Genomic DNA, 110,045 nt, shown 5'->3' with positions numbered 1-110,045 from the left:
CCAAATTATATGCAAATTTCCCCCCACCTATTCTCTCCATTCTTTGCCCCACACCCTCCTATTTCTTTCCCCTTCCCTAATTTACTTCATTTAAAAGCATCAAAATGTAACAAAAATATTCCCAGGCTCTCTGTTATATTAGACTCTATGAACCCTGATGATGATGATGGGTTCTGAGGGACTCCATCTTCTCTCATTTATGTTTACCTTTTAATGTTTCTTTTGACACCTGTGTTTGTATTTCAAAGTTTCTACTTCTGGTTTTTCCATCAGTAACTGAAAATCTTCTATTTCATTTAAAATCTGTTTTTCTCACTGTAAGATTATACTTAGTTTTGCTGGATAAATTATTCTTGGCTGTAAGCCTATATCCTTTGCCTTCTGTAATATTGTGTTCCATGATCTGCACTCTTTTATGGGGGGCTGCTAAATTGAGTTTGATCCTGACTATGGCTCCTTGGTACTTGAATTTTTTCTTTTTGAATATTTGCTATAATTTTTCTTTGAATTGGAAGTTCTGGATTTTGACTATAATATTTCTAGATGTTTTTCATTTTAGGATTTCTTTCAGGATCTGACCAGTGGATTCTTTCTATTTCTACTTCACTCTCAAGTACTAAAAGATCTGGGCTTTTCTAGCTTTGTGGAGAAAGAGGCTCTGCCCTATCTGGCCAGACTATATCAGATAAGACCTAGAATTTTGTCAGAAATTTAAGTCAAACTCACTGGTCTAGAGTTTGTTGAATCTACTTTTGTATGTGAGCAGTTTTCTTTTGTGACTGGTCTTGTCTTTCTGGTAGTCCAATAATTTTTAAATGATCAATTCTTGATCTATTTCCCAGGCCAGATTTTAATATGAGATACCTTAAACTTCTATTTTTTCCACTTTTTAGACTTAAGCATTTCTTGTTGTCTTGTGGCATCATTACCTTCTGTTTGGTACATTCTAATTTTCAGGGGAGTTTGTTGCGTGGGTAAGATTTTGTACCACTTGTGCTAAGCTGTTAATTCTTTTTCCAATTCTTTCTTCCACAGCTCTCATTTTTTTTTCTCCAATTGAGCACCCTCATTTCATTTGAAAAAACAAAACCAACACATTATTAAACTTCAAAATTTTTTTTAACTCAGGGTTTTATCTTTCACAGGCATTCTAGCTGAACTTGTTTCCAAGCTTTGTTCTTCTTAGACTTCATTTTTATATTTTTCTTTAGGCTTTGCTTTTAGATGTTTTAGAATCATTCTCTTCTTGGTTTGTGTCTTAAGTAACCTTGTTGCCATAATAACTCTTTACGGTGGGATTCTTTTTTGTTGTTATTTTCTCATTCTTCCAGTCTTATTTACTGGCTTTGTGATAATGGCCAGGTTCTTTGCACTTCTGGAAGGAATATCTGGGCCATGCTTGGCCCTGTTTTCTATCCTTTTGGTTCCTGCTGCTGCTTTCTTGGGGTATTAAGTGTTGTGTTGTACTACAATTTCAGGGACAGCTCAGGCTGAGCACTTGCAAGCTTTCCACATGCCCAAAACAGTTTGATTCAAGGAGGAGTCTGAGTATTATCCCCTGAATCTGAACAATGAAAGTTCCTGACCTGGGTTTGGGTCTGAGCAACACAAATGTGGGCTTACCCCTGGTTGGAGCTCCAGTGGACTGCTGGACTTAGATCTTACTACCAGTAAGCTGGAAAACTCTGCAAGTTCATAATAAAAGAACTTCTAGACACCCCCTTTGGTCAGGGCTTCCTGCCCTGGTTATTCTGTTAGAGACTTCAGACTGGGCTGGGAGCCATATCTGAGATCCAGTCCTACTCCCAGGGCCACAACCCAGGAGCAAGTTGCTGCTTGTTTCTATACTGACACCTTGCTCAGTACACAACCTAGCACCTGCGACCATTCCTTGCACTACCTACCCCAAACTCCCAGATTTGGGTCCACTCCTGTGTCTACCCTGGGTTGGTGATCCAGCATTGGGTAATAAGTGACAGTGCTGCCAAGTGATACCTATTCCTGCCCCATGAACAAGGGGACTCTTTGTGTCAGATCTGGAACTTCTTGACCTGGTGCACAGTCCTGGGCAGACCTTTGTTCAGTGCCGGAGTGGCTACATTGGAAAAATGACCCAACTGGGATTTTTTTTTTTACTTGGATTTCCCAATCAGTTCTCAGTATTGTGTGTTCTAGATCTTTGTGGAGTTGTTGTAGGGGAGAGCTTGGCTATACTACTTCCTTCTACTTTTCTGTCTTGGCTGATCTCCCTCCTTCTACTTCCCTTCAGTGAAAAGTAGAAATGGGTGCATTTTCCAGGTCTATGATCATGTAACCTGGTTCAGTCAGAATGACTGAAGTGTCATTTGTTCTTTCTTCTTGTTTATCTCCTTGGTCTCCTTGTCTACTTTAAGAGCTTCACAGGCTTCCTTATAGAGTGAGCTCATGCAATTTGGAACTATGCCCAAAGGGCTATAAAATCATGCATATAACCGTTTGACTTAATACCTCTACTAGGTCTGTACCCCAAAACAGATAAAAAACAAAAGGAAAAGAACCTATACGTACAAACATATTTATAGCAGCTCATTTCTGGGGGCAAAGAATTAGAAATTCAGGGATGCCCATCAATTGGGGAATGCCTAAACAAGTTGTGGTATGTGATTATGATGGAATATTATTGTACTATAAGAAATGATGAGCAGGATACTCTCAGAAAAAACCTGGAAAGACTTGTATAAGCTGATGCAAAGTGAAATATACTGTGTACAAAGTAACAGCAATATTGTAAGATGATCAGTTGTGAATGACTTAGCTATTTCAGCAATACAGCAATCCAAGACAACTCTGAAGGACTTCTATGAAAAAATGCTGTCCATCCCCCAAGAAAGAACTGATAGTATCTGAATACGTATTGAAGCAAGGTTTTTTTGTCAATGTTTTCTTTCACAGCATGACTATTTTGGATATGTTTTGCTCGACTACACATGTATAATCTATATCGAAATGCTTGCCTTCTCAATGGGGCAAGGTGAGGAGGGAGCAAGGGAGAGAATTTGAAACTCAGAGTTTTAAAAACTGTTAAAAATTGTTTTTACATGTAACTGGGGAAAAATAAAAATAAAATATTAAACAAAAAGAGAGTGAGCTCATGAAGGTCAAGTTTATGTATTCTTGCTAAACTCTACCACAGTAGAACCAGCAAGAACCAGGAGCTGGCTCCTGTCCCATTTGTACTGTAACAACATAAATATTGTTTAATGTTCTGGTTGGCTTGTTTTTATATGTCTATTATGTATTGATGGTAGGCATTGGAAAATAGTAATCAAACTCTTAATGTCTTTCAAAGATCTCTCCAGAACTTAGTAATAAATTGTGGGCCTATCTTAGAAACAATTGATAGAAGTTCCTGCCACAACCAACTTCCTTTAGAGAAAAATAAAGTTGCACTGAGAGATAAGATGATAGCTGTGGACAAGTAACTAGATAGTATGTTCTGGAGAAATGATCTACAGCTGTGAGGGTCATTCTATAACACTTGGAACAAGGTAAAGACAAGTCAAGCACTACTTGACATCATAGTCAAAGAAGCATTATTCATGTCCCCCATCACTTTTGTCCGACTCTTTGACTGCTACTATTTAACATCATGCCAAATGCTTATTGCTTAATTAGGCCATTAGAAGTATTTTTGGGTATAATTTAGTTTTACCTCTTCCAGATAACCATAACGTGGTTGGCTTATTAAAGTTTTCCTCTTTGAGACCAGGTTTAAAAAAAAAGTTGTGTTTTTATTTTCTACCTTCTATTCCATTCACAAATAAAACAGAGTATTTCATATATGCAAGGTGTAATCCTAATAAAATAATTGAAAAAAATCTTTTTTATTACAAACTTCACAAACATAAACTTTTAAAAATACAGATAAAATAACACAATTGTTGCTGGGCAAGAGAAGGGGTGAAGTGTTCATTCTTTCCATTACTTCTAAGGGCCCCCTCCGAGCTCTGGACCTGCCCCAAGAATGGAATTAAGTCCATGGAGAGCCTGATCTCTATAGCAATATGTCAGGTTCTTTATCTCACACTCTGGCTCTTTATGTCTCTACTCTGGAGCTTCAGAAGACTCACTTAAATCTTAAGTTTGGCTTATATCTAAGGTTTCCCCAAAATGGAGAGAGTAAAAAGTTGTTCAATGTACAGTGGAGATCAGGTATAGGAGACTGTTCTTTCCTCAGCATAAGAAAAGCCAAATGCAAAGGCTGTCAAGCGCATCTTGACAAAGACTTAAGTAGCAGCAATAATTTCTAGCTACTTTTATGCAGTCTTTGGATAGAGAGACTTAAAATAGCAAAACATGAAACAATTTCTTGGATTGTTGAATCAGCATTTCACCTTTGATTCAGCTTTGACTGTTGTCAAACCAGACCTGGGTTTGGGCTCATCCTCTTGTAGGTGGCTTTCTCCAAGAAGCATTATAGAGGTTGTAGAGACACTTTTCTCAGTGTAGTCAGCACCAAGTGAGGGATCTAGGATCTCTTAATATTTCAGATCGGCCTCCATTTTTTGGATCTTCATTTGTGCAGCTATGCCCAGGAGAGAAACACAAAGCAGAAGAGGCAATTGGGGCTTTGGAATCCAGGCTTAACTCTTGAGGCCTGTTTCTATATATGCTTCATGGAGTATACTTCAATCTAATCCCTGCTACATAAAGAAGAGAGAATTTTTTATGATATTGAATCTGTTCTATAACTATATGTATATATGAATATATTTATCTTGGTTTTTTTAAGTATAAAATTCAACATGGTAATTGCAACATTAATTATCTTGCTTGTCTGTACAATCCCTTTCTTAATTTTCTTTTGCTCTCTTCAACGTATTCTTTCCTAAATGACTCCTGGCCTGGACTTCCTTGATTCACTTGAACTGCTAACTGCCTATCTCTAAGCCTATTTAAAACCTCCATAGATGAGTCTAATTTTTTTGCTTTGTCCAATAACCAGGCTGATTTTATTAGAGAAATGTATTCATACTTCATAGTGGGATCACCAGGCATTGAAGTAATGAATATCATTTGATATTATATCCTGGGACCTAGGAACCAAGTCTTTTCTAATACTTTTCTTTTTCTTTTTTTCTTTTTGTATAATTGTTACCCCCTTACTGCTTCCCATACAGCTAAAAGAAATGAAAATCCTTCCTTGTAATAAATAGAATAGTATAAAAACACATTGGCATATTGTCCATCTTTGAAAATGTGGGTCCCATTCTTCATTTCTCCTTGGCAAGCACTTAACAGTTAAGTCTTTCACAGTTGTCTTTTACATTGTTGAATTCATTTATAAGTTGTCTTCTTGGTTCTTGCTTCACCATGCATCAGTTCACACAAGTCCCCACAGGTTTCTCTGAATCTCTCCCTTTGGCCATTTCTTATGAAAAATAATATTTCATTATGTTCACATAGCATAATTTGTTCATTCATCTCCTAGTTGATAAGGATCCCTTTTGTTTCTAGCTATAAATACATATATTTTTGTGAATATGGGAGCTTTCCCACTTTGATCTCTTTTGGGCATGTACCTAGCTCTTTTGGGTATATACCTAGCAGTGGTATTCTTGAGTCTCAAATGGTATGCACAACTGAGTGACTCTTTGAGTGGAGTTTTGTATTTCTTTTCAGAATAACTGGACCTTTTTTTACCTTGACCAACAACATACTAGTGTGCTTCCCCTTTGATAGTCTCTCTGTTATTTCCTTTTTTGGGTCATTTTTGCCAGTCTAATGGATGTGAGGTAGAACTTCAGTTTTAATTTGCATTTTTCAGTTATTTGGAGCATTTTTTCAGGTGGTTATTGACAGCTTAAATTTCTGCTTTTGAGCTCTTTCTATTCATATCCTTTGACCACTTTAGTTATTGAGGAATGGCTCTTGTTAATGTATTTGGATCAATTCTCTATATATCTTGAATGTCAGACCTTCAGAGAAATTAACTGCAAAGATTTTGCCCAGGTTTCTCTAATTCTAACAGCACTGATTTAGCTTCTTTGATTACCTAAAAGTATAGCCTTGGTGACCAAAGCCTCTGTGAAAAGGCTGTTTAAGCTGAGTTATACTTGTAAAGTATTTAAATTTTATGTAATTTCAATTGTCCATTTTCTCTTCCATGTTCACCTGTATGCCTTCTTTACTTTACAATTCTTCCCCAACTGTAGTTGTAAAAGATACCTCCTTCCTTTCTTATCTAAATTTTTAAAAAATTACATGACCTGTTATAATTAGGTCACATATCCATTTGGAGCTTATTGTAGTATATGGTGTAGAAAATAGTGATCAAAACCTAATTCTGTCAGACTTTTTTTTTAAAATTTTTGTCAGATAGCGAGTAATCACTCCCAGTATTTGGCGTACTTTGGATTTATTGAACATTAAGCTACTATGTTTGATTATTTCCAGGTCCAATGATATATTTCATACTTAATACCTCAAGAGAAGTTTCATGTTTTGAACACATTTTGCTACCCTATGAAGGAGAAATAAAATATTTAAAACTATACAATGACATAGTAAAGCAGATAGTCTTATTCATGGTTATAAAAACTATTAGTTGTCCTTAAATAGCAGATACTTGTAGCTTTTTCTAAATAACTAGCTCAACTGTGATGTCTTATAAATGGACTTTAACAATTATAAAAATATCAGCTTACTTTCTCTTCTTTCCTTTTTGATAACAAATACAAATCTTCCCTTTTCTGTCTTGAGTGATTTCTCCTCCTGTGAAACATTTTTGCCTATTGACCTAAACTGCTGCATAATGCTGCTGATTGCCTGTGTACTCTAAAAGGGCCTGAAAAGTTATAAACACCCAATATGTACCCTAAGAAGTTGAAGGTACTATGGGCAAGCAGTTTTCCTTAGCATTTTAATGAATCTTTTTCTTTTTGGTTCAGTTACTCAAGTTATTTGACCCCCAGTCAGCTGATCCCATTGGCCAGTCAGATTCTCTCTAGTTTCTCCAGGAATCCATGCTGAGAAATTACCCAACAATTTGGTAATAAAGTGGGATGAATGGAACTCCCTCGAAATATGGCTGATAGCTATAAAGTACACAAGGTAGATTTAACCTAATTAGCATCCTGTGGTGACTGGTTTTCTTTCCCACTCCTAAGAGTCATTTTCCCATTAATATGTCTAATTGAATGTAGGGTAGATGTTTGGTCATTTGAAAAGTGGTGATGGGTATTTCTTTATGGTTTTGGCTCATTTTTTTCCCTCATAACATTCTCTGCATCAGAACACCTTTTAGATAATCTATTGACCACTAGCTTCCCAAAAGCTGTCCTTACTTTCCAAGATTTGTGTTAGGGACAACAGAAAGTAAAGGCTGAGTGTGTAAACCTGGTGTCTCATCTGATACCCTGGATTGAGTCAAAGGGAATGCCCTGAATGTCATGTCCCTTAGCTTCTTCTCCCCTGACAAAATAAGCACAGGTTCTCTTTCTCTAATTAGGTTGGGGGCCCAGGTTGCTTGTGAGGCTGTATGTGTTCAGCCAATATCAGACTTAAATGAAAGAATAGATTCCTGTACCCCAGAGGATAGCCTGAGGATAGTCTCTTCCTTAAATGTTCAAATATTTCTAAACCTGATATGAGACCTGTACAAAGCTCTCCTCACAGCTAGACTTTTTTTTTTAAGCCTACTTTAGGGCAGTCCCTGTGGATAGCAGTTCCAATTCAGTCTGTGGTTAGCCTCAGTCTTAGGAAGACCAGAGCCATCCACTCTTGGTTTAAATCCTTATGAAAATTCTAAGATTTTCTGCCAGCCTGTTTTAAGGCAGTCAGTGGTTCCCAGTCTATCCTGGGGACAGACAAGGTCTTGGGTATATTCACAATTATATGACACTACTTCCAGAGGCCTCAAAAATGGACAATAAACAGTGGATTCAAAATTCATGGTATACCATTAGCAAAAATGTCTAAAATTTTTTAAGCTGGCCGGACTTCCTCCAGGATTTTTCTTTTAAGTACTTCATTTTTCTTTGAAGATCTTGGAGTTGAGGCAATTTCTTTGTTTGCTGTTGTCTGAATGACTGTTCTGCTCCCTAATAGGAGAGTTTAGAACCATGGAAAAATTTTTTTTTTGCCTTGACAGTCTAAGGAAAGAGAAAAGCAGTGTTTGTTTTATGTATAGTATAGCATATACTATCAGCACTGTTTGTAGTTTCAGTCTTGGAATCTTTATCCTATGGTATGATCAGCCAAGGGTAAAAAAGGTAAAAAAGAGTGAAAGCTTTTTAGCTAAAAGTTTCAAAAACTTTCAAAGGATATCATCTTCTCTGTGTTCTTATTTCTAGCCAAGTTAAAAGAAGACAAGAGAGACAGATAAGAAGGAAGGAGTTTCCCCATTTGCAGAAATTTATAGCATTGGGAACTTTAAAGAGACTATATTTGTGACTGAAGTTTAATGTTTAATGTAGACTTTTAAATTTATAATAGGAGTATGGTTTGAATGTTTTTTTTATATATGCTGAAATAGCCTAATCTGTTTTGGGGGCACAGCTCCTAGAATGGCTTAAAATAGAAACGATTATTGTCAAGTGTATCACTGTCCTCACAGACTGGCAACCTAGATGTCATATTCTACTCTTCTCTCTCACTCCCCATAACTAATTAGTTGTCAAGTCCTGTGTTTCTACTTTTGTAACATACATCCTCTTCTTTCCTCTGCCACTTCCATTATCCTGATGCAGGTCCTCTTGATACCTGGACTGAAATAGCCTTCTGTTTGGTCTTCCTACTTCCTACTTCCTACTTCAAGACTCTCCCCATGCTGGCCTATCCTCCATTCTGCTTTCAAATTGATCTTCTTAAAGTACAAGTTGGACCTTGTCACACTTAAGCTCCTGTGGCTCCCTGTTATCTCCAGGATCAAATATAAAACCCTCTATTAGAGTTTTAAAACTCTCCATAACCTGGCCCTTTCCTTCCTTATTTTCTTTTTACACCTTGGTCTCCTACACATACAGTATTTCTCATTTTATTGCACTTTGCTTTATTGTACTTTGCAGGTATTGTGGGTTTTGTTTTTGGTTTTTGTATTTTACAAATTGAAAGTCTGTAGTAACTCTGTGTTGAGCAAGTCTATTGGCACCGTTTTTGTAACAGCATTTGCTCACATCATGTTTCTGTGTCATATTTTGATAATCCTTGCAAAATTCCAAACTTTATGATTATATCTGTTACGGTGATCTGTGATCAGTGATTTTTGATGTTACTATTGTAATTGTTTTGGGATGCCATGAACCTCACTCATATAGGATTGTGAACTTAATTGATTAATGTTGTGTGTGTTCTGACTGCTATATTGACTGGCCACTCTCCCATCTCTCTCCTCCTTGGGCCTCCCCATTCCAATACTGAGACACAACAGCATTGCAATTATTCTACTTATAACCTTATAGTGGCCTCAGGACAAAACTTCATTGCTATCTTATTTTTTAAAATTGCCACAGCCACCTCAGCCTTCAGCAACTACCACCCTGATCAGTCATCAGCCATCAACCTTGAGGCAAGACACTCCATCAGCAAAAAGATTATGATTTGCTAAAGGTTTAGATGATGGTTAGCATTTTTTAGAAATAAAGTATTTTTTAAATTAAGGTATGTAGATTTTTAGACATAATATAGTTGCACACTTAGTAGACTACAGTTTAGTATAAACATAACTTTTATATACACTGGGAAACCAAAAAAAATTGTGTGAATTGCTTTGTTGTGATATTCGCTTTATTGTGGTTGTCTGGAACTAAATCCACAATATCTCCAAGATGTATAAAAATTCAATGGAGAAAACACCTCCTTAAAAAGTAGAATTGGCTAGATGAAAAAGGAACTACAAAAGCTCACTGAATGAAATAATTCCTTAAAAACTGGAATTTTGCAATTGGAAGGTAATGACTTCATGAGATATCAAGAAGCAATTAATACAAATTCAAAAGAAGGAAAAAAATAGAAGAAAATGTAAAATATCTCATTGGAAAAGCAACAGACCTGAAAAACAGATCAAGGAGAGATCATTTAAGAATGATTGGATTAACTGAAAGCCATGATAAAAAAAAAAGAGCCTAGACATCATATTTCAAGAAATTATTAAGGAAAATTGCCCTGATAGCCTAGAACCAAAAGGCAAAATAGAAATTGAAAGAATCCACCAATCACCTCCTGAAAGAGATCTGAAAATGAAAATTCCCAGGAATATTATAATCAAATTCCAGAGCTCCCAGGTCAATGAGAAAATACTGCAAGCAGCCTGAAAGAAACGATTCAAATATCATGGAGCCACAATCAGGATAACACAGGATTTAGCAGCTACTTCATTGAAGGATTGGTGGACTTGGAATATGATATTCCAGAGGGCAAAGAAGCTAGGACAACCATCAAGAATCTCCTACCCAGCAAAACTGAATATAATCCCTTCAGGGGAAAAATGGGTATTTAATGAAATAGAGAACTTTCAGGTATTTCTGATGAAAAGACCAGAGATGGATAGAAATTTTGATATTCAAATACAAGACTCAAGAAGCATAAAAAGGCAAACAGGAAAGAGAAATCATGAAGGATTCAATAAGGTTAAACTGTTTACATTCCTACATGAGAAGATACTTGTAATTCCTAACAACTTTATTATTACTAGGACAGTTAGAAGGAGTATGCATAGGCAGAAGAAATGGGTGTGAATATGACGGGATGATGTCCAAAAAAACAAAATGGATGAGAAAAAAGGGATGCACTGGGAAAAGGAGGAAGGGAGAGGTAGAATGGGGTCACTTATCTCACATAAAAGAAGTGCCAAAGAGCCTTTACAATGGAGGGGAAGATTGGGCAGGGGGAGAAGGCAAAGCTTGAACCTCATTCTCAATGGATTGGCTGAAAGAGGAAATAACACACTCAGTTGGACATAGGTATCTATCTTACTCTCCAGGGAAGTAGAAGGGGAGGGGGATGAGAAAAGGAGGGAGGGAAGCTGATGGAAAGGGAAGGTGGATTGGGGGAGGCAGTGGTCAGAAGCAAAACTCTTGTGAGGACGGAGAGGGTGAAAGGAGAAAGAGAGAAGGATAAACAAGGAAAGACTAGGATGGAGGGAAATACACAGTTAGCAATTATAACTATGAATGTGAATGGGGTGAATTCACATAAAATGGAAGCAGATAGCAGAGTGGATTAAAAAACAGAATCCTACAATATGTTGTTTACAAGAAACACTTGAAGCACAGAGACATACACAGAGTGAAAAAGGTAAGGGGATGGAACAGAATATTATATTTCAGCTGAAGTAAAAAAAAATAGAGGTAGCAATCATGATCTCACAAAAAGCAAAAAAAAAAGATCTAATTAAAAGAGATAAGCAAGAAACTACATCTTACTAAAATGTACCATAGACAATGAAGTAAAATCAATACTAAACATATATGCACCAAATGGTATAGCATCCAAATTCTGAAAGGAAAAGTTAAATGAATTACAGGAAGAAATAGACAGTAAAATTGCACTAGTGGGGGATCTCAACTTTCTTCTCCCAGAAATAGACAAATCTAACTAAAACATAAATAAGAAAGAAGATAAAGAGATAACTAGAATTCTAGAAAAGTTAGATATGATTGCCTTCTGGAAAAAATTGAATTGGAATAGAAAGAAATATACCTTTTTTTTGGGGGGAGGCAACTGGAGTTAAGTGACTTACCTAGGGTCACACTGCTAGTAAGTGTCAAGTGTTTGGTCTGAGGCCGGATTTGAACTCAGGTCATCCTGACTTCAGGACTGGTGCTCTATCCACTGTGCCATCTAGCTTCCCCAGAAATATACCTTTTTCTCAGCAATACATGGTACTTACACAGAAACTGACCATGTCTTAGGGCATAAAAACCTCACAACCAAATTTAGAAAAGCAGAAATATTAAATGCATGCTTTTCAGATCATTACTCAATAAAAATTACATTCAATAAAGGGCTGTGGAAAGATAGGTTAAAAATTAATTGAAAACTAAATAATCTAATCCCAAAGAATGAATGAGTTAAAGAACAAATCATGGAAACAATCAATTTCATTAAAGAGAATGATGACAATGAAACAACATACCAAAATTTATAGGATGCAGCCAAAGTGGTAGTGAGGGGAAAATTTATATCTCTGAATACTTACATCAATAAAATGAAGAGTAAATCAGTGAATTGGGCATGCAACTAAAAAAATCTAGAAAAAGAACAAGTTAAAAATCCTCAGTTAAACACCAAATAGGAAATCCTGAACATCAAAGGAAAGATTAATAAAACTGAAAGGAAACTTTTTATTAATAAATAAAATTAGGAGCTGGTTTTATGAGGGAAAAACAATAAAAATAGACAAACTATTGGCTAATTTGTGTAAAAAAAAGAAAACCAAATTATGAGTATCAAAAATGAAAAGAGTGCATTCACCACCAATGAGGGATAAATTAAAGCAATCATTAGGAGCTATTTTGCCCAATTATATGCCATTAAATCTGACAAGCTAATTGAAATGGATGAATATGTGCAAAAATAGAAATTGCTTGGGAAAAGAACCCACATGTACAACAATATAGTAGCTCTTTCTGTGGTGGCAAAGAATTGGAAATTAAGGGAATGCCCATCAATTGGGGAATGGCTGAACAAGTTGTGGTATATGAATGCAATGGAATACTATTGTGCTATAAGAAATGATGAGCAGACAGACTTCAGAAAAACCTGGAAAGACTTGTATAGATTGATGCTGAGTGAAGTGAGCAGAACCATGAAAATGTTGTACACAGTAACAGCCATGTTGTGTGATGACTAATGTTGATAGACTTAGCCCTTCTCAGCAATGCACGGATCTAAGACATCTCCAAAGGTCTCATGATGGAAAATGCTATCCACATCCAAAGAAAGAACTATGGAATTTGAATGCAGATTAAAGCATACCATTTGCTATTTTTTTCTCCTGTTTTGTTTTGTTTTCTCTTTCTTATGGTTCCTCCTATTGGTTCTAATTCTTCCTTACAACTTGACTAATGTGAAAATATGTTTAATAGGAATGTATATGTATAGCCTATATCAGACTGTACGTCATCTTGGGGAGGGAGGTGGAGAAAAATTTAAAACTCAAAAGCTTATGGAAGTGATTTCTGATAAATTAAAATAAATTAATAAAAAAGTCAAAAAATATAAGTTGCTTAGATTAACAGAAGAGGAGATAGAATATAACCCCATCTTAGGAAAAGAAATTGAGCAAACCATCAGTGAGTTCCCTAAGAAAAAATTCCCAGGACCAGAGAGATTCACAAATAAATTCTATCAAACATTTAAAAAACAATTAATTCCAATAATATATAAACTATTTGGAAAATAGGCAAAGAAGGGGTCCTACCAAATTCCTTTTATGATACAAATATGGTGTTGATACCAAAACCAGGAAGAACAAAAACAGAGAAGAAAACTATAGACCAATTTCCATAATGAAAACTGATGCAAAAAGTTTAAATAAAATGCTAACAAGGAGATTACAGCAACATATCACAAAGATCATACACCGTGACCAGGTGGGATTTGTAGGAATGTAGGGCTGGTTTGATATTAGGAAAACTATAAGAATAATTAACCATATCAATAACAAAACCAACAAAAATAATATAATTGTTTCAATAGATGCAGAAAAAGCTTTTTGACAAAATACAACATTCATTCCTATTAAAAACACTAGAAAGTATAGGAATAAATGGAGCTTTCCTTAAAATGATAAGTAGCCTTTATCTAAAACCATCAGTAAGCATTATCTGTAATGGGGATAAGCTAAAAGCCTTCCCAATAAGATCATAGGTTAAGCAAGGATGTCCATTGTTGCCACTATTGTTTAATATTGTACTAGAAATACAGTTATAGCAATAAGAGAAGAAAAAGAAATTGAAGGCATTAGATTAGGCAATGAGGAAGCAAACTGCAGATGATATGATGGTATACTTGGAGAATCCTAGAGAATAAATTAAAAAACTAATTGAAACAATAACTTTAGCAAAGTTGCAGGCTATAAAATAAACCCACATAAATCATCAGCATTTCTATATATTACCAACAAAGTCTGGCAGCAAGAGATAGAAGAAAAATCCAATTTAGAATAACTGTACACAATATAAAATACTTGGGAGTCTATCTTTCAAGACAGACCCAGGAACTATATGAACACAATTACAAAACACTTTTTACATGAATAAAGTCAGATCTGAACACCTGGAAAAATGTTAATTGTTCATGGGTAGGCCAAGCCAATATAATAAAAATGATAATTCTACTTAAATCAATTTGCTTATTTAGTGTCATACCAATCAAATTACCAAAAAATTATAGAGCTAGAAAAAGACAACAAAATTCATTTAGAAGAATGAAAGATCAAGAATATCAAGGGAATTAACGAAAAAGAAAAGTTTGAAGAGATGTGGCCTACCCATGCCACATCTCAAGAGTATTATAAAGTAATTGTTAAAATAATCTGGTACTGGCTAAAAACAGAGTGATGGATATGTGAAATATATTATGTACACAATACACAGTAGATAATGACCATAGTATTCTAGTGTTTGATAAATGCAAAGATGCCAGCTTTTGGGACAAAAACTATTTGATTAAAAACTGCTGGGAAAACTGGAAAGCAGATTGGTGTAAACTAGGTATAGATCAACAACTCACACCATAGACTAATATAAAGTCAAAATGGGTATATGATTTAAACCTGAAGAATTGTATCATAAGCAAATTATGAGAGCCTAGTTAGAATAGTTTACCTGTCAGATCTATGGATAAAGGAGAATTTAGGACCAAATGAGATAGAGAGCATTATGAGATATAAAATGGATAATTTTGATAACATTAAATTAAAAAGGTTTTGCACAAACAAAACCAATGTGGCCAAGATTAGAAGGAAAGCAGAAAACTGGAGAAAAAACTTTTACAGCAAGTTTCTCTGATAAAAGTCTCATCTCTCAAACGTATAGAGAACCCAGTCAAATATATAAGAAAATGCATGTCATTCCCCAATTTATAGATGATTAAAGGATATGAACAGACAATTTTCAGATGAAGAAATCAAAACTATACGTAGTCATAAAAATGCTCTAAATCACTATCAATTAGAGAAATGCAAATTAAAACAACTCTGAGGTATTGTTTTATGTTACGTAATGTCTGTAATTTCTTGCACTGTGATTTTAGGAAATCACTGGGTAGAGTACTAAACTATTACTTATTAGAGACTTTTACCTGGAAGAAAGAGCTCTTCTGCTTAAGAACTATTTTAAGTATTTGAATGTGCACATTCTGATGTGTTAAAAAAAAGTTAACTTGGTATTCTGAAAAAGTACAAAAGTGTGGGAAATCTCACTGTCTATGAGAAGTTCTGTGAGAATTTGCCAGACACTCTAAATTTTTGGCCTTAGTAAAATCATGAAAAAAGGAGCTCTAAGAATATATGTGTGGAGCCTTGTGAATTCTAACCTGAAATTAGGATAACTAGCAAACTGGTTTGCAGAGGAACTAAGACCCACTCACCCAAACACATACACACTCATAAGCAAATAGGGGGATAGCTTAATAGTTTGCTTATATAATACAGAAGTGTTTTATGTGGTGAATTGTCTGACTATTGATTATGAAGTCTATGTAATCTAACTGGACAAATTATCACTTAATTGATAGATATCAAGTTACATCTTTGGGTCAACTTTGGCACAGTGGGTCCCAGTTGCCTTTTGCCATAAGGGTTTACATGCAGTATGTTAATCTAGGCAAACTGGAACCAGTGCTTTTCTGGTTTTGATTGAACTATCATGGCAGCCAGATGGCACAATGGATAGTATTCCGGACCTAGAGTCAGGAAGACCTCAGTTCAAATCTGGTATCAGATATTTGCTAGCTGTGTGACCCTGGGCAAGTCATTTAACTTCTTTTTGCCTCAGTTTCCTCATTTATAAAGTGGGGACAATGATAGCACCTATGGTCCTTTGAACTGTTTTGAGAGCAATCAAGAAACTTTTAAATCATATTTTCCTGTTTGACCACTATCTGACAATACTAAATGCCAGCAGGACCTATTTTACAGGTCAGATGATCAAGGATCCTTTTAAAATTCTTCCCCTAACCTATAAACTGCATCATTCGTATCACCCAAAGGGCTTGGGCAAGGTAGAAAGAACAAATGGCATGGGAAAACTGAAACTCTCAAAATTTTAGATGAGTTGCAGGTGCCTTGATCTGAAGTTCTTCCTATAGCCTTGGCAAGTTAACAGTGTTAGGTCTGCACTGGCTTTGATCATGTGAAATAATAGCTAGAAGGTCAATATGATTAAGTTTTGTAAAGCCCTACTAAATTATACTACATCCTATCACTAGCATGTTTGAATAGCACTAGAGAAACATTGAGTAGTCAATAAATATCTACTATATGCCAGGCACTGTGCTAAATGTGATGCTACAAATATTAAAAATATAAGCCCCACCCTCAAGGAGCTTATAGTCTAATGCAGGAAGAACACCCACAAAAAGGCTGAAAAGGGGTAGCGAGGTGGGGATGTGATGAAGAAGTCAAAGAAATTCCAAATTGAATGTAGCTGGAAAAGCCAGAGAAATTTAAAAAGAGTATATTTCATTGGAAAATAAGGAGATACCCACTGAAAGGGCATTGCATGATCTGGAACTGGCATGTGGATCTACTAGAAAAACTACCTCTACAAATAGTCACTAGAACACAAGGTGAAAAGGCCCAATTCCAGGCACTGTTCAACAACTGAGATTGCAGTGAAAGACCCTAAGATGTTGATTCACAGAAACATATTTCTCAGTGTATGTGATCCAAGCTGGATAATTTGTGAACAGTGGTCACAGAGACTCCTCCTTGACTCAGAATTACCAGAAGAAAATGTTTTCCAGAAGCAGATGATTTTGGTGAAGCAATCTCCTAGATCTGAGATGATGGAGCAAATATCCACTGTCTAAACGGATGTTAACATGCATACCCTGCTTCTTTTAATTCTGATTATACATTTATGTTTCTCCTGTGTTGTTTCTAACAGTGTCCTGATCCTTTTGTAATGGTATCTATGTGCCAGATTTAAGGAAAAACTGGACATTTAAACTCAAGTCCTTCTTATTCCAGTAACTTGTAAAAATTACTGATAGTGTTTCAGTCCGTGGCTGGTAACACCTTAGGTACCACAAAGAATCTACTCTTTTTTTTTGTGAGGCAATTGGGGTTAAGTGATCTGCCCAGAGTCACACAGCTAGTAAGTGTTATGTTTCTGAGGCTGGATTTGAACTCAAGTCCTCCTGACTCCAGGGCGGGTGCTCTATCCACTGCACCACCTAGCTGCCCCACAAATGTGCTACTCTTGACATTCAGTTCCTCATTGCTAAGCATGAATACTTTTTGCCAAACAATTACTACTGTTCAAAAGAGTAGGTTCAGAAGCTGTATTAAGATCAGAAACATGGTTAAGTCTGCTTCAGTTAAGTGAGGATTTGTGGACAGAAAAATCACTTCAGATGGGTGGATCACTACATTACTGGCCTATCTTGTCATGTTGAGCCTCATTACACACTGAAGAACCTGGTTCTTAATTTTACTCCAGATTCCAGGTTTTGGTAGAGGTAGTTCTTCACTGTGTAAAACGGGCATTATAAATGATAGTAGATTTGCATACTGCTCTGTATATTTTAACTTGGAGATATATTGTTTAAAATGAGCAATCTGTTGAATGGCCTCCCCCCACCCCACCCCTTTAAAATCAGAATACACAGACAGCATTAAATGAGTGCCATGGATAATCTGTTCAGCTGTGAGGAGATGGTGGGTGAGATACTGAGAAGGAACACAGGTGCTCAAACGATTCCAAGTCAGATATTTTATTAGCCACAGACATGCGTCCTTATTGGCTCCAGACCTAGAGTCTCACTGGCAACATAGGTAGTGGGCATGGTGCGGGCATAACAATGGGATACATATCCTGACTGAGAACCCAGATCTCTGGGTTTATGCCCTTATAAATCTGATTGCTGTTGTTATGGAGATTCAGAGGGACCAAGTGGGCGGGGGGACTTTAGGGGCAGCCAATTAGCAGGTAGCTTGTACTTCCTCCTTCCTCGGCCCACCCAACAATCTCAAGGGCATCATGATTAAAAAGTTTTGTTAACACTGAGTTAGAAGAAATTTGCTGAACTGATTATGATCAGTAAAGCCTTATAACTCCTTGCCTAATTGTAGCTGACTAACCAACATTAGGTACATAGGAACTTCCTGACACATAGGTAGGGAAATCAGTGTTCAAATAGGGATTCACTTCTGTCAATTATGATCTAACTAGCTAGTCTAGCAATAGGCTAGGCCTCATACTAACACAGCACATACTAAGGCAGCTAGGTGGCACAATGACTAGCATGGCTAGAGTACTGCAGTCAGGAACACTCATTTTTCTGAGTTCAAAGCTGGCCTCAGACACTAGCTGTGTGACCCTGGGCAAGTCACTTAACACTGTTTGCCTCAGTTTCCTCATCAGCAAAATAAGCTGGAGAAGGAAATGGCAAACCACTTCAGCATCTTTGCCAAGAAACCCCATATGGGGTCACAACAACAAAATTTTTTTGGTTGGATTTTCTGCTGCCATTTTTTTTTGGGGGGGGAACTTGATTGGTATTTTATTTTTTCCAATTACATGTAAAGACAACTTTTAACATTTATTTTTTATAAGATTTTGAGTTCCAAATTTTCTACCTCCCTCCTCCCCCTTCTCTAAGACAGTAAGCAATTTGAGATAGGTTATATATGTGCAGTCATGTAAAACCTATTTCCATATTAGTCATGTTGTGAAGGAAGAAAGTTTTTTTGTTGTCTTTTTAATGGTATTGAATAAAAGTTTGTCAATTTTGTCTTTTCAAAGAATCAGCTTTTAGTATTATCATTTCTATTTTTTCTTGGCTTCTAGTTCTCCTCTAATTTGAAAAATATCCTCCTCTGTACAATAATTATTGGAAACAATAACTACATGAAGAAAATTATGATTAGATCACATGCCAGAATTTCTGAGATACTGCCAAAGCAGTTCTCAAGAGGGAAATCACAGCCCTACAGGCACACATTAACAAAATATTGAAAGAGAACTGAATATACATATAAAAAATTTAGGATTTAATTTAGTCTCCGTTTGAGTCTATTTTTGGTTCCTGAGTCTGTGAGGAACATATTTTACTATTTCTGCCATTTTACATTTATTTGCAAATGTATCTGTGCCTTACTAAGTGGTGAATGTTTGTAAAACTTCCATATGGTGCTGAGAAATACGTATGTTCTTTTGCGTTTCCATTTTGAAAGCATCGTTAAGTCTTTAAGCTCTAGTTCTTCAGCAATTTGTCCAATTGTTTATCTTTCTATTAGGCTTATACAAAACTGAGGGATGTGGCAGTCTCCAGTCAAAATTATGTTACTTTGACTTTTTGTAGTATAGTTCACGTTTCCTTTATAAATTTAGTTGGGGCATTTGGAGCATATAAATTTCATATTTCTTAGGTTTGTCTCTAGCTACTTTCAGTATAATGTAGTTTCCATGTTTATCCCTTTCAATATTTTGAATGTTTGTTTTTGCTTTGTCAGCATGATTTTTTAAAGGATTTTCTGGATGAATAGTAAATTTTCCCTCAGCCCCTCATTTTTATTGTATGCATGTCTTTGTTTTTTAAAATGTGTTTCATGTAAGCAACAAGTTATGGGGTCTTGTTTCCTTATCCATTCTGTCTTTTTCATTTTATTGAATTGTTCAATCCATTTACATTTAAAATTTAGGAGAGTTAGGTTTATATTTTTCTTCCATTTGTTTCATAGTTTATTTCTCCAAATTATGATGTCCCTTCCCCTTTTGTAAACATGGTACTGTCTCTTGAATTGTAGCTTAGTCTGTTTTAAAGTGGCCCTATACTGACTGGCTGTTTTCCTCTCCACAGTCAAGCCACCCCCCAATCCATTTACTGTCCCTTTCTTTGGTTTTGAAGTTTTGCTTATTAGTTCTTTCTTCGTGAAAATTTATTATTGCTTTATAGATCTTGCCCCCTCACCTCTTATTCTACTGTGCCTCACTCTTAAAAATACTGATTCCTGCAGGTAATAAAGAATATTGTCTCATGGTAGAAATCTTCCTACGTCTCTGCAGTTTGTTATTGACCTTTGATCACTGCCCCTCCCTCCCCCCAACCTTTTAACTGGATATCCTCTTCCCTAGGTCCATGCCTTCCCACTTTTCTAGGTTTCAGTTGCTCCATGGAGCTCTGGTTCTCCTTCTGAGACAGGATGAGTGGTCTTTCTAAGCACCAAATCCCTGCAGACGATACCCATTGTAAGGTCCCTGCTTCCTTTTATAGGATACCTCTCTTTTCCCATAGGAGCATTCATTAGTGTTACTCCCTCCCACCACTGAAACAAAATTTCTTCTTCCTTTCCACTTTACCTGTTCTCTTATAGGTACTTTTTTTCCCCTAAGAGATGACAGGTTTCTCTTCATTGTTTGCCTATGACTTGATTAGGACCCTATCCTTTAAACATCACCAAGACATAAAACCACTCCCAGTCTCAGACCTTTTGTCTCATTTGACTTCCCTGATCCCTGTCATTAAGTTTCCAAAGGGCTTCTTGTATCATTTCCTCCCACCCCCAAATAGAATAAACAGTTCATCCTTATAAGTCTTTTCTAATTGTTTGCTTAGATTTCCTTTTTTGTTTTTCTTGACTCCAGTATTTGTATGCATTTCAAAGTTTCTACTCCACTCTCATGTTTTCATCAGGAATACTTAGAAGTCCTCTATTTCATAGAATATTCATTTTTTCCCTCTTGTAGGATAATCATCAGTTCTCATGGACAAGTTATCCTTAATTTTAAGCCTATCTTTTTGCCTTCTAGAATATGATTCTAAGCTCTCAACTCGTTTATAGTGGTGGCTGCCAAATGTTTTGTGAACCTGACTGGTTTTTTAGTTTAGTTTTTTTTTTCCTCCTGACTGCTTTTGCTGCCTTTTTCATGACTTAGAAGTGATGCATTTTGTCTATGATGTTCCTGGGAGTTTTAATTTTGAGGGGTTTTTCAGATGACCTATGGATTGTGTTTTCAAGTTGTCCTCTTGTTATAATAGGTCTGGGCAGTTTTCTTTCATGATTTCTTGAAATATGATATCCAATCTCTTTTACTAGTCATGGCTTTCAGATGATTCTTAATCTATCTCTCCTTGATCAGTTTTTCAGACTCCTTCTTCTAAGCAAGTAACCTTGTTTAGGGCCTTTGCTTCTCCCTGGAGTCCAAGGTCCCCCTTCCTTTAGGGATTATGCCAAGGCTCTTTCCTTCATCCTGCAGCTGAGTCCAAGGGCCCCCTTTCTCTGAGGATTACACTGAGGCCTGTTTCTTTACCTCCAAGGTTTCCTCTCCTCTGGGTATTGGACTGAGCAATCATACAGTAGTCCTTTTCTTTCCAACAACCTTTGTTGAGGCCCTTCTTTCAAGCTTTTCTTCATCCTGGTAGCTAAGTTGTCCTTCCCTTGTCGCTACCTTCCCCTCAGTCTTGTTCAGAGCCACCATACCAAGGGGACAGACATGGTGGTACATTTAGTCACTTATGCGGGTGGTGGTGGAAGGAGGGGTTCAGGGAGGTGGAGCTGAGCAGCATTATTTCCTTCTACTCAGTCATCTTGGCACCAACTACCTATAGGTGTAAATTCAAGATGAGGAAAAAAATGAGCCAAAAATAACTTTGCATCTTAGGATTCCAAGTGATAATTTTCCTATTAAGATAAAACACACACTTATAAATTATGACTTCAACTAAAAAAAACCACCTCACATTCTGGCACTTAGAGAAGCCTGTTAGATTGATCATAGTAAGAAAATGATGCATTTCCTGCAGAACTTGACAGTGCCCCACTGGCAAATATTATGCCTGTTTAATTTATGGACCCAAAATGGAAATGCAACTGGTTATCATACAATTACAGATATTATTCTTGTCAACTCCCTTAGTTCTAATGTCTTTTTAAGAGCTAAAAATTTGACAAAAGCACATAAAGAACCAGAGAACCATTCTCTTCAACATCAATTAGTCATTAAGAAGGTATAGGTTTTCTTGCTGGTTGAAGCCAGATCCAGAGTGGACATTAATGGTTTGATGTCCACTTGGAGGGCTGGAGTACCTCAGAAATCTGTACTTGGGTGTTGGCCAAGATGGCGGAGTAAAAGCAGTGACTTGCTTGAGCTCTCCCCCAAACTCCTCCAAATACCTATAAAAGAATGGCTCCAAACAAATTCTAAAGCAGCAGAACCCACAAAAAGACAGAGTGAAACAAATTTCCAGCCCAAGACAACCTGGATGGTTGATTGGAAAGGTATATGGCGCTGTGCTGGTAGAGAAATGCAGTTCAGCATGGGCACGCAGGCCTCAGCAAACCTGAAGCACGCCTCAGAGGACTGAATCACAGGTAGCTGTGGCAGATTCCAGAACCCTCAACCCACGAACGCCAAAGACAATTTAGAAGGTCAGTGGGAAAAGTCTGTGTCTGTGGTGAGAGAGAAGCACAGGGTCCCAGTGCCAGTCCCAGCTGCAGCCTTGGGGCTACGGTAGCCTCCTGAGCTTCCAGCACACAAACAAGGGGGAATTGAGTGGCTGATCAGAGGGAGATTGCAGGGATCTCTCTGCTAGTGCAGGATTCTTTTGCTTTGCTCTGCTTGGGTTTTTTTTTAGGCAACTGGGGTTAAATGACTTGCCCATGGTCACACAGCTAGTAAGTGATAAGTGTTTGGTCTGAGGCCATTTGAACTCAGGTCCTCCTGACTTAAGGGCTGGTGCATTATCCACTGTGCCACCTAGCTGCCCCACTGCTTAGATCTGGGTCACAGTTCTGGGTGGCCGTCCTGGGGCGAGGAGGTGTGCTGGTGCAGTGGACTTGTAGTGGTGATGAGGAAATCCTCCTCCCAGTTTCAAGGCATAAAAGAGTGCTTGTGGTCACTCACAGACCAGAGCACAGGCCAGGAAAGGAGTGAACACCTTGCCCTTGATCATAGCACCTTGGATGAACTGAAAACTTAAAGGTCCCTAGAAGTATCTCTGAAAACAGCTGTACAAAACCCCAGAAGCTTGGGACAGTACATTCTCCACACTGGAAACAGACCCCTACCTTAACAAAGGGTTTATAACTCAAGTAATCGGCTGGGATTATGAGCAAGCAGAGCAAAAAGAATCAGACTATATTATCTTACTTTGGTGACAAAGATCAAAACATACAACCAGAAGAAAACAAAGGCAAAGCTCCTACATCCAAAGCCTCCAAGAAACATATGAATTGGTCCCAGGTCATAGAAGAGCTCAAAAAGGATTTTGAGAAGCAAGTAAGAGAAGTAGAGGAAAAACTGAGAGTGATGCAAGAAAATCATGAAAAATGAGTCAACAGCTTACTAAAGCAGCCCCAAAAAAATACTGAAGAAAATAATACTTTAAAAAATAGCCTAACCCAAATGGCAAAAGAGGTCCAAAAAGTCAAAGAGAAAAATGCTCTAAAAAGCAAAACTTGCCAAATGGAAAAGGAAGTCCAAAAGCTTACTGAAGAAAATACTTCCTTAAAACTTAGAATGAAGCAATTGGAAGCTAGTGACTTCATGAGAAATCAAAGCACTGTAAAACTAATCCAAAAGAATGAAAAAAAAAACCCAGAAAACAATGTGAAATATCTCATTGGAAAAACAACTGACCTGGAAAATAGATCCAGGAGAGAGAATTTAAAAATTATTGGACTATCTGAAAGCCATGATCAAAAAAAGACATCATCTTTTAAGAAATTATCAAGGAAAACTGCCTTGACATATTAGAACCAGAGGGCAAAAAGGAAATTGAAAGAATCCACAGATCTCCTCCTGAAAGAGATCCCCAAAGGAAAATTCCTAGGAATACTGTAGCCAAATTCCAGAATTTCCTGGTCAAGGAGAAAATATTGCAAGCAGCCAGAAAGAAACAATTCAAGTATTGTAGAAATACAACAGGATAACACAAGATTTAGCAGCTTCTACATCAAGGGACCGAAGGGCATGGAATATAGTATTCCAGAGGGCAAAGGAGATAGGATTACAACCAAGAATCACCTACCCAGCAAAACTGAGTATAATCCTTCAGGGGAAAAAATAGGCATTCAGTGAAATAGGGGACTTTCAGACATTCTTGATGAAAAGACCAGAGTTGAATAGAAAATGTGACTTTCAAATAGAAGACTGAAGTGGAACATGAAGAGGTGAACAGGAAAGAGAAATCATAAGAGACTTATTAAGGTTGAACGTTTACATTCCTGCATGGAAAGATGATATCTGTAACTCACGAGTCCTTTGTCAGTATCAGGGTAGAGGGAAAAAAACGACATGTGCACACACATGTGTGTGTACATATATGTATATAGACAGATAGATGGCACAGGGTAAGTTGAAGATACAGGGGTAATATCTGGAAAATAAAATTAAGAGGTGAGAGAGGATTATACTGGGAGGAGAAAGGGAGAGGTAGAATGGGGTAAATTATCTCACAGGAAACAGACAAGAAAAGGCTTTTACAGTGGAGGGGAAATGGGGGAAGGTGAGAGGGAATTGAGTAAATTTTTTTTTCCCAGGCAAGTAAGTGACTTGCCCAGGGTCACACAGCTAGTGTCAAGTGTTTGGTCTGAGGCCGCATTTGAACTCAGATCTTCCTGACTTCAGGACCGGTGCTCTATCCACTGTACCACCTAGCTGCCCCTAGAATGAGTAAATCTTATTCTCATAGAATTTGGTTTAAGGAGGGAATAACATACACAATTGGGTATGGAAATCTATCTTACTCTACAGGAAAATAAGGGGGAAGGGGACAAGAGAGCAGGGAGATGATAGAGGGGAGGGCAGAAGCAAACACTTCTGAGGAGGGACAGGGTCAAAAGAGAGAACAGAATAAATGGGGGGTAGGAAAGAAAGAAAGCCCATATTGAGTTGCTTGCCTGTTCAATGAGGGTGGGTAGGGCTCAGGGAGGGAGGGAAGTGAGAAAATTTGTAACCCAAAGTTTTAAAAACACATGCTAAAAAAAATAAATAAAAAATTATGTGCCCCCCCCCCCAAAAAAAAGAAATCTGTACTTGGCTTGTGCTATTGGACCCTTTTAAGAAACAGACTTGAATTATGGGTTAATAAATGGCACGCTTATCAAATTCACAAAACACTAACCTAGGAGAGAGTCCTAACCTGCTAGATGACTGTCAGGATCCAAAAAGATCAGACTAGAAAACACAGCAGTTAAAAAAAGCTAAATGTGATTTTAAGCTTTATGTAGAGATGCAGTGTCCAGAACAAGGGAAATAATGCTTCCACCGTATTCTACCCTGTTCAAACCAAAGCTGGAAGTGGCACTGCCCTTCTGATTATTCTAACTCCTTTGTTGGACCATCATCTATGTCCTTCCCCCAGCAACCAGTGCCCTCAAATACTGTGTCATAGGTTCTCTTTTTATGCTCTCCGTCTTCTTGGTAATTTCATTAGTTTGTGTGAATTCAATTATTACCTCTCTCACATATGAACTTGCTTAGCAATATTTCCTTTTTCATCTACAGTTTTCTTGATTTCTCTAGATGTCTAAAAAAGGCATGATATATGTAGTTGAAATTGCCCAGGGCATTTAACATAAAAACAGATGCATTACGTCGCAGTCAGGGGACAATTAAGTCTCCTTGTGCTTCTAGGGATGAGGGTTGTTTCTTGACGGCAAACTAAAGATGGTCAGTCTGACCAGATGGGAGTTGAGATTTCGGATATCACTAAGGGTGACAGTTTGCTCAGGAATTTTATTGTTTTTTGTTTTTTTTTTAGGCAATGGGGTTAAGTGACTTGCCCAGGGTCATACAGCTCGTGTTATGTGTCTGAAGCCGGATTTGAACTCAGCTCCTCCTGAATCCAGGGCCGGTGCTCTATCCACTGCGCCACCTAGCTGCCCCTTGCTTAGGAATTTTAAAAGCAGACATTTTAAATTTAACTTTCACTGTCAGAGTAATTGATTGCAGACCCCACACAGGAGTAGCCCGGCTTCTCTGGACTTCTAACCCTATTTCCACATGTGTATGTTGTTGTCCCCTACAGAATGTAAACTCTTTGAGAGCAGAGACTGTTTCAGTTGGGTCTGTATCCTTAGTGCCTAGCATACATTAGGCACAGTTGTTGTACTAACGTTAGTACTGTGGCTATATGTAGACAGTTCTTGCTTTATGTAAATTCGAATTACACACATCTGACTCCCCAGTGGTGGGCAGCCAGCCCATGCTCTGGCACCAGCTCCTGGCCAGGTGGTGGCAGTGGAAGGAGCAATGCTACATACAGCCCTATGCCAGGGGTCCTCCACCCCAGGCACTGAAGCCACTCTGGCTACAGGGGCCAGGCCCTGTGGAACCCCACAAGGAGAAGGGAAGGTCTGCTAAACAGTCCCACTTATGTTAAGGCAGAACTGTCTGTACTGCCTTTCTCTCAACTGCTCTGCTGCTGTGGAACATAATATAAAATTATGATGAAATTACGACTTAAAAGCACACTTAAGGTTTTTGCATCAATTTGCTTTAAAGGGTAACAGAAAATAAATTTTTTTTTTACCAATATAGGTAATTAGATCTTGTGTAATGAAATGTGGTTCAGATAACAAGAACATTGCAATCTTAACAGATCTTAGACTAATGTACTGTGCAATAGTCATACCCAGGTCTCATCTTTGATACCAAACATAGTTCAAATATACAAAAATTCTGTGTAATTTCTATGGACTATAGAACACTGCATTACTCCATGTGCAAAATAATATTTTGCTTCCTGAAAATTCCCAATCAATGTTTAATAACATAGACAAAATAATGGATTTAAATTCCTCCAACCCCCACCCCTCAAAAAACTTGTTTTTTATTGAAAATCATCTTAAATGCAAAAAATGTATCTGAAACAAAAATCCTGAGACAGCAGGAACAGAAAAGTTAAATGACATCAAGTTTGACTTTGATGTTCATAGCGGCCAATTCAGCTACAAAATAGCGGAAAACATAAGGAACAGAAACTGTGTCAATGGTGTCACTACGGTTACACACAGTGCAGTTGTATTTTCTTTTGCGCATGGCTGACCAGGAAGGTGGTGGCTTCTCTAGAAGTGGTGAAAGCAAGCTACCACATTTCACACACACATGAGCGACTGAGCGGTCAGAACAGTTGAAGAGGCGATCATGAAGTAGAAAGGAGGTGCCATGTGCTAAAAGGGCATCTCGTTCCATTTCTCCAAAACGGATTCCACCCTGTACATTCCTTCCTCCAATGGGCTGGTTAGTGACTTTATCTCGGGCTCCAGTTGTCCTCACCTGAAATTTGTCTGAGACCATGTGACGTAAGCGCTGATAGTAGACAACTCCTATGAAAATATCTGCTTCTAATTCTACCCCACTGATTCCACTGTATAATCTTTCTGTGCCATAGAAGTTGTAACCAGCAGCCTTTAACATCTCACCAAAGTACTCCAAGGCAGAATTCTCCTCTGAAAAAGTGAAGGGTGTAGCATCATGGCAGAGGCCATGCAGAGCCGCAGATTTCCCTGCCATGCTCTCAATCAACATTCCAATGGTCATTCGAGATGGAAAACCATGAGGATTGAATAGAATGTCAGGCACCATTCCACTTTCTGTAAAAGGCATATCCTCAGCAGGCCACAGTCTACTCAAAATTCCCTTCTGTCCATGGCGACTAGCAAATTTATCACCGATAGTTGGGTTTCGGGGGATTCTCATGGTGATGCAGATGCTTTTGAATTTTCCATTCCCAGAGTCATTACTACATACTTTGATGTTATCCACAATACAATTTTCCTTATTTCTAAAAAAGAAAAGTTTATATTTATTATTAGCTTTTTCAATGGTCTTAGTTTCTTCAAAATAATGTATTTAGGTAAATATTTCCTCCATGAAACATTAGATCAGAAATTCTCTTTCTCTCTCTCGGTTGACATCTATTCCAACTACCCCAAAGGAATACACATATATACACATTTACTGTAAAATATATATGGATATGTGTGTGTGTGTGTGTAATTTGAAAACTTTCAATAAATATAAAATTAACTTAATCAAAATGCCAAAATGGATGAAAGAGAACTCTTCTGGATATTATTGCTATGTGAGTTTTTGCCTAGAACTGAAAATGAGGTTTTCAAATTAAGGCTTCCTCTGAAGAGCTTCATGATTCTGTTTATAACAATCACACTATCTGAAAAGCTACCCACTATTCTACGGAATCTGTTATAGGAGCCAACTAAACTTAAGATTAAAAAAAAAATCACACCGTCCCCAAATGATAAATGGTCAAAGGATATGAATGGGCAGTTTTCAGAGGAAATAATTAAAACTATTCATAGTTACATGAAAAAATGCTCTAAATCACTATTGATTAGAGAAACGAAAATCAAAACAACTCTGAGGTACCATATCACACCTATCAGATTGGCTAACATGACAAAACAGGAAAATTATAAATGCTAGAGAAAACGTGGGAAAATTGGAACACTAATGCATTGTTGGCGGAGTTGCGAACTGATTCAGCCATTCTGAAGAGCAATCAGGAACTATGCCCAAAGAGCCATAAAATTGTGCATACTGTTTGACCCAGCAATATCACTTCTAGGTCTGTATCCCAAAGAGATCATAAAAATGGGAAAAGGACCCAAATGTACAAAAATACTCACAGCAGCTCTTTTTGTGGTGGCCAAGAATTGAAAATTATGGGGATGCCCATCAATTGGGGAATGGCTGAACAATCTATGGCATATGAATGGAATGGAATACTATTGTGCTATAAGAAATGATGAAAAGGCTGACTTCAGAAAAACCTGGAAAGACTTGTATGGACTGATGCTTAGTGAAGTGAGCAGAACCGGAAGAACGTTTTACAGCCATGTTGTACGATGACTAACACTGATAGACTTAGCTCTTCTTAGCAATGCAAGGATCTAAGACATCTAACAAAAGTTTCACGATAGAAAATGCTATTTGCATCCAAAGAAAAAACTTTGGAGTCTGAATGCAGATGGAAGCTTACTATTTGCTCTCCTTTTCTTTTGTTGTTTTTTCTTTCTCATGGTTACTCCCACTAGTTCTAATTCTTCCTTACATCATGACTAATGTGAAAATATGCTTAAGATGAATGTATAAGTAGAGCCTATATCAGATTACATGCTGTCTTGGGGAGGGGGGAGGAAAGAGAGGGGGAGAAATTTAAAACAAAATCTTATGGAAGTGAATGTTTAAAACTAAAAAATAAATAATTAAAAAAACCCACTGCATTAAATTCAGATCAAGAAAACAAAATCTTAAGCTTATCTTGCATTTTTCAAATGCATATTTAGGGAAGTTACTAATAAAAAAAAAGGCTGTCTGTCAATCAGTCAATAAACATATGTTAAGCACTTACTATGTGTCAGACACTGTACTAAGGCACTGATGACCCCCCCCCCCCCCGCCCCGTTAAGCTTTTGTTGCTTCCAATTCAGCTCTGCAGAAGGTTCTAAGGAGAGATAATTAGCATGAAAAGCCTAAAGGTAACCCTTACCTATAGCAGCAGTTCGTTCACTTATAAATTAAAGGCAGTAGGTGCTGGACCATAATGATTTCCTTCCCCAAATGATGCCTGGGAAAGATCCTGGCTAATGAAGTCAGCACAGATTGGCTGACCAAAGACCACACCTGAGACTGTAGCTAAGATGTGCTCATCACAGCGATAAGCCTAACAATCACTTTTTAATATAAGCTTTTGGTAGAAGAGAGCACATTTCTCAGGAGACCCTGTAAAATAAATAAATTTTTTTAAAAAAGGGATCCAAACTTACTTATAGTATGTCACAAAGCTTTCCCCTGTGTTGATATTTAGGTAACTGTAAAAAGGGTCCCCGTATTTCAGAAGAGATCCAATATATGGCAAGCCATCATCATCTAATTTCTGCTGAATCCGCTGATCACCGGGCTTGACTCCAAACACCAGACTGTCATCTCCTTGTTTGATTTTTTCTGAAAGATCTATGAGCTCTGTCTTGTAGACACTTCCATGAGCAAAGCCTCTTTCCCAGGAAGCTTTATTCACAATCTAAGAAAACAAAATAATCATAAATCTGAAACCTGCTTAGATCACTGTTATATTAGGACTTTTAAAGGTAATTCTATTTGACTTTTAAATGCTCTTTCATTAAGATGAAATATACTATATCATTGTTATTTTCAATTTGAACTTGACTTTCCAAATTGGAGAAACCTGATTACTAAATGAATTTTGAAAGGGCAGGATAACCCACAAAGAAGCAAGCAAGTAAAATAATTTCTTTAAAATTGAAACATGCAAACATACTTTTTTTTCTATCATATCCTACTCTGATGCCTTACTTGTGGTAAGTTCTCCCAGCCTGGAAAGGCTTGGAGTATGGGCCAGATGATGGTCTGCATTTTTGTTGGCCAAGGACCAGTCTAGATAACTTTTGGAGAGGTACAGGTTGGCTGGAGGAAGATGAATGTTTTAGCTGTGATAATCCTCACAATATCTGAAAGGCTGTGGACAACATGTACTGGAGGAGGGAATGCTCACACTGACAAAAATAATCAAATCATATATTAAACAAATAGAGCAAAAACAGATTAGGTCCTTGAAAATTTAAGGAATAAACAAAGTATTTTAGAATATATACATGTATATATGGTCTGTGTTCAAGGCACCGTGCTTGGAGTTTTGATCTGCCAGAAGCCTGCCTATTTGGCTGACACATTGAGCCAAACCTATGTCAAAGATTCTTACTTGGAAAACACAAACTGAAAAGTGTCCTATCCCAAAGAATAGAATCAGAAAGCTCTACTTTTGCTTCCTTGTAGAGGTAGGGGTCCATGGATGCAAAAAGCTACATATCATATCAGGCTTTTCCAATATGTTAGTTTTGCCAACTGCTGGAGCTTTTTCCTTCTTTTTTTAATGACATATCACTCCAAAGGCAGGGGGTTGGGGGGAGGGGGGAATACACTGGGAAATCTAGGCAACATAAAAATAAGAGCTATCAATAAAAATTAATTAAAAAAAAAAGCCCTGTCACTCTTAGTTTTTGAAATTCCTTTTCCAATAACATACCATAGCATCTTCCATATCATATCCTGTGTAAGAAATGACAGCAACAATAGCATTTGTCCCAATGGGATAGTTATCCATATCATAGTAATCATACATATATGGTCTCACTAATGGGCTTTGTGGAGTCTGAAGACGATACAGTTTATTATCTGATCGGTCATGGTAAGTAAGAAGTGGAAATCCCATGGTTTGTTTACCTAGAGAAAAAAAAATCCAAATTGTGAATTCCCAAAATATTTATAAGGTGTATTATTTTACTACCCAATGTATTTTTTTCCATACATTGGAAAAATACCACGTGTAAAAATCAATGCCACGCAATATAAAATGACAATAGAGAAAAAGTAACAAGAGATACTCACAAAATATATAACTTAGGTGGCTTACTCAAGGGGTCCTATGTTGCTGTATTTTTTATATAACGGACATTTTCATAACACTTTAAAGGTTGCAGAATGCTTTATATCCACGAACTTATACGGCAAAAATTACAGGCTATATGATCATTACTTAACAGTTGAGGAAACTGTGCTTAAATGACTTGTCTAGGGGCACACAACTAGCATCTGAGATAGGATACGATCCCAGGTTTCCCTTATTCCAAGTTTAGTGCTCTATCTAGTACTTCGCGCTGCTTCTCCTTACTGAGGACATTCTCAAAAAAATTATTTACCAATTATTTAATATCAGTTTGGGAGATTTCAAAGAGTCCTTGGGGGCATCTTACATGCTGGAGTATTTTCAATAATGACTCAAAGTGGCAGAAGATAGCTTTTATAACTTTGTTGATACCAAATAAAAGGAATTAACTAGAAATTGTGATCAAACAGAATTTGAATTCTATTTCCAAATTTTAAAAAGATGAATATTTCTTGTTGGAACAAGACAAACTTAAAGAAAGAATTTAACTTCAAAAGTACAAAAAGAAGACTAACGGTACAATAATGATTTAAAAATGAGCAAATGCATCCTTTTCAAATGAAACATATCTATGTAGTTTTCAAATTAAATATACATTTGACACAAGAATAAGCTTTTAAAATTGTGCTTTTCTCAACAGTTAAGATTTATGGAGGAATTTTTATATGTTCTGAAAAGAGCTTGGTGAAAATGTTCGCTAATATATTTTTAAAAATCTCTGAAATAATTATCTTCAAAAAATCCTGAGGATGGCTAGGAAATCCATCAGTAATAATTATTAAAAAGACAGTCTTCTTTGCCCCACACTAAATCCCTTTAGCCTTCTATGACAAATCCTAAAGACAGTTCTAGACAGTCTCCATATTCCCACTAGGCTTCCATCTCCTGACTCTACTTATTTTTTTTAAATGGGTTATCCTCTCTTGACCAGGGTGGTAGAATAGCAGCCACAAAGGCCCCACTAGTGATTGGCATAGAAGCTTTGACTTGCCATTTCCAACTTGGCCTGGTTTGCCTCTTGTCAGGCAGTCTGAGGGGCCCATATTGCCAGACTTAGGGTGGATACCCAATTGACTTAGCCCTTTATTGCTCAGAACTCCCAAACACAAGCAACCCACCAGCCTCAGGCTCTCCTGGTATCAGGGACTAGGTATGCCCCACTACTCATGGCACCTACTTCCTTCTCATGCTAAAAAGTGAACCAGGAGAGAACTGCAGCTAATGGGGCTGAAGACAACAGATTGAGCTAGGTCACCCAGTCACAAATCTATCACCATATAAGACTAGGGCTTCTAGAAATGTACACCTGGTTTTGGATCATGGTTTAAAGCACTCTAATTTCTTAATGAATATTTTATTTTCATTTAAAAAATAGCATGTAATTGAAAACTGTTTTTACATGTTAGCTGGGGAAAAAATAAAATATATGAGTTTTTAAAAAACAGTACATAATTATCCTAATTAACAAGATAGTTACCCATCTGGCACTGGTACATGTTTCGAGGACTCTGATTATGATCAGAGAAAGGAATGAAACTGGCTACCACACTCAACATGCTGTGAGGAAAGAGCTCCTGGTGTGTGGTTACCCCAGAAACAATCTCATTCTCAAAGATAGCAATGTTCATAAAGATCTGAAACCAAAAAGAAAGAACAAAGTTTAGATTTTAAGGAAATAAATGGAAGTCAATGGTGGGTGTCATAATATTTAGAAGCATGAGAAAATGGGGAGAAAATCTTAGTTAATTTAGTTGAAATCAGATGAAAATGTACACTACATAGACTCTGGGAAATGAAGTTAAGGTTACAATAGTCCTCAGAATATCTGAAAGGCTGTGGACAACTGTAATATGCCTAACAATAGAGCTGGTTTTTTAAAAAAAAATTAACAGTGAGCTATTTAAATGATAATGTATAAAAGGGGTAAAATGAGAAAAAAAATTTTAATTAATTTATTTAGATTTATCAACAATCACTTCCATAAGCTTTTGAGTTTTACATTTTCTCCCTCTCCCTCCCTATCTCCTGCCCTAAGAGGGTGAGCAATCGGATATAGGCTATACATATACATTCCTATTAAACATATTTTCACATTAGTCATGTTGTAAGGAAGAATTAGAACTAATAGGAGGAACAACCAGAAAGAGGAAACAAAATACAACAGAAGAAAAAAAAAGCAAATAGTATATGTTTCAATCTGCATTCAAACTCCATAGTTCTTTCTTTGGATGTGGATAGAATTTTCCATCATAAGGCTTTTGGAGATGTGCTGTAGTGCTGAGAAGGGTTCAGTTTATCAATATTAGTCATTGCACAATGAGACTGTTATTGTGTACAACGTTCTCCTGGTTCTGCTCATTTCACTCAGCATCAAACCATACAGGTCTTTCCAGGTTTTTCTGAAGTCTGCTCGTTCATCATTTCTTGTAGCACAATAGTATTCCATCACATTCATATATCACATTCACAGTTACGATTACTATCTGTGTCTTTCTCTCCGTCCTACCCCCCCCCCCCCCGCTTTTATGCTTTCCCTTCCTCACTAATGTTTTGCTTTGGACCACTGCCTCCCTCAGTCTCACTTCCCTTCTATTAGCCTCCTCCCTTTTTTTTCCCTTTACCCTTACTACTTCTTCCCTCCCTTCTATCACCCCTCCCTTTTCTTTCCCCTTTTCCCTCCTACTGCCTACAGGGCATGTTAGATTTCTATACCTAACTGATTATGTTATTCCCTTCTTGAGCCAAATCTGATGAGAGTAAAGTTTAAACAATGCTCATCTCCCTCCCTTCTTTCCCTCTGCTGTTATAGGTTTTTGTGCCTTCTGCTGTGATGTAATTTACCCATGTCTGCCTCCTTTCCTTTTTTCTCAGTACAATTTTCTTAGATCAGATTAATCCACTTACTTGGATCCATTTAACCCACTTGATTAGTTTTTTTTTTTAACATTACATCAAAGTCAATTTATACCCACTCCCAAGACAATTTTTAAAAGCACCAATCTACAACTCTGTAACTGACAAGATTCAGGTTAAATGACTAACTATTTTTATCAAATATTTTTAACAGATGGAACAAATGGGCAATTAAAAGGATGCCTGAACCTACACAAACTGTAACATCTTAGATAGATACCAAGAAGGTATATCACCCTACCTGTTCCAGAGTGCCAATCAGTTCTTCTTTACCCAGTTCCAAATTTTGCACAGGTCGTATCATTCTACAAGGAGTAGTAAAAAGAAATAGTCCGGGGTACAAACTTGGTTTTCCAGTCATTGGGATAAGGACTATTTCCATCCAAGGAGGAATTTGTTTTTTCCCCAATACCTATTTCCAAGAGAAAGAAAATCAGAAAATTTTCCTCTCCTCTTTAATTTCATGAATGATGGTTCTGTATTTTAGCAAAAAGTAAACCACTATGCAGCTCGTGGCAAATGTCAAATCATCCCTGACAAGCTGCAGTTGCATATAGGAAAAAAAGAGAAATATAGATCAGAATGGAAGGAACTTAATGACTCTCCCTTATCCAACCCTCCCCAGGACAGAGATGTTGGGCAGTGGGGCAAAGCCATTAACCACCTCTTTTGTTCTCTAAATTCCTCCAGAATCCTATGTCTGATAATTCAGTTTCCTATTTCAGAACCAATTAATGAGTAACTAATTCTAAAATGCATTGTTAAGTTAAGCATATGTGACAACTTACACCTCACATAGAATCCTTGTAGAAAGCTAAAAATACTTTCTCTAGTCTTATGTTAAATGTATAAATAGTATGAGCAAAGGATATAAAATTTTAGGCACTGCTACTGTGCTAATTCTCTAAATAGCCTAATAATCAAGGGGATAAAGTCCTTGGAATTAAATGAATAGAGTAATTTGAAAATATAAAGGCAGTCCCCCCAAAACCTATTTTATTTCTCTTTTCAAATCCCTGAAGGCAATGAGTGTGGCCTGTGTTACTTTATATGACCTAACATCTATTGTATGTGACCAAATGAACTGATCTGGATACTCAGTTTTTAGATACCGATTATAGTCATTAATGTTTATTTTGTTTATCTTCTTAGCCAGATTTTAAGTTTGTCAATAATTACAGACCTGAGGGAACAGCAAACATGTTGCTCAGACAGTATGCCCTAATTCAAACCAGTTAAGCTAGTTACCCACTGTGGTGGCCAGCCAATTTACTTGTCTGAAAATATTTTTCAACCTGGTTCCAGATGAAATTCTAGATCCTAGCCATTCTTATGCTTTCTCAAATTTCTTCAGATTGTTTTGTGGCCCACTTTTTCAGAATGAATTAAAAAAAATAGTAAAAAAACCAAAACAAAACAAACAAAAAAGGAGAAGTCAATTCACTTATCTAAGATCACCTTAAAATTCCGGAGAGAATCTGCAATGGCAGGAGCAAGATCCTTTTCCACCCAGCCAACCATGATACCATTCAACATAACAGGGTAGCATTCATTATAAGGTTGACCTGGAGTCCCATCAAATGGGGTAACCCCTGGGGAAAGAGGACAATAATATGCTACAGTCAACCAAACCAAAACTCTTGTAGTTATTAAAACTACCTGCACAAGGGTTTCCAATAGTCTCTGTCATCATTTTTAGACACTTTAGACACTTAATATTAATACCCTTAGACTAATTTGAAGCTATAAGTCTTCCTTAATAAGTGTGTCTTTAATCAGAGTACCATTACTTTGCAGATGACAAACTGAGTCACAAAAGTGAAAACCTCAGTTTTTTATTTGTTTCTTCCTTACTGGTAAGAGGCCCAAGAAGGTAAATACTGATAATTTAAAAAAAAAAGACATACAAAGCAAAATATTCATATGCATCTTAACATTACACAGACAGTTTAAATAAAACATTCAGCACATTAACACAGAAAAAAGGGTCAGAATCACAGACCTCAGTGGATACCTTGTCTAATTCAAAAAGAATCCCCACTACCAGATCTAGCTTTTGCTTGAAGGGTCAAACAAAAGTGAAGCAACTAGTTCCCAACAAGGCAGTCTACTCCACTTAAGGATCATTCTGTTATACCAAGCAGATTTTTATAGTGTATCAGGTGTCACTGAAGGGTCTCTAACCTATTAACTGTTGCTGCTCACTGTCCAGGGACATATTTATTTTCTTCAACTTTTGGATTCACCTCTAGATTTCTGAAATTGCTTAAGGTCTTGGTCTTTATGAAAATGAAATGTTGCTACGTAAACTATGTGGCATCTAGGAATGAATGGCCTCTGGACACCACTCTAGAGATCACAGAACTAGATGGATATGGAACAGGAGGAAGAGATCAAACTGCTTCTAAGTAACAAGGAATACAGTAAAAAGTCCATCATGGAACGGAAGGCTCATGTGAAAGACAGAAAATAGGCTACACTGGAAGGGGAAAGAGCACTAGGAAATAAACAAGAGTTGTTTGAAGTGGCTGAACGTCAGGGATTCCGTGGGCAGAAAAGTTTGAATGCAATTCCATGTAGAAATAGAGATGAGCCTGGAAAGGACCATGACAGAGTCTCCCTAGCCCATGTCATTAAATACCTGGTAAGGTCAATGGGCACAGATATTAAATATGCACCTACTAGACACAGAATGCATGGCCTTTGGACGTTAAGGATTGGTGCTTTTAGGTCTTCACTTTCAAAGGAGGCTTTGAACATTTGTTGGTTTCAGCTGTAGAATTTTGTAAAAAGCAGAGGGGCACCTCTAACATTGCTAATTCCTGCTTTCCTTTTCAATTTTCAAGGTGCTTTCAACAGTTTGTAGTAAAAAAGATTAAAAAGCAGTTCCTCCAGGAAAACTATGTCCTTGCTGATCTCCCAAAAGCTGAACAATTATCTACCACAATTGCTGTAGGAGAAAAACTTTCACTTAATTGCAAGAAACATACCTAAGGAGCAAAGCAAAGGTGGTATGGAAGATATATAGGTAGTCTGTGTGACTATCTCACAGACAGCAGTCATGTGGTTCATCAGGCCACAAGGTTCTCCATCTGGTGTGTGCACAGGACAAAGAAAACCCCAGGACTCTGGAAGCAGCTTTCGTACCGTGGTTGTTCTCATCTTGGCAAAGGCAGCACCTCGGTGTACACAGCGAAAATGGGAAAGGTAGCGTATGAAATTGAGTTTGTCAGCCACCACACAGAGGCCAGAATCTTGCAGCATGCCAAGACCTGAACAAAGCAAGAATCAAAGCTATTTAAAAGCTCTAGATGCATATGCTACCATAATAAAATAAATTCTATATTCACTAAGGTTAAATAGGTTTATAGGTTTATTTATCTATGTTAACTACCCCTAACATATTTTTGTCAACCGTTTCAACCTCTAGCACCTTATACTACTGTTTCTATCAAGTAGCCAACCTTTGGAGGAACCTTGTGCTAATGAGGGGTTCTTCACCTATTTTTGTGTAAGCCCCCCCGCCCCCCCAGCAGTTTGGTGAAGCATAGGGATCCCAGAATAATGTTTTTAATAATGTTTCAGAACAGTGTTTTTAAATGTACAAAATAAAATACATAAGATTACAAAGGAAACAAAGTATATAGAAATACAGTTATCAAAACATCAAAAAACAAAATTCACTAGGCCTCAAATTAAGAATGACCGCTCTTGATAAACAATGGAATTTCTATTCCTAATTTACTAAGAACTCTGGTGGAAGTGCTAATGTAATGGACAAAAGAAAGGGCAATTAAGGTGCTTAGATAACACAGAATCACATAATTTGTCCTTAAATAAGCAACACTATAGCTATCCTCTCTAATTTTCATAGCATTTCTGCTTTTTATTTGTTATGCCATAAGAAATGACAAATACGAAGAAAACATCAAAAAGAGAAGCCTTATGAGGTGATGTGGAATGAAAAAAAGTAAAATCAGAATAGTATATATACCACGTTAAAAAACAAACAAAAAAAGACATTAGGAAGCAAGTAGCAGACTTAAAAACCTATCTTGTTAAAGTTGATATGCACTTAATAAAACTGAAAATAATGGAATTCAGTTTCATGTATGGGCAGTTTTTGTTTTCATTTAGGTATTTCAGTGTTAATAACCATCTAAAACAAAAGTCCAGGACAGCTTTTTTTAAAAAATAATTTAAGAAAAAAACACCACAACAATAATTTCACCTGATTTTGAGCGTAGGTTCCCAGTAGCAAGAAGATACTCAAATGGTCTTGTAAGGTCTAATCCCATACTAAATATTTTCATCAGATTTTCAGTGTTAATAGAGACATTGGTCTTTTGAGCTCTCTTATCTAAAGCTATTTTAACAGACCCCAACCAAGCCTCCATCTTTTCCTGAAATGAAAACAACAACAAAAAAGCAATGGGGAGATTAGTTTTTTAAAAATTCACAAGTGCTTTGTAATGATACAGTGACTTACCCAGATCACTGAGAAAATGAATCATGCTTGAGGAACTACAAAAAAACCCTTTCAAATGCTATTTCTTCCATGAAGTCTTCCCTGATCCTCTAGCAGGAATAACCTTCCCAGACCACACCTAGTAATTTGTTCAATAACTTTCTATTGCATTTAACATGCAATATTGTGTATATGCGACAATACCTTACTCCTATGCTAGAATATCAGGTCCCTAAAGGGAGAGAGACCTTCTCTCATCTAAAACTATCTTTCTGAGCATGGTACTTTGTACACAGCAGGTGCTTAACAAATATTGTTTGAATAAATCAATATTTCCGTTGCTTCTAAACATACTAATCTATAGGTTAGTAAGTCTTAAAGTGAAGAAAAATATAATCACTTCTAGATTATTCACATTAATGGGCTAGGGAAAAAGTGAGAGAACAGAGATGTGGACAATAAAAGAAAATGTAGTTGGCTTTGGAATGTGTTTCTATACTTAATATGAAAAGTCAATAAAACTTTTGAATCTTGAGAGACTAGACCTTTCAGTACCCAAACCTGCTTCAACCCTGAAGAGCTTTAAACACACACTAAATGCCAATAAATGATAACAGCCAAGAAAAGCAGAGGATTATACTCAAGAATTTAGAAGGCTGTGCGTGGCCTGGAAAGGGCCAGTCTTTTCATATGAAAGCACTGCAGAGCAATTAGTAATATCTCAGCAGCTGGGGCAGCAGAGAAGGAAGAGGCTATAAATCAAGGAAAGCCCAAATGACAAGGTAGACTCTTGAATTATAAGGGAGGTGGTCTTTCTTCTTGCAAAAGTCAACCCCTCTTAATCTCATTCTCTCCCATTTGTTGGCCTTGGGTTTGTCTTTTCAACCACCCTCCTACCACCAGCTCTTTTCAAATCTCTTTCCTTATTTACTGGCTCCAACTCTACTGCTTACAAGCATGCTCAGATCTCCCCACCCTTAAAAAAATCCCTTCACTAAATCCCAACATATCCTCAAACTACTACCCATATCTTTCTTTTCACAGACCAATTCCTAGAAAAAGCTAAGTAAACATTGCCTCCCACTCACTTCTCAACCCCCTATGACCTAGATTTTAATCTCACCTTTTAACTAGAACTAATTTCGACAAAGGGCAGCTAGATGACTCAGCGGATAGAGCACTGGACCTGGAGTCTCGAAGACCCAAGCTCAAATTTGGCCTCAAACACTTACTATCTGTGTGACTTTGGGCAAGTCACTTACCCCGTTTGCCTTAATCCACCGGAAAAGGAAATGACAAACCACTCCAGTATCTTTGCCAAGAAAACCTCAGGGCCAGTATGGCCCAGGGGGTCTTAACGAGTTGGACACAACTAAACAACTGAACAATATCTACAAAGTTAGCAGTAATCTAATAGGTGCCAGATCTGATGGTCTATCTTTAATCTTTCTACTTTTCCTCCCATCTGCATTTTGTTATTGACCAACCTCTCTAGTTTTTTATAAAGACATTTCTCTTGGGTTATTCCTCTTTAGTCTCTTTTGCATCATCCTTGTCCCATCCTTTATGCACAGATATACCCTAAGTCTCTCCCGGGACCTACTTTTTTGGCTATTCTTTCCTGTGGCAATATCATTAGTTCCTATGGGTTCAACTATCACCTCTACGAAGACTGATCCCAGATTGATATACCCAGCCCCAATCATTCCCCTGAACCCCAGTGTTATATCACCCACTACCTAATGGACATCTCCAGCTGAATGTCTGATAGGCACCTCAAACTCAACATGTCCAAAAGAGAAATTATCTTTTCCCTAAAATTCTTTCCTTTTTCTAATTTTCCTATTTATATTGAAGGCTCCATCATTCGTCCAGTAACCCAGGTTTGCAATTTCAAAGTCAATGATAACTCTTCTCTCTTCCTCACACCTCAGGTTCAAATAAGTTGCCAAATCTTGTTGACTGTACCTCCCTAATTTCTTTCACATACATGCCTCTCTGTCCAATTACTCGTTCACCCTAGTTCAAGCTCTCACGTCTTGTCCAGACTATTGCATAGCCTTCTAATTGATTTCTCACTCTCTAGTTTTGCCCTTCTTTAATCTATCCTTCATCGAAGCTAAACTGACATTCTTTTTTTTGTTTTGTTTTGTTTTGTATTTTGGCAAGGCAATTGGGGTTAAATCACTTGCCCAGGGTCACACAGCTAGTGAGTGTCAAGAGTCGGGTCTGAGGCTGGATTTGAACTCAGGCCCTCCTGACTCCCTAAGCACAGGTATGATCATGTCGCTATGCTGCTCAAGATATTTTAGTGGCTCCCTTTTAAACCTAGCACGAAATACAACTTCTCTGCTTTTAAAGTTCTCTGCCTACCTCTCAAGGCTTATTGCTAATTTTTCTCCTTCAAACACTCTACATTCCAGCCAAACTGGACTACTGAGCTGCTCAGTATACATGACATGTTATCTCTTGCCTCTGTATAGGCTATATCCCTCTAAAAAGTCATTTCTATTAGTGTATCAAGTCATTGTGTCAAGAAGATCTTGGTTATTTTGCATGACAAATTACATCTATCTCTTTGGGCCCAGAATATCACTTGTTACAAGTCAAACATTAAGGAAAATTCGGAAAAAAATTGTGGGTTGGTGTATTTTGAATTTGGAATATAAGAGATGAGTGTCCAAAGTGCAGAAAATTTTGATTTACCTTTAAAAACATAAGGATGAGTCGTCCTGGTGTGAGAACTTCCTGATTCATTAAGCTATCAGGATTTTCCTCCATACATTCTTCTTTGGCAAAAGTAAACAACTTCCGAGTCATGAGACAAAGCACATAAAACTTGTCTTCATTGGATTTCAGATGGATACACACACACTGACTATTATAAAAAGAAAAAAAATTAAAGGAATTCAATTACTGATTGATACTACTTCATGTTCTAATCAAACTCACAAATATTTGCTAAAAATATACAAATATTAATCAGTCAATCTATACTCAAGGCTAAGTAGAGTCAGGAGAGAAATGGAAAATTCTCCCATACCAGAGCTTCTTTCCTTCAACTTGGCCAGTAAGGTGAAGTCCAAGGAAAAAGAAAAAGCTACCACTATTCTAAGCATTTGCTCCAATCACCTTGTTTTAGAGATTCTGTGGACCAGAAGAGCCACCAAATCAGTTGCTGATTCATATTCTCTCTAACCCAACTACACACACACACACACACACACACACACACACACACACACACACACACACACACACACGCAAAAGCCAGACCTATAATGTCACTGGTATAGGGAACTCTTAGTGAGAAAACACCCTCTACCACTGCAGGTCAGCAGAGGACTGCCTGGGGCTCTGGGAGGTACAGAGTCGGTCAGGGTCACACAGCCAGGAGTTGTCAGAGGGAAGATCCAAACCCAGAATTTCCTGGCTCTGAGGCTGGGGGGGCTAACTACTACCTACCAACTGCACTTCAAATACATAACCATAAAAACCCCCACCTTGAACCCCAAACCTGCAACAAAGTAAGAATATTTTGGAAGAGAACACATACTTTAACAGAAATTCTGCAGCTTGTTCATTTGAGTACCAATCAGGAAGGCTGAGCTTTACTCTGAAACGTTCTCCCAAATAGTTAAGGACCTGTTTTTGTGTGAGACAACCCTCTTCCATTACAATTCTTAACATCTGAGAAACACAGTTCCTAAAAAATGAGTTCTCCTCTCTTCCTTTGATTAACTCCTGAAAAATCTGGTAATCAGAAAAAGCAACTAATGCCTAGAACAGAAAAAAATAAGTTCAACATTAGTGATCTACTTAATCAAATCTATAATTCACATTACAGAATCTGAATGAAGCTTTGGAAGCTCCTGATGAATCTCATAAGAAAAATGCTCTTACCTTCAGTATAAATCCCAGAGGAAGAAAAAATAATTCTTTATGATAAATAAAATTCACCATCACTGAGCCATTTTCCAGGTAGTGAAGGTTCATGTTGATAGCAGTGTGCTCATCCTTAACACAGTGCATTGAAATTCCTGTCAAAATAAACATTACAAAGTCAGAAACCTGGTGTCCCCAGAAACTATACTTGACTATAACTCAAAAGGATAAATCTATACTCGGAAGGGTAAACAGTTTAAGCTCAAGTATCTTATTCCATAAAGATTAGTTTGATTGCTCATACAGTTCTCACTTTACGTAAATTCACATTTCACAAATTCAACTTTATGTAAAGAATTATGAAAGAACTCTACATTTCCAAAAAACACTTATGTTAACTTTACTGTGTTCACTCTCCACTCCTGCCCCTTCACTCCCAGCCTCCTACTCCCTCCCAACCCCCCAAATTCAAACAAACAAAAACAAAACAACCCTAAAAAAAGCCCCTCCAAAAAAGCTGAACGGATGCAGAGAGACCTGCCCACTGCCACCCTGAGTGGGAGCTTGGTTTGAGACCTCCACTATTAAGAGAGACCTTTGCCCCAATCTACCACCTGCTCATATGTCCATCTTCCATTTGTCCCTGGACCCCTGGTGTTGCCTGTACTGTCTGTGCCCGACTCCCAAGTGTTGGCCTCCTGCATGGTTGGCCCAAGCCCTCGAGTATTCCTGATCCTGCTCTCACTTCTCTGTCCCTGGCCCCCACATGTCCTTGAATCATGTGCTGACCACATGGTCCTCTTCCTCTACAAATTCACATTATGTAAAAATCACTTTAGGTAGAGGTCTGCAAAATGGTCCATTTACATAAAACAAGAACTGTCGATGTGCTTATAAAGCGCTAGTATATGCTTATGGGGAATATGACATATAAGTTAAAAAAAAAAAAGACAGTAGCGAAAATGGCTTCCTTCTTCAAAATAGGGTTGAAATACACTAGCAAGAGAAAAACAGGACACAGAAAATAAGAGAATCACAGAGCTGGAAGAAACCTTATAGTTCATCTGCCCAAGCCCCACAGTTTATTGTGTGGCAACCTGGGTTCTCTCCTAGTCTAACTGGGAGTGAGAAGTTATTATGGCATATTTTAAATGAGCATTGGCTGACAAGTCTGAGGACCTGCAGTTAAACCCTCTCTCTGATGTTCACCACCTATGGAACTTTGGACAAGACACAAACTCCCAGCCTTCAGTTTCCTTCCCTGCAAAATGAGAGAGCTGAACAAGATGGTGTCCTGACATACCTTCTAGCTCTAGCTAGCTCTGTGATCCAGTGAACCTATGATCCATACACAAGAATTTTTACTTTGGAGGGGGGAACCACATTTAAGATGGAGTGATTATGTTCTTTTATACAAAGAGGAGATTTTGTATTTTAATACACAAAACCAAGAGAACACAAGTGAATTCCACTACAGTAAGGAGGCTGAAAATAGAACATGATTCATTTTACAATAGACCGATATGGCATAAAATTCCCAATGGAAAACAAATTAGATAGTTAATCTACTTTCTATTAGGGGTGTTGCAGATCAGATTACTACATTAGATAGTAGGCAGTGTGGTTCAGTAAAAGGACCTCTGGACTAAAGAAACAAAAGACTGGCCTAGTCCTAACTCCATCACTGCTAGAGGGATGATATTGTACCACTAATAAGATAAAAGAGTTGAGCTAATCTCGAGGGCTCTTTCTCCACCTGCCTGTTCCTCTCTCTCCGTATGTATGTATGTATGTAGATATATACACAGATCTATATGTCTGTAACTATACAGACTTCAACATATTTAGAACTACAACCAGAGGAATTTTTGGGAAGTCAGAAAGTTCCTTCTTATATTGAGCCAAAATCAACTAGTATTATACAACAATGTCTCTAAGCGTTCAAGCAGAGGCTTGCTGATGATCTGTTAAAGACAGTGTATTATAAACAGGACAGGGTCAAAAGTTAGAATCAACTTTTAAAAACGAAATATTTAAAATGGAGTAGTACAAAAGAAAAAAGAATCAATTTAAATAAAAGTTTTCTTCATTTGATTTAATCATTTTTAACTTAAATTTATCTTTTTCTAAGCTATTACCCCAGTATTAATTGTTATGATTCAATACTCACCATAATGGGTATAACCAGGGCCTCTGGTTTTCCATTTTGGTCTTATCATTGCAATGGGAAAATTCCTTCGAGGCATAATTAGCATCCTGATAATTTTTTCAATACCATTTATTATAAAATAGCCTCCCATCTCCTGCCAAAAAAATCAGAGAGATGTTACTACCACATGGCTACATATACACATTCATATCTATATACAAATACATCTATATAAAATTTAAAATGTTCCAAATCACTAATAAGAGAAATCTACATTAAAACAACTCTGAGGTTTTTACCTCATACCCTACAAATTGGCAAATATGACAACAGATGGCAACAGTCAATGTTGGAGGAGTTGTGAAAAGATAGGCACCCTAGTGCATTATTGGTGGTACAATAAATCACCTCAACCGTTTTGGAAAGCAATTCAGAATTATGCAAATAAAGTAACCAAAATGCCCATTACCCTTTCACCTAGAGACTCCATTACTGGGCTTGTACCTGACAGAAGCCAATGATAAGAAGAAAGTCCTCAAATACAACAAAATATCTATTTTTTGTGACAGTAAAAAATCAGAAACTAAGGAAATGACCACCAATTGGGGAACGGCTAAACAAATTTTGGTACGTGAAGGTAGTGGAATTTGCCGTGTTGTAAGAAATGATGAAAGTGCTGAATAGAGAGAAGCATGGAAAGATCTACACAAACTGACGCAGGGTGAAGTAAGCAGAGCCAAGAAAACAACATATACAGTGAGTATGACAATGTGATAGTTAGGAAGAACACAATATAAATACGCACATCAAAAGCAAATGTAGCAAAATCATAAAGAGCAAGTATGACTGGAAAGAAGGAATGTAAGAGGATATTCCCAACCCACCTCTTTACAGAGGTGGTGAGGTCCACAAATCTTGCAATATTTTCTGACTTTTTTGATGTACTGATCAGTTATGATGATTTTTTCCTCTTCTTTTGTCTTTAAGAAATTCTATGTTATATGGGATGGCTCTCTGAGAGGGGGAGGGATAATGGGAGAAACTAAGGTGACGTAAAAAATATAGGCATCAAAAAATTATTTTTAAAAAGACAAGAATAACAACTTAGAAGGAAAATTAGGTGAAAACAAACTTTGAAATAAGATTTTGATTGCATTAAATATTTCTCTATTCAACCCAAGTTACTGATCTCATTTTACCTCTGCTTCCTCATGGTGCTCAATAAGAGCTTTTGGAGAAAGATTATGTAAGTTGCACAGCTTAGACTTCACCATAATAGGAATATAGCCAAGGGATTGTTTAATAATTCCCTTGGGGATCCCATTCACAGACCAGCTGATATCAGCCTAATGGAAAACAGAAGGAAAAAAAATTCATTAGCCAAGATAAAAAACTGCGTCCAGATAACTGAAACTGCAAAAGTAACCAAAAGGTTCATTTGAAACAGTAAGCGTAATGCTTCTTCTAATGGGAGTGGGAAGGAGGAAGGAGGAAGGAACCAGAGAGAAGCAGTTCTAATTTCTAGATGACATGTAGTGCTTTAGACTTCTAAAACATAAATTCCTAAATGCTGTTAAGCAGCCCAGTTGAGTGTGATACTTATTAGGCACAGCAGATATATTTATATATTTATTTGGTCATTGTTATTTACTTACTGTCAGCTTTCCCCGATATGTACTTCTCCGACCACGACATTCTGCTGGGTAGACTTTCAACTCTTTGCAGATGCTCCCTTTAGGGACCACGGGAGGACTAATGACAGCATCCACGATAGCGAGAGTGATACGTTCATCTTTGAAAGCAAATTCCAAGGGTTCAATGGCCTGGAACACAACATCTTTTCTTTATTTTACGTTTTCTGAGATCTTTCAGGCAAAAGACTTTCTAAGTACATGCGTCCTAAGTGCACTGATAGGTTCTGATTGATTCTCATAAAGGAGATAAGTTCATTCAGACTTGATATAATAAAGAACTTCATAATAAAGCTATCCAAAGAAGAATGGGGCAATCACTGGAGATGGTGCGCTCCCCCTCAAGAGGAGGGTCTCATTCGTAACTTGATAAACGTGAAAGACATCATTTGTTTCCCCGAGCCTTCAGAAGTAAAAGATGGTGACAGGACATCAGGTTTACATGTGAAAAGGAGAATGAAGCCAGAATCTCCTCCTAGTGACTTTATGGGGCAGCATGCCAGAAAATCTTCCCTGAATACCTGAACTCCCTCAGCTCCACTCTTTTATATTTTAAGACTTTTAAATTTTCATCCAGCTTCTCTCCTTTTTCTTGTTTCAAAGGAAGAACTGAAGTCAGCCTTCTTTCCCAAGCTAACCCACCCACCTGTGCACTGGATCCCATCCTCTACTGGGCCTTTCATACCTCAATCCCCTCTTAAATATTTTGAATTTACTCTTCCTTTAGCTCCTTGCCTTACTTCTACAAGCATGCCCCCACATCAAAAGATGCCTTCCCTTGACCCTACTTACACTGTGTTACTATTTCATTTCCTTCCCCATTTTCATGCTAAACTCTTTGGAAGAGTAGTCTACACTTGCTGCCTCCAAGTACTATCATTCACACACTTCTCAAACTCTGGTAATGTGTCTTCTGTTCAACCCCTCCACCAGAACTTCACTGAGGTCACTGCTCTGTCTTGTATTTTGTGTGGTAAAATGGAAGAAGCATAGCAGAAATGGGTTCAAATTCTGTCTCTAATGCTTCCTAGCTGTGAGACCATAGGCCTGTCACTCAGTTCCAAGCAAAATCAGAACAATTAAACCTCTAAGCACCTACCTCACCATTTCACCATGTAGCTCAAATGAGAAACTGGGATATGACATACTTTGGAAAACGTAAATAACAGCTTCTGTTATGTATTTTTGTTTTATCCCGTTACCAGACTGTAAAGTCCATGGAGGCAGGGCTATGTCTTCTCAAGCTTTGTTTATTTCTGTGGGAATATCCCATATGGGGTTGCCACCCACAGTTTAAGAAGCGCTGAAGGGATCTCCAGTGGAAAAAGTTTTAACAAGCCCTACCCCAGAACCCAGCAAGATGAATCAAACAAACATTTATTAGGTGCCACATTAGATACATAGCGTGCTGATATAAAAACAAAAATTAAAACAATCCTGGTCCTCAAGGAATTTATATTCTATTGGAAGAGGGGAAACAATACACACATAATAAATGCTGCTGAATAAATGGAAAGGAACACTTTCAATCAGCAACTATTCCCTTGCTCAAAACATCCCTTAATAAACTGTCAAAGGTAACAAGGATGACAAACAAACCTCTGAGTGGCCCCCATACTCTCTAGGCGTCAGTCAAGTCAATAAGTATTTATTCAGAACCTACTATGAAACAGAACACGCTACGGCTTTTTTTTTTTTAAGGCAATTGGGGTTAAACAACTTGCCCAGGGTCACACAGCTGGTAAGTATCCAATGTTTGGTCTAAGGCCGCATTTGAACTCAGGTCCTCCTGACTTCAGGGCCAGTGCTCTGTCCACTGCGCCATCTAGCTGGCCAGACTACGCTAAGTATTGCAGATATAAAGAAAGGCAAAAATGTGATCCCAGTCCTCAAAGAACTCACGGTGTAATCGGGGAGACAATGTAAAAACAAGATAAATACCGGAGAAAGTTGAAAAGACAACATGCAGATAAGTATGTAAAAACAAAATACAAGATAAACTGGGGATCATCTCAGAGGGAAAACACCTAAGATTAAGGAGGGCTGGGAAAGGCTTCTGGCAGAAGGTGGGATGTTAGCTTAGAAGGTAGGAGGTAAAGATGAGGGCGAATATGAGAGTGAGAGAGAGAGGAGAGAGAGTGAGAGTGAGTGAGAGAGAGAGTGAGTGAGTGTGTGTGTGTGTGTGTGTGTTGTGAAGAACAGGCCAGTGTCACCTGACTTCAGAGTACAGGCTGAAAATACAAAGTTAGCATGCAACCTTTTAAGCCTGATATTTTGCAGTCCTAACCATTTGGCCCCAGGATACCTTTATAGCCGTATTTCACATTTCTCTTCTTTATTCCCGCCAAAGTGGACTATAAACTGTCGAGTGGGATGGAGAGAATAGTATTTCATATCCTGCCCGGACTGAGCTCCTCCCATATCCCCCCATCTCCGAATTCCTCCCTCCCTCCGGGCTTAGCCTCTTCCCCGCTCCCAGGGCTACAGCCAGGCACCCGGTAACGGAGCAGGGCAAGCACTCGGCTCACCCCCTGGGGCGCAGGAAGGTCAGGGCACGAGACTGGCAGAGCTAGGGAGGAGATAAAGGAGGGAGGGGGACAGCACTAGAGGAGAGGGGTGGAAGCCCTGAAAGGGAAAGGAGGACGCGGCACCTAGAGGGGAAGGGGGAGCGTGACACATTGGGGCGGGTTGGAGAGGGGGCAGGATGGTCGGGGGGGCGAGTTACATAGGGGCCGTTCGCCCTCTCACCTGGACCGCGTGGCTGAGCCCCTCTCGCACAGCATAGTTGAAAGACTCGATGTGCGGCCGCGTGAGTTCCTGCAAAGCCGGCAGCTGCTGTTCTTTAGGAAGCCCGTAACCCGGCTCGGTCAAGTGTTTCAGGCTGGGCTGGCTGGGTAGGTTCCGCCACTTACAAGCGGGATCCATGCTGGTAGTAGCGTGGGGGAAACCAGCCACAGCTGCTCGAGCTCCCAGAAAGCAGTTCGTCATGAACTCCCGCCGCTCCTGTGGCGTTGTGGGAAATGTAGTCCTAAGAGGAGGAAGCGAAGTATCACATCTGCGCTCGCAAAAGAACCAAAACAAAAAACCCATAACCGGAAAACTGCAAGTCCCAGCAGCCCATGTGAGGAGTATTTTCTGTTTTGCTTTTTTTCCCTCCAAGTCTAGCGCTCACTTGCGGAGGAAAACGGATTATAGCATTGTCAAATACCGGGCACTTGGGCGCCCACAAAACTGCCGTGATCACCCGAACCAGACCAAAATGTAATTAAGAAATATTTAACAGAATAAGTAGATTAATTAAGTATGTGTGTATGTGTATACGTGTGGTTTTCTAAGTCAATATGCGCCTCTCAGGGATCCTTACTTTGGGAGCAGTGGCCCTCAGTGTCTATGTGAATCTGAAAGTACAACTATCTCCTGGTCGCCCACGTGTGCCTATGTGCCCTATCCCGACCCAGCCCCCAGTGTCACGACCAGTTCTTAGGTTCACCCAGGCTTTACCTGAATTGGAACTAGAAGTCTCGTCCCAAGCAGCTCCATATTGTCTACAGAACTCTACATGTATATATATATGAGATTGGCCTGGACATCCTCCTTAAGATGGAGGTATCCTGGAAAGAGCACAAGACAGAAAAGGTCTTGATATCTGTACCAGAGAGACTAAATAAAGGGGAGAGAACCCCAAAACTATAGATCAGTATTGTTGTTATTGTTTAGTCGTTCAGTTGTGTCTGACTCTTTGTGACCCCATGGACTCATAGCATGTTAGGCCTTTCTGTCTTCCACTATCTCTTAAAGTCTGTCGGAATTCATGCTCATTGTTTCCATGACACTCTCCATCTCATCCTCTCCATTTCCTTTTCCTTTTGTCTTCAATTTTTCTCAACATCAGGGTCTTTTCAAATGAGTCCTGATTTCTCATCATGTGACCCAAGTATTTAAGCTTTAGTTTCATTTGACCTTCCAGTATTCATTTCTTCAAGCCTGAATTAATTTCTTTAAGCAGTGACTTGATCTTTTTGCTGGCCAAGGGACTCTCAAGAGTAATTTGAAAGCATTGATTCTGCAGAGCTCAGCTTTCCTTATACTCCAACTCTCATACATTTTCATACATTAGTACTGGAAAAACCATAACTTTGGCTACAGCCCTTTGGTGGCAAGGTGATGTCTCTGCTTTTCAGTGTGCTATCCAGATTTGCCATAGCTTTTCTTCCAAGGAGCAAATACCTTTCAATTTCATGGCTGCTGTCACCATCTGCAGTGATCTTTGAGCCCAAGAATATAAAATCTAACACTGCTTCCATTTCTTCTCCCTCCGTTTGCTTGGAAGTAATGGGACCAGTTGCCAACATCTTAGTTTTTTTATGTTCAGCTTCCAGTCAGCTTTTACACTCTCCTCTTTCACCTGCATCAAGAGGCTTCTTAATGTTTCTTTACTTTCTACCACATCAGTGGTATCATCGGCATATCTGAGATTTTTGATATTTCTCCCAGCAGCCTTAATTCCAGCTTTTGATTCATCTAGCCTGGCATTTTGCATGACATACTTTGTATATAAGTTAAATAAATATATAGCCTTATCATATTCCTTTTGCAATCTTAAACCAATCAGTTGTTCCATATTCAGTTCTAACTATTGCTTCTTAGCCTACTTACAGGTTCCTCAGGACACAAATAAGATGATCTAGTAGTCCCATCTCTTTGAGGACTTGTCACATTTTGTTGTGATCCACACAGTCAAAGGCTTTAGTGTAGCAAATGAAGCAGAAGTAGATTTTTTTTGAGCTCCCTTGCCTTCTTCATAATCCAATGAATGTTGACAATTTGGTCTCTAGTTTCTCTGCCTCTTTGAAAACCAGCCTATTCTGGTAATTCTCAGTTCACTTATTGCTGAAAAATGGGGATAATAATAGTACCTACTTCCCAGAGTTGTAGTGTTGAGGTCTAGGGGTGTTAGGAATCCCAAAATTCAAGGGCAAGTGACACAGGTCCTGCCTTGAATGAATTTGATCCAATCCTTCTTTCAGCCAAAGACAAGATTTATTAGAACACCAGTTGGGGTGAATGAGATTCCTAGTGAGTCTCCATTATTGGCCAGATTTTAAGAATCTGAGTGATTTAATGGGGGCAAGATGGACACTTATATACAGTGGTCAAGGAGTGGCCAGTAGCTTGGGTGACTGGGAGGTAACAGAGAAGGACCTGGAAAGGCCAGGTGCCCCAGGGGAATGCCAGGGACCTCAGCCGTATGAGAAAGTCCAGGGCCTTTTAGGGGTCCATCAGTAGTGCACCATCAGTACTAAGGATCAAATGAAATAATATTTGTAAAGTGCTTTGCAAACTTTAAAGTACTTTATAAATGTTAGCTATTATCACAAGTATAATGTCCTAATCTAGGAAGGTAATAGTTTCACTGTTTTCTGCTTCTGTTTTGGTCACCATACTTTACTATTGGTACTGATGGACAAGAAAAAGAAGACAAGCAGGATTATGAAGAATCTGGAAAAATAACACATAAAACTGGAAGGAGCTAGGGATAGTTAATCTAGAAAAAGGACTTAAGAAATGATAAACATCTTTCAATATTTGAAGGGCTGTCATGTAAAAAAAAATAGTATTCATCCTCCTTGACCCCAATACAGCTTTTAAGACAATTGACCACTTCTTCTTGTACACTCTTCACCCTTGGCTTTCATGACAATACTCTCTCCAGGTTCTCCTCCTACTTGACTCCTTTTTCAGTTTCCTTTGCATGTTCATTATCTATTTATTGCCCGGTAAGTGTGGATGTCCTTCAAAGCTCTGCCTTAGGCCCTCATCAAAGCTCCAGTAGGTTCAGTTATCATACTTAGATGATTTCCAAATGTATATATCTGTCTTGAATCTCTGAAGCCTGTCCTACATGGCCAAATGCCTTTTGGATATCTCCACTTATGTTTCCCACTTCAAATAAATGTTTCAATGCTCAAGGCTACACTTTCTACAAACTTCCCTATCTTTGTTAATAACACTAGAATCCTCTGAATTGTGTAGGTTTATAACCTTGGGGTCATGGTTGACTCTTCACTTTCTCACCTCCTGTATCCAGTTGGTTGCCAAATCTCATCGAATCTTGTACATTTTAATCCTTATCTTTGTTTAAGTTCCAGTTCAGGGTACAACTCCTTCATTAAGCTCCCTCATTCTTCTCCCTTCTGCCCCTAATCCATGTTCTTTCTCCTCCAATTTCCTTGAAAAGCTCCCTAATGGAAGGCAGGGACTTCATCTTCATCTTTGTATCCAAAGCCCCTTTCTTATAGTGGGGACTAAATAAATGTTTGCTGAATCAAACTGAATTAAAACATACTCATTTTTTAATATTTTAAAGATTGTAATATAGTAGACACACTTAGATGACATCTGCTTATTGTAGCAAAACAGAAAAGAATTTAAGGGCAAATTGAGAATTAGAACTGTCCGAAAATGAAATGAATCACCTCATGATAATAATGAGCACTCTGTCACTGCAAGTGTTTAAATAGAAATCAGAGGGCCATCTGGTGGAGGATTCCTGCACTGGATGAGAGGTAGGAACCTGATTTCTGATCTTCCTTCCAACTTTGCCATAATTTTAATATGTCTAACATCATAGTTTCCATTTGCCCTCTTTCTCCCTCTTGCCCCCACTACTGTTAGGAATTCCGGGAAGAATAGGGTTTTTTTTTAACCACGTACTATGTAGTCACAAAATTCCTGTCCGATCCACATGCATACATTCATACTCTAATATATTAGTCAAATACACGAACTCTAAATACTCTGTATGTATGCCAATGATTGTTACAGATGTTTCTTTTTATTGTTGTTTGTTTACCAAACACTGATTTTGTGGATACAATATTATTTCTACATTGATTACACAGTGTTTTTTTCTAGGTAGATAACAGTGTTTGGAGAACCGGCAGGAAATGCATTGAACATAGACATGCATGCAATCTTGCAAAGGCCTTGATTACAATTTCTACAGAGTAGTCTGGTCACTTATAAGGCTGGTTTCATTTCTCTTACATGGCTTGAATGCCACTGTGATTTATTGTTGTAGTCAACCTCTAGGGGCAGAAAATGAGTAAGAGTACAGTAATGATTGAAACATGGCAATTATACTTTGTTTTAAATATGGAATTTGTTTTCTAACATGGATGACTGGCCATATATTGACTGAAAATTGTGACAAGTCAAGTCACACACTTTTGAATAAAACTGATCTAGATATGCTGAATCGGAAAGACCTCACTCTTGCCAATTAGGACAGGAAGGAACAAGGAGCATATTGGACAGTTTGTTGAAAAATGTGTGTACAATGATTTTAAAACTAGCACCCAATTATATGTAGAAGTACACAAACTTATGTTGGATAGGGAATTAGTCAAGTATTATAATCTTGTATTTAAATGATCATGGAAACACTTCAGATTTTACTTCATTACATATTTTAACTTCAATTCAAAATTGTCTACACCTTTTGTTAATTTGGACAAAATACTCTTCCTAGTAATAACATGCTATTATTCCTCACACTAATATTATGGGTTGGTTTTCTGTCAATGTATTATTCTGAGCTCAATACATATTCTTGCTTAAGATGCCTTTATAGAAAAAAGCATTTTCCAGGTAGGCTTTCTCAGTCACTAGCACCTGTTTTCTTTCAAGTTGTAGTATAGGAATCAGTACGATTTATACTTTGTGTGTTTTTGGAAGAGGACTAATGCCAGTGTGACATACAGATCACAAATGAGAAATTTTAGTTTTTAGTGAATTAAATCTCTCTAGCTTTTGAAGTTCATTTCTTCTTTTCTTTTTCTTTCTTTTTTTTTTTTTTTGACTAGGCAATGGGGTTAAGTGACTTGCCCAGAGTCACACAGCTAGTAAGTGTCTGAGATCATATTTGAACTCAGGTCCTCCTGACTCCAGGGCTGGCGTTCTATCCACTGCGCCACCTAGAGGCCCCTGAAGTTAATTTCTAACATTAACGTATTGCTGATTGTTAACTGATGGAATTAGATGCAACGTCATTAGTCAGTCTTCTCTGTTTGCAAGGAGTTAATTTAAGTAGTCTGACATGTAAGAAATCAACTCAGAAAGATACTAAAGGAATTTATAAAGCATTCTGACTTTGGTTCCAACAAGCAGTTCACCAATTCAGAATGCAAGTAATGTGTTTCTCCTATGAGGAGTCCTAGCTTCATAAACCACATACTTGTTCCTACATTCTCTTGAATGTATTACACTCAGTGTGACCAAAAAACATCAGAGACTTCTTTTCTCCTCTTTCAACATCCTTGATAGAAGTTATCTACCCTGTTGCCAGATAATGATCTACCTTGATATTTTCAGGGGCGAACCTCTAAAAAGAGAATGGAAGGACACGCTGCTGCTCAAAGATCACCCTAACCACTGATCACCTTCAGATCTCCCAGAATACATACACAAAATCACTCATCCCAAGGATATCCAATGAGGTAGATAAGGAGGCAAGCCAGGATCTCTTTTCACAGAAAAGGAAACAGGCATAAAAGGCTAATGAGACCTCCCCAGAATCACACCATAAGTTAGTAGCAAAATATGAAGGAAAAATGCAGACTTCCTACAACTCACTCCAGTTCTTAAGGGCATGTCAAGTAGGCCCCCTCACATGACAGACGCAGCACTTCTCTGCTTTATTCTCAGGCCAATCTATCGCTCAGTATTTCTTAAGCACTTACAACGTGCCAGACATTGTGCTAGTTTCAGGGGATACAAAGACAAAAATGAAACAGTCCCTGCCCTCAAGGAGCTTACATTCTATGAAAAATAATCTATCTCCTTTTTCTCTTGGAAAAGTGTTAATCTTGTATTGCTCTGAGTCATAATTTTCCCTGGCTATGTACATTCTACTCTACTGTCCCTAGAACAGGATAGAGTTGACAGTAGAAGACATAGCTTTTCTTTCCTCTCAAATAGTTGCCTTATAAAATCTAGTCTTGTTTTAGATTAACTATATGATCTACATCACCTCTGGAATCAGATGTGGAAGAGACCTTAGGGATCATCTAGTCCACCTCCTCCCCTCACTTTATAGATTATAAAACTGAGACCAAGAGAGCTGAAATGACCTGCCCAAAGTCACCAGGTAATGATTGATGGAGGAGACCCAAAATCGGATCTTCTGATTCCACGTCTAGCATTCTCCCATCTGTCCCATTCCACTTCAGTCTCTAAGGTCTCTCCCAGCTCTAAACTTCTTTGTTCCAGAAATAAAAAGGATCAAAACATTTTACTCCAGTGATAATACTGCGCCTTCAGAACCCTACAATCCCTGGGGTCTTAACAATGGTTTTCACTGCCCTTGCCCAAGTTGATTCATTCCTATAAAACAAGAGGCTTATTGGCTATTTTAAACCCTGAATCTTCTGTCTGGTCCATACTACCCTGAGCACAAACTGAAAGAAAGCCGTATTTGACCAGACCTAGAACCTCACAAAGAGCATTAAACATCAGCTGTATTGAGGTTTTGGAGGGCCTCAGTTCTCCTTCCCCACTCCTACTTCTCTTGTGCCTTCCTGGCTCAAACCACCTTGTATTCTTTTTGTATAGGTTATGTATATGGTTATACATGTATATCTTGCTTCTCTCCCCCCCCCTTTGGAATGTAAGCTCCCCTGGGGACTGGGACTTTTTCTTTTGTCTTTGTATACCTAGTACTTAGCCTTATGCCTGGCACATAGTAAGCACTTGTTTGTTGATTGTATTTGTTGATTGACTGCTGGTTCCTCAATGCCCAGGTCTTTATTCCTCAAAGAGTTGGTATGTAAGACCTAAAAATAACCACTGTGTGAGCTTGGGCAAGTCGCTTCATTCTGGAAGTCAGTTTCCTCATCTGCAAAAAGAGGATTGAACCAAATGACCTCTAAGAGTCCCTTTAACCTCCAAATCTATGATCCTATGGTCTATTGATGTACTAAATTGTCTTCTCTTTAGACATACATATGTAGAGATAAGGAAGCTATTCTCAATTTGTCAAATTAAACTATTTCTAATTCCAATGTCTAGAAAATGATCAATTTATCAAATTGAGCCTCAGATGTAGAAATATATATTTATATTGTTATATATTATTATATATAAAACAGATGATCTATGAGAGATTTAGTTTTACATGACTGGTATTGTATCAAAGGAATCTGTTTTGTTTTGGGTTTTCCCCCCTCCAATGAGGTGGGTTGTGGGAGAGAGAAAATAATCAGTTAAAATCCATTTTCATCACTACTTGTGACCATTCTCTTTACTCTTCTTTGCCCAGCTATGATGGATAGAAATCAGAATATTTGTTATGATAAATCCAGTAGTGTTAGGGTCTCTCCATCACAAAGTGACTGAGTACTTTCTTGGCCAACATTTAGGATAGTTAATGAAAAAACCTGTTGCCACTCCACTGCTACTAAGTAGCTGGCGAAGTTGGCCACTACACCCCTCAAATGCTATCATATGTGATAAATGTGAACATAATTCTTTTAAGGAAATCATAACTAGCAATGCAGTATTATTGTGGGGCAGACTTTAGTATAACATACTCGGAAAGAGGCACTTACAATATGAGCATGGCAGAGAATTCCTACTATTCACACTTAGATTCACCTTTTATATTTGCCACAACTAAAAACTAAAAAGTAATTTCTTAAATTTGCATCTGTATACCCATTATCATGGCTAATCATCTGCTTTTGGTAAGCTATCAATGGCTTCAGGCCATTAATTGCCACAAGTAAATGGAAATAATTTTAATTTCCACAACAGCAGAAACCTAGGCTCAAACTGTTTCCCATGCCGCCACTGGTACTCAGGGCACAGGACCATACTTAAAACAAATCACTATTCTTTATAACAATGGCTTAAATGGAGTCCTAGGCAACAGATTTGTCCTCTTGTTCTTCTCTATTAATGTGTTTGCCTTCTTTATGAGTAATTCAGGGCATTGTTTTTCTTCAGTAAATCTCCCGGAGGTAGATTGAGCCAGGTGACAACCTAATTCACAAGTAGAGAAACTAAGGAACAGAGAAATTGACTCATGCAACCAACATCACCCAGATAAGCACAGAACCAGATCTGGAGCCCAAGGCTCTTGGACCCCCAGTTCAGTGCTCTTTCCGCTAGATTAGGCTACCTCCGGCATTTATAGCTGGGTTATTCAGAATAAGTCTTACTGAGATAGGTGGCTACACCTTTGTTCTACAACTAAGCCTTGGAATACTTGTGTAATCTGAAATATTAGCTATCTTTATAAACTTAAAACCACCTACCGAATTATGTGTGATTTAACAAAACAAAAACACAGAACCCAATTCATTTCTTAGTTATCCATGCTTTTGAATCAGAATCCCTGGGAAGCATCCAAGATGCATGAACATTCTTAGTTTATCTGCATTTTGAGTAAGGTCTGCATTTCTTGTCAGGGCTAAAAAATCCCTAACTGTACTGGAGGCTTGTGTTCAAAGGAGTTTTTTCAATCACCAAAAACAGAATTTTGATAGCACTTTAAAAAATATGCAACGATCACCCATGATTCCAGAGGACCCGGGATGTGCTGGAGCCAGCTCTAAGAGGCTTGAAAAGGCCATTGTTAAATTTTCAGTTTGGGCATTTCCACCAAAGAAATGAGCAATCCTACAAATCAGGGCTTGTGTTATTGTTCTATAGATTGTTTAGACTTAAGGAAGCATAAATAAGGCAGATGAAATCTAAAAGTATGTTTGCATAATTTTTTTTAAACTGGAGAGCCTGGTTGTTAAACATTTACCTATATTGTTTTATAAATATTGCCTGAGCTCAGCAGAAGCGAAGTAGAAGGCTCAGAGAATAAAGTCATCACTTGACTGAAGGCTAATTAACAATAATAATAGTGGCAGTAGTAGCAACTGGCTTTTATATTCATTATCTTATTTAAGTCTCACAATACTCCTACCGAAGAACAATGAGGAATCATGCTATGTACCTCCTGATGACATAAGCAAAGGACTCGGGGTGCAGAATGAGACATATTTTTGGGACATGACCTTTGAGAGAATTAGTTTTCTCTGGCTATGGTATTTTTTTTTAGAAGGAATCTGATTTGTTTTGGGTTTTCCCCTCCAATGGGGTAGGGTGTGGGAGAGAGAGAAGATAATTTGTTAATTATTTATTTTAGAGAACTATATCAATACTTGTTCTGGTTACTACTCTTGTGATGCTGTACTATTCAGGCTTCACCACTATCACCATTTCAAAGAAAGAAAAGTTAAAGATGAAGAGCCAGCTAAGAGACATCTTAGAAGCTGGCCACATTCCCTTCTCCCCAGAAAATGCCTGCTAGTTACCTCAGGTTCAAACGTTTAATCAAACAGCTGCTTTATAGCCTCCAAGATATACTTTTATTAGGACTGATTTTTGTTTCTCTCCAGAATACAACTGTTTCATTATCTTTAAACCAGTGGGTGCCTGATTTCTGAATCCCAAATCCCTGTGAGAATTGACCCAATCAGGCCATATTTCAAGCAATTCAGTAAACATGCCATTGCTGAATGCTGGACATCGCCCCTTCTATCAGATAAGTCTCATTCCTTTTGAATGCAATGTTTCACTATCACGTGTTCAAATTCTGCTACTAAAAAAACCCAACAACTTCCTTGTAGAGTTTGTTTTATTGTGCCAAGAATAAAAGAGAGATACAGCATGCCTCAGACCTAACACTGCACAATGGCTGTGGAAAAAACATTTCATGTTGCTGTAAGAGGAGGGTCATTTTCTTATCAGACCATTTGCAGAAGCCTGACTTTCATTTCCTAAATGCCATCAAAAAGGTCTCTTTGCAAGTCTTTATCCCTATCTGACATTCTAAATGCATGAATGGTGACACATTAAAGACAAATATGATCTCAAAACTTCCAACCTGCTACTCATTTGGTCTCCTGACGTGTCCTCCAAAGGGAGGAAACATAAAAAGGGACAAAGTCAGCTTTATAAATCCAAAATACATCCAACCTAAAAGGGGGAAAAATAGGGTGGGGAGGAGAGACTGGCAGGGGGAAATCCTTTATGTGCCATGTGGACTTTTGAAAGCATGCCCCCTTTTCTTCCCCAAAGGAGACTGCTCCAGTTGGGTGACTTGCCAACCACCACCAGCAGTTCCCACAATGCTCTGCAGCAGCACAGTCAGATAGCCAGGATTGACTGAACAATGCATAGAGCCCAAGGAGAAAGAGACAAAGGAAAGGTCATGGATAGGGGAGCTATGGACCTGGAAATTCAGGGACATTGTAAAAGTAGGAACAAATTTATTGGGAAGAAGGATGTCTACTCTTGAAAGTGCAGAAATGAGAGAGGGGAATTTTTAAAAAATTTCTAAAGAAAATCATTAAAATGGGATCTTGACAATGCACTTCAATGAGTTAGTTTAAAATAAAGATCTTAAGTAGGTTTATAAAACAAACCAGATCTCAACACATCCAACCTGGTAACAAATGAAAAGATACCGTTTTTTGCTTATTACTGGTATTGGTCAGGTGGGGGATAGGGAGAAGGGTACATAATGTAAAAAAAGAATTAGCACAAAGAGTTAAATTACTTTTTCTTAAACCCGTAGGTCAGATTGCAATGATCTCAACACTTTTTCCATCTCCCTGTGATGGAAATTCTAATAGACAACTGATCCTGATCTTACTAGGAAACCTCTTCTTCTCTTAGCTTGGACCTTCTTCCTAAGCTCAGGATTGTTGGTGTTTGCTCCTTCCAGGTTTTCAACAGATTCCAGGAGAGCAGGGCACAAGGAAGGGGGATAAAGGAGGTATAGGAGAGTCAGTAACCAAAAATCAATGTTCTGAGGAGTTCCTAGTTCCCAGAGCAAGACAGGTTTTCTTAATGGAAAAGAATAGAAGGATTACCTATTGGGAACTGAGCTAAGGCACTAAGACTGCAGCAGGTGGAAAGAACTTACATATTAACAAAAGGACCAAGCTTCACTGGGTCCCTGAGGAAGAGAGATGCTGTTCACAAAGTTGCCTTATTAGTAAAAATAAGATTTTTTTTTTTAAAAAAAGGATGAGAACATAAAATTGTTGAATCCTCATTTTTTTAAAGTAATATTTTGCTGTCCTCCCAGAGAGATTTGCTTCAGTTTTCAAAAGTTGTATGAGCTGTGTTTAGAGCAGAGTCTGGTGAAACATTCTGAGCACCTCTGGCTCATCCTGGATTCTTTTTGAAAGTGTTTGTTTTTATTTTCTTCTTCCTTTGCAGATAAAAAAATCCACTTCTCTCCCATTTTTGGCATGATTTCAAACCATCCAATAATCTCTGTCCTCCCACTTCCCCTCCCTCCTGCCCCCCCCAAAAGCCCAACGTGCGGCAGTTCTCTCGTATGTGATGCTTTGATCATCTCTTCATCATAGCTTGATAAATGTAGCCTGTTGGTTCTGCTTTTGCACTGTGTCAGCAAGAGGAAAGACACTGGATATGGCTATATCCACTATACCTTGGCAAAGCTCTGCATAAAGTTTCCTAAAATGAGAGACAGAGACAGAGGTAGAGAGACAGACAGAAACAGAGAGAAATAATTGTTAAATGTGTTCATAAGAAAAACAAATGTACCATGCTTTTTTTGGGGGGGGGTGAGGCAGTTGGGGTTGACTTGCCCAGAGTCACACAGCTAAGTGAGTGTTATGTGTCTGAGGCTGGATTTGAACTCAGGTCCTCCTGACCCCAGGGCTGGTATTCTATCCACTGCGCCACCTAGCTGCCCCTACCATGCGTTTTCTTACCCTTTTGTCCCCCAGCCTGCTTACAAAAATCACTTCCTATCCCTGCTTTGGCAAAAGTAGAGTCACCATGACACATGTGAATTAGGGTGTGGGTAAATCAGCATCTTCTAACTGTGCTCTGATTTGATTCTGGGTACCAGCTTCTAGTGCAAACTCAACACATTTATTCAGTCATCTTCATAAAGTACTTGGGAAATTGGCATTTAGTCTGATCTACTAAGTGAAGGGCTGTTTAGTGCCTGGGACACTAAGTGCGGGACTATAATCTAATCTCTCTGCTCGTCACCTCCCGTGTGCCCATGTGATCATAAGATCTCAGTTTTTGAGCTTTAGAGGTTCTTTAGTTCAATGCTTTCATTTTACATATGAGTAGATCAACATTTTCAACAGGTGCCAAGAAGACAAGGAAGGGTGACGGAAGAGGTACAGGTAGAGGCAGTGACTAAAAACTAATGCTCTGAGGAGGTGCTAGTTGCCAGAGCAAGACAAGTTTTCTTAATGGAAAAGAATAGAAGAGTTACCTATTGGGAACTGAATTAAGGCACTGAGACTGCAGCAGGTGGAAATAGCTTATACATTAACAAGAAGGCATTTAACATTGATAAAGATTTAAACACAATGGTTAAAGGGCTTGCCCAAGGTTATATAGGTGGCATCGGGCAGAGCTTGGGTTCGAACGCAGGTCTTCTGAATTCAAATCCAGTTCTCTTCTTGCGGTACCACGTTAACATCAGGCATAACTTCACAAAACTCTAACGGCTTTGCTTCCGAGGCAGACAAGGCAACAGTAGCAACAGTCAACACGCGATTCCAGGACTTTTACTAAGTCACCAGTACCGCTGGGAAGACCCTGGAAACCCAGCTGTTCCACGATGCGCCAAAATGTTGAAACCTTTTACAATATGAAGACTCTCCGGTGCTCTGAGTTGCTCCTTATGAACCGTATAGCTAAGAAAAAAGCATTTTTCTAGAGATGATGTAACGAGATGATGCAGAATGAGGAAAACTGGGCGAGTACGTCGAGGTAATTTATGGGTGCATGAGAAGGAAATGAATAAGAAATGAACTAATATCTTTAGATCTGCCTTCTCTTCAGAAAAGAACCTGCCTAGGAAGTATAAACTAAAGAGGCATGGCAGTGAGTGACAAGCAGGAAGTCGGGGAAATGGAGCTGGGACTGAAGAGTGTGTCACATCTATACTTCCCCATAGCTCATGGCAACATTAATTATTAGTCCATTACTTTTAACATATTTAATTTTATGTCCTTAATTTTTTGGAGGGCCGGGGAGGCAGATCTGTGATTTCAACATTATAGGAAACTATCTAGTGAAGAAGCTTCCTCTACCAGTGCAGATCAGCAAGTGTTCTGAAACCTAATAACAGTTGTCTGGGACACAGAGAGGTCAAGTAATTTTGTCCAGGCTTGCCTGGCCTGTATGCCTCAGAGGAAGGTCTAGAACCCAGGTGAGGCAAGTCAGTGTGAATCTATCAAGAGGCAATTTTAATAGGGATAAATGGAGAGACTTACAATTGGGTTTAACAAAATCAACTTCACAAATACAAGGACGAGGTATGGCTAGAGGTTCATCTGAAGTAGATCTGTGAGGGTTTTAGTGCATTGCAAGCTCATGTGAGCTGAATGTGATAAAGCAAGCAACAACACTAATATGACTTGAGATTGCATCGAGAGACATGGCATCCATGGAGATGACGGTTCTGTTGTCCTCTAGCCTGGTCAAACCATAGCTGGAGCGTTGTGCTCAGTTCTGAGAAACACATTTTAGGAAGACCAGTGATAAGCTGGAGAAAGTACAGAGGGTAGTTGGGCTGTGGAAGGGTTTCAGGTGCATGTTAAAAGAGGACTGGCTTAAGGAACTGGACAGTTAGTTTGGTGAAAAGAAGACAGAAAGGGAACATGATAGTGGTCTTCAGGTATTTAAAGGGCTGTCATGTAGTAGTAGGATTAGATTTTCTTTGGAAAATGCAGAAGTGAGGTCAGGGTGTAAAAGTTACAAAGACCTAAACTCATGTTTGATGTAAGGAAAAAAAATCCTCCATAATTAGAACTAACCAAAATCAAAATGCACTGCTTTGGGATGTAGCAGAGCGCCCCAGTGGGATTCCTCCTTATAGAAGGTCTCCAGGCAAAAGCTGGGTAATTCCCATGTGTCTCCTCCCATGGAGGAGAAGGAATTTAGGTTTGGGTTGAACTACAGAGGCTCTGAGGGCCCTTCCAAACTTGGGAGTCTGTGATTTTGTTACTTAAAGTTGTGACTTTTTCAAGGTTATCCAAACAAAGGAGGGGCTGATCTATCAGATTTATGAATAAGAGAAGAATTTATTAATAAATAAGAAATAGAGAGCATTGTGAGATATAAAATGAATAATTTTGATTACATTAAATAAAAAAAGTTTTTATACAAATAAAATCAATGTAGCCAAGATTACAAGGGAAGCAGAAAATTGGGGGGAAAATTTTACAGGCAGTTTCTTAGATAGAGGCCTTGTATCTCTAATATATAGAGAACTTTGTCCAATTCATAAGAATATGAGCCGTTCTTCATTTGTTAAATGGTCAGAGGTATGAATAGGCAGCTTTTAGAAGAAATTAAAGCTATACATATGGCCATACCAAATGCTCTAAATCATTATTAATTAGAGAAATTCAAATTAAAACAACTTTGAGATGCCATCTCATACCTATCAGATTAGCTAAAATGACATAAGGGGAAAATGATAAATGTTGGAGGGGAGCTGGTTCACTAATGCACTGTTGGTGGAACTGTGAACTGATCCAACCAGGTCTATTTCCCAAGGTGAACAGGGAAAAAGGAAAAGAACTTACATATTCTAAAATATTTATAGCAGCTGTTTTTGTGGTGGCAAAGAACTGGAAATTGAGGAGATGCCCATTAACTGGGGAAAGGATGAATAAGTTGTGGTATATGACTGTGATGGGACGCAGGTTGATTTTAGAAAAACATGTAAAGATTTGCATGAAATAATGAAGAGTTAAGTGAACCAGAATCAAGAGAACATTGTATACTGGTAACAGCAATATTGTTTGAAGAGTAACTGTGAATGACTAATCTATTCTGAGTAATATGAATATTCAAGTCAACTGCAAAGGACCTATGAAGAAAGATGCTATCTACCTCCAGAGAAAGAACTGATGTATGGAAGTATGTATTGTATGGTTTCACAGTTTGAGGTTGGGAGGGAGGGAAGGAACCACCTTGGAACTCAAAATGTTATAAAAAATATAAAAAAAACAAAACAAATGAGGGGCTGAGTTTCGGCCCCTGATGAAATGGTTTACTTATTACTGTCCTGTTAAAGCACAGCACCATCTCAGAACCCTCTGAGACAAAATTACTTTCTTAAGTTGGGGGAAGGTCCCTCTTTCTGATCCGCCTGACACTGCCAGCAGGTCTTCCTAAAACTATGTTTTTATAATTTCATGCTCTTGTTCAAAAACCTTTAGTGGTTCTCTGCTGCTTACAGGAGAAAAGGGAAATGGCTTCATCTGGCATTCAAGGCCTTCCAACATCTTCCCTACTATTTTCCAGTCCTAAATTCTACCATTTCCATACAACACCAAACAGCAAATAGGTCTACTTATAGTTCTGAGAACAGGCCTAATTCATTCTCAATTTTATACCTTTGGTCATGGTGTGCTATCCTCCTAGAGTTTCCCCTATGATCCTCTTCACTTTTCTGAAACAAATCTAATGTTCCCGACTCTAGCCCAGAGGTCTCACTCCTTCCTCTGAATCCTATGGCATTTACTGTCTGTACCACTTACTGGTGGCATTCTTCCCATTATTATCATGTATTTTTAGTTGATTTTTTTTTTAGTCTGCTCTTTCGCCCCAGCTAGATTATGTACTTAGAATTGGCAGCACGGTAAAAGAGAAGGAAAGTTGGACTTGGAATTTGAAAATTGTTGGTTGTATGACCTCTCTGAGCCTGTTTTCTTATCTGTAAAATAGGGATGATCATAGTCACACTTCCTACCTTGCAGGGTTGTGGTGGGGCGATCATTTTGTAAACCTTAAAGGACTATATAAATGAGACCTACCATAGTTATTATATGCTGCTTTTTTATTCCCCAAAACATCTCACACAGTGCTGAGCACACAGTAGGTGTGTACTAAATACTTGCTGAATGAGGGAGATAATCATACAATAAGAACCTATTATCAGTCTGTCCTAACAAAGGCAAAATGTAGTATCTGGGGCAGGCTTACTGGGCACATGCAGGAGCCCCGTTGACTTCAATGAGCCAGACCTTCAGCTCCTCATCAACCATGAAGTCAAAGCCAAAGAGCTGGAAACTCTGGTAGTGAAGGTGTTTGGTGCTGATTGCAGGCTCTATACACATAAGGCAGCTTCTGTAAAATTGAAAAAAAGAAAGAAATTTAGTAAGGAAGGAAACAAACATTTTTTGGGGGGGCAACTGAGGTTAAGTGACTCGCCCAGGGTCACACAGCTAGTAAGTACCAAGTGTTTGGTTTGAGGCTGGATTTGAACTCAGGTCCTCCTGACTTCAGGGCCAGTGCTGTATCCACTGCGCCGCCTAGCTGCCCCGGAAACAAACATTTACTAAGCATCTACTATGGACTAGGTACTGTGCTAAGCACTTTACAAATATCATTTCATTTGATCCTTACAACAATCTTGGGAGGTAGATGCCATTATTATCCCCATTTTATAGCTTAAGGGAATGGTCACACAGTTAGTAAGTGTTTGCGTTCACATTCGAATTCAGATCTTCCTGAGTTCAGTACTTCATCTACTGTGCCACCTAACTGCTTTTAGGAAAGCTTAAATTTCTGTTGTTGTGTTATTTAGTCATTTCTTTTGTGTCCAACTCTTTGCGACCCCATTTGGGTTTTTCTTGGCAAAGATTTTGGAGCGGTTTGCCATTTCCTTCTCCAGATAATTTCACTGATGAGGAAAATGAGGGTTAAGTGACTTGTCCAGGGTCACACAGCTAGTAAGTGTCTGAGACGGGATTTGAACTCAGGAGAATGTCTTTTTGACTCCAGGGCTGGCTCTTTATCCACCGCGCCACCTAGTTGCCCCAGTAGATTTCAGTAGGTAGGCAAATATTAAGTGTTAAGAGAGGATTTTACATGAAGAGCTCCAGTTTAATAAGAGTTAAGAAGTGGGTAGTTAGTATAAGTCTCATCCTCCTCCTCCTTTGACATCAAGGTTAAGTAAAGAACCAGAGGCCAGATTCAAACCACAATTTTCCTGACTCCAAGTGCAGTACTCTGTCTATTATTTCTTCTCTTCTATTTCCTTTTCCATAGTTAGATACCACCAGATAATGAGAACCAACCAACCAATAATTTTTCCCCCAAATCCTGAAATTGCCAATGTGTTTAACTACGGCCAAAGTGCTATTTCTTCGCCAGTCATTAAAAACCAAAACCAAAACACCAACTTAAGCACACTTTCAAAGCTTCACTCTTCAAGTACTTAGAACTATATATTACTTTATCAAAGAGAATACTTTCTGTGTATTTTCGGCATGAGAAAAAGGAATCTGAACAAAATCCTTTTTGTAAAGCAAAACAAAAACACTGCTCTTTCCCAGTGAATGGACGATATGAAAAAGAAAAGCAGACTCAATCTTCTTTTCCTTCTCTCTCTCTCTTTCCTTCTTTCTTCCTCTTTCTCTCTTTCAATTCTGGAACTGTGATTTCATCAGTTTAGTAAATTCCTGATGAGGAAGCCCAACCAGTGCAGACATAAAACAGCTGTTTAATTTATAATCTTAAGAGAGCTGCCTGAGGCACTGACAAAGATGTGAGATTTCAACCCAGGACTTCTTTGGTCTGAGGCCAGCTCTCTTTCCACTTCACCATGCTGCTTCCAGACTGAATCATGATAATTTATCACCAATTCAAAGTTCACAGGATCTAGAGGTCATATAGTCCAATACCCTCCTTTTTCAAAACCGAGGAAGAGAGATGAAGTGATCTACCAAAGGTCAAACAGGTAGGAAAGCAGTAGAGTTGGCATTTGAATTCAGGTCTTCTAAATCCAATGCCAGCTCTCTTTCCACTATATAATGGTGTTTTGTTTTTTTTTTGGTGGGGGGAGGAGACAATTGAGGTTAAGTGACTTTCCCAGGGTCACACAGCTAGTAAGTGTTTGAGGTCGAATTTGAACTCAGGTCCTCCTGATATTAGGGCCAGTGCTCTATCCACTGTACTACTTACCTGTCCCTATATCATGCTTCTTGGTAAAGATACGTTTTCAAATTTTCTGAGAGTCAGATCCCATTGCACTGCTATATCAATACTGGACTGAAGAATGTAATAAAAAAAAAATCTAAGTGTTATTGCTTAATCTCATTTGGAGATTTGAATGAGTTAACATATAAACATGATCTTGAAAAAAAAGAAACAGGTTTCCATTGGCTAGCTTGAATTTTATTGGATGATGTTCCATAGGTTAACCTCTAACCTCTGAGAACCAAGCTGCACAGAGACCTATAAGTCCAGTACAACTGAATTCTGGAGTCTGATAGTAGAGTGTATGTTTCTTTCTTTTTGTGTGTGTGTGTGTGTGGGGGGGAAGGCAGGCAATAGGGTTAAGTGACTTGCCCAGGGTCACACAGCTATTAAGTGTCAAGTGTCTGAGGCTGGATTTGAACTCAGGTCCTCCTGATTCTAGGGCCAGTGCCCTATCCACCGTGCCACCTAGATGCCCACCAGTAGAGTTTATGTTGACATGTAATATGAGTTGAAAAAGAAAAAGGTAAGAGAATAAGGAAGACTGAATTAACATTTTAAACTGGGCAATTAAAAGACTTATTGGCACTTTAAAACAAATTTATTTCTATGACTATGATTTTGCTGATTGCTCTGATTACAACTAATTCCTCCTATTAGCCCTCTGCAAGAAGGAAGGTAAATTATTTCAAATGTCTGATAACAAAACAAAAGGAGATGAAAGCCCAACTTGTTTGTTTTAAAGATATATATTACTTCTTCTATAATTAGATACCAACAATCAGAGAAACACCTCTAATTTTTTTCTAAAGTCTGAACTCAATAGCATTATGAAGAGACAATAATATGACCTGTCTTCTAACACCCAATCAGTTGCTAAGTCTTATCAGTTTTACCCCCTTAACACCTTGCCCATCAGTCCCTTTTTCTCCATGTACGTGGCTACCACCTTAGTGCAGGCTCATCATCATTTTTCTTCTGTACTATTGTAAAAAGGCCCTCACTCATCCCTGCTTTCAGTCTTCCCCTCTTTCCCATCCAACCTCCACATAACTGTCAAAAGACTCTTCCTAAGTCACAGGTGTGCTAAAAAAAAGTCTTCAGTGGCTCCCAATTTTTGAGTATAAAACATTGAACTTCTCATCATGGCATTAAAAGCTCCAATCTGGCTCCACCCTACATTTTTAAAATGTGTATCACTCCTCACTAGGTACTCTGTATTTCAGTTAAATCGCACCAGTAACTGTTCCATGAATTCAACATTCCATATCTCACCCCCATGTCTTACCATAGGCTATTTCCTATGCCTGGAATTCTCTGCTTCATCTCCACTTCCTCAGAATATTTAGTTCCCTTCAAAGCTCAGCTCAGGTGCCACTATATACATGAAGCCTTTCTTAATCCTTGCTAGTGCTCCCCCCACCCAGTTTGCTTTCTTTAAATTTTTTTTTCAATTATCAAACATTTCTTTCTCCTTTCCAAATTATCTTTTAAAACATTCATGTTATTTTTTTCATATGTCAAGCACTTTTCTTCTTCCTCTCACTTCCCCCATTGGGGAAAAAAAATACAGAACCCCTGTAGCAGATAAGCATATCTGTTTACATGTAAGCCTCAGTGGAATGCAAGCTCCTTGAGGGAACAGACCGTTTCGTTTTTATTTTTACATCCTGTGTATTGTTTGGGATTGCGATAATTACCACATCTTTTATTGCTTGGGATTATGATAGCTGACATTTTTAGAATTTGGATGAAGGTACAGATGGAAAGCTTATCAGATCTGAAGATGACACAATGTTGGGAAGGATACCTAATACAACAGATAACGAAGTCAGAAACCAAAAAGATCTCAACAGACTAAAACACTGGACCAAATTAAATAAGATTACATTTTAATAGGAATAAATGGAAAATCTTATACTTGATTTTTTAATTTATCCCTTTACGAGTTTCCTTCAAGGCTCAACTTAGGAGCTACTTCCTGGAGGAAACCTTTCCTCATACACCCAGTTACTAGCAGTTCCCACTCAAATTGCCTTTTATTTACTTATCTATATACATGCTCCCTTCCTCGCTCCTCCCTCCATCTACTCCTCATCTAAGTTCCTTGAAGGCAAGGACTATTTTGATTTCATCCCCCAAACCTAGCGTAGCTCCCAGCACATACTCAAATGCACCTGTGATCTCATCATTTGGCATAGCCAGAATCTATTTGCTCATTTTCTTCCCCACATAATCTATGAGCTGCTCTGAAGCTGCTTTACAGAACAGTGTCAGCTATGAGTTGCTGTCAACAGCTTAGTCTTAAAGCTCAACATGAGTTCCTTTTAATAATGCAGACAGCGCCCCCTCCATGTCTGCACATCCTGTGTGGCTCTTGTCTGTATCCTATAAGCTGGCCACAGGGGGAATCCACTGCATATGCTAGAAGCCTACCTCCAGACACCTCAAGGATATCACTGCAGGACGTACCCCTTAAGGATATATCGTAATCCCGTTCTTCAGACCTCCTTACTGTTTATATGTTGCTGCTTATTCACATTCATTAGGAACTCTCTCTAATGCCCTTTATGTGGTAATCAGTTTTAATTCTTTAGAAAAAGTTGCATTTTCTAGGTGCCACATAGAAATGCTGGTAGAATGTTGGAATTAAAAATATGGGCATTTGCTTACCTGAGAAGCTTGGGGGCCATTTCCCAAAGGCAAACCAGCCTGCCCTCCCCAAGGCAAACCAGTTCTTGTCCTCCTGTTCAACTCTGGACCCAATTCCTTGACCATCTGCATTGCCTGTCCCAAACATATATTCAACAAATACTTAGTAAGCATCTAATACGTAATAGGCAAGGAAAAGATGTAGTAAGTGCTTAATAAATGTTTGTTGAATTTAATCAAATAAAGGAAAGCTGAACTTGTTTCAGAATTCAGTCAAGATGTCTGAGCATCTTAATCTAATCATCCAGGTCTCCTCTAAGCATGTAGGGAGTAGGTGGGGGAGGGTGGGCAACCTTCTCGCTCCAACTTCACATCATATTTTCAAAGACTTGGTACCATTTATAAATTTGCTTGCACTTTTCTTGTGTTCTTACTATGTGAATATCATGTATTGTTATACATATTTGTGTTATTTTTAAGCTCCATGAAGGCAAGAACTGCATTTTATCTAGATTTTGTATGTTTCCCAAGGTATAAGCACCATGCTTTACATATACTAGCTACTAAATAAATGGTTTTTAATTGAATTGATGCGATTATGCTGCAACTTAAGAACTATTTCTCATATGTCTAGGAATATAAATTCTTCAGTTGTTAGAGAAGGAGGGATGGCAAGGAACAAATTTTAGATCTTTTGTAAAGGCTTTGGGTAGATGACTTATCACTGATAGCATGTGTTATATGTCTGTAACACAGACATGTTAACACATGTCTATGAGGAACCCTCCAGATTAGGTCAAGATAGTATGGCTACCCAGGCCATTTGTTCCCCAGAAAGGTACAACTGGTGAGGGAAACATGCTGTGTTTGTGGAAAAGACTCAGCAATCTATAACAGCAACTTACGTGAACTTAGCAATGAAATTAAACAGGATTTCAATTTGTGCCTAGGGTCCTTAAATCTCAGGATCTCAGTTCACACTGCTGAAGCAGAAGGTCTGCAGTGTGTTTGTAACCAGAGAATTTAAAAAAATTCAACTAAGAAAAGCATACTATCAACTAATGGGTGTAACAGTTACATTTCTGCTAAAAATCTACATCTTAAATGTTTACCACCTGAAAAAGATGGACTTCAATATCAGCAGCTAATGGCTTAATAACAAGCCTCTTTGTATTGTTAAAACCTCCCACAAGAGCATAGCCAAAATCTATTTGCTCATCTTCTTCCCCAATACACATAATCTATAAGCCGCTCTGAAGCTGCTCTACATAACAATGTCAGCTATAAGTTACTGTCAACAGCTTAGTCTTAAGGCTCAACATAAATTCAAATAACAACCCTAACTTATATTCAGAACCTTTGTAAACTAAGAGAAGCCCAAAGCCTGTCAACCAAGCTGTATCGTACGGTGTTGGAGAGGGATGGCTTCATACACTGGATGACAGTCGTGACCTAAAAAAAAAAAACTTGACAAGGCAGACATTTGGGCTGAATTGAGTGGGATGAAATTTTGTTAAGGACATAAGTAAAGGCTTTCACTTGGATTCAAACAATCAACTACAAATACAAGATGGAGAGACATGATTAGAGAATAGATTATCTGAAAAAAGATCTGGAAGCTTTAGTGGACTGAAAGTTTGATATGAGCCAATACTGTGGCAGAGTGGCCACAAAACCTAAGATGATCTTAATCAGGAAGTACCTATGGTACAGTGTCTAGAAATAAGGAAATGACAATCCCGTTGTACTGTTTTGCAATTGTCAGACCATGCTAGGAATCGTTAATCCCTTAGCTTAAATAGTTTCCTAGTTTATTTTCTTTGGTGCTTGTGGTCAATTGGCTTTTTTTTTTTTTTAAGAAAGGTAGCACAGTATTGGAAAGAACTGGAATGCAGTCAGAGAGACCTGGGTTCAAATTCTGTCCCAGCCAGTTTTCAGCTGTATAATCATGGGCAAATTCTTTAAGCTTTTTCAGGTCTATTTCCTTACCAAAGCTGGGAAGCATTATTATACAATGGAAAGAATGCTGAATTTGGAGTTACAAGAATGAGTCTGAATTCCAGCTCTATTACTAACAGTGTGACCTTGGGCAAGTCACTTACCCTGTCTGGGCCTCAGTTTCCTCATTTCTAAAATGAGGGGGTTGGAATAGATGACTTCTAAGGTCCTTTGCAAACTGAAGATCCATGATCCCATTTTTACTATAACTTTGTATTAAACTTTTTTGATTATGATTATACATTATGAACTTACATGCATTTGATATTTGATATTGCTCATATGATTTCAAGTAAGAGTGAATTCTTCAGGCATGAAATACAATTAACTATACTTTTGTAGTAAGTTTTAAGGACCATCATAACTATATTAAGAATAGATGTAATAAATAGCAACAGTGAGAAAGTCATTGTGCTATTCAAGCCTGAGCCCAATGGCAACACCATTCTTTATTTGCAATGCTGGTCAATAATGCTCATCTGGAGTCCCCCTTCCTTAAATGAGAATGAAAATATACTCTGCTCTAAATTAACCTAGAAAATCTCACAGAATAGCTCATCCTCTAGCTAGAACAAGCTAACTTGTTCAGTTTAGCCCCAAAGGGCAAAACTAGGAGCCATGAGGGGAAGTTGCAAAGAGGAAAATTTAGGTTTGAGGTAAGGAAAGAGTTCCTAGTAATTAAAGCTATCTTGAAGTGGAATGGGCTGCTTCAGAAATACTGGAGGTCTTCAAGCAAAAGTGGAGGACCACCAGTAGATTAGGTTGTAAAGAGTGTTCTTTTTCTGGTAGGGGTTGAATTAGACGGTCTTTGATGTCCTTTCCAACTTTGAAATTCTGTGAAAATCTAAATATTCTCAAATGCAAAGAAAATCTAATTTCTAAAACACTGCATTATACTTGACAGGTTAGCTGTGACCAAATGTTAAGGATGCTGCTACAGGAAGAACTCAAGTGTGGGGCATATATTGCCTTACAGGGAAGTTTGGGATTCATGTTCTAGCCAATTTAGTCAATGCACAAAGCCTTTCTTAGACTTAAACTGAAGTCTAATAAGGGTCATCCTCTTTAATATAATAATAGATGATGCTCTAGGAAAATGGTTTTGAAGGCTGGGAGCCAGACATAAGGCTAGAAGGGGAATGAAGACTGGCCTGGACCCCTGCACAAAATGGAGGCTCCAAGAGGAATGCACACCAGGGGTGTGGCTGTCTGGATTTAGTCAAAGGCTTGTCCAAACTTCATAGGACATCTAGTTTGGATTCATCCAAAAGGCCACACTGAGGACCTAGAGGGCCACAGGTTCCCCAGCCCTGGACTAGACAGAGAAACAGGGGATTGGAAAAGGCTGTAATGGCTAATCCTTTAGCATGTATCTTCCCCACTGTCCAAACAGACTGTTTGGATGAAATTAAAAATTCAAAAATTTTCTATCTCCACAGAACGCTGCACAAAGCTGTGTACATAACAGGTTTTTAATAAATGTTTACTGAATCTAATTGGATAGGCAACAAAATGTGAGACACAAAGCCAACAATATGTCTGATCATTAAATGTTCAGAATGAAACAGATTTATAATTCTAAATGACACAGGGAAACTTAGGTTTAACTTGGCTTTTTTTAAGTAGGCACTAATTTGGAATATTTGGCTTCAAGATAATCCTTTCAGTTCCTAGGAATATCATCCAAAGTGGCTGAACACAACTGTTTCAGAAATGTATATTTAAAAAAAATGAGGTCAGGTATAATTTTCACCCTTTTAAAGTTGTGTGAGTTATGACAACAGAAAGGCCTCTTGAGGGCTCAAAATATTTGGAGAAACAAGAAATTTAAAGGGCTTTTAAACAAATTCATGAAACCACCACAGCCACTTTTTGTATTATACTAGAATAGAAAATGTAAAAGGCTCCAATTACTTAGGAATTTTCCTTACATAATTAATTCCTTAAAATGCAAATTACTTGATATTTTAATGTGTGATACTAAAAACTGGTGGGTGGTGAGGGGAGGAGGTTACATAGCATAGCCTAGGTGGCCATTCTACAGCAGGAAGGTTTAGTTAAAACCAGAGAGATTTCAATCTTCCTAGTCACTGGGAAATGAAATTCACTCTTATTCAGGGCTGAATAACAGAACAAAAACTAAGCTCAGACTACTGAATATATTTTATTTATGGTTATGTTCTAATATGATTGCCATATTTAAACATACGACAAATAAAAGCTTTAGAAACATTAATTTTCATCACCAAATATATTTTGGGACTTCACAGTAAGCATTTATTAAATACTTACTAAGAGCCAGGCACTGAGGTAAGAGCTGGAGCTACAAAGATCAAAAATACTGACCCTCCCTTCAGGAGCTACAGGATTGAGTCATCAGAATTGTTCATTAAGAGATCTTTGATGATTTTGGAGAGGGTAATTTCAGTTCAATGATGAGGTCAAAGTCAGATTAAAGAGGGTTTTGAAAGGAGTGAGAGACAAGTGGATGCACCTAGTACAAAATGCTTGAATTTAGATAAGAAAGGGAAGAGAGATATTTGACAATAGCTAGCAAAGACAGTCAAATCAAATGAGGATTGTGGTTTTTTTTTGTTAGGAATTCTTCCCTATAAATTTGACTTCCTTGAGGATGGGTAATCTATAATTTTGTTCTTCCCCTAGAAAAAGATTTTGGTTTTCTGACAGAAAAAAAGAGACTGGATTTAAAAATTCTTATTTAAAGAGATAAAGTATTTCAGATTTTAAGGCATAAAGTGATACTTTTTTTGCTCTTTTTAAAAAAATGCATAGCATCCTTGTATCTTTCTAATGGGGGGGGGAGGGAAAGGCATTTATGCTACACTATTTAAAAAATCCAAACCCAAGAACAATTTACCATGAGCAGCTTGTATATGACCATAAGCCTCCTTTGTTTCACCCAGTATACCATATTCTTAATACTCACATGTCTGTTTTCTTACATTCTCGAATTCAGTGGGATAGCCTCTAATTATGGGAGAGGAAAAACAGGCAAAGGCTAAAAATGTATGTTAGTTTAGCCTGAAAGACAAAGCTGCATTTGGAGGTGTTTTATTTCTATCAAGCCAACCACCTTATTATTTGCTCTTCCCTTAGAATTTAAACATTGAAAAGGACCTTAGAAATCATCTAGCTCAATGTCCTATTTGATGTGTGAATCTTGTCTAAAACTGGTGGTCATCCAGTTTTGGATTAAACTTCTTCAGTCACAGGAATCTTACTATCTCACTTGGCACTTTGTTCCATTTTCCAATATTAGCAAACTTATTTGGAACTGAGCTCACATAGGTACCTGAGCTCTGTTCCCCTGTAATTTCTATCCATTAGTCCTAGTTTTCTCCTATGGAGACACAGGATAAATAGCATTCCTCTTCCAAATGACAACCCTTCATATACCTGAATGTATCCATTACGTTCTTCACCTCATCCATGAATCCCCCAAGTTTTCTTCTCTAGAGTTAATGTCACACCCTGTCCTTTTAAGTATCTTTCATATGTTATAGTTTTGAGTCCCTTCATACTGGCTGATCTCCAGGCACACCATTCTAATTTGACAATGTCCTTCTTAAAACACAGCAGTCAGAACTGAACACAATACACTCAGTGTGTTCAGACCAATACAGAGGGTTTTGTTTTTTTTTTTACCAGTACAGTAGTTTTACCCAGCAAATACTTAATAAATATGTGCAGCTAGGTGGCATAGTGTATAGAGTACCAGTCCTGAGTTTAGGAAGACTCATCTTTCGGAGTTCAAATCTAGGCTCAGACACTTCGTACCTATATGACCCTGGGCAAGTCGCTTAACTCAATTTGCCTCAGTTTTCTTATCTGTAAAATGAGCTGGAAAAGGAAATGGCAAACCATTCCACTCTCTGCCAAGAAAACCTCAAATGGGACATGACTGAGATGACTGAACAGCAACAATATTTGTTAAATTGAGTGGACTGTTACCTCCCTTGTTCTAAATATTACACTTGTTTAAATGAAGCCCAAGATCACATTAGCTTTTTGGTAGTCTGCTAAAACTCCTCAGCATTTTTTATTTCCTTATCTTGTGTCCTGTACTCATAGGATTTCAGACTTTGAAGAAGTTTTGGGGAGCTATAGAGAAAAAAGGAAGTTGGGAAGCAGACTCTCAGCTGATGTGGTAGGGATGTGGGCTCTGCTTTTCTTTCCACAGGAAAGACCTTTTTTCTCAGCTCCATGGTGACAGTGTTTCTAAATTCAAGAGGGTTAGTCCAGTTAGAAGTCCATCTCCACTATGGCCATGTTTTCAATTTGATCATCACCAATAATACTTTTATTTCCCATCAATTCAATTCACTTCCAATCCTTAGTCTGTTGGTCTGTACTAACATGGGTCCTTAGCAAAATGCTATTAAGTTATCCTCAAAGTGGCAAATGTGATAAAAATGACATTAAATAGTAAACACTGGAAAGGTTGTATAATAGACACACTAAGACAATTTTGTTGGAGCTATGAATTACTCTAAGCATTCTGAAAAACAATTTGAAAATTATAAAACATAATTCACCAAACTGTTCATATCCTTTGACCCAGAAATCCTAATCCTGGGCATATATACCCAAGGAGGTCAAAGACAAAAAAAGAAAAGATCCACACATACCAAATACCAAAGTATTCATAGCTGCACTTTTGGGGGTAGCAAAAACTAGATATAAAGTGGCTACCCATCAACTGGAGATCAGATGGAAAAACTGTGATAGATGAATACTATTAGGTTGTAAAACATGACAGATGTGATAAATTCAGAAGAATATTAAAAGACTTGCATGAACTAATATAGAACAAAATGAACAGAAGCAGAACAATGTAGATAATGAATAGAAAAATATTAAATGAAAATGGCACTAGAAGACAGCAAATCTGAGTCCCAGAGAATAGATGGTAGAACATACTTCACTATTTTAAGGAGAAAGGTAGAGATTATGGGTACAGAGTAGGGTAAATTCTATCAGACTGTTTTTCTTTTTTTATGAGAGGGTTCATTTGGGAAGAGCTATGTCTTATGAAATAACCATGGCATGAAAACAAAAGACATCAATAAAATATTGAAATACAGAAAATTTTGAACTCACAATTGAAAAAAAAATGAATGTTAACAATTGTCTTTACATGTAACTGGAGAAAATACTATTAAAAAATTCACAAAGAAAAACTGCCATCAATTTAATTAGACTGGAACTATAAGCTTAAAACTACACTAAGACTTTTGGGACACCCTGTATATTGCTGTTACAGGCTAATTCCCATCTCAGTTGCTTGTACCTTAACAGAAATATTCTATGTTCAAAGTAGCTACAAGGCCATAAGTGAAGAACTCTAGAGGAGTTTTACGAATTCAGTAAACTTAATTTTCCACAAAGAGTGACCTAATTTGGGGGGGAAGGTGAATCAAGTCAGTAGCAGTTTGGCAGACCTTGTCAAAACAGAATCCATAACAAATCCAGGTGCTAAATTTATTTTTTTTGTAATCAATCCTACTTATAAAATAATCAATTGGTTAAAACTTCAGACAGTGGATTAGGATGGATATCTTCCATTAAGCCCACTTTGTTCTGAATGACAAGACCCACAAAAGGACATAAGACAAATAATTTGACCTAAGAATCAGACAAAACTACAACTAATTAGTGAGCAACTGATATGCAAAGGTTTTTTTTTTGTTCCACCCACGGCCACGACTTGTTGGAAAAGTACTGTTTGCTCCCCTTCCTCTATCATCTAATAGTACTGACTGGAATCTCTATTACAAAGTAACTTAAATGGCAACCAGGACTTAATTTTGATTTTCTACCTTCTCAGAACAAAGATGTCCCAAAAGCCTCTTTCTGAATTATCTCAAATAGAAAGTAATTCCCCGCAGGACATACATTCCTTCAGGACAAGGCCAACTAGGAAACTCCTTTGCCCAATTTGTGACCAATAAAAAGAGAGCAAGCATCAATGACCTGTGCTTCTGTTTGCTTACCTGTCATTCGGGGTCACAAAGGATGCCAACGTAGAGGCAATGTAGTAAAAAAAAATAAAACCCAGGATTCTTATTTGAACATATGATAGACACCATGGACTAGTATTAAAGAGTGATTGACTAGGGAGTAGGAGACCTGAATTCTAGTGCTAGTCGTACCATTAACCTGGAGTGAGTCATTTAGCCTCTTTGCGATAGTTTCCACATCAATAAAATCAGACCACCACCTGTCCTTCTTAGATCATATGGTTGTAAGAACCAAATGAGTATAAATATGAAAAAGCATAATATTTTAAACAAGTTTAAGGTGCTGCCATTTTAATACTCCATGGCTCTTAGTTCAGTCACCTTCTCTAAAACCCAACAGTAAGGGAAAAAAAAGGGCCAACACCATTTCATGGGTTCTCTTGAAAGGAAGTGCTAGATTTGGGTTCAGTAGAGACCTGGGTTCAAATCCAGAGGTGGACAACTCTGGTGACCTCTCAAACCTTAGTTTCCGCCTTCTAAAGGGTTGGTACCTATAGTATCTTCCTCACAGAGTTGTCAAAAGGATCAGATGGGATAATGTAGGTCAGAAGTGTCAAATGTGTGGCCTGCAGGATACATGCAGCCCACAACACTGGGAGTACATCTTGAGCCAAATTAAAATGTAATTGGGAAATATTTAACAAATTACGTCAAAATAAAATAAAATACCAATAATATAATATAGGGTTTTCTAAATCAATATGTACCCTGCAAGGATCCTTATATACGATTAATGGCTCCCATTCTGATTTGAGTTTGACACCACTGAGAATGTAGTTGAAACTCTGTGCAAACCTCAATTTTCCATATACACATATCAGTTATCATTATTATTATTATTATTAAGACCATAACAATTGCCTCTCTCAGCTTGATCCATGAAGCAGCCTACATTCTTGGGGAAGGGTGAGTGAGGGGACTCCTTTACATGTAGGGGAAGAAAGCCAAACCTCCACTTGAAATTGCCAGAGATAACGAAAAGATATAAATAAATTACCTTATTATTTGTTTGATTTGTAATAAGATACTATTTTCAAGCGTAATGTTCAAAGCACTTATTAGATACTGATTGAATTCCTCAAAGAACATTTCATTCCCTTCTTCATATTTCCCATAGTTTTTTGAATATTCCTTTTGAATGCAGTGATTGGTCAAATGGCAAGTTTTGTCTTGGAAATTAGTGATATTGTATGGTTCCGAAGAGGTCCGAAGCACGCCCTCTCTGTAGAGGTAGATATTATATTGATGGTCCACTAGGACCCAGCTCCTGCCAAAAAAAAGAAAACAGTCACTTTTCTACCCACACATTTGAAAGACTCAGATATCACAAGAATGTACTGAGGTGATTATTTTCACGATTTGCCATAAATTTTAGCAGGAAAGAAGTGTACTTTCAATTTAAAAGATATAAATGAGTTCTTACAGTGTTTGTGTTGGTAGCTTTAAGACTTAACTACATTGAACAAATGGGTGGCATATTTAGAACATCTTATAGAAAAGCATTCTGGAGCTGGTTTAACCTGGTGAGGAGATTCAAGGAAGGAAAGAGTAAAGCTGAAGCCAGACCCAGGAGTGGGCAAAATGGGCAGCTGCCCAGGTGACATCTTTTTTACTCATGTTTATACATTTATATATTTCTAATACTAGAAAATATCCTTATCCTTCTCCAGCTATTTGTAATGAGTTACATCACATGTTACAATGAAACTCAAAGCCTACAATGGAAAAGGGCACACAATTTTTGAACCTTTCCCAGGGCATAGAAATTCTTTGTTCTAGCTGCATTGAAAGTTACTAAAGAGGCAGCGTGATCATCTAGGGAGAAGAACTTTTCCATAAAAGTAATAGCTCAATGTAAATGGTCTCTTATCAGAAATTTGGTTCTTTATCTTGTATCACCTCATGACAATTAATGACCTGCCTCAATGTAATTTTTTTACATCACTGAAATGAAGTATATTGCACAGGGACTTCCTGAATATAAAACATTAGGCTTATAAGAATCTCCCAGTAAAATGATTTGTTATCCCCAGATAAAAAAGCATTTTGGATTGCCTTTTTAAGAAAAACTAAATAATTACTAACTCAGACAGTAGCAGTTCAGCTTATTCATTAAATAATTTTTTGCTCCATGATCAACAAGATTTGGATAACTGAAATCCTAGTTGATGAGTAATAATCAGTTTAGGGCACATATCCGTCAGGGAAAGACCAAAATACCTGCTGTGAGCTAGTATTAAAGATATCACAGAATATACATTGTTGTCTGATGGTGTCCTTGGATGACCTTAGGGCGGCTTTGGTCGGAAAAGGACATCATACCCTTCTCTTCTCTTCTGTCAATCCTCTTGCCTGGCTCCCTTAAGACTAGGATAAATGAGGCTCTGAACAATAAATCAGATTCTAAAGATAATCTCACAGCCATGAAACTCATACAGGGCTGGATGGAAATGAGACATTGATATTGTGTTACACATATCTGTGGCAGGGAATAGTCTCCTCTTTCCACATCATTTATTTACATTGTGGAATTCTTCTTGATAGTGTCTCAGTTTCTTTTTGAAATTACAAGAAACTAAGTCCCCTAATTTCACTAGGTAAAATCATCTGTAATAAAACAAAGGGTTTTGGTTCTTTTGGAAAAACAAAAGCCTGACTTTAATAGAAATAATTTTTTTGTTTAGACCCAGGATTTCATTGCTGTAGGAAATCCTTTGTTAGAAAACTTCCACGGAAGCACATTCTCAACTTATTTGTCACTTAAAGTCTTAGAGAGCTGCTTAAAGCACCTTAAGAGCAGGACTTTTATTTTTCTTCATATCCTCAGCACTTGGCAAAATGCCTGGCACATGTTGTTGTTCAGTTGTTTTTAGTCGTGCCTGACTCTTCATGACTCCATTTCGGGATTTTTTTGGCAAAGATATCAGAGTGGTTTGCCATTTCCTTCTGTAGCTCATTTTACAGATGAGGCAAATCGGGTTAAGTGACTTGCCCAGGGTCACACAGCTAGTAATTGTCTGAGGCCGAATTTGAACTCATGAAGATGAGTCTTCCTGATTGGCCCAGTGCTCTATCCACTGTGCCACCTAGCTGCCCTTGGCACATATCAGGCACCTTATAAATGCTTACAGGCTGACTGAGTAGGGTCACTCAGTCAGTATAAATCAGAGGCAGAACTTGAACACAGGCCTCCTTTACTTCGAGGCCAGATTCTATCCACTATATTGTGCTACATTTCCTTACATGCATATAATATAATTATTTGAATCTATTAATAATAATGTGAAAGGATTTAACAAACACGCCCTGGACCACCCTTGTCATTTTCATAACTTATTTTTTTGAGCATAAAAAACCCAGAAACATCAATTAAAATATTACCTAATATCAAATTTGCGGTGACCTGGCTCTAAAAGCAAAGGCTTTTCAAGGTATTTCTGAATCACATGCACTTGTCCTTGGTTATCTATGAAATCCAGAAGTTCTGTAGCCTCTGAAGAAATAAGAATGCCTTCACCTAACAGGGGAAAAGAAAGCAAGTCATTTCAATTCACAGAAGGGGGGCGGGAGTGAGAAACCCACACAAAACCAGAACGGGAGTTGGTGTCTTCCAAGAACACCAACCAGCAAGCTACATATGCTTTCCTTCCTCTTTCCATTCGAGAGAGTCTGACCATCAACAGATTTTGTCAGGGTCTGAAAAGATCATTAAAGTTCTCTTGTCCAGCATATGCTTTCCTCAGCATAAATCTAACACAACAGCATGAGTATTATACTGGCAGGCTTCTATTGGAGATGAGATTTCATTACTGTTTCAGCATGAGTAAGTATACTAAATAAATGTCACTCTTGCATTAAGGAAAACAGCAGATTAAAATAAGTAAGATTTATAAGGGGATAACTTGAAATTTATATTTTTAACTTTATAACTCTAGTTTTTATTTTTTTCCAGATGAAATTTTAGTAATTAACAGAGGACTATAGGATGACTATTATCCTACATACACCCTAACTCTAAGTATCCACCAAGGTTCTGCTCTCCCTATAAATATTCAGTCCCTTGGTGAGCTCATCCACACTCATAACTTCTGTTATATCCACGATGATGACACAAAAATATACATCTCTGTCCTCACCTCTCAAATGAACGCAGTCCCAGAGCAAGCTGTTTCATTTCACTTCTTTGAAGAAAGTGGTTTATAAACACTAAATCACTATTTAAGAATGAATTATTATTTTATATATGGTCTCTTCAAAACTTAGCGCTTTCCTTTTTCTTAACAAGGGCAGATCACTAGAATGTTCTCATGCTCACCAGCTAGGTGGCGCAGTCGATAGAGTACCAGAACTAAAATTTAAGAAGACCTGAGTTCAAATTTGTCCTCAGACACTTACCAGCTATGTGACCCCAGGGAAGTCATTCAACCTCTACTTGCCAGTTTTCTCATCTGTGAAATAGGAACAATAATAGCATCTACCTCTCAGGGATGTTGTGAGGACAAATGAGATGATAATTGTAAAGCATTTACCAAAGTGCTATACAAATGTTACCAAGTTGTTGCTTTTTAGGTAAACAGCAGACAGTGTCACCTTGTTCAGATGAAAAGGTCCGGTTGACAAAAAGACTATTTTATGGAGAACTCACATAGGGTAAGGGCTCACATGGTCAGAAGAAGTGATACAAGGCCACTCTCAAGGTCTCTCTTAAGAACTTTGGAATTGATTGTGTGACACGGGAGACACTGGCACAGCACTGCTCAGCATGGCGTACCCACATCAGAGAGGACGCTGTGCTCTATGGGCAAAGCAGAATTGAAGTAGCTCAAAAGAGATGTGAGATGTGCAGATTTAGAGAATCCACCCCAAATGTTCACACGGACTATTTGTGCCCAATCTGTGGGTAGTGCGTTCTGAGCTTGTATTGATCTGATCAGCCGTGGTTAGATGCACTGTAACTTGCCTCTAACATAGTGATGTCATTTTAGTCCGCTTCAAGAACAAAGGACAACAACCAATATAAATGTTAGATGTTATTATTAGTATTAGCCATGAGGATTGTTTTTTAGTTCACAAAAGCACACTGATTTCATTTAGAAGAGCACAAAATTTCCTCAATTCTCAAAGCAAAGTTTCTCTCGTCTGGTTTTGGGTTCTCTAACCTATTAGTAACATTTTACATTCATTCGGTGCTTTAAATAATTCACATTTTCATTACCTCTCATAAGAATCCTGCGAAGTAGCAGTTCCACTTATAGATGAGGAAACTGAGGCTTAGAGATTGTAAGTGCAGTAATTTGGATAAAAGCTTAGGCAGTATGTCTATCAGATTTACAAATGACACAAAACTGGGATAGTTATAATGGTGGACACCAAAGTTAGAAGTCAAAGAGATCTAGATAGGCTGAAGTCATGGGTCAAATCTAGTAAAATTTCATTTAGTTTTATTACATTTCAAGACTTCTCTGTGGAGAGATGGGATTTGAATCTAGGTTTCCTGATTCTAACTTCAGTGCTTTTCCCACCATACCAACATTAGCTCATAGAATTTTAGAGTGTTACATTTTGGAGGAACCTGAGAGGTCATTTCATCTGAGTCCCTCATTTGAGAGTTGAGAAAATAGACCTAAAAGCCCCAGACTTTTTATCCACTATATGGATCAGTTCAAGTCAAAATCATTTGGAGGTTTTAATGGACAACAAACTCAATTTGAATCAACAATGTGACATAGCAGCTCCCAAACCTAACGTAATCTTAGGTTGAATCCAGAGGCATTGAGAGTGTCCAGAACGACAGCTGTGCCTATTTCACTGCACTCAGCTCGGATCAGAGGACAGCTGTAGTGATATGAGCAGTCAGGAGTGGTACAATTTGGGAGGCACATTAATGATCAGAGCAGGTCTAGAGGAGGGTAGTGAGGACGGCGACGGGACTAGGATAAGCTGAAGAAACTGGAGATGGTTCCCCTGGAGAAAAAACTGAGGGTAGACAGAAGAATAACTTTCAAGTATCTGAAGAGTTTTAATAGAGAATTAGGCTGTTTCTGCTTGGATCTAAGAGGAGCAGAAGTAGGAGTAATGAAGTCACGTAACCTTTCTGAGTTTCAAATTTCTTCATCTGTAAAATGAGGTGGAAAGGCCAAAGGTTAAAAGTAGGCTTGATCCAAGGAAAAATTAAAAAAAAAAACCCAACAATGTAGAGCTATCCAAAATTGGAATAAATTGCCTTAGGAAGGAGAGAGGATCTTCAGTGCTGGATGCTGGATGACATTTGTTGCTAATTCTTATTCAGGGATGGTTTAAACTAGGTCCCTTATTATCTCTTGTGCTAATTTGATACACTGCTAATTTTGTTGCTGGTGTTCACTCATTTCAGTTGTGTCTGACTTTTTGTGACCCCATTTGGGGTTTTCTTGGCAAAGATACTGAAGTGGTTTGCCATTTCCTTCTTCAGCTCATTTGACAGATGAAGAAACTGAGGCAAACAGGGTTAAGTGACTTGCCTAGGGTCACACAGCTAGTGTTTGAAGCTAGATTTGAACTCAGGAAGATGAGTCTTCCTGACTCCAGGTCCAGCACTCCATCCACTTCACCACCTAGCTGCCCACTCTGGTAATTAGACTTGTCCAAAAATAGAATAGGCCTCCTTAGGAGGTAGTAGGTCCCTCTCAATTGAAGCTTTTAAAGTAAATGCTAGATGACCACTTTTAGGGAATCATCCTAAATCATCCTCAGGCCACCAGTGAAATTTGAGGACAATGGTGATCTAATTGTGTACACTGCTGGTCAGGTCACAAATCCTAGCAAGTTTTGGGGAAGCTGAATGTGTCATTTCAAGCCTGGGACTCAGAATCTATTAGGAGATTCCCAAAGGTAATCGAATGCTCACTTGGTTGTGGATTACTATGCTTCAGACTTTAGAAATAATAGCCCCCCTCACATCCTAACCCAAAGTAGAAGATCAGAACATAAATGGAACATTTGCAAACACTGAGGAAAACCTAAAGAAGGGCACCACTTCTTTAGAGAAGATTACCATTCAGGTATGAGTTTGACAAGATAACCTCTGTGATCCCTTCCAAATCTCAGATTCTATAACTCTGTGACTTTCCCAAGGTCACACGGCTGATCGAGTGGGAAGTACATTGGCTTTGGAGTGAGAAGACTGGACTTAAAACTCCAACTCCATTATTTACTCCCTCTGGGCCTTTGGGTAAGACATTGAACCTCTCCACTCCTCAGTTTTCTCATCCAATAGGCTAAATGACCTGTAATATATGTTTCAACTGAAAATCTCTGATGCTACAACTTGCTCCACCTGTGGAGAATCCTAGACTAGAAGAATCCTAGAATCTTAGTGCAACATTCTCATCTCACACATGAATTGAGACTCAGAAACCAAGGAACTTGACCAAGATCACACAGGTTTTAAGTTACAGAGCTAAGATTTAAAACTAGGTCTTCTGGATCCAAATCCAGAATCATAGGAATGTGAGAGCTTGAAAGAGACCTGTACCAGATTGATTTCAGTCACCTCATTTAACAGATGAGGAAAGTCAGAGCCAAAAGTATGGCCGTACAGACAACTTGGAGAGAGATAGACTGGATGACGGAACAGTTAGGTGGGTTTAGAACTAGTTGACAGATAACTAGTGGAATGTCACAGGGTTCTGTCTACTAGTGGAATGTCACAGGGTTCTGTCATTGATAGAATGTTGTATCCATTGTTAACATTTTAAACATTTCCTTGGGAAGCAGACTTGGCATAATTATCAAATTTTCAGGTAATGTGAAGTGGGGAGATTTAGCTAGCTAATACCCTAGATGACAGAACTGGGATTCAAAGTGATCTTGACAGGCTCCAGAAATGGGATGAAGCTAACAAGTTGAAATTTAATGGCAATAATTACAAATTCCATCACTTGAATTCTCAATATCAACTGTACAGGTACAGCTCTGAGAATCAGAAACAGTTCATGTCAAAAAGATCTGGGGATTCTAGTGGACTGTAAACTCACTAGAAGCTGACAGTGTGATGTAGGAGCCACCAATAAATGTAATATTAGGGTGCATTAGTAGTAATATAATATCCAGAGTTAGGACAGATATTAGCTCCACTGTGCTCCATCCTTGTCAGATCATATTTGGAATATCATGTCTAGTGCTGGGCAGTAGATCTTGGAAAGGACATTCATAAGATAGATAACGTCTAGAAGAGAGTAATCAGGATGGTAAGGGGAGCTGAAGCCATGCAATACAAGGAACAGCTGAAAGAAAGGGACATTTTTAGCTTAGAGAAGGCACAGAGGGGTACATGATGAGAATAGTGACCTTCAAAGAAATGAAAGAGGAGTCATGTGGATGAAGAGTCAGCTTAACCATTCCAGTTGTATATGACTAATACGATAATATGTTTTGCATGACTGAACATGTATAACTGACATCACATTGCTTACTGTCTCGGAGAGGGAGGAAGTGAGGCAGGGAGAGAGAAAATTCAGAACTTAAAATTTTTTTCAAAATGAATGTTAAAAATTGTCTTTACATGTAACTGGGGAAAAATAAAATGTTATTAAAAAAAACAATTCTAGTTGTATAAGGTGCTCTTTGGGAGTGGAAGGGAGTAGAAGGGGAAAGTTAATAATCACTGTGCAGAGGGCTCAATGATCACTGCTGGAGGCATAATTTGGGTAGGAGCTAGATTGGATGATCTCTGAAGTCCCTTTGAAATCTTCAGTTCCACAAACCTGCAAAGCAACCTACCACAGATCATATAGTTTGTCAGTGACAGAGCCAGATCTAGAAGAACCCAAGTCTCCTGATTTCCAGGATCATACATCCCCATGCTATATGATGGACATGGTTGAGATTAGACACATAAAACCTTTTTCGGAATAACTGCATAGATCACTTTTGCCACAGTCCTTAAGCTGCCCTGATATCATTATGCCCAAGCTTAAAAAAGCAGTTTCCTTAAAGCCCACAAACATCAGTCCCCTCTTTTATTAGGTAAATGGAAGAGAAACAAAGTTATAAGGAGGAACTGTGCTGATTCCCAATAACCCAAAAGGGAGGCTAACTATTCAGTTTCTCTCCTTTAAACATTACTAGCTAGAGCAGTGATTTGGAGATTTGGCAGGTGTATAACATAGGGATGCTTACGAATGGCTACAGTTTCCTCAGAAAAGCTAGAAATGATAAGACTGCCATAATGTTCAATGTGACATCATTCATTTGCAGAGACAGGACTCATCAATTCCACTTTGATCTCATGAACAGAAAACTTGATTTGCCATCAGGAACTATGCAGTTCTACCCCTAGTTCATCTAAAACTTTCACTATTTTATAACTGGTCTTGGAGACAGATTGAATCTTGCTACTCAGGCTAAGATGATCCAGTGCATCATATTTTTAGGGAAGCAAAAAGGTATCACTGAAATAGCAAAGCATCATCTTCAAACACAAAGGCCAATGAGAAAACGGAGGACGAAAAATATTCTTTTGAGTATTGCCATGGCCATGAGACTAACCTTTGGCACCTGCCGAGGATTTGGCTATCCATACGTTGCCCTCCCCACCCTCCTTCCTCCTGTTATAGGAGGCAAGGAAGACTTCCCTTTCATCTGTCCTTGAATTGTTTATCAAATGGCGGATTCCATTCTGCGAGGGTGATGCCGGGGCCACAGGAGTCTTGAGATTAGTCGGATAAATCACATAGGATTCCGGGAACCATGTGCATGATTCTGTCAATTCAGGACTTGTCTTGATTAACCTAATGGATAACAACAGATGGTCAGTCGCCCTTTTTTAATTCCAAAGAATATCTTCTGGGGCAGGGGAGTGGGAGGTAGAAGAAAGTCCCATGGTTCAATAAGTCCAATCTGGCACTCTGATCACTCTTTAAGAAGGCCTGGGCTCCTCAACCTAGGTGACAAGAAGTTACAGGAAGAATAGAATAGCCAAAGACTGGACTCCTTTCTGGCTTAGCTCTTGTTATTGGGCCCTTACATGAGGGAAATCCGATATGCCCCTAGGGCTGAGTCCATTTGCCAAATGGAATGTTAAAAGCATACTCCAGCTCATTCTAACATGGCACTTGGTCCAAAATAACTTTATAGTATCTACAAAGAACTAGAGATATTTCCTATTATCCTTCAGTGTACAACTTCTCAAATCAACATTTCTTGCACAGAGAATACATTTCATGAAAAACTGAGCCAGACCTACACTGGCAAGATGAAAAGTTGAAGTTATTTTGGATAACAGAAGCTAAAAAAAACAAAAAAGCACTTTTGCCTCAATTATCTGGATAATTTATGGGGTGAAAACAGCAGGACTGGTAGTAGAAGGGACCAGAATTATTCAAACAATTTGCTCAATTCTCCAGTTCTCTTTGTTGCAACAGCCTCCTAATTAGCCTCCTTGCCTCAAGCCTTTACCTTCTCTTACATCCTCCACATAGCTGCTAAAATCATATTCCTAAAGTATAGGTTTGATTGTGCTACTCCCTCAAAAAAAAAAAAAGCTCTAGTGCTTCCCTGTTGTCTTTAAGATAGAATACAAACTCCTCTATTTGGTATTTAAAGCCCTTCACGATCTGGCTCCACTCTACCTCTCTAAGCTAATGACACATTGCTTCCCTTCACACACTTGATACGTTCAATTCAAACTGGCCTCACACACAAAACTCCTTCGATCACTTCCACATCCTTGCATAGCCTGCCCCCCCCATCCCATGCCTGGAAAACACTACTTTACTCATCTTTTCTTTTCTGTATCCTTAACTTTCTTCAAACTCAGCTTAAGTAGCACACACACTGCTTGAGGCCTTTTCTCATTCTCTTGGCTGCTCATAAATCCCCCACCCCTCCAAATAATCTTATTTCTATTTTTTATGAATCTCCCATTTACTTATGTATGTAGATATAGGCAACTAGTTAGCACAATGGATAGAGTGTTAGAGTTGGGAGTTAGGAAGTCCTGAGTTCAAATTCTGTCTCAAATACTAGCTGGGTGACCCTGGGCAAGTCTCTTAACCTCTCTATGCCTTAGTCTCTTCATCTGTAAAAGGGGACTGTTAATCACACCTGCTTCAGAGGTTTGTTATGAGGATTAAATGAGGAAAGGTATGTAAAGCATGCTGTAAACCTTAAAGTGCTATATAAATGCTGTTATTATTGTTGTTTTTATTCAATCATTTCAGTCATGTCGGACTCTTCATGACCCCATTTGGGGTTTTCTTGGCAAAGATGCTGGAGTGGTTTGCTATTTCCTTCTCCAGCTCATTTTACAGAGGAGGAACTGAGGCAAACAGGGTTAAGTGACTTGCCTAGGATCACACAGCTTATAAGTGTCTGAGGCCGGATTTGAACTCAGGAAGATGAGTGTTCCTGACTCCAATTTCAATGTTCTATCCACCAGGCCACCCAGCTATCATTTTCATCAATAGATCATATAAGCTCGACAGAAGCAAAGATCACCTCATTTTTTTAATCTTTATATCCCTAGCATCTAGGATAGTCCTTAGAACATTGTGGATGTTGAATAACTGCTTGTTGATTGATTCATTATGTATTCAGACATCAAATAAACAAATATTTGTTGGCTCCTTATTATATTTGAGTTACTAAGTCAGGCCAGTATTCAAGTAGAAATGAAGGAACTTAGTGAACACACAAAACAGACTGAAGACTCAGAGTTAATCTTAGAAATCAAAGGAAAAGACACTCACATCAGGGAGAAGGTTAAGGGAACTAGACTTTTCTTTCTGTGCTTGGGGGAGGGGAGGTGGAAGTTGTTTATCTGGGGACACCTAGGTAACTGATGCTACCTCAGACGGCTGCTGAAATTACAGAATGTAAGGGGCAGTTAATACAGACGACAATGAAGTATAAAGATGTACTTGCACTTTGTTGCCCCTTTACAAGGTGGGAAGAATGGTTTTAATCAAACTTGGTAGAATTAGAGGGCAGCTAAGCCACTGGCTGGGTGGGAGTTCAGCCACACCCCAGGTGGCCCTTCAGAAAGCCAGACAGTTCTCAGGAAAAAAGAAGAGAGGCAGAAGACAGCTCTGAGCAGTGTGGGCTCTCATTGGCTGTCAAGAAGAGAGCCAGTTATGGAGGAAGACCTCAGCTCCAGAGAGGGAATGAATCTCTTTGCCTTGTAGGGGAGAGAGAAGGGATTTGTCACCCTCACCCCCAACCCTTACCCCTCATCCATTGGCCACGGCATCTGTTGGTGGAGGGGAAAGTTTTGCAGCTAATTTGCTCAGGATGTCACCTCAATAAATGCCTTTACTTTGACCTGATTGTGTTCTCTAGGTTGTTCAGTTGTTTTTCAGTCCTGTCCAACTCTTTGTGACCCCATTTGGGGTTTTCTTGACAAGGATACTGGGACGGTTTGCCATTTCCTTCCCCTGCTCATTTGACAGATGAGGAAACTGAGGCAAACAGGGTCAAGTGACTTGCCCAGCATCACACAACTAGTAAGCGTATAAGGCTAGATTTGAATTCAGGTTTTCCTGACTCCCAAGTCCAAGCCTCTATTCGTTGTGCCCTAGTTGCCTTTAAATCAGTACATTTTGGAACCCATTAATAACGAAAAGCTAAATATTTAACAATAAAAAACCGTGACAGTCTAGGATCACAGAAAAGTTAACCACAGCTATGGTTCTAGGAATACTTTGGTATTGCTATAACTCTTACTTGGGTACTAATTATGAATGAATCCTTTCCATCATTCAGAGAATAATCACGAAGAACCCAGAGTAAGCATGATCAGGTATTGTGTGTCGGGGATCTAAGATCCAAGCTTTTCTTAAGCACAAACAGACCATGTTGCCCTTAGGAGATCATTTAAAGACTGATTAGAAATCCGTTCATGGGGAAATACCACTATAGAAAATGACTATACATGTGTATTTGGACTCTAGTGTTTCCTGTAGTGACTTTGGCTTCTCATGGAACACCTAAAAAGGCATAGAAAGACAATTTATGTGGCTATGAAGAGGCCTGTTTTAATAAACATTCTCATTTATCTTTTCAACCCACCTCCTAAAAAAATTTATTTTTTAATTTGGAAAAAAAAATCGGAAAAAAAGGAAAAGTAGCAGATAGAGCATTTTCTTTGAAAAAAATGAGTAAAAAAAAGCCCTTCCAAATTAGAGGAAATCAATCACTATTCCCTAAATTCCGGTAGGATTTATTTTTATGAGAGTTTAATGGATATTTATAATAAAGTATATATTATAAACCTAGGATCCTATGACTTTGGGAAGAAGGATGGGAAGGAATAGTCATTACGTGCTTATAGTGGCTAGCTTGTAAAGACCACTGTGCTAAGTGTTTTATAAATGTCATCTCATTTGAGCTTCACAACAACCCTGGGAGGTAAGTGCTATAATTAGTCATTATTATTCACATTTTACAGTTAAGGAAAGTGAGGAAGACAGGTTAAGTGACTTGCCCAGGGTCACACAATCAGTAAGTGTTTGAGGCTAAATTTGAACTTGGGTCTTCCTGACTCCAAGCCCAACTACCTGTGATGAAAGAATTCAGAAAGACATTCTGATCTTGCCCAGTATGCCTGCAATTTAATCCTGACTCTTTTTTCATGTTAATCTTATTCCTAGCTAGATATTGAAGGACTGTTTATAGTATTTGCTCCCAGGAAGGGCTGGCCACCCCTCCAGGAAGCGAATATTCACAAACAGGAATGCTCTCAAGGATATTTTGAGAACAGCTCCTTTCCCACCAATCACACACTGATTTGGCAAACTGCCTTTTTGTTAGAAGGCATTACTAAAAAGGTGGGTAGTCCTGAACCATCTTTGGAGTCTCCCCTGTGGTACCGACTTTATTGTTGGGACTCTGGAAGCTGAATTTGGAATTCCCCAGCCATGTGATTCAGATATAGATAATTCCCCTGATGGCGATGATTGATTGTGGTAAGACTTGATACCAATTGAGACTTAAGTTGTTACTTATTGAGACCTATGTTATTGTTACCTATTGGGACTTACTAACCCAAACTCTATTCTACTTAGTAACCTTCATCCTATTTTACTATTTTAATAATAAATACTTTTACTTTCTACAAACATACATATATATGTATATATACACATATATGAAAATCAAACCTGAGATCATTTCTAAACCAATCCAAACTGAAACTAAATTAAGCTGCAGTAAATAAGACTACTTCACAATATACTACCTCAGTGCCTCAGTAAATTATTCATGTGTAAATGAACAGAGGACCTCGGCATAAGGCCAGCCCCAAACCATCAGAAGTTAGCTGAGAGGATGAGTCAAAAGAAGTCTGAAATTAGAACCATAAAGGAACAAAGAATACTCTAGGCATGACAACCCAGTAGTCATAATCAAGAAAGCCAGAAAAGGAACATTTTGGGAAGGGCAATCAAGAAGGTACCCATCAGGTTGTAAGAAATGGGCATATTCATTAATTAACATTCACTAATAATAATAGCACTTATATGTTGCTTTAAGGTTTTCAAAGCTCTTTACAAATATTATCTCATTTTATCATTATAACAATGCTGGCAAGTTTTATTATTATTCCCATTACATAGATGAGGATGAAGTGACATGCCCTGGGTCACACAGCTTGTAAGTGTCTGAGGCCAGATTTGTGTTCAGTACTTCTTGCCTCCCGTGCTCTATCCATAGTTCTACCTAGCTGCCTTGACAATTCCCTGGTACTTGTTGATAGTGGGATTATAAACTGATATGATCTTGCTGAGCAATCTGACAGTATGCCACGGAAGTTACAAAGATAATTATACCATTTGATACAATAATTGCATTGCTAGCAATTTACTCTGAAAGATATCAAGAACAAAAAGAGGGCTACCTGTTCACAGATTTTTTTTTCTAGCAGCATAATAGTAATTATGAAAAAGTAGAAGAAACCTAAATGTCCAATAATAAGGAAATAGTTAAAGACAATGTGGCACATCCATGTAATGGAGCCATTTAAGACCAACAAGTCTGAGGAATACAAAGAAATCTGGAAAGTGAAACAATGTAAAGGGGGGGGAAAGAAACAGAACCAAAAGATGAGTATGCAAACTGACTTGGGTCATTTAAGAAAAAAAGTGTAAGAGAACAAATGAGCAAACATAGCACCCTGATACAGATTTAAAGAGACTGACACAAAAGTTTAATTAGGGATTTTCACAAAACCTGTTCCCAGGGTGTGTGAGGATGGGGATACTACTTTATCTGCAGGACTGCCTTACTGAGGGATCCTTTGGGTGTCTAGGAAGCTAAACTCTCATTGTATAGGGTCACAGGGGCAGGTTTGCCTTAACTTGACTTTTAACTTCTTGCCTTAACTTCTACTCTTTTAAAAAAAGCAAATATAATAATAATAATAACTAACATTCATATAGTGCATATTATGGGCAGTGTAGTGGATAGAATACCAGGCCTGGAGTCAGAAGACTCATCTTCCTGAGTTCAAATCTGGCCTCAGACACTAGATGTGTGATCCTAGGCAAGTCCATTAACTTGGTTTGCCTCAGTTTCCTCATCTGTAAAATGAGCTGGAGAAGGAAATGGCAAACTACTCCAGTATCTTTGCCAAGAAACCCCAAAAGAGGTCAGGAAAAGTTGGACATGACTGAAAAACAACTAAACAAAGCGCTTACTGTGTGCTGGGCACTGTGCTAAGTGTTTTATAATTGTTATCACAGTTGATCCTCAGAACAATCCTTTGAGGTAGGCGCTATTATTATCCTCATTTTACAGATGAGGAAACTGAGGCAAACAGATGACATGTCCATGGTCACACCACTAGTAAGTGTCAGTGGCTGGATTTGAACTTAGGTCTTCCTGACACCAGACCCAGCACTCTATCCACCACACCACCTAGCTGTCATAACAGAGTTCTAGTGTGTTACCAAATAAGGATAAAGCAAACTTTTTTCTATTTCTTTAAAAAAATCTTTTTCAACATGAAAAAAATGCATACATAAAAAAAATTAAACAAGGTTTAATGTATACTTACTTAACTAAAGAAGCTTTTCGACAAAGTTTGTCAGCGCCTCTGTAATAATTCACCAACTGTATAAGACCGGGTTCGTGACCTATAAAGGAAAAAAAGCAGTTAAGGCATTAATTTTAATGGTTGAGTAAGACAAGGAAAAAGGATCGGGCAACAGAATACCAAGAGAAACAACTGTATCATCATTATCTAACAATATTACATGGAAAAGGGGGACTATGATACTATAACCAGTTTATGCTTTCCCTGCTTGAGAAGCAGCCAGTTAATATTTACTAAGCATGTACTATGTGTCAGGCATTGAGTGAAGTTGGGGGCTTAAAAGAAATGCCAAAACAGCCCCTGCCCTCAGTCTACCTTCTGATGGGGGAGACAACATGTAAATAACTTAGAATATGTAAGAGAGATAAAAAATAGATTGAAGTCATCTGAAAGGGGAAAATAGTGGCAGCTGGACTGAGGGGATATGTGACTGGGAAAGGCCTCCCAGAATAGGTGGGATTTGAAGCAAATCTTAAAGGAAACCAGTGAAATTAGGAGGAAGGGAAGTGGGGGGAGCATTGCAGGCATGGAGGGCAGCAGAGATGGCAGATGGAGTAGCATTTCAGAGCAACTGCAAATGAAAGAGAGACAGAGACATAGAGAAAAACAGAGACACAGAGGGAGAGGCAGAGAGAGTGCTACAGAGATACACAGAGAAAGAGATTTAGAGATACAGAGGCAGAGAGAGTGAGAGAAAGGGGGGAGGGGGGAAAAGAGAGAGACAGAGATAGAGACAGAGAGATAAATAGGCAGAGATATGCAAAAAAATAGAGACAGAGAGATGGGTAGACTTATAAGCTTTAGAAAAATCATCCTGATGGCTGAGTGAGAGTGGATTGGAGTAGAGATAATTAAGTAAAGCAGAAAGACCAGTTAGAAGGCAATTGTTCAGGTGAGAGGTAATATAGGCCTCATCTAGGGCTGTAGCTGTATGAATACAGAGATGGGGACATAAATGAGAGATGTTGTGAAGGTAGAAACTGTAAGATACAGCAATGGATCAGAGATGAGGGGTGAGAGTGAAGTGTAGAGAATGATGCCTGCAGGTGACTAGGGGGATGGTGGTGCTCTTGACATCAGGGAAGTTCAGAAAGGGGGAAAGTTTTTGGGGAAAGATAATGAGTTCTGTTTTGGATGTGCTGGATACGCTATGCCTGTGGGACATCCAGTCTGAGATGTCCAAAACGCAGGTGGCGATATGTGACTGTAGCTCAGACCCATATAATTCTGGGAATTATTTTTTTCTTTTCTTTTTCTTTTTAGAGGCAATGAAGGTTAAGTGACTTGCCCAAGGTCACACAGCTAATTAGTGTCTAAGGCTGGATTTGAACTCAGGTCCTCCTGACTCCAGGGCTGGTGCTCTATCCACTGCACCCCCCTCTGGGAATTATTTGCATAAAGACTGAGAATTTAATTCATGGGAGGTGATGAAACAATCAAAATGAAATAATATTAGGGAACAGATTTTTAACCTAGGCTCCATGAACTTAAAAAAACAGATAGTTATATTTCAATATAATTAGTTCCCTTTGTAATCTTACATTTTAAAAATTTTGTGCATTTAAAAACATTATTCTGAGAAGGGGTCATAGGCTTCACCAGACCACCAAAGTGGTCCATGACACACAAAAAGGTTAAAGGCTTTTAGCATAGAGGGGAAAGAGAAGAGGCTCAGGATATGTAGCCTTGGGAACACTTATGGTCATCGGACATAACATGGACAAAGAACTAACAGAGGCCTGAGGAGTGATAAGTCAGAAAGGAGGAGAAACATATGTAAGCAAAGTCTCAAAAACCTGGAGAGTACACAGTAATCAGGTGATGTGAACTGACAAGCCAAATGCTACAGAGACCTCAAGGAGGATCAGGATTGAGAAAAGACCATTAGATTTTGCAGTTAAGAGCTTACTGGCAACTTTGGAGAGAGCAGTTTTTGCTGAATGGTTAGGCTGGAAGCCAGAGTGCAGCAGGAGTGAGTGAGAGGAGAGGAAGTGGAGGCACCAATTATAGTCTGTTTTCTCAAGGGGCTTAGCTACTAAAGGGAGGAAAGACATAGGGAAAATGGGATCAAAAGTTTTTTTTTTAAGGATAGGAGAGATGAAGATATGTTTATAGGGTAAGAAATGTCATTTTATACAGAGAGATTGAGGATGATAGCTGGAGTAATTTGCTGGAGAAGCATGGAAGGTATACAATCAAGTGTCAACATTCCCTATCTTATCCCAGTAGGGGGGTTACCTGTTGTAGGGACTTTCCATTAATCAGAGATTCCCTGAAAGGCATTTTAACAGATTGATGCTTACCTCCTCCCTTAACCTCACTAGCTAATTTTTGTTTGTTTGTTTTTCCCAGTCATATACTTCACTATAAGCAAAAACGCAGGCTGCAAAAGACAGGCAGTGTGATTTAGTAGCAAGCACCATACTGGAGTTCAGAGAGGCACAGATTTAGATCTGAAAGGAGTCAGATACTCCAGCCCCTCCCAGACCCCCACGATTTTTACAGATAAGAAACTAAGGCCCTGAGAGATGTCACTTAGCCAAGATTGCACAGGTGTAAGTAGTAGAGATGAGACTGGAATTTAGAAATCTTCTCCAGGGCTGTAGCAAATGAAGATTTAGTAAGAAAGGGAGACAACTAAGTCACTTTTTGAACAAGAAACTCCTGCCTCTAAACAAAATAGAGTGCTTGGCCTGGAGTCAGGAAGACTCACCTTCTTGACTTCAAATCTGGCCTCTGACACTTACGAGCTGTGTGACCCTGGGCAAGTCACTGAACCCTCTTTGCCTCAGTTTTCTCATCTGTTAATTGAGCTAGAGAAAGAAGTAGCAAACCACGCCAGTATCTTTGCCAAGAAAACCCCAAATGGGGTCACAAAGAGTTGGACAAGACTGAAAAACAACTCAACAACAGTCTCTGAGTCCAGATTCAGCCCTATTTCCACAGCAAACACAACCATATTCAGGTTTCAGCTCCCAAGTATCACACTGAACAATATTCATGGCAGAGGTGGCCGGGGAGAGGGAGGACAAGGGGAAGGGAATGAAAGGTGCTATTTATATCCTAACGAAAGCATGTTGTTAAAGTCAGCTGGAGAGCAAAGAGTCATCAGTACTTGCCCTGCTTCAAAAACCCTACTTATAGATTTGAGGTTTTACTGGGCTGGCCCTCTAAATTTCATCCTCAACAAATTCTCTCCCTTTTATGTTTCATCTAAAACCAATTATATAAGGGAAAGAGAGTATAAGAGAAAGGAAAGAAAAAGGGAAAGGATTATATGGTGGATAGGAGTAAGAATCAAGATTCACAGAAAAGGAGAATTTCTGAGCTGGAAAGGTCATCAGTGGCTATCTGGTTCATCTCTCATTCCTGAAAAAAAATCCTCATGACAAAATACCTGACAAGTGGTCATGGATGAAAGGCCCTATGCTATTTGAGTGGCCTTCCCTTTGACTATCCATCCACAGCTTATCAAAGTCCTTCCTAAAATGTGCAGCCCATCACTGAACATGATACTCTAGATGTGACCTGACTGAGGCAGAGACCAACAGTTATAGGACCTCCTTATTCTTGGACAATTTCTCTTCTCTTAATGAGCCTAAGAGTGCATTAGCTTTCTTGGCTATCCTACCAACCTTTAAAAAAGTTTTTATCTAAACATTTAAATTGATTTCCTTAATCTCTTCCCCTCCAGGAAGGCAGTTCCTTTGTACATGTTTTTCTAATGGAGCAATTTCCTATTATCTTAAGATGTCTTCTGATTTTAAAAATTTCTGAATGTCAGAAGTATCTATTTCTGTGGCATCATCATTTTAGGTCACCAAACTCCTGCCCCCTCCCCAGACCCCAAATATCAAAATTTCCTTCTTTACTATACAGTTTTTAAAAACCAGGACAATTTCACTTTGCTCTGACCCACAGTGTTTTGTCTCAATTGGAAATTTTTCTGCAAGTAGCTGAACTATCCAGTGAGAAACATTAAGACAGGAAAGTAGGCTGTAGGCTGTCTTCTCCTACAACAACAAAAGGGTTTTCTTTTAGTTCTTTAAGGCCTAAAGGAAGGTGTAGTGCCTACTACAGGGATATCTATCCAGCAGATATTTAATAATGTGTATAAAGAGTGTGATTAGATAAGATAATGTCTTTGAAAGCATTTGGAAACTGTAAAGGGCTATCTGGTATTAGAAAAATGATAATTTACATCTTCATGGGCTATCACTCAACAGCAACACCTTCAACTGTGACACAGCATAGACATATATATATGGTCAACATATAGACAATGGACAAAATGAAAGGTAGTCTTATATGGCAGAAAGAAGCCCTGGCTCTGGAGCCAGAGAATCTGGGACTGAATCCTGGCTCTGATGGATACTAAAAGTGTGACCTTGCCAGGTAACTTTCACTTCTCTAGAACTCAGTTTCCCCCTTTGTAAAATGAGGGAATGGGACTAGATATATAACCCTTTTGGTGTCATAGAGCCTTTGGGTATCCTAACGAAGCCTGTGGATCCCCTTCTCAGAAAAATGCTTTTAAATGCATAAAATACTTATAAGATTACAAAACTAATTCTGCTGAAATAAACAAGTTCATGGACTTCTTCCTAATCTATAAGGTTTCAGGATAAACATCTATGATCCTATAAAAGAAAAAATCAAGTTCTAGGAACCACATGACCATAACAGGATTTGGAACTAGGGAACTTGAAACATCATTCACACAAAACTATACATTTTATAGAGGAGGAAAATGAGCTCCCTCCTCCCAAAGGTAAAATGACTCGCCTAAGATCACACAGGTGATAATGGAACCAGGATTCAATCCAGGTGCTTGAATTCTAAATCCAGGGCTTTTCCTACTCTACTAGGCTGCAGAGCACTTAACCAAAATGTCATTCAACATCTTGAACTAGAAATGCCAGATTGTTTACAGCACATTATCATTTTCATGGTCTGCAAGAGGAGAAGACTAATCTAACCTGCATGTATGAAACTTGAAGCTAGTAAGATAAAGGGGACATTAAGATGAAGTGGAACAGAAATGGATATATGGATGGATGTAACTTCTCCCAGTTCAGTCCAACAGCAAAATCAAGCATTTATTAAGTGGCAGGTATGGTGCCAAGTGTCGGGTAAATAAAAACAAAAGTGAAACAGTCCCTGACATCAATGAGTTTATAATCTAGTGCAGGGAGACGTGTGTATGCACACCTACACATATATGAACATATGGATCTACAAAATACATACAAACTTGGTTTTTTTTGGTGGAAAAGCATTAACAGCTGGGTTGAGGGATCCAGAAAATCTTCACGTAGGAGATGGTGCTTGAGCTGAACTTTGAAGGAAGCTAGAAATTCTAAGAAGTAGAAATGAGGAGAGGATGAAATCCAGGCATGTTACAGACATAGAAATGAAAAATAGCATGCTATGTGAGGAACAGCAAGGAGGCCAGTTTGGATGGAAAGTAGAATGCTTGAAGGTACATAACATGCAATACATTGGAGAGGTAGGGTCGGGGCTGGTCATGAAGGGCTAAGAGTGTCAAACTAGAAGAGTTTGCATTTTATCCTAGAGGCATGAGGCAACCACCGGAGTTCTATTGAGTAGAAGAATGACACAGTGAGACATGCTTTTAGGAAAATCATCCAGGCAAGTTAACAGAGGATGGATTGGAATGTGGAGACAGTTGAGGCAGGGAGATCAAAATAGCAGCTACAGTAATAGTCTAGGTGAGAGAAACTGAAAGCCTGAATTAGAATGACGGCTGAGTGAATGGAGATGAGCTAACGTATACAATGGTTGTTGACATCAAAAAAACAAGATGTGGCAAAAAATTGGATGTGTAGAATGAGAGTGAGGTATCAAGGATGATACTGATATTACAGCAAAGAAAAAAAGGAATATAAAATACTGAATGGGATGTTAAATGTTTACTTATACTCCTAGATTTTTACTCTGCAAGTTAGACCAAGAACTAGGTGGCCATTATATTTGCCAAAAAGAACAGGAAAAGATTGGTGGAAGGGAGGGGCAGAGAAGATGAAATGTTGAAGGCAAATCCCTACAAGTTGAGAACCATCACTTTATAAAAGGATTTTGAAGCCTGAAGGTGACACTATCTTTTGGGGATTATGTTGAGAATCAAAGTATATTACCCACATACAGAGTGATACAGAGTTATCTCTTTCTTGCTATAAAATGGAAAGGATTTTGTATTTGTATCCCCAGTACCTAGCACAGTGTCTGGTTTAAAGTAAGTAGTTAATAAATGTTTGTTGATTGCCTGAAAACATGGGAATCATGTAGACTAGGGATGGGGAGCCTGTGTGCGGCCCTCTAGGTCCTCAAGTGCAGCCCTTTGACTGAATGACAACTTCCAGAACAAATTTCCTTAATACAAGGATTTGTTCAGTAAAACTTGGACTCAGTCTAAAAGCCACAGTCAAGAACCTGGAAGGCCACATGTGGCTTCTAGGTGGCAGGTTCCCCATCCCTCATGTAGACATTTGAATGATGGAAGGATTACAGAGTTCTATTTTATTCAAATTTTAGAGCTAGAAGAGACTGTAGGGTTCATCTATTCCAATCCTCCCATTTTATAAATGAGAAACCTGAGGTATAGGCAGGAAGTAACTTGTAAGTCACAATGTGATTTAATAGCAGAGCCAAGACTAGGACACCCTACATCACACTCCTAGGTCAGTGCTCTTTCTACTACATTGACAATTAGACAAGAAAGAAAACTGGTGTTTAGAACACTGAGCACATATACACTTAATTATGATACTGAATTAGTCTGTCACCAAGCTGCCACACATCCATGCATTTGCTGCTGAAACACTAGTCTGCAGGTCATATTTACATTATAGACCTGTTTTCTTCACACTTCTCTAGGCCTCACCTCCAAAACCCCTAACAGCTGTTACTGGAATGCCTGCTAGCCAAGACAATCGGGAGATAGAAAATTAATGGGACTTTTTAAGCCTGACCTGCTTCCAGGCTCCCGGCTGGCTGTGGTCTGCGTTAAGCCTAGGAATTCTGCAGTTGGTCCTCTAGCTGGCCACAGGCATTGGGCACATTGGACACCTGTCAGATGAACAGTCGGATAGGTTCCCACGAGCCAAGGGAGCAGTGTGATTTGCAAGGCAGAGCACATGGCAAAGTACCACAAGGCTGTTAATTGCTAAATTGCACACGTGCTATGTTAAGCAGCAGGAGTTATTAACCAATATGTTCTACCACCAACGGCTTCTTGCTCATCCTCAGTCCGGGGCTGGGCTGCAGGAATAATTATTTTGTTCAGGTCGCTAGCATAGATCATGCCCTTGGGAGACAAGGCTTTCCAAAAAGCAGCTACTTGTTCTTCCTCCTCCTCTCCGTAAACTCTCATTTGCTGCAGTGCTGGGGAAACCTCCAAATCTAAGCTCTGCTACTCACTACCTATTGTTCCTTGGACAAGTGACATCACCTTGAAGGGCCAGGTTCCTTTTCTATAAAATGAGAAGGCTGGATTAGATGACCTCTATAGTCTCTTCTGGTTCTAAATCTAAGCTCCTGTGAATGAAGATGGCTATTCTCAATTCTAGCCCCAGTCAGAATAATCTTCAAGGTCAGAGGGATTCCACAAACCTTTCACATGGCAGTATCTTAAATTATCCTCTGATTTGGATAACAAGTAGCAAGGAAATTATCTAACAGATACAACCTCTCTTTCATTGGCTTTCAAGGTAGCTGGTGGGTCAGTGGATAGAGCCCTGGGCCCGGAGTCAGGACGACCTGAGTTCAAATCCAGCCTCAGATACTTGCTTTGTGACTTGTGGCAACTTCTGCTTGCCTCTGTTAAAATGGGGATTATAACAGCACCTACCTCATAAAGTTGTTGTGAGGATCAAATGACATAATGTTTGTAAAAACCACTTAGCACATAGCAGGTGCTACAGAGATGTATATTCCCTTCCTCTCTTACCTCTCTTCCTCTTCACAGCAAAGGTGTCAAACTTGTACCCATTCCCAGGGGCAGCCTGAACCAGATTAAAATGTAATTGGGAAATGTTTAGCAAGATAAATAAAAATAAAACACAATGTTTATGTGTAGTTTTCTAAGTCAATACGCGGCCTTCAAGGATCCCTTTCTAATTGAGTTTGATACCACTGCTTTAAAGGACAGAAAGAATTAACCAGAATCCAGACAAGGCTTTTCTTTTCCTCTTCTCACTTCCTTAATTCTCTATGAGAAGAGTAACTAGCTTATCACTGCCTTCCTTGTGTGTAAGTGAAATTGAAAAGAAAAGAAAAATAAACCTAAGAAAATACCCATATTATGTAAGTTTGAATTTCTTTTACCACTGATGAGGCAAAGCAAAGCAGAAACCAATCTGGTCATATTCAGGGAAAGCTGATACAGCATTGCTAATCTCTTGATTTGGGATTTAAATGAGCAATCTTATAAAAACTAACTTATCTTTGGCATAGTGGCTAGAATGGTAGACTTGGAATTCAGAAGGTCTGGCTTTGAAACCTGCTTTTGACCCTAACTATGATCTTGAAAAGTCACTTAAACATTCAGAGCTTTGATTTCTACATCTGTAATAGGAAGATAATAGCACCTGATTTAGATTGCTGTTGTGAGGATCAAATAGGGATGTCTGTAAAGTGCTTTGGAAACCTAAAAGCACCATATAAATGTGAAATATTATAATTTAAGATAATATCTTTTAAAAGCCTCCTCAGAAAAGAAAAAAAGTTAATAGGATTATTGGATCATAGCTTTGGAGATGGAAGGACATGAGAGTTCATCTAACTTAACTCTCCTAGTTTACAGATGAAGAAACAGGGCTCAAAACTTGTAAGGCTTTAAATATATCACTGGTAAGATCTTTGCTCATTGAATTTCTAATGTTTATGAGTTATTCTTTTCCCATTAACCACAATCTCATTCTCATTCTTTCTCTATTTTTTTTTTTTGCTTTTTGGTGAGGCAGTCGGGGTTAAGCGACTTGCCCAATGTCACATGGCTAGTGAGTGTCAAGTGTCTGAGGCTGCATTTGAACTCAGGTCCTTCTGACTCCAAGGCCTGAGTCTATCCACTGCGCCAGCTAGCTGCCCCTTCTTTCTCTATTTCCCTCTGATTTCTGTACAAGCTTACCTTTTGCACAAAGTCATCCTTGATCCTCTCCTCTACATGTCTTGGGTGAACTTCAGAACTTACTTTCATAAGTATCGGTGGTGTTCTGATTTCAATATTTTCTGTTATGTTCTTATACTTTCCGTATATTGTCCAACACTATGCTGTTCTTGATTCCTCAATTTCAATGGTAACCTGAAGTGCTGGGTCTGATTGTTTTATCTTCATAGCTGTAAACCTAGTGTGCACTCCAAAAAATTGGCACTGTAAGGCACAAGTCCAACTTGAGTAAGAGAGGATCAGCAACTGCTATTTGTATAAGTATGTTATATTCCTGAGCCACTTGCACAAAGGGCAAATGCATATTAGTTCAATTTCTTAATTAAGAAGGGACTAGTAGGCACTTCAAAAGAAAAGATGTCTAGGAAAGGCTGTCATGTGAAAGAGGCAGTTAGGTGGTACATTGGATAGAGTGCCAGGCCTGGAGTCAGGAAGACTCATCTTCAGAAGTTCAAATCTGGCTTCAGACACTTATTAGCTGTGTGACCCTGGGCAAGTCACTCAACCCTGCTTGCCTCACTTTCCTCATCTATAAAAGTAGCTGGAGAAGGAAATGGCAAACCATTCCAATAGCTTTCCCAAGAAAACCCCAAACGAGGTCATGCAGAGTTGAACATGACTGAAACGACTTAGGAATCAGCTGGAATCAGAATCAAGAGTAACAGGTGGAATTTGAAGAAGAAAATTTAGGCTTGACATGTAGAAAAATTTCTTAACAATCAGTGCTATCCCAAAGTGGAATGGGCTGTCTCAGGAAGTGGATTCCACCACACTAGAAATCTTCAAGCAAAGGCTAGCTGACCACCTATCTGGTTCCCTCCAACACTGGAGGGGGACTCTTTTTCAGATATGGGCTGAGCTAAACAGCTGCTGAGACCCTACCAACTCAGAAATTCTCAATTCTGTGAAACTATTATTGATTTCAATTTCAGTAATTAAAACATCAATTATTGTTTCAAAATAACACGCATTTGGGTAACACATCCTACTGGACCAATAGTCATATCTTCTTGTTGGATTCAGTGTATACACCTATTTTCATTTTCTCTCTTAGGGTGATAAACTTTTGAGAAAATAACCCTCTTTTTTTCCCCTCCAAAATGCACAATCATGCTTTCTTCCCCCATAATAATGGCAATTGCATATATGTATACAGTGTGCTCATGATTTACAAAGTGTTTTGTAATTTATTTCACTTGACTCTTACATCCCTCTAAGGAGGTGAGGCAACAGCTATTATCCCCATAAGAATCAGAAGTCATGTCCCCAAGGTCACACAGCTAATATTCCCCTAGCAGACTCCAAGCTCCTTGAGGGCAGGGACTGTTTTTCATCTGTCTTTGTACTCTTAGAACCTACCAAGGTGCCTTGCACACACTACATGCTTAATAAATGTTTGTTGGAGTGAAACAGCATTGCCAGGGCCCCAGCCTGGGTCCTCAGGCACCAACTCTTTTGCTGTCTACTAGTCCATGCTGCCTTCTATCCAGTGCTATGGACCCAATGGAGATTTAATAATCACTGAAAACTCAGGCCAGACCCAAATCCAGTTATTTCTCTAATTAGATGTAAATTTTTTTTTTCCTTGTTTCCCACCAGCCTCTTATCTAATTGCATCCTGTTTATCTTCAGCAGACATGAGGTCATCCAAGCCCCACTGGGGATACTGAAAGAGCTGACAAGAAGCTCTAACTTGGAGAAGTTACTTTTCACTTCATTTGACTCCAAGTAGAGGTTTATGTTTTCATCTGGGTTTAAAGGGCCTGAATTAAAAACGTGTTAGCTAACTTCAGAACCACTTCTTCTAGGTCATTCAAAACTGTGTTGATGGCCTCTCAGTTTCTATAAGGAAAAACAACTTTCTTTATAGCTATTTTATCTTTATGGCTATATTAGTGCTAATAGGTAGGTACTTAAAATGATCCCTCAAAAGATAGTTGCAGGCAATGATAAGATTGTAGATTTAGAACTACCCAGAACCTTAGAAGTCACCTAGTTCAACATCTTCATTTTACAGATGAACAACTGAGGCATCAAAATATTAAGTGACTTTCCCAAAGTCATACAAGTAATTGGTGGCAGATTCAAAACAAGATCCTCTGACTCAAACCCAATGCTCTATCCACCACAGTATGCTGCCATAGCCTTCTCTCTGTACTCCTACTGTTACCATCCTAGGACAGGCCTTCATTTCTACCCACATGAACTACTTCAACAGCCTCCTAACAGATCTTTCTGCCTGCACTTTCCTCCCCTCCTCCAGTCCATCTGTCATACTTCTTCTGCTGGACTTATATTCCTTAAGAAGACAGGAAGTATTGGCACCACTAAACTTGAGTACCAGGAGAATAAATGAAGCATCTATGATTTCATCAGCAGAAGGAACTGCCACACAATCTATGACTTAGTAAGTGAGTTGCCTTAGGTACACAGAGGTTAAGTGAATTGCCCAGGACCACATAGCTAGTAATTTTGAGAGGCAGGATTTGAACTGACTCCAAGTTCAGCACTGTGGTCATGCTGCCTCTTCAGCATCACTGTAAGCAAAATAAAATACAAAAATTTGGGAGCCCTACAAGTATCAGTAAGTGCATTTTAATTTGAAAACTGTCTGAGAAGATATGGAAAAATCTATGCCATGCTTTATGCCATACATCTGGATAGGTACATTGGGAAATATCTTGGCTTAAATTAATTAAACATTTCCTGTCTAATCACTTAATATTACTCTGTTATGATTTTATCAGTGTAAATGACATTAAAAAAGAGTCATTAACCTCTGCTTTTGCTGTTGCCCCCCAAGGACCGGGGAGCAGTTCCATCTACTTGCAGCTGAAACTTTCCATGTTTTGTCCCCTCAGTCAGAATGTGAGCTCCTTGAGAACAGAGCCCATCTTACTTTTTTATTTGTATTCCCAGCATTTAGCACAACACTTTGCACATAATAAACGCCTAATAAATGCTTCATTCATTCACTTAAATTTGTTCAGGGTAAATTTTTGAGCTTCCAAGACACTGGAAGATGAATCAGATGTCTTGACGCATCTTTTCCATCCCCTGCCAAAGGTTTCTGAGGCTGAGGGATTTGATAAAAGGATTTTTCCTTTGCTTTAAGCATGGCAATTGCTATTACCTATGTCAGCTAGATTTCTAAACTGAAAATATGTCTATCCAGCTCCCTGCTTTTTTTTTTTTAACTATGAAAACACAAAACAGATTAGAGCAGATCTAAGCAAAGAATGTGGATGTGGTTCTATAAAACAGAATGAAATTACTTGCCTCCTACCTCATTTCACAGGAATACTGACAATAAAGAACAGACATAAGCTAAGTAAAGAACAACATCCTTCCCACTCAGCCTATGTAGACTCCTTTAAATGACATCTGGCTTAGATCTGTCATTCCCATCAGGTATTAAACACATGGTCATTTTACTTCTCCAAATTCTGTTAGCAACCACCTAGGACAACACACAAGAGCAAAATGTTGGTCACCAGGCTAACAAAGTCATCTTGGCTCATTCAAAAGCTAACACTCCCATTTGTCTCTCAGAGGGAATGTGACAATGAGCCAAATCAGACGGAGAGTTTTGCAGTAACACTGATAACTCAGTTCTTTGGAACTTGGGCTAATTTTGATATATATTCCGATATACAAAATTGAACCTCTATCTCTAAGTTCTTTTTCACTTAGATCTCAAATTCTAAAAGGTTCTAAGTTTATCTTGTATTAATTTTTTTAAAATGACCTGTAATTTGAAGACTCCATTTCCCTCCTTTCAAAGAATAATGATACAATTTCATTCTTTATAAAATAAGAACCTGTAATACTTAAGATATATATATAAATGATACATTGCAACCTGATTCTATTACATGGGCTATTTTCATCCTTAAAATTACCTTTCACTCACATGGCAGTGACCTATTGTTTAATACTACAAGAAACTGTGAACATTGAAAGAAATGGACGATGCTATAGTCACATAAGCTAAACATGAAATACCAAAATTATTAACAGGCATGCTGATAAAGAGTTTTTAAAAAAAATATATCATTGAATATAGTCCATGCCCAAGTCTTCAGAAAAGATGAATGGATGGATTACACTGACTCAGCCTAAGCACTCAAAAGGAAGAAGGAACATATGTTATACAAGTTATATGACTGCTTTGTTCAAAGTGTTCAGAGAACGAAAAGAAAAGATTAAGTACTAAGCCTACAGTAATCATTTTGGGTCTTGTTGCATTTTGGGGTCAGAGCTGTCCTAGATCTTAACTTCATATACGATCTGCTTTCATTGAATAATTGGTAAATATATTTTTAAAAAAGGAAAAAATTTAAATCTAATACCCTGTCCAACTATACACTCTTTTTGCTAGGTTGGTTCATTAGTCTCATTTTTTGAGTCCAGCTGTTACTTTCCTGTCTCATTACAATTTAACCAAGTCTTCCATTGCTGGATTTTTCAGTCTTAAAGAGGCAATCCTAAATAAACTACTCCCCTAGGAATTCAAGAAAAGGGAATCACTCAGCAGAATATTTCAAAGAGCTGAAGGGTGAATGAAGTACCAGGTCCAAGTTGAAAGGCGGTTTGTCGGTGTTGCAGAATGACTGCCCGTTTTGTTGCCAACCATGGATGACTATTAGAACTAATTCTTTTTCTCTTTAAAGCCAAGAAAAATAAAACTATCTTTTTAAGAAACAAAGCCTAGAGATATAATTTATTACCTTGGATACTGGGTAAAATCCCTGTTCGGGGCTTCTAACTGGCGAATACCAGATTTGAGTCCCTCCCTTGTTGCAGCAGGCAACACCCAAGACGCAAAGCGGCTGCTGTTCGGGACCCTACACTGTGCCAATACTTCCCCTTCTCCTAGGGCAGCTCAATCGTCTTCCACCCCACTATGCAGGGTTTCCCAAAATGAAAATTTCTGAGGCGGCCCATTGTTCGGGCCCCAGAGAGAAATCTGGGGAAAAAAGCGTCAGCTCAAAACCCACCCTAAGTCTGGTTTGGGTGAAGGGGTGAGGGATTAAACCTAATGGGCTCTCAGACCTTATGTGATCATTTCACCTTCGTGGACGGGAAAAGATATATTGTCCTTTATTTCTCCAGGATGGGAGGAGAGCATGCATTAAAAAAGCAGTAGGAGGGAGGTGGGCAGGGGAAGAAGTGGGAAGTCTCTCACCCAGTCTCCCAAAGGGCAGCCTGTTCCTCTCTCCTAGCATCAGGTTAAACCTGGGGTTGTCTTTCTTCAGCCGTTTCCATTGTCCAGTCGAAAGGAGCAGCTTGGAGACTTCGGCATAGACGCTACTGTTCTCGTCGCGCACCACGAAGGTGTACATGATGTCAGAGGAGGGCTGCCCCGGCCCAGGTCTCAGCGGCGGCGGCAGCTGCAAGAACAAGCCTGGCCCTGGCGGGCGACAGCCAAGGATGCGACGCGCAAGCTAATGAAGGGGCTGCCTTCCCGGCTCTGCATCGGATCCCGCCCCAGCAGCCCGGGGCCCGGGCACCGACCTCGGCCACTGTCGGACTGGGTCCGCTCTGCCTAGGACAGCCCCTGACCCCCCCGCTTCGGGGCTCCCACCGGCGGCCGCCTTCCCCCTCTTCCTCCGGGCAATGTGGGGATTCTCCCCGGCAGCAGCGGCGTGCTCAGAGCCAACCTCTTCGGTACTCCCTCCCCACCCTTCAGTGGCGGCGCCGCCTACCTGCTGGGGACCCCCAGTGCCCGCAGCCCACCGAGCCCCGAGTTCTGCTTAGCAGCCTTGCCTTCCATGGGCTCTTGGGGCGTCAGCAGCCCCCGGCCAGCCTTCCGATCCCAGCTAGCCGGGCTCCCGGGCGTCTGAGGCTGCAGCCACCCCTCGGGCTCTTTCTCAGTCCAGCCTCAGCCCCAGCCCCGGCCCCAGCCCCAGCCCTGGCTAACGCCACTGCCTCAGCAGCTGCTCCTCCTCTTTCATGCCAGCTCCTCCTCCTTCCCCTGTGATTCCGCGCTGAGCTCACGGGTCAAGGAGGAGGAGCTACGTGGACGTCGCCAGTCCTCTTCCACTCTTCTCCTCGACTCTCTAATTCTCCGGTTAGTAATCATCTCTTCTACAGTTCTCCGCTTGCCTCCCCTTCTGCAGACTCTCTAACTATCTAGAGCTTCTCACGGCTGGGCTAGAGGTCCCCAGGGGGATTCGCGTGGGCCCACTTTCCTGGATTTTAGTAGTGGCAGCTGGAAAATGCAAGGGGGAACATTCGGAAGATGGGCAGAGGGAAAGAGTTCTCCACGGAGATGAAGCGGGGAAGAGGGTTAGG

The 110,045-nt window shown here is 38.7% G+C and overlaps 2 protein-coding genes across 5 annotated transcripts; both read right to left on the bottom strand.

Annotated features, from left to right (window-relative positions):
* Nucleotides 1-25,869: 25,869 nt before the first annotated feature.
* Nucleotides 25,870-49,733, bottom strand: POLR1B (RNA polymerase I subunit B). Of its 3 annotated transcripts, XM_020987476.2 has the most exons (15): nt 49,496-49,733; nt 46,712-46,879; nt 46,256-46,402; nt 45,078-45,210; nt 42,926-43,062; nt 42,579-42,802; nt 41,729-41,900; nt 38,786-38,957; nt 37,545-37,826; nt 36,013-36,146; nt 34,796-34,966; nt 33,119-33,275; nt 31,222-31,418; nt 29,945-30,198; nt 25,870-27,939 (listed from the first exon to the last, which is right to left on the bottom strand). In XM_020987476.2, exons 1-15 carry the CDS (start codon nt 49,670-49,672, stop codon nt 27,057-27,059), a joined length of 3,408 nt encoding a protein of 1,135 aa, XP_020843135.2. In that variant the 5' UTR covers nt 49,673-49,733; the 3' UTR covers nt 25,870-27,056. The 3 variants fall into 3 exon arrangements, with proteins under 3 accessions (XP_020843135.2, XP_020843144.1, XP_078005806.1); XM_020987485.2 differs by lacking the exons at nt 46,256-46,402; nt 46,712-46,879; nt 49,496-49,733 and adding an exon at nt 45,941-46,019; XM_078149680.1 differs by lacking the exons at nt 45,078-45,210; nt 46,256-46,402; nt 46,712-46,879; nt 49,496-49,733 and adding an exon at nt 43,522-43,676.
* Nucleotides 49,734-59,420: 9,687 nt separating this feature from the next.
* Nucleotides 59,421-109,699, bottom strand: TTL (tubulin tyrosine ligase). 2 transcript variants are annotated; one of them, XM_020987509.2, is made up of 8 exons: nt 109,457-109,696; nt 108,937-109,161; nt 94,523-94,601; nt 88,021-88,262; nt 81,874-82,009; nt 79,490-79,759; nt 65,804-65,947; nt 59,421-61,291 (listed from the first exon to the last, which is right to left on the bottom strand). In XM_020987509.2, exons 2-8 carry the CDS (start codon nt 109,091-109,093, stop codon nt 61,177-61,179), a joined length of 1,143 nt encoding a protein of 380 aa, XP_020843168.1. In that variant the 5' UTR covers nt 109,094-109,161; nt 109,457-109,696; the 3' UTR covers nt 59,421-61,176. The 2 variants fall into 2 exon arrangements, 1 of the variants encoding a protein (XP_020843168.1); XR_002324756.2 differs by lacking the exon at nt 59,421-61,291 and adding an exon at nt 70,475-70,588 and having other exon boundaries at nt 65,862-65,947; nt 108,937-109,699.
* Between the last annotated feature and the right edge of the window lie 346 nt (nt 109,700-110,045).

This window comes from Phascolarctos cinereus, unplaced genomic scaffold, assembly GCF_003287225.1.
Source record: "Phascolarctos cinereus isolate Bilbo 61053 unplaced genomic scaffold, phaCin_HiC Scaffold_2;HRSCAF=192, whole genome shotgun sequence".
NCBI classification, from domain to species: Eukaryota; Metazoa; Chordata; class Mammalia; order Diprotodontia; family Phascolarctidae; genus Phascolarctos; species Phascolarctos cinereus.
The sequence above is the reverse complement of the archived record's forward strand: the minus strand, read 5'-3'. Positions and strand labels throughout refer to the sequence as shown.

Coding starts and splice junctions, on each gene's coding strand:
- POLR1B (XM_020987476.2), bottom strand. CDS start 49,672: ATGGATCCCGCTTGTAAGTGGCGGAACCTACCCAGCCAGCCCAGCCTG. Junction 34,967..36,012: donor ATTCTCTCCGGAATTTTAAG/GTGATCTTAGAT, acceptor TCTTGGAAATAG/GTATTGGGGAAAAAACAAAT. Junction 30,199..31,221: donor ATGATATGGAAGATGCTATG/GTATGTTATTGG, acceptor TTGTTTTCTTAG/ATTGTGAATAAAGCTTCCTG.
- TTL (XM_020987509.2), bottom strand. CDS start 109,093: ATGTACACCTTCGTGGTGCGCGACGAGAACAGTAGCGTCTATGCCGAA. Junction 88,263..94,522: donor CGAAAAGCTTCTTTAGTTAA/GTAAGTATACAT, acceptor GTTATCCATTAG/GTTAATCAAGACAAGTCCTG. Junction 79,760..81,873: donor CACCGCAAATTTGATATTAG/GTAATATTTTAA, acceptor TTTTTTTGGCAG/GAGCTGGGTCCTAGTGGACC.